Source organism: Protopterus annectens, chromosome 10.part0 (assembly GCF_019279795.1).
Source record: "Protopterus annectens isolate FY-2018-M chromosome 10.part0, PAN1.0, whole genome shotgun sequence".
Taxonomy (NCBI): Eukaryota; Metazoa; Chordata; order Ceratodontiformes; family Protopteridae; genus Protopterus; species Protopterus annectens.
This window is the reverse complement of record NC_056744.1, coordinates 727,559,924-727,704,102: the sequence shown is the minus strand read 5'-3', so window position 1 is coordinate 727,704,102 and position 144,179 is coordinate 727,559,924.

Sequence of the window (144,179 nt, the reverse complement as noted above, 5' to 3'; positions counted from 1 at the left end):
AGCCACAGAAGTGATCCCCAGGGTGAATTTCCTATCTCCCATCCAATCATCAAGATTTTTCTTGAAGAGTGCTAATGAGGAGCTTTGTTTGATATAGATAGGTAGTTTGTTCCAGAGTATGGGAAGTTTCTGGGACATGAATCTATCCCTCCAGCATGTTCTGTTTATTGTGGTGATGAGGTTTAGGTCCCTAGAGTGTGTAGCTCATAGGGATTGGGATTTCTTTATTTGGAGCATGTCTAAAAGCTCTGGGTTTGATATAGCTTTGTGTGTTAGGCAGAGATCGCCTCTGAGTAGGCGATATGCAATGGAGTAAAGCTGCAGTTTTTTGAGACGGTCTGCATAGGGCATCTCTTTGAGGCCAGTAATCCTCTTTGTGAGGTATTTCTGTGGCCTTTCCAGTTGTTGTAGATGTCCTGTGAGGTACATACCAAAAGGGGCATTGTACTCTATAATGGGTCTAATGAGTGACGAGTAGAGGGGAACAATGACCTCTTTTTTCCTGGATGAGAAACCTTTTGTGATGAGGTTCATAGGTTTATAGGTTGATACTAGGCTATCTGCCCTAGAGCATTTACAAGCCTAGCCATAGTGTGTTTGGCTTTCGCCACCCTTCTTAGATTAGTTGACTGTGCCTCTGTACAGTAGGTCACAGAAGATAGCCCATTTAAGTTAGTTTACTGTGCCTCTGTCTAGCAGTGACACAGAAGAGATTCCAGGGGTAAATTTACGATCTCCCATCCAAACGTCAAGATTCTTCTTGAAGAGGGTCATTGAGGGGCTCTGTCTGACATGGACTGGGAGTGAGGGGAGCCTCTGGGATATGAATCTGTCCCTCCAGCATGTTCTATTTATTTCTGTGCTGAGGTTTAAGTCACTGGAGCGTGTAGTTCTGATGGATTTGGATTTCTTGAGGTGGAGCATGTCCATTAATTCTGGGTCGGACATGGCTTTATATGTCAGGCACAGATCGCCTCTAAGCAGGCAGTAAGCAACTGAGTAGAGCTGGAGTTTCTTTAGCCTAACTGCGTAGGGCATGTGTTTGAGTCCCTTGATCCTCTTGGTGAGGTACTTTTGGGGTCTTTCTAGTTGTAGCAGGTGTCGGGTAAGGTACATCCCAAATGGGGCATTGTATTCAATTATGGGCATGATGTGTGATGAGTCGAGGGGCACAATGACCTCTCTTGATCTAGATGTGAACCCCTTCGTGATAAGGTGGGCTATATAGAATGTCTTTCTAACCACTTTGGCAATGTGATCGTCAAAGGAGAGATTGCAATCTACTTGGATCCCCAAATCCCTAATTACTTCTTCTGTACTTAATGGATTACCACCTATGTGGTAATTTGTGGGCACTTTTTTTTCCCAAAGGGGATGACTATGCACTTTTTGGCATTTAGCTTTAGTTTATTCTGTGTTTTCTGTATCATGGCCTACAGATATGACCACACGCCCTCCCTTTACCAATTGCCACAGTATACTGCACCCACTCCACCTTACATGTGGTGTTGTTGCAACCGGTTCCTCTGATGACTGCACCTGATTCCTCATCTGCTGCTGTTACAGGTCTCTGAAGAAGTACTGTAAGGTTTCCACATTATATTTTCTTGCCAACTACTATATTATACAGCTTGGTGCACACCAGCAATATCTCTCTGCAGGTCTCATGTAAGTACTGTAATGTGCCACCCAATGTATCCAGACAGTTATAGCACCCATTTAGGACCCCAAACATACATTCAGCAACATTCTATGTCTCTAATGTGTGGTGTTGTATGCCTCTCAGCCATTGTCTAAGAGTTTGTGATGCATATCCAGTATAATTTGCAACACACAACACAGGACCCCATTATATGTAGCCAGCAGCCTGCATCAATGTGGACTGCATAATACTGTCCTTTGTACCCACTAATGTAAGTACCTTCCAAATAGATGACCCTGGGAGAAGTCACTGTGCATGATATTCTGACGAGTCACCTGTGTGCAAGAGATGGGAATCAGGGGAACTGCCTGGGTAGTGCACAGACACATTGTTGCTTAATAGTATTGTACATGTTCACAAGTGACACATCTCATTAAGTGGGAATGTGCATGACTATGAATTGCTCTGAGTAGTTGAGCACTGCCCTAATGCTAAATGCATATATCTATAATAGAAATAAACTATGCCAGATAGATTACACAACACCTTCAAAGACTAAGGAACACACTTCTTACAATCAGAAGAGGTCAGCTATTAATTCAGTCAAAACTAGCACTACTATTTATGGTAGATAGAAAAACTGAGTGTGGGGTTCCAGTAATCATTCTTCTTGAAGGTTAGTAGGTCATAAGCTTGACAGTCAAACCTCTGAATCTATGAACCCTCAAGTAACAGATTGCTGTTCAGGATAGCAGATATAATCTTATGTTTTGCCTTTTGGGAATAAATAAAAGGATAAGGTGTATAGTCACGAGCTAAAGATAATCACTACTACACTTGAAAGTAATGCTTTTCAAAAGCATTTTCACATCTGGTACATTTTCTACACACAGTAGTCTGGGGGTATTGCTATAACTGCCTCTGTTGTTGTTTGTCTGTTATATCATCCTTCAGACTGGTACACAGAAGGATAAAGATAAAAGCCTTTCACATATATATATATTATCTGTGTTCATATTTTTATCAGAGTACAATATTGTTAACACCAACAGTTCAACAAATAATGCACTTATGAAAAAGGTTGCATGGCTGCTTAACTATATTACTTCATGCAAATACGGTGTCACGTACACTGAATAGAGTAACTACTATAACTTCTGTTTATGTGCTAATGCTAATATAATGTGTATTATCTGGCTGTACACTATATTATTTTACTTTAAGAAACTACTATGATTATGTCAGATATATATTATTACCTCCTGTACAAGTATGTTGTTTTCCTAACTTTAGAAACAAGTCACTCTAAATGTATTCTTTTTTTCTTAATGATTTTTTGTCTAAATATTTAGTGTTTAAAGAACACTATCTTCACTGGGTTTCAGTGAGAAAATATTATTGATTTCCATTTTAAATGTTAGTAGTTGGAATCTCCAGTATTGACAATATGAATTTGACTATTTGCTTGCATGTTACTAAAACATAATGACAAATAACATTTTAGGAGTACTCCTTGTCATGAGTTACTCTTGGTGTACTTAAAACTATAACAGAACCTATGGTCAAAAATATGCAACAAAGACCTTTGGAACTGTAAGATTTAAGAATCAGGGAGCAGAATAGAATTTAATTTTATTTCATTGTCACCATCAATCTATTTTTCATTCGAACCATACATTTCAGGCAGAAAACATTTATTTTCTTACTGACATCAAGGGATACATGAAGGGCAATGTGAATGAGGGGAAAACTTTCAATAAAGTAATATTTCAGAGGCTGTCAATATTCTGGTTCACAGTAGGCTTCTTTCTTCATGTCATGTTAAAAGGAGACAAACATGGAATGAAAGTCCTGACATTATTCTCTGTAAAATCTTCATCTTGTAATATAAACTTCTTTCCATGGATAAAGGACTATGCCAGACTAGTTTATTTTAAGCAGATATTCAGCTTCAGAGGACAGATACATTTAGAAAATATGTGTTGTGAAAGAATCTAGGGAGCTGGAAATAGTAGATAGTGGGCATCAATTTAAAATAAGTAACCCACACTAAGAATGCCTTAGCAGACTTACAGCAGGCAAATAAACATATTATTCAGAAAGCAGTTCACCTGTGATGGAAACAACATATTAATTTTAATCACATATACAGCAGGCAAATAAACATGTTTATTTATTTATTTTATTTATTTATTACATTTGTTTACCGGGAAAATCCACTGGGCCTAAAAGAGCCCATTTTCGGTGGAGGCCCGGGGAGAAAAGCTCCAACAAGAACATAGATACAGAAAAAAGAATTAAACATTAATTGGTGGAGAAGTAGAAACAGTGTTACACATAGTAGTTACAGTAATAGATACAGAATATATACATAAGTCAGGAATTTAGTTGGTTTGATTACAGTAACATATACAGAATATATACATAAAAGCAGGAATTTAGTTGGTTGCCAGATGAATTCTGAGTGGTAAAAATGGAGATAAATTAATCAGCATTATTGTGCCAGTATCAAAAGTGATGAAAGAAAACAATAATAAATATGGAGAAAGTATCATCAGTCACTAGTAGTAAAAAGCACAGGAATGTACTTATAATATAAGGAGAAGGAAGAGGTTAGGTTATAGAGCAGGTACACAGCCAGGAAGAGTTGAAATGATTTTTCAGTGTTTGTTTGAAGATGGTGGTGCTGCCCATGTTTCTTATAGAAGGAGGAAGTGAGTTCCATAGCTTGGCGATGGTGAAGGGGTAGAGCAATTGACCAGCTGGTAAGGTGGGCTTTTCTACTTTTAGAAGTAGATGATTTTCAGATCTTAGTTGCCTGCTGGGTTGGTATTTGGCAAGTGGAGTTGAGAGAGCAGGACAGTCTGTGGGTCTGTAGATTATTTTATGTGCTGTAGTTAGCCGGGTGAATGAGAGATGGTGGGGGAGTTCCAACCAGCCTAATTGTTTCAGTGAGTTACAGTGGTGGGATGAGAATTTGGCCCTGGTGGCGAAATTGACTAGTCTGTTGTAACACATATCAAGTTTGGATTTTGTAGAATTTTGGATATTAGTGAGGAGAGGGGCACCATAAAGGAGAGAGGGTAATAAAAATGTAGTTGCAAGGGTTTGTCTAGTAGAGAGGCTAAGAAAGTGTTGGTGCCTGTACAGCATACTGATCTTTTGGTGTGTTTTTTTGATGTTACTGTTTATGTGAAGGTCAAAGTTTAGGTTTTCATCTATAATAATGCCTAGTAATTTAGTGTGTGGGACAACTTTTATAGTGGTATTGTCTTGGGCTTGTATACTGAAGAGTTTTTATCTAGTGAAGTGGTTTTCTTAGGGGTAAAAATTACTAGTGTAGTGTTTTTTGGATTCAGGGCAAGATGATTGTTAAGCATCCAAGATTCAGTAGACATTCTGGGTGATCTGCTGGAGTTCAGAGCTGGAATTTTCAGTGCATATTATTGTGGAGTCATCAGCATACTGGATTACTGAGCATTGTGGGAGAATGGTGTGAAAGTTGTTAATAAAGATGCTAAATAAGACAGGACCAAGTATGAAGCCTTGGGGTACCCTTGTGGAAGTATTGAGGAAGGGAGAGTAAGACTGTTGCCATTTGGTGGATTGTTGCCTATTGGAGAGATAGCTATTGAATCATTGTAGGGTAGATGGGGAAATGTGGAGGATTAGAGGGTCTATATTGAATCAGCGAACGCCAAAAAGCGAACACTGATTCATCGACCCTATTTGACTGAACGCTGACAATGCTGAACACCCGTAACAGCGATTTTTTTTCTCAGGGAAAAAAATCGCTGGGCTGGTTTCGGGAGTTTGCAGTTTCCTCCACTGTGGTGCAATCTCGGAGTTGGTATATTTAAGTAGGGGGGTGTGGGGTGCAAAGCCCCCCACATTAAATACTGTTTTAAGGTTTTTTTTTTTTTTTTGCGGAACAGCGATTTTTTTTCCCCTGGGAAAAAAATCACTGTTTTGAATGTTGGGCATTGTTAGAGTTCGGTGAACTAGAGTCGATGAATCAGCGTTCGTTTTTTAAGTATTCGCTGATTCAATATAGACCCAGACTAGATAGTTTAAAGAGGAGAATAGTGTGGGAAATGGTATTGAAAGCTTTGGAGAGGTTGAGGAAAAGAGAAGCGATTATTTTACCAGAATCCTGTGCCCAGTTAAGTGTATCAGGGAAGAAGAGGAGGGCTGTAGTGTTGCTGTGCCCTGGTCTGAAACCATGCTGAGTGGGTGTCAGAATTTCATTTTTAAGCAGGTGGTTGAGGAGTTGGGCATGGATGCATTTTTCCAGTATTTTAGAGAAGGGTGAGGGAATAACTATGGGTCAAAAGTTTGTGGTGTCTGTGTTGGTGCCGCCTTTGTGTATGGGGAGAATGAATGCTTTTTTCCAGATGTCTGGGACAAGGGACTTTTTAATTGATCTGTTAATGAGTATGCTGATGGGATAAGCTCCAGAGTTTGCAGCTAGCTGCAGGAAGTATGGGGGTAGATTGTCAGGGGCTAGAATACAGGGTTTAAGCTTAAGTAAAAGTTTTTTTATTGTGGCAAAGGGTATGGGGGAGAATTTTAAGTTAGAGTTGTGTGTAGGATTGTTTTCTGGGATGGTTTGGTCATTAGCTGTCTTGGTTGTGGTGTTAACCATAGGAAAGGTGGTGGCTATAGGAACTGAAGAGGGTGGCAAGTTCAGTAGAGGTTTTGTGTGGGTCAGGGGATGGGTTGCTTTGAGAACCTGGATTTAATAGATGGTTGATGGAGGACCAGAATTTTTTGGGATTATTTTTATGTTGGCTTTGTAAGTGGAGGCAGCGGGCTTTTTTATCATTGGTTATTAGACATTTTGCCTGGTTACAGATTTGTTTGTTTGTATTGTATTAGAGTTGTAAGGTCTTAGTTTTTCTGCCATGATTTCCAGATTTTATCCCTTGTGGACATGACTTCTTTGGTGGATTTTGAGAGCCAGCTTGAATGGTTAAATTTTATTCATTTTGGCGGGTGGGTGCTTGCCTATTTAGGATGTCTAGGAATGTTGAGTTAAAGAACTCAACAGTCTCTTAAGTGACAGGGATTTGAGGGGTTCCCAATTTACTTTAGCTAAAGTTTCATTAAACATGGATGGTTGAAACTTAGTCAAATTTCTGGTAGATTTGTATTGGTGTTGCCCTGCAGTTGGGGTGGTTTTGCGAAGGAAATATTATGGGTGGTGGTCGCTAATGGTACTAAGTAGTATGCCTGCAGTGATGATATTGTTAGGGTGAGACACTAATATACAGTCTAGTGTGGAGCCCCAAATGTTATTTTTGTGGTGTCTGGTGATGTCTTCAATTAGTTATGAGAAGTTGAAAGGTTTATGTTTTTTGAGGGATTGTTGTGGGCAATGTCTAGCCAATTAATGTTTACATCACCTAAGATGATGGTTTCATTATCTATGTTTTGTGAAGTCCAGGCAAGTATGTTTTCTAATATTGGTATGTTGTTTCCTGGAGGAATATACAGAGCAATTATGCAAATGTTTTTATGGTTGTTAGGTTTTAATATAGAGATTAGTACTTCGGATGGGGAGAAGTTGGGTGTTGGTTTTGAGTAGAGAATTAATGTATATCTGCTAGGGAAGAGTATTGTTCCTCCTCCTCCTCTCTTGTTTGGCTGATCGGCTCTCAAGCATGAGTAGCCTGGGGGGAGAAACTCAATGTCTTACACGTATGATTTCAACCAGGTTTCGGTAGCTGCTATAATATCAGGGTTGCTATGTTATGTATTGTTATGTTATGAAGAAAGCAGTTCACCTGTGATGAAAACAACATATTAATATTCATCCTATATTGCATATAACATGTATGAGTGGCGCTGTAGTCTGATCCCACCCAATGCATACAGACCAAGTGAAAATCTCAGATAAAGTAAACTCAAGACCCATTTGTTGTTACATGTTAAAGTTTTTTTATACTTTACATATTTATTAAACTATTATTTTGAGATAAGAAAAAACAAACCTCAAGGTCCCAACTGCCACAATTATTTTGTGATGTTGATTTTCATCTTAGCTGCTTCACACTTAGCAGTGAATTACTTCAAAGTATGTTAAAGATCAGAGTCACTTGAAACCAAGTGGACAAATAAACAAAAAAGCTCTCCCATCTCCAGCTAGATGCTCTCCAAATCTTGACGTTGATATCCTATCCATGAAAAACACAGACAGGATAGGAGACAAGACATACTATTGCCACAGTCTTTTACCTGTCATGGGCATCTCTGACTTAATGTCAAGAATACATACAGCCTTACTCCTCAGATAGATGGAACAAATAGCCCTCATCAGCCATGGAACCCCATACTGTTGTGCTTGCCATAAGACATTTTGGCATAACTGTGATATGCCCTCTGTAATTCTCCAAAGAGCACATAGAGATTATTGGGTAACTTCCACAACTCATCAGATATCCATGCAAGGTAAAGAGCTGATCCACTGTTCCATGTCTAGAATGGAATCTGTTTTACTCTGCTTGAAATAAAAGTTCAACTATTGAATGAACTCTGATTTCCAGCACTCTGGCATATGCTTTCCTAGGTAGACTGAGTATGATACCTCTGTAAATGAAATACTCCACCCTGTTCCCTTTTTGAAAATGGTGAGTAGTACCTTATTTACAGACATCATACCTGGCCAAATCAAGCTGAACAAATCAGAGGCCATGATTGTCTGTAGGAAAAGAGTGGGCTGCTCTCTTGAGGGGTGAATATAGATATTTCATAAGGAGAAAATTAAATATCTTAGGGTCTTGTTCATGAGTAGAAGTAGGGGGTGGGAGATTGGACTGGGTAGCAGTACTACAGGAGAGTTACTGGATGAGCTAAGCCATAGCATAAAGCTCTCAATTTATTGGTTAGGTTATATCCCCACCTTTACTTATGGTCATGAGCAATGAGGTCCATTTGCAGGGTAGCAGGGCTTACTCTTTTAAAGTGATGAGTTCACTAATCTGGGACAATTTCAGAGTATACACACTGCTTCTTCATGCTGAGAGGAAACAGGTGGTTTGGGCACCTCATGAGGATGTCCCAAAAATCTAGTAAAAATGTAAAACACAAAGGTCTGATGGCTGAGAAGGAGAGGGATGAAGTAGAAATATCTGCTGAAACCTGAGATATGACATGCTGAGAAATTACCTGAACTAGTTACAGCATGGGGGGAGTGAGAGCATTATCTTTAAAGACTAGGAATGCAGCAGTTTATGAATATTCTGAGGTGGGGGCTTATGAAGCTCTACCAGATGTGCTTAGCAGGGAGGTGGGTGGGTGGTTGTTACATCACCCACCTATGGTGGAAGGGCAGACTTGAATGGCTAAATTTCAAGGGGGGCTAGTGTGGGGGTACAGACTTTGAAAGCTTGGCCTCCTCTCATCACAGGCATTCCTCATGGCAGCAGACATATCTAGAGGCCACCATCTGGGGCCTACATGTGGTGAGTGCCAGGCAGTCACTGCCATATGAAGCCCATATGTTGTAAATACCCTTCAGCCATTGATGTTGACTGAGTGTTTTACAGGGACTACGTTCGATGGTATGTTTGGCCTCATTAGTTCTACTACCGAGTGCTGCCATTTGCCCAGATTTTGAGTATTCAATGATTAGCAATCGATGGACATTTGATTTAGTGATTTGGCTTTGTTTGGAATTTGATCTAGTTAATCTGACTGGCACAATAAATGCATGGCTGCTGCTATTTTCCTCCTAGAAAGTTTTGTTGCATGGTCAATGGGTAAGTAGGGGCATGCTTATTTAATTCCTAAGGCAACAAGTTAACCCTACTGCACCTTAATGAGGCAGTAAACCTATTTGCTATGTTTAAAGTTTCTAGCTGTATTTATTATGTACACGTACAACTAAATTGTTTAGTAAATTAATTAATAAATATCCATACTTTCTCACTACTGAAGCTGTTTTAAAGTCCATTGATTCATGTTGAATGTGCATCATGTTTGCTTCGAGTTTCTTCTAAATATTTACCTTCTATTAAGTTCCTTGTTTAAAGACTGTATGAACATTGCTGAAATTAGAGTTTCATAATCAGTTCTTTGCGTACCTTGCATTTACCTTCATAGTAAATCCACATTCTCATGTTTTTAATGTGAAAAGCAGCACAAGATGGTGCTGTCTAGAACAATGATGCGCCTCTCCTTTACTGACTCCTCTGCAGGAAGTTCTGTGCCATCATCACTTGGGGGGGGGGGGCAGTTCATAGACAGTAAGAGCAAGGAGTACATAGTGAAACTGCAGTCACTAAATAATGACAGGCATGTTAGTTTCAGACATTATAGCGTTCAGAACATACATGACAATGCAAAATCTATTGTAGCTACTTTCTTATTATATGAACAATATTTAAAATTGGTCTGTAATCCTGATCCTTTGTCTTGCTATTGATTTGCTTTGTTACTGAGTTTTGTGCTCAAATGTTGAGATGTCTGGTCTGATACAGCTGTTCCCACAACAGCCATATTTATTTATTTTATTGGAAACTGGAAACTCCTTTCTATGGCTTTGTCATCCACATAGATCCAATCGCTAAGAGTAGGAGTTGAGCAGAAATCCCTTTGCTTATATGATATTTACACATAGCACACAGACAGCTGCACCAAAAAATACCTGATTTTGCAGCATGAAGTAGTCAGGAGGTACTGCAGGCCTAAGTCTGCTGATTGCCAAACTGTGGGAACATGTGAAAATGATGAAAGCAATTGCTAGGAAATTAAGTTAAATGAGATCTGTAGGGCAGAAAGCCTGCACTGCCACATTGGACCAAGGAAACCACATTACAGGTAAGTCAGAAAGCTACTGCACCTGATCTTTAAGTCCAATTTGAACAAATTTCCCACTTTGCATCTGAGCTGAATATCCCATCTGTATTTGAGATCAGTATTCACAATGAACGATTTGTTGCATATTCGCAAAACAAACATCAGAAATGTACAGTCTAAGAAACTAAACTTCATTTGCAATGTAACAAGACATGCTGGAGGGACAGGTATGTAGCTCAAAGATTATCCTTTCTCTGGAACAGGTTTTCCATCCCTGTGAAGCAAAGCTCATCCCTAACCCTATTCACTCATCACCTGGACCAATGAATGGGAAATTGCAAATTTACCCCTGGTTTAGCACCTACATCAGTAATGAATGAGGGCAGCCTGCGTATACTTGATGTGTATGAGCCTATATTGTAACTTGCAAAATTCTTTGGCATATTTTCAGATGTCAGCAATATTTTGGTAAATTTGGGGTAAGCTTGGCAAGGCTTAAAATGGCTCTTGGGCTTATAGCTTAGTGGCCACCTATGAACCTATATTATAATAATAATCTAAATGTTTTGATACTTCATTATATGCAATGCATGACCAACAAAGAAGAAAAATATTTTACTCTGTCACTAAACCTGCCTCCTTTTCTTGTTTTCACACATATATATATATATATATATTACAGACACACACATATAGTGTTCACACATCCACAGAAGAAGAGAGGAGAGATTTTTTTTATATCAGTCAGCCTGATATAAAACTCAGTTTTTGACTCTCATATGACTCAGTCATTGTCCATGCTGGTGTGAATGACCTGAGACGTACCTCCTGGACTACATGAAAAGAGACATAGAGGAGCTCTCTGAGCATGTAGCCCAGGCCGGTATGACCCTGACCTTGAGTAGCATCTTACCCTCACCAAGAATGATGCCACAATATGAAGACAAGATGATAAATTTCAACAATTGGCTTAAGTATTGGTGTCATTCAAAGGGGATCCAATGCCTGTCAGCCTGGGATGACATGCTCAACAAGCCACGATGATTCACTAGGGACGGCTTGCACCTGTCACCCCTGGGCTTTCGGATATTGGCAAAGGCTCTTGCTACCCCCATAGTGCCTTTTTTAGGCAAGGCTCAAAAGACAAACCCACCTCCATAGGTATCACAAGGGATAAGAAACTAAGAGTAATGCTACTCAATGCCAGAAGTCTAAACCTCAAGATGCATGCACTCGAAACTCTCCTTAGCATGGAGAACATCGATACCTGTGCAGTAACAGAAACCTGGTTCAAGGCTCCCGAGAGCACCCCAGCACTACCAGGTTATACCTCATACCATGCTTTTCGGCCACAAAACTTGGACCGAACCACAAAAGGAGGGGGAGGATCAATATTCGTCAAAGATCCCCACACCTCCAGGTTGGTGGCACAACACGAAGCATCAGTGACTATCCATGTGCAACTAACAGTGGATAAAACTGCCTTCCAGTTTATAGCCTGCTACAAAGCACCCTCCCAAACCCAGGAACCCCACTCAGCCTTCCTGAGAACACTGGAAAATATGAAGGTCTCTCCAAACGCCATTATACTGGGCGACTTCAACTACCCAAACATAGACTGGGAGCATTACTCTAGCTCCAACACCCTAGCCTAAAGGTTCCTAGAATTTATAAACTCAAATGATATGGAACAACTTGTTAACACTCCCACAAGAGGGGAAAACATACTGGACCTGATCATCACCAACATGGGGACTCTATGCTCCAGACCAGAAATGTATCCCTCACTGGTAAGATCAGACCATAAACTAATCTCACTGGATATTCACATCCTGACCCCACCCCCTGCCCAGAAAACCACCGTGAAAAACTTCTCTAAAGCAAATTTCACACTCCTCAAAACTGAGTTGAAATCCTTCAAAGCCCCCGGGCCTGTGGAAAATATGGCCCAGACTGCAGAATCCTTTATAAACGCATTCTATGAACACCTTCAGGAATGCATGGATCATGCAATCCCAAATAAAACCAAGACCCAGTCCTCCAAAGGCAGACGTCCTGTCTGGTGGACCCCAGCCATAAACAAACTATACAATAGAAGGAGGAAGCTACTACATGATAGAGCAAAATCCCAAAAAAGGAAGGCATCTCTGATCAGTATTAGCAAAAAACTATGGGCACTCATAAAATCATCTAAGGCCAGCTTCGAGAGAAAAATTGCACAGGACACTAAGGATAATCACAAGGCTTTCTTTAGTTATGTTAGGAACCTGGGTGGGAATTCCCAGATATGCTCAGAATTAGTCCAAAATGACAAAAAATGCACCGAACCCACAGACATTGCCAACATCCTAGCTGACAGGTTCAGCGTAAACTCCCCCCCCCTCCCCACCAAAAGGGCAAATATCTATCCCAGCAGAGTGCTGCCCCCCTGACATCTCAGATGCTCAGGTAAGAGCCACCCTCTCCAAAGCAGAAAACACAACATCAATGGGACCAGATGGTGTCCCGGGCTGCATCCTACATGAACTCCAAGAACAGCTAAACCCAAACATAAAACTACTGTTCAATCTCAGCCTTACTACAGGATATGTACCCAAAGAGTGGCATACAGCAACAGTGGTCCCTCTCCACAAAGGTGGTGCCTCAACGGATCCTGGAAACTATCGCCCCATAAGCCTGACTAGCTTGGTCTGCAAAGCTATGGAAAGGATCATCATGGACCTCATAAATAAAGATATTGGGGACCTACAGACACTGGATCCTACCCAATTTGGCTTTGTTAAGGGCAGATCCTGCAACTTAAACCTGGTCGATTTCTTTGAAACAGTCACCAAGGCCATTGATGAGGGGAAGGTGGTCCACACAGCCTACATGGACCTCGCAAAAGCCTTTGATACAATACCCCACTCGGGCATTATAGATAAGCTCACCAGCTTAAATATAAACCCCTATGTCACTAGATGGGTTGCAAACTGGCTCAAGGACAGAACCCACATGGTTAGAATTGCTGGAGCCATGTCAGACTCCAAACCAGTTACAAGTGGCATCCCACAAGGCTCGGTCTTGGGACCTCTCTTGTTCGGTATATATTTCTTGGAGGTACAGGCCAACATGGAAGGACTGTGGCTGACCAAGTTCACAGATGACTGCAAACTGGGCACCATAATCGACTCTCCAGCCGACACAAGCATCCTCCAAAAGGGCCTCATAGAAACAGACAACTGGTGCCAGAGCCATGGCCTCATGCTAAATGCCAAAAAGTGTATAGTCATCCCCTTTGGCAAAAACAAAGTGCCCACAAATTACCACATAGGTGGTAATCCATTAAGTACAGAAGAAGTAATTAGGGACCTGGGGACCCAAGTTGATAGCAATCTCTCATTTGACAACCACGTGGCCAAAGTGGTTAGAAAAACATTTTATATAGCCCACCTAATCATGAAGGGATTCACATCTAGATCAGGGAGGTCATCGTGCCTCTTTACTCATCCCTCACCAGGCCCATAATTGAGTACAATGCCCCTTTTGGGATGTACCTTACCAGACACCTGCAGCAACTGGAAAGACCCCAAAAGTACCTCACCAAGAGGATCAAAGGGCTCACACAGATGCCATATGCTGCCCGGTTAAAGAAACTCCAGCTCTACTCAGTGGCATACCGCCTGCTCAGAGGCGATCTGTGCCTGACGTATAAAGCCATGTCCAACCCAGAATTAATGGACATGCTGCACCTCAGAAAATCAAATCCCATCGAGCTACAGCTCGAGACTTGAACCTCAGCACTGAAATAAATAGGACATGCTGGAGGGACAGATTCATAACCCAGAGGCTCCCTTCACTCTGGAATAAAATCCCAGTCCAAGTTAGGCAGAGTCCCTCATTGTCTCTCTTCAAGAGGAATCTTGATGAGTGGATGGGAGATTGTAGGTTTACCCCGGGTATCACTTCTGTGTCACTGTTAGACAGAGGTACAGTATACTAACCTCGAAAAAGGGCATAGCAAAATTAATTTAAAATGGGTGGCAAAAGCCAAACACACTCTGGCTAGGCTTATAAATGCCCTAGGGCAGATAGCCTAGTATGAACCTATGAACCTTAGTGTCATATAGTATGTCAGCTGATCTTAATCAGTTCATTGAAGGGTCATAAAAGAATTACAGATAAAGAAATATGGCATGTTGAGGTTTATCCAATATTCTCATAGCACTGAGATAAGTGCTTCTAAATGCTACTAATTAATATTTTAACAAATCACAGGAGAATGTAAACTTCCAAAAATTATTGAAGTCCCTTTAACAACAGTGTGGGCAGGTCAGAAATGTGTATATCAGTTGCAGGGAAAAAATCATGTGTTTAAATTATATAGGTTCATAGGTTCATTGGTTTATACTTGGCTATCATGTGTTTAAATTATATAGGTTCATAGGTTCATTGGTTTATACTTGGCTATCATGTGTTTAAATTATATAGGTTCATAGGTTCATTGGTTTATACTTGGCTATCATGTTTAAATTATACAGGTTCATAGGTTCATTGGTTTATACTTTGCTATCATGTGTTTAAAATATATAGGTTCATAGGTTCATTGGTTTATACTTGGCTATCATGTGTTTAAATTATATAGGTTCATAGGTTCATTGGTTTATACTTGGCTATCGTGTTTAAATTATATAGGTTCATAGGTTCATTGGTTTATACTTTGCTATCATGTGTTTAAAATATATAGGTTCATAGGTTCATTGGTTTATACTCTACTACCATGTGTTTAAATTATATATGTTCATATGTTCATTGGTTTATACTTGGCTATCATGTGTTTAAATTATATAGGTTCATAGGTTCATTGTTTTATACTTGGCTATCATGTTTAAACTATATAGATTCATAGGTTCATTGGTTTATACTTGGCTATCATGTGTTTAAATTATATAGGTTCATAGGTTCACTGGTTTATACTTGGCTATCATGTGTTTAAATTATATAGGTTCATAGGTTCATTGGTTTATAGTTGGCTATCATGTGTTTAAATTATATAGGTTCATAGGTTCATTGGTTTATACTTGGCTATCATGTGTTTAAATTATATAGGTTCATAGGTTCATTGGTTTATACTTGGCTATCATGTGTTTAAATTATATAGGTTCATAGGTTCATTGGTTTATACTTGGCTATCATGAGTTTAAATGATATAGGTTCATAGGTTCATTGGTTTATACTTGACTATCGTGTTTAAATTATATAGGTTCATAGGTTTATTGATTTATACTTGGCTATCATGTGTTTAAATTATATAGGTTCATAGGTTCATTGGTTTATACTTGGCTGTCATGTGTTTAAATTATATAGGTTCATAGGCTCATTGGTTTATACTTGGCTATCATGTGTTTAAATTATATAGGTTCATAGGTTCATTGGTTTATACTTGGCTATCATGTGTTTAAATTATATAGGTTCATAGGTTCATTGGTTTATACTTGGCTATCATGAGTTTAAATGATATAGGTCATAGGTTCATTGGTTTATACTTGGCTAAAGGCCACCAGGGTCTTTATAAGCCTAGTTGTGCAACCCAGCCAAGTTTTTCCCCCCAAGTACCTTGGATGCCTATATGGTGGGATATGATAGTAAAGAGGTAGATAAGGGTTATGTGGGGTAGGGTATGTAAGTAGGTGATTAATTTACTTACTGTCAATCTCATCAGAGACACGGGGGCCAGACTAAGGGTGAGCTTGCAATTTTCCATCTAACGATCAAGGTTTTCATTTTAATAGGGTCAAGGAAAAGAAAGAAAGAATTTAGAATATCAGGCAGCCTGGAGGCACTGTGCCATATCAGCCTAGATTTACAGTCAGAAGGTTATGTCAAATAAATGTAATAAGTTACAAGAGAACATAATATAGATGTGCTATAATATTTACATTTCCATGTTTATTTCCCATAAGTACATAAGCATGTGTATTACATTTCTTACATGAAAATGCCTCACTGCTTTGTTGGTTATAATCTTTTGGCTTATAAGTGAGAAAATTACTAATATTTCAGATATTCAGCCAAATGCTAACTTATTTTATAGTCTATAATGACGTTTTCAGATATACACTAACTAATGAAATAATCTGATAGTAAGTTGTAACAGTAATTTCTCAAGATCTGTGTTATTTGCTCTGATGTATGATTTTCCTTTATCATAATTTGACTTCAGAATTTTACTGTTCAAATACAGCAGTATCCTTTTTAGCATCAGTGTGACATGAGACTACAACCACTCTTATGGTACTTTCTGCATACAGTTCTAATGGCAGGGTAGCTGCCAGTAATATTCTCCAGCAATTCTGTTTTGTAGCTTTTAACTTATCTATGCAATATAATGTGCTTTTGGAACAATGAAGATGAGAGAAGCCAAAGGGATAATTAAACACTGAATACATGTACAAGCTAGAAATATGAAAAACAAGAAAAAGCCAAGGCTAGTCACTTTGCATTTTTATAAATGTGCTGGAAGGTTGGCAATTTTTGATTATTTTGTGCTGGAGCAAATACAACAATGCATAGATGCAGTTTGCAATATTAAAGAGACAGCTGGGGAAAAAGAAGCTCTGTTTTTTTTTTAAAGTATGATTGCTGTCCAAGTATACTGACTGCAAGACTGATATATAGAAAAATGGAAATGTAAACATATTAACAAATAAATATGTAAAAGAAATACATGCATGGTTAAGAAAGTATTATTTATAATTAGACACAAACTAATATTCCATATTAATTTATTGTAAGAACACACTTGGATCTATATCCTAATAAATGATATTCCATGCATAATGCATAACAGATTAACATTCAGTTTCAAGTCTGTAATCATCAGAAACAAATCTAATAAAATGGTGGGGCTACTACTTTGTAAAACTAAGTAGAGGGGGCTTTACTTTATGAGCTAAGCTACAGAAAAGAATAGTGACACCTTTGCTTGAACATTTGTTTATATTCGTTTCTGCAAATACATTTTGTGGAACTTGCTCAGAGAAGATTCAAAAGGAAAATATGCTGTTTAATGAACCTTGATAACTCACAAGGCTCAATTAAATGTATATAGCATGGCCTATAGGTTCCACAGAGGAAACCTATTCTATACATACGTAGAATAACAGACGTAAACAGTAATGAGAAGACTCATCTGCACTGCAATGCAAATCTTGTAGTCGAAGCTTCCAACAAAGTAAAAATGAGCAATTATATTGCTCACTCCATAGAGAGATTATGGATCAAGCTTATTGCACTTTTAGGGTCCACTGATGGCCTAGATACATTTACAACACATTTGGATTGCCGGATTAGTGATATCAGATATGTTCATAACTCTTCCTTGATGGTTAGAAATCACAAACATGGATACCACTGAAATCATGAATTTATAGTTCTGCCATCTAATGGTCTGAAAAGAGAATTGAATGGGAAATATTTCTTGTAGAATTTTGATTGTTATTGTTCTTTTAATGCACTAATGTTTTGTAAGTATGGATTTAGGAAAACACTTTGGTTACTATACAGGAGATTTGAAATTTAGATACAAGATTACTTAGTCCGTATTTTGGAAGAGCAGTTATAATCTTGATATTTCAATTTATGAGCCTATTTTACCTGTGACCACAGTCACAGAAAGGGTTACATGATGCCGGTATGCAGAATCAGTGCCTAGACAAAATGCTAGGGTACAACAGTAAATGAAGTTCACTTATGTGCAATCTTAGTTTCCAAAGGGGTAAAACAGAGGTTTATTTATTTAGTGTTTTAAAATTTATCTATCCTTTTGTTGATCAGATTAGTCCCAGTAGACCAGTGGCTTTTCATCAAGGGAGTCCTGAGGTGACATTCATACTGAGCAGGGGAAATTTGGTCAGCATGCCAGGGAACATCCCCTATTCTTTGGAGGAGAGGAAGTGAAGTACTCTCTGGAGGTGCTAGATGGTGCTGGAGGGCTGCTACTATAGTTCAGAGAATTCAAAAATACAGAAGACTGCAGCAGAGCTGGTGAAAAGAGTAGAAGAAAACTTACTGAAGAAGGAGAAGGGCATGAAATGACTGTTACAGAGTTTAACAATAGAGGACTGGAGATACAAATGCTGATAGATTTGATAAACCAGGCAGAGTCAAAAGATGAAGAAGTGAGATGGAGTGACATGGTGAAGAGATTCCCACCAGGGGCTCCAATATCCTAGACTTGGTCATTACCAACATGGGAAATCGATGCTCCACACCTATGGTCACCCGTTCATTGGTCAGGTCTGACCATAAGCTAATCATCCTTAACATCCACATCCCACCCCCACCCCCCAGTAAGGAAACCTCTATAAAAAACTTTTCCAAAGCCAACTTCATGCTACTCAGGTCAGAAGTGACAAACTTCATGGCACCCATGTAGACGGGAACTGAAAGTTCGACTGCTGAATCCTACACTAAGGCACTGTACGAGCACATCCACTCATGCATAAATCGTGCCATCCTAAATAGAACCAAGATGCTCTCCTCCAAAAAAAGGAAGCCAATCTGGTGGTCCCCTACCATAAACAAACTTTACAACAAAAGGAAGAAAATGTTGCAGAAAAGAGGAAAATCCCAGGATGCAAAAAACTCCCTTACCAGCCTCAGTAAGAAGCTGAGATCCCTGATAAAATCCTCCAAAGCTAGTTACGAAAATAAAATTGCCAAAGATTCCAAAGACAACCACAAGGCATTCTATAACTATGTCAAGAATCTAAATGGCAATGCTCAGATCTGCTCTGAGCTACAACAGAATGGCATTAAATATACTGATCCCAGCGATATTGCCAATATCCTGGCAGATCAATTCAGTGCCAACTTTACCCCCCTCTCACCCCCTAAATGGCCCATTTCAATACTGGAAGATTGCCAAATTCTGGTAATGGCCACACAGGTAAAAAACACACTCTCCAAAGCTAATAATACAGCATCCATGGGACCAGATGACATCCTGGGCTGTGTACTACATGGACTACAAAATGAACTGACACCTCACCTAAGTGTCATGTTTAATCATAGCCTCACCTCAGGCTTTGTGCCCACTGAGTGGTGCACAGCTACAGTTATCCCACTCCACAAGGGGGATCCACCTTGGATCCCGGGAACTACCACCCCATCAGTCTGCCAAGCCTGATCTGCAAGGCCATGGAATGTATTATCATGGAACTTATAAACAAAGACATTGGCAACCTTCAAACACTGGACCCCACCCAATTTGGGTTCGTGAATGGCAGATCTTGTCTCCTGAACCTGATTGACTTCTTCAGATCAGTCTCCAGAGCTGTGGACGAGGATAAGGCAGTCCACACAGCCTATCTGGACCTCGCCAAGGCCTTTGACACCACCCCCCACTCTGGAATCATAGATAGATTTGCTAAGCTGGGCATTAATCCATACATCATGCGATGGGTTGCCAACTGGCTTACTGACAGAACCCACACTGTAAAAGTAGCCAATTCCAAATCCAGCTCCAGACAAGTGACAAGTGGAGTACCTCAGGGATCAGTCCAGTGACCGCTCTTGTTTGGCATCTACTTATCTGAAGTACAGGCCAACACTATGAGACTCTGGCTAACAAAGATTGGCGATGACTGCAAACTGGGAGACATTATTGAATCCCTAGATGATGTGGATACTCTACAAAAGGGCCTTACAGAAACAGATGCTTGGTGCCAGAGCCATGGGCTCAAGCTCAATGCCAAGAAATGTATAGTTATCCCCTTTGGAAAAAAAACATCTACCCATGAATTACCACATAGGTGGTAGTACACTAAACACTGAAACTGTGATAAGAGACTTAGGGACACAGGTGGACAGTGGTCTCACCTTCAATAACCACATCACCACAACAGTCAAGAAATTCTACTGTGTGGCACACCTCATCACTAAGGACTTTTCATCCAGAAAAAAGGAAGTCATTGTCCCACTGTACTCATCCCTCATTAGACCCCATTATAGAATACAAAGCCCCGTTTGGTATGTACCTCTCAAGACATCTGCAACAACAGGAAAGGCTGCAGAAATACCTCACAAAAAGAATCACAGGCCTAAAGCAGATGCCCTATGCTGACCGCCTAAAAAAACTCCAGCTATACACTTTTGCATATTGTCTACTCAGAGGCGATCTCTGCTTAACATACAAGGCCATGTCAAACCCAAAGCTGTTGGACATGCTACACTTAAAGAAATCCCAATTCCTCAGAGCCACATTCTTTAGGAATCTAAACCTTGTCATCACAATAAACAAAACATGCTGGAGGATGGGTTCCTGGCCCAGAGACTCCCCAGACTCTGGAATAGACTGCCCATACATGTCAAGCAGAGTGCCTCTTTGACCTTCTTCAAAAGGAACCTTGACGATTGGATGGAAGAAAGGAAATTCACCCTTGGGATCACGTCAGTCGCCCTGCTAGACAGGGGTCCAGGGAAGTAAATAGTGTGGGAAGAAATAGCCAGGGAATTGTTATGGCTAGGCTTGTATAGGCCCTAGGGCTGATAGCCTAGTACCAACCTATGAACCTATGAGAGAGTTTTACAGAAGAAAGAAATTCAGAGATTGGAAACACAAACAATGCTGGTGAAAGGAAAACAGTGGAGGCTGGTGGAGTAGACAGTTTTCATGGTTTACCCATGCAACAGAGTTTTTGTCGCAAGAAAGAAGTCATACAAATACAGCAAGGCAGGGAAGGATGGAACAAATAGTTGCAGTTTCTCAACAGCCGCAGAAAAGATGAACAGTGGTAAGAATATAACGTGAAAGTGATGGTACTGTGAACAGGTATGACATTATGGACAGTTTTATTTTTTCACTGGGGATTAACTTTAAAAACATAAAAGCATTAATCATTTGGGAGCTGAAATTGTTTGTGAAGTGACATTTGAAAGCTTTCACTTGTTGGAAAAATGTATCACTGAGACTGAAAAAAGAAATGCATCACCAAGGAAAGACTATTTATTTCTGAGCTTGGGGCTACAACTAAAAAAAGAAAAATAAATGAGCAATTTATTACTTCAGATACGGATGGGTATGAGTTAAAACTGTTTTTTGTTTTCTTTCACTATGTAATGAAGTACATAAAGTTAAAAAAAAATGTGATGAAAGAAATGTATGGACTGGAGGTTGGGAAGTGTGGGTAGCAATGGATGTTAAGGATGGGAAAATTCAACATATTTCAAATAGAATAATTGTGAATGGTAAGAAAAGATTTGTTAGGTACTGGGGCCAACCCAAAGTATGTCATTTTTGTGGTGATGAAAATTATTTGGTTCAATACTGTAACAAATGACACTGTGGCCAATGTGGAGAGAGGGGACATACAGAAAAAAACTATAAGACTTATTGTAGAAGATGTAAAAAATGTGGACACTTCTGGTTTGACTGTCACATTTTAGAAAAGGAAAGAGTAGATGAAGAGAAAAGCTCAGAAAAAAGACAAACAATAGAAAATATTGCTACAGAATATGTTGAAAGAGAAGGTGGTATGGGGACGGGGACACTGAAAAAAGGTTAAACAATGAAGAGGTGTTAAGAGATGAAACAACGATTCAAACTGATGTTATTAATACAGATGAAAAGAACAGATTTGCAGTTTTAGAAGCTAAAGAGGAAGAACAAGATCAAGATAGTTAAAATTCAATTGTTAGGAGACTTAGGAGAAGGAAAAGAAAAATAAGACCTGGAAATAAACAGTTACAAAAAAGGAAAAGGAGGATTTGGGAATATATAATTATATGTGAACAGCATTAAAAATTATATCAAAGGTTTGGTGGTGCTGGAACGGTGTAAAAATATAAAAAATGGATGTTTTTTGCCTGCTGAATGGGGGGGGGGCAAATTATTTAGATTGTAATAAATTAGAAATGCTGTGGAATAGGAATTCTTATGAAAATAAAGAAATAAAAATTTTAGCAGGAGAGATACTGATGTTTGATATGATAATGAGGCAAAAATGTATAGTGATTTATGCATATACTAATATAACGGAGAGAAAACAGTTGTTTAAAGAAATAAAAAGGTTGTTAGTAGTGACAGAAGGAGATTATGACTAGAACCTGAGGAAAGAAAAGGGGAAAATAGTATAGAAGATGGGGAATAATACAATGTAGAGATTCAAAAGTAGGAGGGACTAGAGAATCGGCATATAAAAAGGGATTTTTTTTTAAGACTGAAATTGATTATGTAGTTTACTATAAAGACATGAAAAAATAACAGGAGGAGGAGTACAGATGGCAGCATTTTCAGATCACAGAGCAGTATAGACTAGAATAGGACAAGACAGCAAAGTGATAAAGGAAGGATAGAGAGTAAAGAGATTAACTGCATAATTTAAAAAGGAGGACGAAATGATAAGAAAGAAAGAAATGCTATGTAAAGATCATCTGATAATGACAACATTATTTAAAAACTGGACACAGTGGCGGGTATTATATTAGAAGTATAAAAAATATATTTAGAAGTGGAAAGAAGAATAAAAAAGGACAAAGATGAAATATAAAAACATTTTACAGAATTATGAGAAAGCGATAGAAAAGGAACCACAAAATAAGGGAAAGAGAAAACAGATAAATAAAAAAAGAGAAAAGGGAAAATTATGTTACATAGGCAAATACTTTTTTCTGAAAGTAAAGAAAGAGGGAAAGAGGATGCCCCCCTCATTTGGAAAAAGAAGCAAAAGAAGCAAAAAATTAAGAGATGGAAGGATAGATGATATTGTAGATGGCAAAGGATATATAAAATACAAACATGAAGATATTATGGAGGTGGTTGACATTTTTGTACAGAAATATAGGAAAAAGAGGACAGTGAGAGACAAGAAGAATAAAAAATGAAAAAAATCTGATTTTTTTAAAAAATAATATAACAATAGAAAAAATAGAAAAGGTGATAGAAGAACGTAAGAATGAATCAGGGCTAGGATAAAGTTATGAGTATTATAAGGAAATGAATAAACACAAAAGAAAGGTTATTTTTAAAGGGTATTAAATAGATGTATGAAGGAATGCATAATGGAAGAAGACATATGTGGTGGAGTGATAAAATGTATATAAAAAAAGGGATGGAAGAAAAGATATAAAATGGGAGGTCCATAACGCTAAGGAATCCTGACTATAAAATATTTATGAAAATACTACAAACAAGGATGGAGAAAGTATTGGATGAGGTAGTAGGAGAAAACATTTAAGGTATAAAAGGAAGAAAGGTGAAATAAATGTCAATAATAGTGAAAAACCATAGAGATGATGCTGAAAACAAATAAAGAAGTATGACTGATAGCATGAGACTTAGCTAAAGCTTTTGAGAAAGTCAGCAATGAAGCAATGTGGCAAATTTTAGAGGCATGTGGCATAGGAGAAAAATATTAGTGTAATAAAGAAATGTTATGTAAACTTATAGGATGGATAAATAAAGCTGTAATAAGGATTGAAAAGCTGTTAAATAACTGGTCTACAGTTAAACAAAATGAGGTTTAGGGGATTTGGTGAGATAAAAAATAAATGGAGTGTATTTCACAAGAAAGGAAGTAAAGATTTTGGGAGTATCATTTGGTGAATATGAAAGTATAATAAGTCAATGAAGAAAGATACTGGAATAAATAAAACAATGTTTAGCTCGCTGGAAAAGTTTTTACTTATTTAATTGCTGAATACTTATGAATAAGAAAAATAGCATATTTAAGAGGACTATATATGTTTCGCACCCATATGAAAAAAGAGTTATTAGAAATTATTTTTTATCTTCATTTGTGGCTCAAGGCTTACTCCAATGTGAAGAGGGATGATTTATAATAAAAATAAGGTGGTTTGTATAAAACAAAATGCAGTGGTGCATTTGGCATATATGCATTTGTTTTGGGCAATGAGAATGGTAAAATAAAGAGAAAAAGACATGACAGGTAAAATGTTACATGAAAAAATATAAAAAAATATGGGAAGAAAAGAAAAAAGGGAATGGAAGGAAGAAAAAGAATTTGACAAAAAATAATTATGTTAGTTAAAAGTAAGAGAGGCTGATGGGAAATAAAAGAATGGTATAATATGATTTTAAAATTTATTTTGGTGTGCCCATGGAAGAAATTAAAAGAAGATTAAAGACAAAATGAAGAAAAAGATTTGAAAATTTTTATTAAGCACAGGATTTTTTTTGTGTAAAATTTTATTAGATAGGTTACCAGTGAAAAGAAATGTGGAATATAAAGTAATGGAGGAAAAGAAAATGTGCTGACTGCAGTGAAAAAAAAAATCTGCAACAAAACATTACTTTTTGGAATGCAAAAAGAATAAAGAATTTTGGTAAAAGTTTAAAAATGACTATAGATGGAAAGGGTTTAAATGTACAAATATGAAGTTGATATTATATGGGAAGTATGATAAAGTAAAAAAGTGTGATACTGTTAAATGAGATAAAGTACTGTTTATGACAATTTGGGTGCTGTGGAAAAAAGATGTGAAAATGTGCCATATAACACGAAAATGTAAGAGAATGATATATTAGCTAAAATAAGTAGATGGTTGTAGAAGAAATGGTGGAAATAATAGAGGGCAAGTATAAAAGAAAAAAGAATGAAAGAAATGGAACTTGTTAGTTAAGTTTATTTGAGATGATAACTTGTAAACAATTTTAAGTATGAATGTAAAAAAAATAAGAGTGCAAATGATTGACTTAATGTTATATGATGTAAAATGAAGCAGAGATTAACTCTAAAAGCACCCCTATTCTATTTTGGTAAGTGCCATGGGATCTTTTGCATCCACCTGAGCTACACAAATCAGGCAGATAGGGTCTCGGTTTAACATTTCATCTGAAACTAGTGCAGATCCACCCCCTTCATGCTGTACTACAGTGTCAGTACTGGAAATTAATCCAAGCATCTGACGTGGGAATATAACCCACAAGATTCTGATCTTCCAGCAACAAAAGTGAGTATGCTACCTGTTGGGCTTCTGACACTGACAGGTTATAGGTTCATAGGATCATAGGTGTGTACTAGGCTAATGGCCCTGGAGCCTTTACAAACTTAGCCTATGGGATTACCCTGACATTGTGGCACCTGACCTTAGTTCCCAGTGCCTCTGTCGAGTAGAGCCACTGGAGTGATCCCCGGGGTGAACTTTTTATTTCCCATCCACTCATCAAGATTTCTCTTGAAGAGGGCCATTAAGGTGCTCTGTTTGACATGTATGGGAAGTCTATTCCATAGCAAGGGCAGTCTCTGGGTTATGAACCGGTCCCTCCAGCATATTCTGTTGATTGGGTAAAGAGGTTGAGGCCACTGGAGCATGTGGGACAGAGGGATTGTGATTTCTTTAGCTGTAGCATTTCTAACAGAGTTGGATCAGACATGGCTTTGTATGTCAAGCAGAGATCGCCTCTAAGCAGGTGATATGAGACAGAGAACAGTTGGAGTGTTTTGAATCTGTCCATATAGGACAAGTGTTTAAGGCCTAGGATCCTCTTTGTGAGGTACTTTTGTGGCCTCTCTAGTTGTTGCCAAATGGGGCATTGTATTCGATGATTGGCCTAATGAGGGAAGAGTAGAGGGAGACAATGACCTCTTTCTTTCTGGATGCAAAACTCTTAGTAATGAGATGTGCCACATAGAAGGACTTTCTGATCACAGTGGCAATGTGGTGTTCAAAAGAGAGGCTGCTGTCAACCTGTGTTCCCAGATCTCTTATAACACTTTCTGTGTTCAGTGGACTGCCATCGATGTGATAATTCATGGGAACTGTGTTTTTCCCAAAGGGGATTCTGATACATTTTTTGGCATTGAGCTTAAGGCCATGGCTCTGACACCAGTCATTGGTCTCAGTGAGGCCTTTCTTTAGGATGTCAACATCACTTGGGGAGTTAATAATAGCTCCAAACTTGCAATCATCTGCGAACGTTGTCAGCCAGCGACCCTTTGTACTTTGGACTTCAGAGAAGTAGATACCAAACAGGAAAGGACCCAGGACCAAACCCTGTGAGACTCCACTCATGACTGGATGGCATTCCGATTTGGAGTCCACTACTTTCACACTGTGGGTTCTATCTGTGAACCAGTTTGCAACCCACCTAGTGATATAGGGGTTGATGCCTGGCTTAGTGAGTTTTTCTATAATTCCTGAATGGGGAATGGTATCAAACGCCTTGGCCAGATCAAGGTAGGCTGTATGAACCACCTTGCCTTCATCCACAGCTCTGGTGACTAACTCAAAGAAGTTGACCAAGTTGAGCAGGCATGGTCTACCCTTCACAAAAAACAAACTGTGTGGCATCCAGAGTTTGGAGATTCCCTATATCCTTGTTTATTAGGTCCATGATGATACGTTCCATAGCTTTGCATATCAGACTCATCAGGCTAATGGGGCAGTGGTTCGCAGGGTCTGTAGTCACTCCTCCTTTGAGGGATGACTGTAGCAGTGCACCATTCGGTAGGGACAAAGCCTGAGGTGAGGCTGTGACTGAACAGGGCACACAGGTGAGGTGTCAGTTCACTCTGTAGCTCATGTAGAACACAGCCAGGGATATTGTCAGGTCCCATGGAAGCTGTATGCTTGGCCTTAGACAAGTGCTGTTTTAACCTATGCGGCAGTAATACTGGGTGCCTGGCAATCTACTGGCATTGTGATTAGTCCTTGGGGGGGGGGGGTAAAGTTGGCACTGAATCTGTCGGACAGTATATTGGCAATATCTGTTGGCATGGTATAGGAGGTACCATTGTACAGTAGCTCAGAGCAAATCTTGGTATTGCCATGGAAATTCTTTACATAACTATAGAAGGCCTTGTGGTTGTCTTTACTATCTGCTGCAATTCTGTTTTCATAGCTAGCTTTAGAGGATTTGATGAGGGATCTCAACTTTTTGTTGAGGCTGATAAGGGAGTTTTTCCAGTCTTGGGACTTCACCTTATTCCACATCAGTTTCCTCCTTCTGTTGTAGAGTTTGTTTATAAGTAGAGCTGGTCCTTTTGCTAAGTGATATTATGTGCCTGGAAGGAAATCATGCATTTTTATTGGTGGTAAAAAGAGATGTAATGGGATAATAAACAAGAAGATGTAAATAGTTAAAAAAAGACTTAGTAAGATCAGAAAAAGGGTTTAGAATGGCAGCTTAAATTCAGAGCAATATGAAATAATATTCCTGGAAAACAATAACCCAGGAAAGAGGTATAAAACTAGATGGAAAACCATTATGACATTGAATGTTAAAAGGCACCTGGATTTAGTCATATCTGATTATCTACAGGAAACAAGAAATGAGAAAAATCAACAAAGAAGGCTAGCATAGGCGCCGGAAGCTGTTAAAGACTGGGGGGTCAGAGGGTGACAGGGGCACTTACTGAACTAAAAATGGTAATTTTTTTATAACTATTTGCTACCACAACATAGGTTCACTTGCAGGACATTTTAAGCTTAGCCAATTCCCCTGTGGTGCTTGAATTAACATTTTCTGATTGGTCTTAGCTATCCCCATGGCTGATAATTGCATATCAGCCCTTGTGAGAACAACTGTGATCATACCATAGATAAATTGAGGGGGCCATGTAAGGGATGCAGCATTTAGGAATTGCCTCTATCCATTAGTGGCATGAGGGGAAATCCTGGAGTACATTTTCTATTACTCATCCTTAGATCCAAGTTGCATTTGAGTATGGATGGATGAGCTTTGCTTTATTTTTATGGATAGTCTGTTCTGGAACAGTGGTAGCCTCTGTGATATATATCCATCTCTCCACAACATTCAGTTAAGATATCTGGACTGAGTATTTGTGATGCCATTTGACTTGTTGATGCTCAGTAGGTCCATCTGTATTATGTCAGAGGATGCTTTGTATGCCAGACATGTCACCTCTAAGTACTCTGTAGGATACTGAGTATTGTAATAAATCTTTGAGGTGGTTCATGCAAGACCTATTGTTTAGGACTTGTATCCTTTTAGTAAGGTATCTCTGAAGGTATTCCAATTGTTGCATGGGGCTGGGCAGATACATGCCAAAGTGGACATTATACAAAATGATTGACATAATGAGAGCTTTGTAAAGGAGTACAACAACATCTGTAGATCTAGTCACAATCAATTTGTTTATAAGCTGTGAAATATAGAAAGGCGTTCTTATGACTCTGGGCACATGTTGGTCAAAAGTCAGGTCACTGTACACACAAGTTCCCAAATGTCAAACAATTGGATCAGTTCTCAGAGGGCATTGTCATGATTTTGACGCCAGTTATTACTTCGGACAAGCCTTCCTGCATGATGGTTAAGTAATTTTGGGATTCAATAACTTCTCCTAACTTGCAGACATCTCAAACTTAACTGGCCAAAGCTCTTTGGTATTTTCTTTTACTTTTGGGATGTATATGCCAAACAGAAAAAGTCTCACCACCGAACCCTGGGGAACTCCATTGGTGACTGGTCTCTACCTTCCCCGTTTTGATCTCCTGCATCCTGTGAGCCAAGTTGGCAATACAGCTGGTGATGTAAGTATTTGCTCCTACATTATTCATCTTTTGTACTACACCTGAGTAGGGGATTGTGTCAAAAGGCTTGGCCAGGTCAAGCTAATGTGGTGTGAACTGTTTTACCTTCATCCATTGCTTTGGTAACAAGAGTAAAGCTTAAAATTTGCCCATGATTTTCAGCCTTTCACACTTTCCTCTTGGCTGTTTTCAAACACATTTTTAGGGCCATGCATACGTGTATGCATTCTTTGATTCACCTTCCTGATTGTATTAAATTATATTCCTTGTATAATACAGCACAGTTGTTAGACTTAAATTAGAGTGCATTTTACATTTATAGTTTAAACATTTTTCCAGTAGGCAATGAAACAAAAATTTATTAATCAATAATGACAAAGCTGCCCTATTCAGAACATGCCCATCATAAAGGTCTATTTCCACACACAATTGCATTTTAAATTTATTGTTTAAACATTTTTCTAGTAGGCAATGAAGCAAAATGCATGCACCAATAATGACAAAACGGCCCTATTCAGAACATTTCCATGATAACAGTCTACTTCTACACACGATATATAAATACAGAATCACAGTAGTGTAAGCCATAGGCATGTTGCACAGCTTCTTGAACTTATTTTCAATTGGGGGGGGGGCAAAAGGCCAAAAACTAGGGACGTATTTTAAATTTTGCTTGTATCATTTTGGAAAGTTGCTTGCATAAAATGTTGTGTTACCACCATGCATTTCATTGCCAAGTCTTGAACCCAAAACCCTATGCATTGCAGTCAGAACAACATACCACTAAGCTACACCAGCAGTTTCTTGAAAGACAGGAAGACAAACCTAAATGGCTATCATATCATTTAGTGAATTCAGTTCTCACTTCTCACCATAGCTCTCAACCTCTTAGCACAAAAATACAGAACAAAGCCAATAATGGGGGAATACAGCCCCCAAAATAGGGACACATTTCAAATACTGATTTTATAACCTTAGAAAATTGCTAGAATAAAAGGTTTTGTTTTACCACTGTGGTATACATTCACCAGTGATGGTGGCTAGGGACTTTAGGCTCTTTTTACCTATACCCAAGGTACAGGGTTTGAGCCTGAGTACCTCTAGCCACCAGATGTATTCCATTGGGGGCATTTTTACACACACACACACCTAACTACCTTACTCACTCTGAAAATAGTACATCTCCCAGTAAATCCCAACAGTCCAGACTCTGTCCTCCAATTTTCACCCAGGCAGCTTCTGAAATTAAATCTTTCAGCAGCTAAATAAATCCTTCAGCAGCAGCTAAATAAAACTGTCCATTCCGAAATTAAATCCTGCAGCAGCTAAATAAAACCTTCAGCAGCAGCTAAATAAAACCGTCCGTGCTGAAATTAAATCCTGCAGTAGCTAAATAAAACCGTCCATTCCCATTCGCAAAAGCATTCAAAATCAGTCGGAAAGCCGGAAATACGTGCACCCAACTCTGACAGGCTGGTAGCCCTGATGAGCTGTCATCATCGCCCATGAGATAATGCCAGCTAAAGCATGAAAATAATTAAAAAATAAAGAACGGGACAGTTGAGAGGTGATCTGCAAAAGTGGGGGGGCTCCCCTCCACCCTCACTCTATGGTTCTGGCGCTCATGAATGCTACTGTGGGATAATGGGATTCACAGACAGAGCAATATGTGTAGAAGAAAATATGTTCTCTCTCTCTGTTTATGGACATTTGTTAGGATAACCATGTAAAAATATTTGGTTCTAGAAACCACATAGTTATAAAGATATGGTCAAGACAGAAGCAATTGAAAGGGGACAGCAAAAAATCATTGTGGGAAGATTCTGACATTCAGTTTGAGAAACCTCATAGTTATAAATATATGGACAAGACAGAAGTAGTCCAAAGAGGACAGCTAAAATCATGGTAGGAAGATTCTGACAGAAACATTTAAGTACCTCAAGGGGAATCCACCAACTCCAGATAGGTAAAGTGCCTCCCTCCAAAAAAAAAAAAAAAAAAACACAGAGAACTTTTGAAAATGAAGCTACAGCTTGAGAGAGAAATTGGACAGCTCAGTAGAGAGATGAGGAAGTATTTTTAATAGAAAGTGTCTAGGATAACTAGAAAAATATAGACAGAAATTTTGTAGCATGAAACACTGTCTTGGAATTCAAGAATGCGTGGGTACAGAAAAAAGGCTATTTTATGTCTGTCAGATACAAAGAAGTGCTTGGTTAAGTGGGATCAAAAGATTATCAAGTAGGTATAGAGAAAATTTGACTTGACGGACTAAGTGATCTTTATCTGTTGCTGTAAGTTTTTTCTCAGGTCAAGGGGGGGGTGTCTTCATTCCTTGGCTAACATTTCTATCTTACTGACCTTACTACTGAATGATCCAACATTCAGTTCTGACCACTGGTCACTGTATGCACAGTCTAATTGTTCTTCTAGTGTTTGTGTGAGTTTTCTTCAGGTAATCTTTCACCCCCTCCCTTGCAATAGCTTACTCATGTGCTAACCATAATTGCACCTCTGTCTCTAACCCTAATCCTACACACTCCATTACTAAAAACCCTTTCCTTAATAGAACCACTACACAAGACAAAAGGACACAGAACACGCAAAGCACCAAATATGCAGAACAGTAAATCTATCCCCTAACCCAAACCATGAACACTAACTGCTACAACTTTTCAATCAAACATTCTTTTTTTCTGTACACCCCCACTTACAAATTCTATAAAAATGAGCTTTCAATCATTTGAGTATTCAGTAAAGTGTACTTTTGATATTTTGTGCTTTCAGTGTTTTTCATACCCTCAAAACTTTTCAGTCAAATGTGATTTGATATTTTCAGCTGTAACTATATATATATGCATGCATGTATGTATATGCAGTAATACAGTGTGGTAGCTCTCACCTGTATAAAAAGATGCAAATAGATATAATGTAACTTTTTGTATTAGACAGAGAGAATTTCTTTATACTTTGGTTAATATAACCCATTGCCACAGAAAACCAGAGATTTTGGCCTCTCATAGAGGTGGTATTTGCTTAGAATATCAATTATGGGTGCTTTATTTCAGTAATGAAGAATCACATTGGGCTATTTTTTGAAAAAATGTGGACACATTCTTGTGAAGAAATGCAGAGGGAAGAAACTCTATAGGAGATCATCTGTATGCTATGGACTTCATTTCCTTCTTCTTGTCAATACAGAACGGAATTAGTGGAGTATTGTAAAAGTAGCATTTGTTATGTTTGTGAGGACTTTTGAAAAGAGAAATACTCTGTGTGCTTTTTCTTTTTTGCTGAACGTTTTTTGGTACACTTAGTTGTGTAAGCAAGTATCCACATCATTGCTTTTTGTATGTAATAGCAACTACACATTGTTGGTAATCCTTTAACATTTGGTGCATTAATATTCAACACTGGTGTAGAATGTTGGCATTTTTGTTAAAACTTTCATGGCAAAAGTCCTCATCTTTATCTTTCATTACCTTCACAAAGTCAATTTTTTCTGCAAATTCACTTTATCTGAAGAGAAAGCATTTTTTTTACTTCTGCAAACTGGGCAGTCATTTAGTGTGTGCTGTGCTGCTGTTGAGTTTATCTATATTGTAACTATCTAAATGTCAAAATGGCCACAGTCAAGTAACTTCTGATACTATACCAATGTAACTTAGGGAATAGTGTCTATTGCTAGAGTTATATCAATGCCAAAAGCAGTTTTACTATTGAAAAGGCAGGAAGAATTGGAAACACACCTCATAGCCTTTGTGTTATATGCTGGCAAGATGGGTTGTGACTAGAATAGCTGGTCTAAAATCCTCTCAGCGCAGCTTACTGGGAAACTTCAAAAGCCTTCATGGACATGGAAGGAACTGATTATCAGGACTATGAACAAGTAAAGAAGGCATTGTTAGCCAAAGCTGCTGTTACATCTAAGACATGAGCTCAAAGGTTTCATGGCTGGATGTATTCTCTTAACAAAATAGTAGAATCTCAGGTATGTGATCCAAAACATGTACTTAAATTTTAGGTAGATCTGGACAGGCAACATATTGAAAGTAAAATGACAGAAGAGTTAGCCATTGATAAATTTAAAAGGGCTTTGCCTGCTAGTTCATGAAAGTGGGTGTGCCAAATAACCCAAACGGTGCTGTAAATGTTGTTGTACTGGAAGAGTACTGGACGAGGCATTGTTAAGTAATCTAATCTATGGTAAATCATATGTCAAATTTCAGTAACAAATAGAGAATATCAAATGAAAGTGAATTTTCAAAATGACTCTAAAGATGCTGAAACTTTTGTTGTGCAGGTAGAGGTATTGTGTGGAATGAAACTATGATTAAACCTGAGCAACCCAATCTATAGTAAAGCATGTGTTAAATTTTCGTAACAGAAATATCAGCTATAGGTGTACTCTGTTCTAAAGGTGGAAAATGAGCCACATAGATAGATTTTGTTCTAGTAATGGGAATATTGTTATATATGTCAAAACTGTACTATGTCTATGGAATGTGATTAACTGTTGGAACAACAGCAGAGACAACCTTTTGCTATTGCACTAAAACCAGACCACTTTATTGTCCCTGTTTTGGAGTGACATTTGTATTTTCAGGTCTGGTTTACTCCTGTACATGATGTACCTATTTTTGGAAGAGTGTCCCTATTTTTAGGCTTAATTTACCCTTCACACAATTTCATGAATCCCTCCATATCACGTTATATTTAAAGCTGTGTAGTGCACAGAAAGCCACACTACATGGCCAGCATATTAGTGGTACCAGTAATTTAAAGTATTTTGTCACAGTGAAGCACTGGGTTGTGGGATCTGATGAGTTAAGTGCCACAGTGCATTTCCCCATAGTCTCCCCATATTTATTTAAGCTGCTTTTGAAGCCCACATAAATGTAGTATTTTCCCCAGGTGACATCATCTTTTTCCTTTATTGATATTTACTTTTGATATTAAGATCCCTTCTCTGGCATTAGCACCCCTCAATGGTGTGTTTCACACATTGACTTTCATATAGAACTGGATCTGTTATTGGCCTCTAGACCAAGCAGAGATCACCTCTAAATAGCTGTTTTTAATATTTTATCAATTTTACTACAATATAAATATAAAAAGAAAGGAATAAGAACTAAAACAATAATACATTGATTAAGTCTAAAAATTCATAGTACAATGAAGATACATTTCCAGTTTAGTCCCAAGTTTAAATGGTCTTAGAAAATATAATATAATGATGGTTCCATGAGCCTTTCTGAATACTTTAAGCTTTTTTTAACCTATGATTTTCTATTACCGATTTACTGACTCTTTTTAGGTTTTTCAGGTGGTGTATACAAAGGCTACAAAAAGCAATTCAGCACTGGGTTGGACCAGTATGGGATAAAGTTATACAATGACCTCTTTGCAGTGATTAGATAAGCTATTTAGAATTAGATGGGCTACTGAATATGCATTCCAAACGTTTCTAAATGCACACTTGTTGAAGTTTAAATTGCTATGTTTACACAGGAAGACACTATAATAGAAAATAACTTTATTAGTAAAATAATAAAACAATGAATAAATAAGCATCTCTGCAAATATCTGTTTTTTAGGTTTTTAGGTTAAACAGATTATAAACAGGCATGATTAGTCAACCTAAAGTAATTTACTACTTGAATATGTAAATGAAGACATACTGTACTTGGAGCTAAAATCAGAGCAACACAGAATATTAAGACACACTAGCACATTACAGCCTAGAAAAGATAAAATCATTAAATAAAGTAAAAAAAATCAAAGGTAATAGTATTCATAGGTTCAGAAGCTCATAGGTTCATAAGTAAGTACTAGGCTAGCTGCCTTTGCATTATAAGCCTAGCCAGTTTCCCTTTTTGTGCTCAAATTAACCTATCCCATTTGGTTAGAGACCGGTCTTACCCATCTCATGGTCAATAATTATATATTAAGTGGATCAGACCATAGATAATTTGAGGAGACCAATGCATGGGACAAAGCATTTAGGGGCTACCTCTGTCCGTTTGTAGTACAGGGGGCAGTCCATTTATAGATCAAAGTTGTACTTGTTTACTTCATTGAAGTAAAGCTGTATTTGTTTACCAGGAGTAGATCACTGAGTCAAATGAACCTTTTTCAGACTCAGCCTTAGAGTACCATCTGGCTAAGTAACTTGTTCAGATTCACACAGTAGGCAAATGAAAGCTGAGGGAATCAAACCTTCTACCAGACAAAGCAGCTCACTGCACCACATAAACTTAATCTTCTGCAACAACTGCTAAACATTTATTTATTTTATTTGCATTTATTAACTGGGGTAAAGCACTGATCACAAAATATGCAATTGTAGTCTCAGACCATTACAGCATTATAGTTTGACAATGACAGAGATGAATTACCAGAGGCAAAGTATATATAATTATGCAATTGTATTGTTATAGTGATTGTTGAGAATATACAGAAATTATCCACAATAATGGAGAGATAAACATACCTATATAAAATTTTTTCAGAGTTATCAACTCAGGTGAATAGGTCTATAAAACGTGCATTGCATTGTTCAATACTGGTAAAGACAAATCAATATTTATTTTAATGAAAGGCTGTGTAAATGGCTTAGATTGCTTACAAAAATATTTGATAATTTATTTTATAATATTAATTAATTTTTTCAAGTCTCATGAGACTGCACTGAATTACATTAAAGTTGTTGTCATTACTGTACCACCACAGATGCATGTTTAGACCTTCTTGGAGAACTTCAATATTTTTTACCAAAGTAATTAAATAGCCAGTTTGCAATCATCAATATATTTTGTTATCCAGTGTATATTTCCCTATTTTACATCTGAGAAGAATACTCCAAAAAGAAGTGGTCCAGTGCAGAGGAATGTAAAAGACCTTTGGTACCCCCTACTGCAATGCACAGTAACCCTTATCCTTACTTATGGTCTCCTGTTGCTTAATCACTGTTTATCCATTGAATATGTATGGACTGATATTCAAGACCTTTAATTACTCAGTTACTAACTAATTTGGAATATTATTGAATGTCTTACCAAAGTCAAGATAAACAGAATGCACTGTCATGCCTTTATTAAGAGCTACTCTTACTATTTCAAAGAATAACAAATTAATAAGGCAAGACCTTTTCTGAAAAATCTTCATGTTTAACTGAAGGAGGTAATTGAGACATTTTTGGTAAGCCCCATTATTACAGACTATGATTTTTGCATAGAATAGTTAGACTGGTTGGTCAAAATTGTTTGGATAAGATTTGATCCCCTCCTTTGTGAAGTGAAGCCATCATAGTGTGTCACCACAGATCACAGCTGTGCCTACCTATTAACATTTTATTTAACACAAATGATAAGAGGTTAGTTGAATTTTCCATGTTTCTGTGCATTGAAACCACTGGGTATATTGTCTGGTGTCATGAAACTTGGAGTTTTTTAATTTTATTTGTGTCAGCAGTTATATAGCTGGTTATATAGAGAAAATGTCCCTCTTGTCTGTATAGCACTATGAAATTTTGTGAAGATCACAAAATAGTGTTCTGCAAATACATTCAGTATGTCTTCTTGCTGAGGCATCACTTTATTGCTTATTGGTAACATTAAATCCACAATTTTCTCTTTCAATTTTTTGATATAGTTAAAGAATATCACATTAATGATTTTATCCTCTGAGGAGAGGTTAAATTAATAGTTACATTTATATTTTATTTAATTACATTTATCTGGAAGACTAGATAAGTACATGGTTTCCGTTCTTTATATAATATAGAATTTTTACAGTGATTTTTATAAGTTATATGATCCCTTCATTTCACTAATTTTGTGATTCTACAAAGCTTTTATTTTGCTGAATTTTCTTATTTATTTTTTACTGACATTTGTTTCTTAAAGCAGAGATTAATAACATTATAGAGCTTATTGATAGCACTCATCAATGCATTTGGGTCACTGAAAGCTGTATTTCAGTGTATTTTCATAAACGTGTAATTTATTGCATCATAATTTCCAATGTGTAAATTCTTGGAGGGATGGTCTATTTATGACAGTATGATTTTACTCTTAGAACAAAGGGTATTGCATCATAATCTGTATTAAATATTGAAGGGTATGGCCATGGGTGGGGCACAAAAACTTAATACATTTTTCAGTAAGATACCTAATATATTGTCAACCCTCAGCTAGATTTTAGGGTATTTTGTACTATTTTCCCCATTTGCTTTGATGATCATAGACAATTACTATTTGGACTATTTGGACATAAAGCTGAATAGTTTAACCAAGCAATGCTTGAGTACTTAAAAATCCACCATATGGGTTGTATTTTCCATGATTTTATATGCTGAAATAGATGGCATACGGTAGGTACCTGTATTACTATATTTGATAGCACTAATAGTTAATATTAAATGTGTGTTTCTTGACTTCTGGCTTTTAAGTATTCTTTTACAAATATAGAGACACCGCCACCTACCCCACTGGATGCACAGCAGTAAAAGGGGGCATACCTTGACATTTGTAATACACAATTTGTTTTCTTAAAACAAGTTTCATTAAAGGCAGATATATCAACATCATCTAAGGAGAAACAAGCTACTAAATCACACAGTTCATTGCTGAGACCTTTTCCACCTAGAAAAGATACATTCTGAACTCATTTTTTATCTTGGTTATTTTCCATTTTTTGACCATCATGACATTCATAAATTGTACTATTGTTTTTCTTAGTGTTGTGTACTCTGTGCCTGAAACTGAATTATTGATTTCATACAGGTGCAGTTCTCCAAAAAAACCTGACTTGGTTCAGTGTGGGTTATTTCTGAGCTGGGCTATCATGAATGATAATAGTGTAACTAAGTACTACGGCTGCAGCAAATGATTTGCCTTGTTGTCAAAACATCATCTGTGGCAGGATCAATGGACTCTGGGCAGTGAGACACTGATTTGAAAAATGGCATGCCTTGTAATACACACACAGACACACACAGACGCACACAAATGCATGCACGCACGCATGCACGCACACACACACACACACACACACACACACACACACACACACACACACACACACACACACGTGCGCGCATGCACACGCGCACACACATAGACACACACGTACACTCTCTCTCTCTGTCTGTATCCCACACACATGCACAATGCAGTGTAAATGAATGCCTTTTAGGGTGAATGCCATTTAAAGTGATTGCTATCAAACCTAGCAACAGGTTTGTGAATAGTTAGCGGGCATTTTCTAGTTAGAAAGACAGCCTGCAGCTGGACCTCTGTGACGGAAAGCATGTGCAGAAGAAAATGAGCATTCCATTGTTAGATATGGAAAAAGATGCTAGCATTATACTGAACCAGAAGTAGCTCCATTCTTACCTACTGAAAGAAAACTGAGTTTGTTTAAGGATTAATGTTTCAAGCTGTTAATGAGCTGTTTACTATAGTCCAAGGTACATGGTTTGGTTCTTTTCACCTACATTTGCCTTCTGTGTATTTTGAGCAAGTCATTTTAGGAAATAGTGCTGTTGTGTGGAGATGCATGCTTGACATGTAGTGGATTCAAAGACCCACTCTAATGAATCTCTTATACCTTCTTTGCAGTTTTTACAGCTACACAAAAACTTAAACCAAGGATTTGGTCCACCAACATATAAATAAAATATGCTGAATGGATAGATTCTTTACCCAATTGTTGCTCCATCTCTGGAGCGAATTGCCCTTGCATGTTAAACACAGTGACACCTTTACCTCCTTTATGACAAATCTTGATGATTGGATGGCTACCAGCAAGTTCATCTTTATCTACAGAGTATGTTATTTTTCTGAGGCTCAGTTACAAACAGTGGTTATTTATGAATCTATATTATGTCTATAACAGTCTACATTAATTCCTCTAACAACACACACATATATATATATATATATATATATATATATATATATATATATATATATATATATATATATATATATATATATATATATATATACATATACATATAGATACATATATGGCTTTCTTACAGAGAAGACTGCAAATCTAAAAACAATATCTTTTAAGAAGTGTTTGACTGAGTAGCTGAAATTTTAGTCACATTAAGTGCTGGAGGGGCATTAGCTTGAGTGATGTGATCATTTTTTTAAATGTCAGGTGGTTTGGGGGCAGCAATAAACATTTGTGAGTACAAAATGGAATTCTCTGATGATTATGGGCTTCAAAGAATGGTTACTAAGGCATGGTCCAGTTTAACAAGGGAAGGAAAATACTGTGGTAGGGTCATGGGCAAAATGGATGGATCAGACAATGGCTGCAGGTACAAATCACCACAGAGCTAGAAATAAAGTCTTTCTTAAAGAAAAAAAAAAGCCATGTAAAGAAAATAAAAGAAGCTCTTTTCATGCTGAAGTGCTTTGCTTCAGCACTTGTCTGCAGTCCTTAAATTTACCTACAAAAGAACTGTGGTTCAGCACTTGTCTTCCTGGTAGTTTTGGCATTTATTTCCAAATGATGGCACTGCATCCCCCCCACAATAGCAAACCCCACTGATTGCACCCCATCACACATTGCACTGGCAGTCTTGTTTTGAATACTCACAGTGCTTATAGATATTTGACATAAACAAAATACACTACATTGTAGCACTAAAGTACTTTGAGTCTATACAACTTTTTTTTATTTTTTTCTTTGAGTGGAAGAGGTTGCTTGAACTTTTGTCTTTTGTCAGAAAGCCTTTCTGTGCTCTAGCTCAACACTGATTTGTAGCTGTGGCCACTGACCATACCACAGTATTCTCTTAGTATTCCATACAGTCAAACAACCTTGCAAGTCAAAACTTCAGAAACATTTTAAACATACCTTTTCAGCAATATTAACATTTCTGAATTAGCACAGATATGGAAAAAATGCACACAACAGGGACACTAACCACGTTTATTCAAAAAAATGCAATAAAAAGATTTAGCACTTTCGTCTCATCACCAGTGACATCATCAGAATATATTTTAAAAAAAATTATTTCCTTTTATATAAATCTGTTAAAAATTAATTAGTGCTGTAACATCTCCGTGCTTAACAAGAATATTTGGATTCAACTAGTTCTTAAACTATGAACTGCTAAATTATAGTGGAAGAATTAGTGTTTAGATGTGATTTTTTTAAATTAAACTTTAAAATGAAATATTTATATCTCGTTTACTAATTAGGTGTTATAAAGACATGTTTAAATTATTAATAGTGTTTTGATAATATCAAGTTTGGCATAAAGCCAGAAGCATGGCCAAGATGGTGAGTAGTTAACAGCATGGATTTTAGCTCTGCTTCACTTTACATATCTGACAGGATTTTTAGAAAAAAAATTCAAATAGAATGTTTCAAAACTTGATGGATTTATAGTTGAACATCTGCTGAAAGATTTGCTATAAAATAACAAGTTTGAAACTCTTTTAATTGCTTTTTTCTGTCAAGAAAACCAGAAAAAACTAATTGTCTTAGAATGAGCCACTCTAAACCCAGTATACAGGACAGTACTATGAAAAAAGACATGCAGGCTATACTAAGTAATATCAGTGACTTATCTGTAGAGACAGATACATTAGAAAACAAAATAGACAATTTCTAAGAAGAATATAAAAAACAGGATGAGGTGCTGAGTGAACCTCTTAAACAACAATCATCACAAGTCTTGAGTATAAAAGAGGCAATGTCTGATTTAGACAGAAGATTACTTGAAAATGAGAATAAAACTAAATTTATTTTGAGACAAAGCAACTTATTATGGGATAAAATAGAGAACTTAGAGAACAGATCTAAAAGGAAAACATCAGAATTTTCAGGATTCCTGAAAAAGAAGAAGGAGACAGTATAATTCAATTCCCTAATAGCTGCTGCCTAAAACTTTGAACTTGCCTGAAGCTTTTTCCTTTGGCATTGAAAAGGCACAGAGATCACTTTCTAACTCATCTTTAGGAAAAAAACACCTTCACCAAAGTCAGTGACCGTAAGATTTTTCTCAAGTCAAGATAAGGATTTAGTCTGAAAAGCTGCATGGACTAATTATCCAATTCAAATAAAAGGAAAAACTATAAGATTTGACAATGACTAGTCTACATTAGTGATATCCAAGAGAAAAGCATGTGTGTCACTTGTTAAAACTTAAAGAAAAACAATATTAAAGCAGAAATCTTGTTTCCAGCAAAAATAAGGATTCACCATCCAGAAGGAAAGAATATTTTTAACAACTTGGAAGATGCAATGGACTTTATATAGAAAAATAAAATCCTAGAAAAAAAACAGAAGAAATGGACTGGACTCTATCAACTTCTTTGAAAAGAAATGCAAGATGGTTGGTGAATAAAAGACAAAAACATTAAAAAACTTAAGGACAAATGAAAAGCAATGTACGTCATGGTTATAAGTTTTTATTAATTTAAATAAGTACTTAAATACTCATGAATAGGTGTTGCATATTACTTTTTACAAGGTAAATAATTTATTTATTTCTTTTCCTATTTCAAATGGTTACTAATTCCCTTTTAAAAATGTTCAAGTTTGATTTTTTTAGCTATATATGAAATTAAAGCCACTTATTTTCTCTTAGAGTTTAAAACATTAAACTATTCATGTTATTAAAAGTTAATCATTATTATGATGAAACTTATGTTAGGTAGCACATTTTCTGATATCTTGGCATAATTGAGTAATGTACTGTTAATTATAATACAAGATGCAAGCAATTGCACTAAAAAGGCAATGTTAAGTTACATTCTGGGTTCTTAAAATGGTGTAGTTGTGTGCATCTGATAGTATACTTGACATGCAATAGCACCCAGGAAAGACATGCTATATTATAAATAAAGTATGCAAAATATAGATATTTACATATGTAAAAGTTACTATTGGAATGATATCAAATAATTAGAGTAACATTCACATGTTTAAAAGTTAAACCTGGATCACATATAGCTGTCATTCTTTTAATGCATGTTTATATTCTATGTCTCCTTTAAAAGATGACAGTCTGCTTTATATTAAATATCTCATACAAATAGTGCTTACTGAATCTTTAAATGTTATTTCTTTAAATACAATAACTTTTTAGTGGTTAACATACGTTGACATTTTTTTAATTTATTTTTTTAGTGGTTTGGAAGGGTTTGGGGGATTCATGTGTGGAGTGGAGGTGGCTTGGATTCACTCATGAATGTTTTGTGTGAATTGTAGCTGATCAGCTGTTCATTTGCAAGTCCTTGTCATGAGTCCAGCTTGAAGTAGCTTAAATAGAATCATGAGCACTTTTGTGATGCTGCGAGAGTTCTTAAATTCTAAGAACTATCTAGCTTACTTATTCCTGTCCAAAAGTAAATAATCATAATATTTTGAATCATATGCTGTCAATGAATGCTAATTAGATAATAACCAAAAGACAATGAATTGTAAACCACTGTCAGTTATTAAATAGTTCTGAATGTTTGCAGTATACCAAAAGGATAATTTATATACTAGCCTATAGAATGAAACATCTGGTAAAAAATGGAGGATTGCATTTCTCTGTTATTGTCTCTTTTTAATGATAACAAAACATAATATCTCAGAATAATTTATTATGTAAAGTTTGAATCTTAAAAGAGAAGACTTTTCAGATGTTTCTTCAGATGCTATTCGATATAACATTTAAGGAAAAAATAGGACTGATTCTAACAGTAGTATTAGATTCAACAGTATCAAATATATAAGGGTAAATATAAATGTTCTATTATATGACACTTTACACTAGGATTATAGCTAAAATATAAAACCTAGGAATATAGTAACAGTACAAGGCATAGTATACAAACAGAAATAGAAAGAGATCAAAATAAATAAATATGTATATAGTTAAAGAATGTAAATACGTCTACAAGAGTGGGAGGTTGGCATAGTGGTTGAGGTGTTCATCTGGTAGGCAAACACACATTTGATTGCATCACTCAATGTGTGTTTTGTTCTACCAATACTGACATCCAGGGTTTACTATGTATAAGCTAAGCTTGCTTAGAACAAACTATTGTATGATATATCTCTTTGATTGTATATATACGCCTCTGTACAGAATTATTTTTTGCTGTAATTGTGTTGCTGTGGAGCTTTTTTCTCTGGGCCTTCGCTGTAAATGGACCTTGTTCCAGTTGGACTTTCCTGGTAAACAAATGTAAAATAAATAAAATAAAATAAAAATAAGGTACAGGGTTTCATTCTTACATGGGATATTTGACTAGGCTTGGAATGGCTCACAAGGACAGTTAGCCTGGTACTAATTTATGTACTTATGATCATATGTACAACTTTACACATAGTAAATAAAATAGAAAAAATACAAAATCATCTGACCTATAAATTAATAAATATGAAAATGACAACTGAATTCCTCCCTATAGTATACCAGGTAGATAATGTGAGGTACAGGGAAAGATGATTGTAGAGATATTATGCTTGGTCAACTTACCATAAGGATTCTGAACACTTGTTTAACTTGTCTTATTCATAATGACACACTAACGGGCTTTTTTAAGATGATGCATACTAAAAAATGAGACACAGTATGAATCAGAAGCATGAGCTAAGCTTTTTAGTCTAATGGAGGTAGTTTGTTCATCTTTCTCAACAAACTAGGAATATGTTATTCCATGGTAGAATGGTTTAGGGTTATATCATTACGCAATTTTTTTATTTGTTTCAAAAGTTTTATCCATAGCTGAAAATTTCATGCTGTTATATATAAAGTATATAATACGTTCTGTACATAAATGCAATTTCATCATAGCTCTGCTTTTTTTCTCTGTTATATAAATGTCTGATTTTAAATGCATATCTATTAATATTAATGGATTGAATAATCCAGTAAAGAGGGGGATTCTTTTCAAATGCTTGCAATTACATAAAGCTCAAATAGTATTTCTACAGGAAACACATTTACATAATAAAGATGTAAATAAACTTTCATTAAAGAATTATTTGGTTTAAGCAGGTTCGGACTTTCAAGCTAAAAGAAGAGGTACCCTCATTTTATGGAAGAACTCACCAGTAATGCCTAAAGTAAAAGATACCTATGTTGATAAAAATGGTATGTTAAACATTTGTTATAATTGAGTGGAACAGAAAACTATATACATTGGTGAAATCTTTTTGGATTACAGGAGCTGGAGCTAAAGATGGAAAAAAAATATTTAGGTTCATAGGTAGGTACTAGGCTATTGGCCCTAGGGCCTATACTAGCCCAGCCAAAAAGGTACCCTGGCTTTTGCCACCCAAGAAAATTATTTTCCTGTGCCACTGTCAAGCAGAGCCACAGAAGTGATCCCCGGGGTGAATTTCCTATTTCCCAACCAATCATCAAGATTTTTCTTGAAGAGTACTAATGAGGAGCTTTGTTTGATATAGATAGGTAGTTTATTCCAGAATATGGGAAGTCTCTGGGACAGGAATTTATCCTTCTGGCATGTTCTGTTTATTGTGGTGACAAGGTTTAGGTCTCTAGAGCATGTAGCTTGGAGGGATTGGGACTTCTTTAAGTGGAGCATGTCCAACAGCTCTGGGTTTGACATAGCTTTGTATGTTAGGCAGAGATCACCTCTGAGTAGGTGATATGTGATGGAGTAAAGCTGGAGTTTTTTGAGACGGTCTGCGTAAGGCATCTGTTTGAGGCCAGTAATCCTCTTTGTGATGTATTTCTGTGGCCTTTCCAGTTGTTGTAGATGTCTTGTGAGGTACATACCAAAAGGGGCATTGTACTCTATAATGGGTCTAATGAGTGATGAGTAGAGGGGAACAATAACCTCTTTTTTTCTGGATGAGAAACCTTTTGTGATGAGGTGTGCCATGTAGAAGGATTTCCTGACTACTGTGGCAATGTGATTATCAAAGGAGAGACTACTGTCCACCTGTGTCCCAAGGTCTCTTCTCACACATTTGGTGTTAAGTATACTACTGCCTATGTTGTAGTTCATGGGTACTGAGTTTTTACCAAAGGGGATGACAATGCACTTTTTGGCATTGAGCTTGAGGCCATGGCTTTGACACCAGGCATCTGTCTCAGTGAGGCCCTTTTGTAGGATGTCCACATCATTAGGAGTTTCGATTATGGCTCCTAGTTCGCAGTCATCTGCGAACTTCATTAGCCAAAGACCTTCTGTGTTAGCCTGTACTTCAGAGAAGTAGATACCAAACAGGAGAGGACCCAAGACTGAACCCTGTGGTACTCCACTTGTCACTGGTCTGAAGTCGGATTTGGAGTCTGCTACTTTCACAGTGTGGGTTCTGTCAGTGAGCCAGTTGGCAACCCATCTTGTGCCATAGGGATTTATACTTAGTTTAGTGAGTTTATCTATAATTCCAGAGTGGGGGATGGTGTTGAAAGCCTTGGCAAGATCTAGACAGGCTGTGTGAACCACCTTACCCTTGTCTACAGCTTTGGTGACTGCTTCAAAGAAATCTATCAGGTTTAGGAGACATGATCTGCCTTTTACAAACCCGAACTGGGTGGAGTCCAGAGTTTGGAGATTACCAATGCCTTTGTTTATAAGTTCCATGATGATACATTCCATGACCTTGCAGACCAGGCTCATCAGGCTAATGGAGCGGTAGTTCCCGGGTCCATGGTGGCTCCCCCTTGTGGAGTGGGATAACCATCGCTGTGCACCATTCAGTGGGCACAAAGTTTGAGGTGAGGCTATAATTGAACATGGTACTTAGGTGGGGTGCAAGTTCTTTCTGTAGAATGAAGCCTGAGATGTTGTCTGGTCCCATGGATGATATGTTCTTGGCTTTGGAGAGTGTGGTTTTTACCGGTGCAGCCGTGATTACAGGAACTTTGCATTCTTCTGGTATAGAGATGGGCTCTTTAGGGGGTGAGAGAGGGGTAAAGTTAGCACTGAACCTATCTGCCAGGATGTTGGCAATATCATTTGGGTCTGTATATTTAGTGCCATTGTGCTGTAACTCAGAGCAGACCTGAGTGTTGCCATTGAGATTCTTGACATAGCTATAGAATGCTTTGTGGTTGTCTTTAGAATCAGTGGTGATTTTGTTTTCATAACTAACTTTGGAGGATTTTATCAGGGATCGCAGCTTCTTACTGAGGCTGGTCTCTTTTGCAACAGTTTCTTCCTTCTGTTGTACAGTTTGTTTATGGCAGGGGACCACCAGATTGGCTTCCTTTTTTGGAAGATAGCATCTTGGTTCTGTTTGGGATAGCACAATCCATGCATGTAAGTGCTTATAAAGTGCAATTGTGTAAGATTCAGTAGTTGTAACTGTATTGTCCATCTGCATGGGTGTCATGAAGTTCACCACTTCTGTCTTAAGAAGCATGAAGTTGGCTTTGGAGAAATTTTTTACCATAGTTTCCTTAATGGGGGATGGGGGCAGGATGTGGATATCTAGGGTAATTAGCTTATGGTCAGATCAGACCAATGAGGCGTTGACTTCAGGTGTGGAACACCAGTCACTCATATTGGTAATGACTAGTTCTAGGATATTGTTGCCCCTGGTGGGGGTGTGGATAAGTTGATCCAGGGCATTGGAGTTTATGAATTCCAGAAAGTGTTGAGTGAAGGAGTTGGTACATGAGTAGTTTTCCCAGTTAATGGTGAGGTAGTTGAAATCGCCCATTATTAGGGTGTTTGGTTGAACCCTAATATTTTCCAGTACATCAAGAAAAGAGGAGTGGGAATCCTGGGGCATGGTGGGGGATCTGTAGCAAGCTACAATTTGGATTGCAGTTTTGCCGAGAGTTAGTTGCACTTGGATAACCTCAGCTGCATTATGCTGAGCAATTAGCCTGGAGGTGTGGATATCCTTAATGAATATGGACACAACTCTGCCTTTGGTGTTCCGGTCCAGGTAGTATGGCTGAAAAGTGTGGTATGAGTTATAGCCTGGTAGTGCATGGGTGCTCTCTGGAGCCTTGAACCAGGTCTCAGTTACTGCACAGATATCGATGTTCTCCATTTTAATGAGTGCCTCAAGTGAGTGCATTTTGAGATTTAGACTTCTAGCATTGAGTAGCATCACCCTCAGTTTTTGCTTGCCTGTTCCTGTTCCTGTTCCGGTGGTGAATTTGTCATTTAAACCTTGCTTAAAAAAGGCACTATATGGGGTGGCAAGAACCTTAGCCAGTATCCGGAATCCCAGGGGTGACAGGTGCAGGCCATCTCTGGCAAAGCATCGTGGTCTGTCGACCATGTCATCCCAGGCAGACAGATACTAGATCCCTTTAGAATGACACCAGAAGCTTAGCCAATTGTTGAAGTCAATTATTTTGTCCTTGATTAGATACTATAGCCTATTACATGAACGATGAAGTCATAATGGCTGATGATTTTAATTGTATTTTATCAGACAAAGATTCCATTACAGATAACAAGCTGAGAATCATACCTTCAACCAAACACTTAACAAATTTTGTAAATCTAATGAATGTAAAAAAAAAAAAAAAAAAAAATATATATATATATATATATATATATATATATATACACACACACACACACACACACACACACACACACACACACACACACACACACACACACACACACATATAGGGTCTATATCATATCACCTAAGAGGCCTTTCAGCGAATGCCTCTTCATCAAATTCATCATTTGAGCAAATGCACAAAACCACGAACGCTGATATTTGTCTCAAAACATAAACACATCATTACAAACATGACAAAGGGGGGGGTTCATCCCCCACACCCCCCTAACTAAATATACCAACTCTGAGATCACACTACAGTGGGGAAAATGGCAAACTTACAGGGATGGCCAAGCAATTTCTTTCCCAGGATAAGAAATCGCTGATGTCAACGTTCACAGTTTTGTGCATTCACTGTGTATGCGTCGATGAAGAGGCATTCGCTGCAATGCCTCTTTGAGTATTTAATATAGACTATATATATATATATATATATATATATATATATATATATATATAAACTAAGAAAAACAAACTCACTTCAATTTACCCATTAGTGATATAGATATGGAACACAAATAAATATTGATAAGATTTTGTCTCAAACGATCTGATATCACATATCAGAGAAGTTTCAATAGTTTCATGTCCATTGTCAGACCATAATGCTATAATCTTTAATATTATTTTAAAAACTGACAATCTAATGCAGCACAGGAAAATACAGGTGTACATTATTGAAATAAAAGGATTCAAGGATTAGTATGATAAAGAGATCAAAAATTTCCTAGAAATAAATATGAATGGTGAAGTCACTAACATTGTCCTGTGGGATTCAGTAAAGGCTATGGAAATGTTACAAGCTAGTATATTAATAAAACAAGAGAATGGGGCAAAGAATTGAATACATTACACACCATAATGGACACACTGAAGTTAAATCTAAAACCAAATAACATTATTAGTCAGTCTCAACTTCAAAAATTAAATTCAAAATATGTTGAAATTCTAACTCATAAAGTTTCAGTAAACCTGAAAAAACGTAAACTTCAGGCATATTCAGTAAATCCTTTAAGTTTGCATAAACTTACTCTTAGATCAAATAAAATGAATAAACTAAATCATGTCAAAGAAATTATAGCACATATAAACAATAAAAATGTAGAACAGACAAAGGTATTCTTGAGGGCTTTAAAATATTTTATGAAAATATAACTAATAATACAAATAACTCAGATAATGATGATATAGTTGAAACTTTTCTAAAGATAAATATGAATAATAAATTAACAAGTGAACAAATAAAAAATGATAGACCATTCACTTTAACAGAAATAAAAGATCAAACAACAAAGTAAAAAATTATAAGGCACAGGGCTTAGATGGTCTTACACCAGAACTATATAAAATACTACCAGATGATGCAGTTAAAATGTCAGATAAGGTCTACAGAGAAATCAAAAAAACTGCTGAAGTCCCTCTATCATGGAAGTATTCCCTTATATCACCTATTATAAAACATGATAAGGATCCTACAAAGTGTTCATCATACACACCCATTTAACTTTTAAATGTAGACTATGCCATTTTAGCTCACAGATTTAATCTACTTATACCTAAACTAATTAATGATGATCAAACTAGGTTTATTTTAAACCAAGTACAGGATAATATAATAAAAATACATGCATTAATAGACTATGCAAATAAAAATAAAATAGAACTTTCTATAATTAGTCTTAATTTAGATAAGGCTTTTGACACTGTTAATTGGTTGTTCCTCTTTAATATACTTAAAGTGTATAATTTCTCACCTAAGCTAACTGCATTAATTTCTAATTTATACAATAAGCCTCGTGCTTATGTTAAAATAGGTTCTTTTCTTTCTAATTCCTTTAAGCTACAAAAAGGCACAAAACAAGGCTGTCCATTTTCACCTTTACTTTTTGCATTAGCTATAGAACCCTTTGCTAATACTATTAGAGCCAATAAGAACATTAATGGTATCAAAATAAAAGAAGATTTTGAATGAAAGATTTAGGTATTTGCTGATAGTTTACTAACAATAGAAAATATAGAAAATTCATTAGAACATACAATTAGTTCTATAAGTAAGTTTGAAGAAATTTCAAATTTAAGATTTAATCATAATAAAACAAACACATTATTAATCAAAAATAAAAAAAAACATACAAACAATATTCTAACTTCAATTGGAACAGTAAACAAATGAAATACCTTGTATAACCATTATGTCTAATAATAAAGAAATGATGCAAACAAACTTTCAACAGGTTGTTGATAAGATGTTGTTTAGTCACAAATTGGAACAAATTCGTCTTTACCATGGAAGAAAGATTAATGCTTAATAAGATGATAATTCTCCCTAAATATTATTTGTCCTACCATATTTAGTACTATCTCCACAAAAAATGATGAAAAAGATAAATAATCTTCTACTTAAGCTTTTCTGGCATCTTAATAAACCAAGATTTTCCTTTGGCAAAAGAAAAAAGTTACAGTAATGGTGGAATAGGATTCACTGATACTCAATTGCATGCTACTTCAACAATTGCAAAAGTTATAGTGTTGTGGATAAATTCATCTTATGATTCAAAATGGAAACAAATATATCAAAATATTATTAGTAAATAATAAATATATCACAACCAGTCATAAACAAATATTACCTAATAGTTTTATCTGTTTATTAAAATATTTTTGTGTAAATGGTATTACACCCTCTTTTTACATTCCCTGTTTAAATAACATCATTCCTCTTTCCAAAAGTTCATATATTCTAACCATTGTATTAAAACGTAATGTTTTCAATTCTATATACAAACTTTAAGGTCCAAATACAATAAAACTTCTGAGAATTGGTTAATTTTACAAATAGAGACTTTGTGAACACAGAGGTAAATAATATATTTAACCTAGCTAAGAAATTGTTCCCCAAATTATTGGAATGCTTAATAAATTTCAATAATAATGCAATGAAAAATAAATCATATTTGTCCAAGATTTATAAAATTCTTAAGTTTTATTTCACATATTTAGACAATTCCTATTGGAACTACTCCTCAAAAATTAATAATGAAGACTTCTCTCTGAAGAATACAATACATTAATATTAAAATCTCCAGATAAAACTACATCTTCAATATATTGGACAATTTTCACTTGGAAATTTTTGCACAGAACTTTTGTCACTCCTAACAAAATTACAATTATGTATAAATCAAATAGAATTAAATGCTGGAAATGTGATTCTGAAATAATAGCTGATTGGACATATGGTATATGAATGTGAAGTCATCTCCCCTTTTTGGAAAGAAATTAACAACTTTATTCAAGCTCTATGGTTAGATAGATGTAATATTTCTAAATCATTACTTTTATTTAATGCCCAATTCCTGAGAGAATTCCAAATACCCAAGTGCTTCCTCTTTGGTCTATTTTTGCTATAGCCAGAAAAGTAATTTCTAAAAACTGGAAAAGTAAGGTTACCCCTCTAGTGTTGAATTTATTAGCTGGCAAAATTGTTTGCAGTAGTGAATTGCATACTATAAAGATAAAACATTCTAATATTACACATTCATATAAATCTTGGCTTAAATTTAAAGACTTGTAGGAAAAATATTAATTGTTGTTGTATAACTTTGATATATTGATCAGCTGTGGGCCTATGTAAATAGTTATTTATTTGTTTTATTATTGATTTGTTTATTTATTTTTTTTAAACCAAATAAAAAAAAAAAGTTTGGCATAAAGAATTTTTATGGGTCTCTGTCTTTTTAAACAATGGAAATACTTGTAACAGCTTAATATAAAAAAACATGTTTTATAGTATATTCTGAGGAAGTCTCACGTGGAGAGATGAACAAGCTAAATATGTTTACATTGGAAAAAGGTGGTTAGTGCTGTTGTGTGTGTTTTCTCTGCCCTTTGCACTCATTCTTTGGTTATTGGTGTCTGGAGTGCAAATACTTAGTTGTCTGGTAACATTTCTTAATTGCCAAAGAAATATCCATTTTTATAGTGTCCTACTTACTACTAAAGATTCACTCTATGTCTTGTCTTCTTTATGTGCCTCAGAAATTAAGCAGGTGGAGCTAAAGTTCCAATTCTTTCAAAAGAAACCTTATAAAATTGTTCTGCCCCAAGACACTGAAAACAACATTACTTCCTGCACCCTAATGCTCATAAATTTCATTAACTTGTCCCCAAAATAATATTGTTTGGGCACTTGTTCCACTATACAGTCCTTTATTGCTGCACTTTTCCATCATCCAGGTACCTATGTATTAGCCTGTTCCACTCACATAACTGCTACATATATCTCCCCAGATGGTTCTCCTATCTTCTCTTTTCCATGACTGCATTCTGCTATTCAACATGCTGATCCTCTGGCACCATATATGGTTGAATCAAAGGGTCAAACTCTCCTTTCTGAACATCCTTCTTCATTCTAGCACTGCCTTGCTGTTGTAGCATCTTCTGCAACATCTTCTGTGATTTTGGCAGTAATGGAGAGCACAGGACCATGCATAAGTTGCAGTCAAAAATGCAGATGCTGCTTTCACTTACATTATCAAAAATACTGCTATTGTTGAGTGCTGTTTTTTACTGATAATATTAAAGCACAGTGCATGTTAGACAAACACGAACTACAAATAACTTAAACTACAGACAGTTTCCAAATGTGCTGTGCTATGGTTTAACAACAACAGTAGTTCTTTACGTCCATACTTATCAAACTCTTAAGACAAGAAATCTGGACAAAGCCTAAAATAATGGGGTGGGGGTGGGGACAAAGGCCCAAAAGAGTTTTGTGTTAGTATACATTTTCTAAATTATTTGAAGCCTGAAACTCATGTTTTGCATTAACATGCATTTTCTAAACAATAAGTATAAAACTAGTATCTGACACTATTTACTGATAGTAACTCTTAGTGACTTACCAGAAAATCTAAATTTTTACTTTTTACTAGGGACAGAGCAAAATATGAAGAATATAACTTTATGTCTTTACTTTGCTATTATTATAAAAGTGTAGTGCTTTTTAAAAGAAACATGAAGTAACTAGCAGTAGCTATTGCATATTTTATTTTACTTGTATTTATTTGACATTTATAAATTCCTGTACATTACAATGATAACACTTAGAATGTTACAGCAGCAGTTTACAGCTGCCAGGCTACATTAATTTCTACTGCAGAGAGATGTGGCGAAGGCTAAGGATAAGGCATATGGAGAGTTGTATGAAAGGTTGGACACTAAAGAGGGAGCAAAGGACCTGTGCCGATTGGCTAGACAGAAGGACTGAGCTGGGAAAGATGTGCAGCATGTAAGGGTGATAAAGGATAATGAGGGAAACGTACTCATAAGTGAGGATAGTGTGTTGAGCAGATGGAAAGAGTACTTTGAGGGGCTGATGAATGAAGAGAATGAGAGAGAGAGAGAGAGAGAGAAGACTGGATGATGTGGGGATAGTGAATCAGGAAGTGAAACAGATTAGCAAGAAGGACGTAAGGATAGCTATGAAGAGGATGAAGAATGGAAAGGCTGCTGGTCCAGATGACATACCAGTGGGAGCATGGAGGTACTTAGGAGAAATGGGAGTGGAGTTTTTAACCAGATTGTTTAATAAAATCTTGGAAAGTCAGAGGATGCCTGAGGAGTGGAGAAACAGTGTTTTGTTACCTATTTTTAAAAATAAGGGTGATGTGCAAAGCTGTAGTAACTACAGAGGGATAAAGCTGATCAGTCACAGCTTGAAGTTATGGGAAAAAGTAGTGGAAGCTAGGTTAAGAAGGGAGGTGATGATTAATGATCAGCAGTATGGTTTCATGCCAAGAAAGAGCACTACAGATGCAATGTTTGCTCTGAGAGTGTTGATGGAGAAATATAGAGAAGTTCAGAAGGAGTTGCATTGTGTCTTTGTGGACTTGGAGAAAGCATATGATAGGGTGTCTAGAGAGGAGCTGTGATGTTGTATGAGGAAGTCGGGAGTGGCAGAGAAGTATGTAAGAGTGGTACAGGATCTGTACGTGGGTACTGTGACAGTGGTGAGGTCTGCAGTGGGAGTGACAGATGCATTTAAGGTGGAGCTGGGATTACATCAAGGATCAGCTCTGAGCCCTTTCTTATTTGCAATGGTGATGGACAGGTTAACAGATGAGATCAGACAGGAGGTCCCATGGACTATGATGTTTGCAGATGACATTGTGATCTGTAGTGAGAGTAGGGACCAGCTTGAGGAGACCCTGGAGAGGTGGAGATATGCTGTAGAGAGGAGATGAATGAAGGTCAGCAGGACTAAGACAGAATATATGTGTGTGATTGAGAGGGAGGATAGAGGAATGGTGAGGATGTAGGGAGTACAGCTGGTGAAGGTGGATGAGTTTAAGTAGTTAGGATCAACAGTTCAGAGTAATGGTGAGTGTGGAAGAGAGGTGAAGAAGAGAGTACAGGCAGGGTGGAATGGGTGGAGAAGAGTGTCAGGAGTGTTTTGTGACAGACGGGTACCACTAAGAGTGAAAGGGAAGTTCTACAAAAGGGTAGTATATGGGTTGGAGATGGTGGCATTGACAAAAAGGTAGAAGTCAGAGCTTGAAGTGACAGAGTTAAAGATGTTAAGATTTACACTGGGTGTGACAAGTATGAACAGGATTAGGAATCAGTATATTAGAGGGTCAGCTCAGGTTGGATGGTTTGAAAACAAAGTCAGAGAGGTGAGATTGCATTGGTTTGGATGTGCTGTAGAGGGATGCTGGGTATATTGGGAAAAGGATGCTAAGTATGGAGCTGCCAGGTAAGAGGAAAAGAGAAAGGCCTAAGATAAGGTTTATGGATGTGGTCAGCTCAGGTTGGATGGTTTGAAAACAAAGTCAGAGAGGTGAGATTGCATTGGTTTGGATGTACTGTGGAGGGATGCAGGGTATACTGGGAAAAGGATGCTAAGTATGGAGCTGCCAGGTAAGAGGAAAAGAGAAAGGCCTAATATAAGATTTATGGATCTGATGAGAGAGGACATGCAGGTGGTTGGTGTAACAGAGCAAGATGCAGAGGACAGGAAGAAATGGAAACAGATGATCTGCTGTGGCAACCCCTAATGGGAACAGCTGAAAGAGAGAAGAGAGAAGAAGAATTTTGTTTAACCTTCCAATCTTTACCTTCTGAAGTTAGAAAACTTTTTAACTTCAATGCAACCACTTCAGCTTCTTTGTTTTTATGTAATGCAATACTTAGTGATTAATCAGCTATATCAAATGCTTCACTCCTCTTTATTTTCAATCATATTTCCTTCCTTATAGGTTTATAGGTAAGTATTAGGCTAGTTGCCCTTGTGAGCCATTTAAGCCTAGCCAATTTCCCTTTTTATCTATCTTATTTGGTTATAGATTGACCTTATCCATCTCATATATGAGAATTATATAGTACCCCTAATGAGAATAACTCAGATCATACCATATATAATTTGAGGAGACTCATGCATAAGCTAAAACATTTAGGATCTGCATCTGTCCTCCATTAGTAGTACAGGGTGCAGTACTGGTGCAAATTTTCTGTTTCCCATTCATAGATCTAAGTTGTGCTTGAAAACACACAGTGCTAAACTTTGTTTTATGTGGGTGGGGAATCTATTACACAGCAGCCATATCCTCTGTGAAATAAACCTGTCCCTCCAAACCATTCTGTTGATGTTGTAGAAGATCTCTAAATCCCTAGACTGAGTATTCTGCCATTTGACTTGCTGTTGTGCAATAAATCCATCAGTAATGAGTGAGAAGATGCCTCAATCAAGATCTAGATCTAGATCCTTCAGAGTTGGGGAATTTACCCACTGTCCTGACCAAATATCCCCCATCTGTAAAAATGTAACCCTGGGTCTCCTGAGAGCACAGGCACATGCCTAGTGAGACTAAACTAGTCATCAAAAAGTAAATAAAACAGATGCAGCATAGTATAGCAAAATACCAATTTACGAGCAGCGTGGCCAAGATGACTAGCTGAGAGGAGCAACTGGGAAAAGCTCTGTATATTAAAACTATTTTCTGACAAAAATCTTTGTTAAAAATAAAATTTTGGAGACACTTGACAATTGTTTACATTCAATAATGGTTAGAGAGAAGAATTATAGTCCAAAGTTCTCCAGAAGCTGTCATTTTCCTGTCAGAATTGTATCTACTTGGTTAAGAGAGAAGAGAGTACAAAATGAGTCATTCAAAAAATGGTACTTAGGATTGCTCTGTCAAAAAGGATATACACTCATTAATATCAAGCTGCATGATGTATTGATAAAAATAGACAAACCTAATACTAAAACAGAAAATGTTAAAGAAAAGTGTAGAAAGAAGATAGATCATTTGGCATACATTTATGAAGCAGCAAAGTGTACAATTTATTAATACAGAAGAAGCCTTAAATGATCACAACTGAAGAATAACTGAAGGTGAGTCCCAAACTGAATTTCTTTTCAAACAGAACAACTATCTTATAGATAAAGTTGGTGATTTAGAAAATAGACTGAGGTGAAACAATCTGAGAATATATGGAATACCAGAAAAGTATGAGGTAGATAACATAATAATTTTTTAACAATCTGGCTGCATAAAACATGAACTTGGCTGAAACTTTATTGTTTAGGATAGAGAGGGCTCATAGATCTTTGATAACACCATCAAAAAAGGAAAACTCACGTTCATGTTCAATAATGGTTAAATTTATGTCCAGCATGGAAAACAAATACTAAATGCAGCTTGACTAATCCACCTATTAAAATAAGTGAACATTTAAACAGATTTGATAATGACTATTCCAGTAAGGTAATAAATGAAAGGAAAGCTTGCATAACCTTAATTGAAGAAATTAAAAGATTTAATATTAAAGCTACTGTATTATTTCCTGCAAGGATAAAAATTTTCATTCGTGAAGGAATCAATATATTTGATACATTGGAAGTGGCATCTACATTTGTCAACAAAAATAAAATACTAAACAACTGAGGAAATGGAATGGAATGCTTCATCCCTCAAGAGTCAGCATGAACTGAATACATGGAAAATACTTCTAAAGTTAAAAAACTTTAAAACAAGTGATTTTTTTCTGTTAATATGATCATTGCTTACTGAAGTAATATATTTATGCCTTAAGTAAAGGATTTAAGTCTGCATGCTTTAGCCAAATGTCAGCATGTCAGTGTACTTAAACATAAACATGTTACATGTGTGGAAATATTAATAATTTATTTATTTAGTTTCAGTTTGATGACGGGGAGGTCCACTGGGCTCAAGGAGCCTGTTTTCAGTGGAGGCCCGGAGAGAAAAGCTCCACAAAACATAGCAGACATAGTAACAATTAAACAATTAGTAAAAATTATGTAGTAAAACATAAGCACAGTAGAATATCAACATAGTATGTTATACAGTGCATATTTGCATGTAAATACAATTAGAGGTCGATAATACAGAGTCACCATTATACTGAGTTTTTAAATCTTCTGAGAATGCTATGAAAGAAACATTTGTAAGAAAACAGTAAATATGATTGAACTCCTATTGGGTAAGGTGGAAGGTAGTTTATGTATATGTATGTATTCATGTATTAGGCAGGATTAGGTAGGTAGAGTGCAAGTGCATTTCCTGTTATTGGAGAGGTAGGAATGGAGCTGGGTTTTGAAGTGATCAAAGTTTTGAGAAATTCTTAGAGAGGGAGGAAGAGAGTTCCATTTTGTGGCTAAGAAAAAGGTTAGGAAAAGCTGACCTGAGGGACGGTTTGGTTTGTATAAAGAAATGAGATTTTGATGAGCAGATCTTAGAGTTCTGTGAGGGGTATATAGTGGTAAGAGATTAGTTAGTGCAGGGCACTTAGTGGGTTTAAAAATGAGTTTGTGGGCTGTAGTGATTTGGAGTAGTCCAGGTAGTTGGGAAGTTCTAGCCACTGCAGTAGGTGGAGAGGTATGCAGTGGTATAATTAACACTTAATTTTACTTTAAATATAGTTAAAAGTTTCAGCATATTTCATTAAGCTAAATTCATAAATACATTGTTAAATATTAAAAAGCTTTGTGCGATTAGAATGTCAACAAGTTATAATTTATAAGAAATGAAAAATGTTAACTCTAAGATAATACTTGTATTTGGTTTTGCTCATTTTGAGCATTAAGGGGTTAAATAATATCAGATCTATAGTTTATAGTGAAGAATTAGTATCTGTATTTTTTTTCTCTTTTAATACATTCCTTACGCAAGTTGCATGTGAATCAGTTAATCTTAAATTAATAAGAATAAATAAAGAAATGTCCATAGCCAGTAGTTACACCATAAGCTCCACACAGCAGGCAAATCCTGGTAGTTGAATACTATAAAATCTTTCTTCATGTAATCCACAAAACAAGGTTAAGTGCTTTCTTCCCCTGTATGACACTTCAGGGACAACATCAGAACCAAATGAAACAGTCTCCTACCTTAGAAACAACTCATTTATACCTTCAAAAAACAATTAATCAATTAACCAATTTGTCAGAAAATCAATTGTCTCTAATAAACCATTTTGTTCTTCATTTATTCTTAATAACTTGTTTGATGTCCTTCACAAACGGATCCTTTTGAAGCACTTAAATTAGTGCTTGAGAACAAAGAATGCTTCAGTTAAGTAAGTTAAGTAAAACAACTCAAGTCTTATTTGTTTTGCTTTTCACCTGCTTCTTGAAATGCTTGGTGAGGATTCGGGTCTCTGATGAGTTCAAAGGTGCAACACTGATGTTCTAGATAACAGGAAGTGAATGAATTGTGGCTGTAGTGATAAGGAAAAGAGATGTGAACTTTATATTGAATGTATGTATATATGACAAACATATTCAAGATAACTTTCAAATGTTAAAGTGCATATTTAGAAGAGAAGGGTTTGAAATATGAATGTTATAGTAGTATTATGCCTTATGTTATTTCCAATAGATGGTTTACTTACACTACATTATAGGGTCATGAACTGGATTGTAAGCTAGTGTCGGCAGATATTTTATTACAGAGGTTATTACTGAAACTGACTCTAGTCACAGTCATATGTATATACATAAACTAACTTAACAAGGGCAATCAGAATGCATCACAAATGATACCATGGAAAGTGCACAAAGAGGAAGCAGTCTTGTAATCTTGTTGTGGAAATATTTTAAGCTTAGTGTGCAAAGGGATTTTTATCAGTGGTATAATCAGTCCCAGCTGCATGTATCAGTGGGAAAGAGTGAATTAGACAATTTTATTGCTTATTAAGATATTCTAGAAGGGCTAGAAAATGTAAGTAACTAGGGGAGGACTTGATGTTAGTAGCTATTGTATGTAATGAATTGTCATCAGTTGACTGCATGCTGTAGTTACATGTTAAAGTCATGATTTGAAATGCAAAATGGATCAGTACTGACTTTAAATGAAGTTGCATGGAACAAAATGCAGCTGACAATTCAGAAGGAAAGGGAGATGTTATAAAATTAATTTCTTTATATTAAAATGTGAATGGATAAAACACATAAGTTACAAGTCAGAGATAATATCTGGCAGTTTAACACAAAAGCTATGAACTGCCACCAAATTCTGCATATAGCCCTTGGTTTAAGCATTTCAGTCTACATGTTATTAAAGTGAAAAGCTGAGCATGCCATTTAACCAGACTACCTTACAGGTTGTCTTTATAAATAAACATTTCATTTATTAGATTTACTCAGCAAATAGTTTCATAGGTTCATAGGTTGGTACTAGGCTATCAGCCCTAGGGCCTATACAAGCCTAGCCATAACAATTCCCTGGCTATTTCTTCCCACATTATGTACTTTCCTGGACCCCTGTCTAGCAGGGCGACTGACGTGATCCCTGGGGTGAATTTCCTTTCTCCCATCCAATCGTCAAGGTTCCTCTTGAAGAGGTCCAAACAGGCACTCTGCTTGATATGTATGGGCAATCTATTCCAGAGTCTAGGGAGTCTCTGGGTCAGGAACCTATCCCTCCAGCATGTTTTGTTTATTGTGATGACAAGGTTTAGATCCCTGGAGCATGTAGCTCTGAGGGATTGGGATTTCTTTAAGTGTAGCATGTCCAACAGTTCTGGGTTTGACATGGCCTTGTATGTTAAGCAGAGATCGCCTCTGAGTAGATGATATGCGACAGAGTATAGCTGGAGTTTTTAAGGCAGTCAGCATAGGGCATCTGCTTTAGGCCTGTGATTCTTTTAGTGAGGTATTTCTGAGGCCTTTCCAGTTGTTGCAGATGTCTTGAGAGGTACATACCAAATGGGGCGTTGTATTCTATAATGGGTCTAATGAGGGATGAGTACAGTGGGACAATGACCTCCTTTTTTCTGGATGAAAAGCCCTTCGTGATGAGGTGTGCCACATAGAAGGATTTCCTGACTGTTGTGTTGATGTGGTTATCGAAGGTGAGACCACTGTCCACCTGTGTCCCTAAGTCTCTTATCACACTTTCTGTGTTTAGTGTACTGCCACCTATATGGTAATTCATGGATACATGTTTTTTCCCAAAGGGGATAACAATACATTTCTTGGCATTGAGCTTGAGCCCATGGCTCTGGCACCAAGCATCTGTTTCTGTAAGGCCCTTTTGTAGAGTATCCACATCATTTGGGGATTCAATAATGGCTCCCAGTTTGCAGTCATCTGCAAACTTTATTAGCCAGAGTCCCTTAGTGTTGACCTGTACTTCAGAGAAGTAGATGCCAAACAAGAGCGGCCCCAGGACCGAACCCTGAGATACTCCACTTGTCACTTGTCTGGAGCTGGATTTAGAGTCGGCTACTTTTACAGTGTGGTTTCTATCAGTAAGCCATTTAGCAACCCGTTGGGTGACATAGGGATTAATGCCCAACTTAGTAAGTTTATCTATGATTCCAGAGTGGGGGATGGTGTCAAAGGCCTTGGCAAGGTCTAGATAGGCTGTGTGGACCACCTTACCCTTGTCCATGGCTCTGGAGACTGATTCAAAGAAGTCAATCAGGTTCAGGAGACAAGATCGGCCCTTCACAAACCCAAACTGGGTGGGGTCCAGTGTTTGAAGGTTGCCAATGTCTTTGTTTATAAGTTCCATGATAATATGCGCCATGACCTTGCAGATAAGGCTTGTCAGACTGATGGGACGGTAGTTTCCAGGATCCAAGGTGGATCCCCCCTTGTGGATTGGGATAACTGTAGCTCTGCGCCACTCAGTGGGCACAAAACCTGAGGTGAGGCTATGATTAAACATGACACTTAGGTGAGGTGCCAGTTCATATTGTAGTTCATGTAGTACACAGCCCGGGATGTCACCTGGTCCCATGGATGCTGTATTCTTGGCTTTAGAGAGTGCGTTTTGTACCTGTGTGGCCGTTATTACTGGAATTTGGCAATCTTCCGGTATTGAGATGGGCCATTTAGGGGTGAGAGGGGTGAAGTTGGTACTGAATCGATCTGCCAGGATATTGGCAATATCCTTCGGATCAGTATATTTAATGCCATTCTGTTTTAGCTCAGAGTAGATCTGAGCATTGCCATTTAGATTCTTGACATAGTTATAGAATGCTTTGTGGTTGTCTTTGGAATCTTTGGCAATTTTATTTTCGTAACTAGCTTTGGAGGATTTTATGAGGCATCTCAGTTTCTTACTGAGGCTGGTAAGGGAGTTTTGCATCCTGGGATTTTCCTCTTTTCTGCAAAAGTTTCTTCCTTTTGTTGTAAAGTTTGTTTATGGCAGGGGACCACCAGATTGGCTTCCTTTTTGGATGAGAGCATTTTGGTTCTATTTGGGATGGCACGATTCATGCATGAGTGGATGTGCTCGTACAGTGCCTTAGTGTAGTATTCAGCAGTTGAACTTTCAGTTCCCGTCTGCATGGGTGTCATGAAGTTTGTCACTTCTGACTTGAGTAGCATGAAGCTGGCTTTGGAGAAGTTTTTATGGTGGTTTCTTTACTGGGGGGTGGGGGTGGGATGTGGATGTTAAGGGTGATTAGCTTATGGTCAGACCTGACTAACGAGGGGTGACCATAGGTATGGAGCATTGATTTCCCATGTTGGTAATGACCAGGTCTAGGATATTGGAGCCCCTGGTGGGACTATGGATTAGTTGATCCAGGGCGTTGGAATTTATGAATTCCAAGAACCGCTGCAAAGGTGTTGGGACATGAGTAGTTTTCCCAGTTAATGGCAGGGTAGTTAAAATCACCCAGTATTAGGGTGTTTGGTTCTATCTTAATATTTTCCAGTATGCTTAGAAAGGTGTAGTGAGAATCTTGGGGTATGGTGGGGGATCTGTAGCAAGCTACAATTTGGATTGCAGTCTTACCTAGTGTTAGTTGCACTTGGAGAATTTTAGACACATTGTGTTGGCCAACTAGCCTGGTGGTATGAATATCCTTGGTGAATATTGACACTCCTCCACCTTTAGTGTTTCGGTCCTGGTTTGGTGGCCGAAAAGTGTGGTAAGAGTTGTAGCCTGGTATTGCAGGGGTGCTCTCTGGAGCCTTGAACCAGGTCTCAGTTACTGCACAGATATCGATGTTCTCCATTTTTAGGAGTGCCTCGAGAGAGGGCATTTTGAGGTTTAGACTTCTAGCATTGAGTAGCATTACCTTCAGATTTTGCATGCTTGTACCTGTTATGGTGGTGTTTTTGTCCTTTGAAGTTTGCCTAAAAAAGGCACTATAGGGGTGGCAAGAGCCTTAGCCAGTAACCTGAATCCCATGAATAAATAAGATAATAAAAAATAATCACATATGTATAGGTTTCATAGATTATGAATGCATAATAATCAGAGACTTGTATTTAAGCAGAGTAAACTAAGCAGAATAAACCAAAATATTAATTTATTTATATATAACATTAGTTATATTATCAGAAATAAAGTAGTAGGTTTCACTGGAGTAATACACAAATGCACAGGACAATGGCTTACAGTGAAGGTAAGTGAGAGCAGGCATTTAGACTGCTATATGACACAGGACTACAGAAATGCAGATTGCAAGAAATGGGATAAAATACAGGAAAGCAAATTTTGGTGAATGTAACATAATTAGACATCAAGCAGCTGGTGGAGATGAAATGCACCAAAACTATACTTACACATTGAAATACAATAAATATAAAATGCTCACATAATTTCTACAGAAAGTCATATAAAAATGGCATCTGAAAAGGTCTTTAAACCTGAAAACTAAAACAAATCTAATTACATAAACCCTAAGGTTTATTGCATGTCATGCATTACTGTTTTTATTAAGGCTTTCTGTTCTAAGTTATTTTGTAAGTTGGAACAGAACTGTACATGCTTTTATTGCTGAGTTAGATGTTACATTTTAGGCTGAAAACAGAGTGGCTTTTCCAGGATGCTTGAGACTGGGAGAAAAGAAACCATTTGAAAAGAATATTACAAAGCAGTTTTAAATGCATTACAAGCTCCAGGTGTTTTCTGATCCCATCAAACAGCAGATTTGTTTCACCAAATGCAGTGATATTTTTAAGAATCGATTTACTGAGAATAATGAGTCCCAGATGTTTTGTTATTTACCACACTGAGGGTGATTTACAAACATTAGGTATAGTCTTTTATACTACTAAAACTAATACAGTGTTTTTAATTAGAATTATACAACATGTATATACTGTTCAACTGCACAAATGTACATTAACTTTCACATTGTATAACAGCCTGATAAATTTTGATTTAATATGTTATTATGATGTAATTTAAATATATTAGTTTAAACATGTCATTTTTAGGATGTGATTATATTAGTGTTTATATGATCACATATCCTAGAGATATTTGGCAGATCAATCTATTAATATTATATAAACAGGTGTGTATTAAATTATTTATTAGATTATTTACTTCTTGAGATTGATTCAGATAGATTATTCATCTTAAAAGATTTGATGGACTAAATTAATTTTAAATGATAGAATATTTAATTGAATATGTAGTTTTTTTAGCTTTTATTTATTATTATTGTAATAATTTGCAAGTTAAAGTATATTTTACCTAGTCCTTAAAGGAATTTAGGGTTCTGCTTAGTAGAAGGATAGTTTGGAAGTTTATCTACTTGGATAATCAAATTAGGAACTTTGGTTTTCATGAATGCCAGTTTTTCTAAATAATGTAAATGGTTACATTTGTAGTTTTGATTTGTTTTTATTGCTTTAGAGTTTTAGTAATTTAATGTATAGAAAGGAAAAAATCAAAATAATATGGAAGATTAAAGTAGTGTTAGAGACAAGCAGAGTTCTTTAACTATGTCAAACAATAATTTGTTGGATTAATGCATCTTATTATATCTTAACAAATACATTTATATCAAATATAAAGGATGGATAGTCTTAATTTGGTGTCTGTCAATGTAAATGGATTAAATAATAACAAAAAGAAAGCTTTAATGAGGTATCTAAAAATAAATAGTGGTGATATTATATTTTTACAAGACACTCATTTGATAGATAAAGATATGCATTTCTTAAATAATATTGGTGACTAAGTACTGTTGTCTTCTTCTGTTCATAAAAAAGAGAGGAATTGCCACATTATGAAAAAAAAATCTACTCTAAAGCATAGGATTGTAAAACATATTAATGATTTGAAAGGAATGCACACAGTTGTAGTAATTCAATTTAACAACACTCTCTATACATTAGCCAATTTTTACTGGATTTCTGGAGTATGTGTAAGAGTAGCAAAGGCTCACTTAAATGTATTACAGAGTTATTGGAAGGGGAGTTTAATAGTAGCTGGAGATTTCAAATGTATATTTAATGCTGAAGTTATGAATAAGATCAGTAATCATTTGTCTTTTTATTGTACATGAGATATTTTTGCACTAATTTTAGACAGTGTTGTAATTTGTACTGTTTGATAGTTTCCAGGGTTATGTATGGCTAAGCACCCACTGAAAAAATAGTGCTTGTTTTGATTGTATAGCTTTTTTATCAGCCTAAGGGTGTGTGCTGAGTCTGCCTTTATGTTTTGTGATATTTATTGCTGTATGACATGCTTGTATTTTGCCATGTCCAATTGGATAGTTTCAGGTTTCCTTTTAGGAAGCATACTGTGTTCTCAGCATTCATACCATTTGTCATATCCAGGCCTGATAAAGCTGAATCCATTGTATTTTTCTTACTGAAGTCAAATTTACTGCATTGAGAAAAGTCACCTTTTCCCAACATACAAATTATTCAGAAAAAGAATAAATAATATGGGGGTGTTGCCTGGTGTCTCTCATGTTTAGGGAATGGGGGATTGCATGTAAGTGATTGTCCTTCCAAGGAAAAGATAATTTTTTTGCATTTTGATTTCATAACATGCTATTTCAGCTTCTGGGGTTACATTAAAATGGCAGCTGATGATTCTATGTTTGTTAAAAGATACAAAAATCTACATTCTGGTGGCCACTTCTACAAACTGCACTCTTGTGAGCTTAACTGTACATCTCTTGGGAGATGACATCTGTAACTTCTATGCAGTAAAAACTCAGAGAAAGGAGCATTTAAAAATGTGCTCCATGGAATAAGTGTGGAGATATGGGGGAATGGAAGACTATACAATCCCCAAAAGGGAAAAAACATAAACAATTTATTTTCCTTACCATTCATATGCAGATGCTGTTAATAGTGCTTTTTTCACTTATAGCCATCACAATGTATCACTGGATTGTTGTAGTTTTGATGATATTTACTTGATTTTATGTCACGTATGTCTTGGTTTTGTTGATATATCATTGTTAGTACTGTTGTGACATAATTTAGTTTAACAGAAAATACTAAATATTTGCCTTTGCGGGTCGCTATTGATTGTACAGTTTTTACTGAAGGTGTTTAGTTGTGTGTGTTGGTCATGTGTGAAATGATCAGGGATATGCTTTCATTGTTCAGTTTTTGAAGCTGGTATTTTCAGATTACATGTGCTTAGTTTACTTGTGTTCTGTTGTAATATTTGCTGTTTTAATCATATGTTTATTCTTGGATTTCATTGTCTCACTGGCATAAGTGATTTTTATACCAGATATTTTAGGAACAGTTTGTGGTATGTAATTAGAGTGATGCAATGCGTTGTATTTTGATGGTAAGCTTATGGAGTACTCTTTGTTTTACTGGGTGTCTTAATGTATTGTTTACTGGAACTGATTTAGGCTTCATTTTATACTCAGCTACATTATGATCCACAAAGTCTTTCCAGCTAGAATGTGACTGAGAAAAGTAGATCATACATACATTTGTTTTAAAATACAGTTTCCCTGACATTTCAAATGAAATTTCCATCGCCTTTCGAAATCTTGGTGAAGGATCAGTGGGATTCTTCTAACAGGTCATTTGAAGATAATGCAAGGCTTCATAAAGAAATGCTGGACTTCCATAAAGTGCAGAGAAGATCAATAAATACCACAACACAACATATTTTAAAGACCTACATTTTAAAGACAGAGAACAAAAGCTCTACCAGCCCACTTCAGATAATCAAGAAAAGGCGCTGGTATAGTTTCTATTTCAAGAAAATTAGAAAAAGGAAATCAGTCAGAACGCTGCTGGAACAATCTAGATCCCAAATATAATACTATCAGGTAATCATTTAACCAGTCTTCCTTAAAGTGATTAGACTTGTTATAGCAAAGCCACTGATGCATATTTATAGTTTACCAATTACCTCTGCAATATTACATGCAGTTTTGAAATTATCCATAATAATTTTAAACACAAAACTAATTTTAGAGCAGTTCCTGACATTGTATAAATCATTCATCTTAGGCCTTTGGAAAAATCTTAGTGATATTAGTTAACTCAACTTGTGGAACATATGGAGCCATATGTCCTCTTCTCACAAAATCAACATGGCTTCAGAAACAAACAAGCACAATATCAAAACCACCATTTATTGAGTAACAGACCCCATCCTTAGTTGTTGTTGTTGTTGTTGTGTCTTTCGGCTTTTCTCGGTTAGGGGTCACCACAGCGGAACTCCGGTCTGCTAATGATTGGCAGTAGATTTTTACGTGCTGCATTGTCGGGCCTAACACACAACCTTCAACGAAGGAACGCCCATTCATGCATGTAAAAAAATAGACTGATATCATGAACCATTTTCATCAATCTAAAAAAAGCAGGTGGTAGGGTTAGCATAGTGGTTAACGCCTTTATCATTTTTGTAGAAGAACAATCCCCCTGCACTCTCACACACCTGCTAATTAAATATACCAACCCTGAGATCGCACTACAGTGAGGAAAATGGTAAATATACCATTCTGCACTGTACGGCGATCTCCATTTGAAAGGTTCAGAGTTTCAAAACTTTGATCTTATGGTCTCAACCATAAGAAAATCAATGTTTTGAAAGTTCAAAATTTAGAAGTAGACCCCCTTATTGAAATCAAATATATGCCAATACTCTGGGTACTGGTAGCACTCTGTGTCAAGAAAGCTTCTAATTGTGTGCCTTGGACTTTCTTTCATACTACTTTGGTGAAGATGAGCTTCCCATTTACCTTCTGCCACTTGGTGTTGAGTTGCTGTTCCTCTCCATTAATGAAAGTTAATAACCTTCTGTCCAATTCCTTCCCTCTCAGCACTGGTGTGAGATAAGGATTTCCCTTGTGCAAATTCATCTTTAATCTCTCTCTCTGGATACCTTGATCAGACATGCAAAACAGGATCCTATCATTTAGTATGTGATAGTAGAAGGGATAACTGCTAAACTAGTTTATGCAGAGACTATTATTTGATGGTCATGTTGCTGTGTTAATTAGATGAGTGCACTGAATTGTCCCATTTAAGTCAAACACTCTTAAATGAAAGGGAGATCACATACACACAATGCTTTTGTCTTACTGAATTTAATTGTATTACCAAATTTACAAAACAAAAAATGCAAAAGACTGTTTTCTTGTTCCACCGAAAAGATTTCCTCACATATAAGGTTCCTTCTGACTCAAAATTGTGATTCATCGTGATGGCAGTTTGGAATGTCACACTTAACTGACTGCTGGTAGGCATTAGTGAGTTAACACTCAGTGCTGCATTCAGCTCACTCAGCTGAACATGCCACGTATCTGCTATGGCTTAGTGGTACGTCATGCAGACTGGTGAGTCCAAGGTGTGGGGTTTGAGACTGACAAGGGTATTTTATGTCCACACAGCCTATCTGGACCTTGCAAAGGCATTTGACACAATACCCCACTCGGGCATCATAGATAAGCTATCCAGCTTAAATATAAACCCCTATGTCACAAGATGGGTCACAAACTGGCTCAAAGACAGAACCCACAGAGTGAGAGTTGCTGGAGCCAAGTCAGACTTGAAACCGGTCACAAGTGGCGTCCCACAGGGTTCTGTCCTGGGACCACTCTTGTTCGGTATATACTTTTCCGAGGTACAGGCAAACGTGGGAGGACTATGGCTCACCAAGTTTGCAGACGACTGCAAACTGGGCGCCATAATCGACTCTCCAGCTGACACAAACATCCTTCAAAAAGGTCTCACAGAGACAGATAACTGGTGCCAGCACCATGGTTTAAAGCTAAATGCCAAAAAATGTATAGTCATACCCTTTGGCAAAAACAATGTGCCCACAAATTACCACATAGGCCGAAACCCATTAAGTACAGAGAAAGTTATTAGGGACCTGGGGACCCAAGTTGATAGCAATCTCTCCTTTGAAAACCACATTGCCAAAGTGGTTAGAAAGACCTTCTACATAGCCCACCTCATCACGAAGGGTTTCACATCTAGATCAAGAGAGGTAATCGTGCCTCTTTATTCATCCCTCATCAGGCCCATCATAGAATACAATGCCCCTTTTGGGATGTACCTTACCTGACATCTGCAGCAATTAGAGAGACCCCAAAAGTATCTCACCAAGAGGATCAAGGGTCTCAAACAGATGCCATATGCTGCTTAGTTAAAAAAAACTCCAGCTCTACTCAGTTGCATACCGCCTACTTCAAGGCGATCTATGCCTGACATACAAAGCTATGTCAAATCCAGAATTAATGGACATGCTCCACCTCAGTAAATCTAAATCCCTTAGAGCCACATGCTCGAGGGACTTAAACCTCAGCACAGAAATAAATAGAACTTGCTGGAGGGACAGGTTCATAACCCAGAGGCTCCCTTCACTCTGGAATAGAATTCCAGTTCATGTGAGGCAGAGCACCTCACTGAATCTCTTCAAGAAGAATCTCGATAGGTGGATGGGGGATCGTAGGTTTGTCCCAGGGATTACTCCCGTGTCACTATTAGACAGAGGCACAGTAAACTAAACCTTAAAAAGGGCACAGTATACTCAAATCAAGGGGTGGCGTAAGCCATACAGAATCGGGCTAGGCTTATAATTGCCCCAGGGCAGATAGCCTAGTATGAACCTATGAACCTATGAACCTATGTAATTGACAACAGCCAAATGGCTGAGTAAACAAAAATGCAATTAGTGTTTACTTGCTACAGCCTACTTTAATGGGGAGGAACTTGGCCATGTGTGGTCTGATATGTCACCTGGTGTGATCAAGTGCCTGAAAATCCAGCTGAATGCAAATTATATAACTGCATGGCACTCTTCCTGTGATACAGTTAAGGACAGCATTCTTAGAAATCTGGAGAGGTGATCTTCACTCCACTTTCCTTCATGGATAGAGCAGAGTCAGGGTGTCATTAAAATGATGGCTGTCCCTCAGCTATATTACTGGCTTCATATCTTGCACAAAGGCTTGATCAAGCCTGGTTTATCCCCCTCCATTCAGGCTACTGCAAGTCTATTTGTCCTGAGGCAGTGAAATGTACAACATAAGCTAAGACACAACAGCATTCCTAAAGTCCTTTGCATGATGCATTTTGGAAGGAAACCCTGTTTTGTTTGTCATTAAGCATACTTTCTTCAGCATGTCACACATCACCATCTGAGGGCTCCCTGTTTGTTCTTGTATCGTATAACAACCCAGAAGGGGAACCTTCCCTCTTTGTGAAGCTTAGGTTGCAGGGCTTGGTTCAAGACGTCACTGGTGTTAATACCAAAACTACTATTGTCCTGCTGCTTCGACACAATTCTCTTCCTTCCTTGACCCCACAGGTAATGCACTTTTTGCAAACTCTGAACTTGGATATGGGATGGTTTCATATTTACTAATGAATAGATTGTTTATTTAAGGGGGAGGGTCTTCCTTGCAGTTGATTGGGTGTTACACGTAGATGTAGTCTGACAATGTTCCAGCTTTGATATAGTTTGCTGGAAGCACAACGTCAGTGCTCTGGACAGATCACTTATCAGACAGGGCAACCCATGGCCCTCATTGCAAATTAAGTATACTTTTTGTATAACCCTAAGAGCATTTTCTCTTCTTTCTGGGCACATCCTGCTTCTTTATCACTGTATTTCCTTGCTCTTTCCAAACTTTGACCTGCAGCTATGGCCTTCACTCCATCAGCAAGGTTCAAATCACACTGCCTAAATCTGACATAATGACCATTACATACCCTCTTTCATGAATAAAGTTATCTGTGCAGCCAACAACACTTAAAAAAAGGTAAAGAGAAGTTAGACTTCATTCACATTATATGGTCTTGAACAGTAATGGGACAATCTTTTTCTGAGACAGGTTCTCTGTAAGGTTTTGCCAGCATAATCAATGAAGAAAGCATACTTTTATCTTCCTGTTTGGTCTTTTTCAGGACCACAAGAAGTTCTTAATCTATATATCAGCCGGTGCATCTCCTTACAACACTGGAAATGTTTAGATGTTCCAACTCTTCAAGACCGAAAAGTAAAACTAAAAGTAAATCTACTTCTCCTCTGGCTAGCATAAGTATGCAAACTGGCCTGTCGAGATGACTGACTATATTTACAATTCTTTATTCTACTACTTCTGGAATTAAATTAGATGCTTAGGCTCCTTATATTTTTCATTATACTATGTTGATTTAGACCTCCTTCCATAATAAACCCACCTGTTGAACTGATTCTGGTACTGCTGTCTTCTGTTCACATGTCCAGCATAACACAAAGCACTAAGTTATATGACACAGTTATTACATGCTCTTAAGAAAAGGATAGTTAGTTGTTTGCATTCTGTGCCACCCTGTCACAACCTTTTCATTTCCAATGGTATGATCAAAAGTCTGCCATGACTGGCTAGTCAAAGTACTATAATTATCTGATGAAGTAAAGGGGAATAGTTTTATTGCTTTGTTTTAATCTCCTTTATGCATCAAGTGTCATGACTTCTTGTTATTGTCAATGAATGTCCAGTCAGAAAGGATATTGTAGCTTCAAACATCTCAAAGAGAAAACACATACAAAAGAACTGTATTGCTCAGAAACAGAGATGGATAATAATAATTAGAATTGTTTGGGGATAGACTACAGATGGGCTATGTAAGGCAAAATGTGCAAGGAAATATACAGCAAGAATGGAGGGGAATGGAGCAAGGCTGATCACATTGATTATGGGCTCCCCACTGACAGTACAAGAGCCATAATTTCAAGTCCAACACCTTAAAAAATTAAAGTCAAAGTTGGAAATAAAAACATTAGTTGTAATTCCATTAAAGTACTTTTTCAGGGGGAAGGGCTTCACCTCCCTTTGCCCACCAATGTGAGGGTGGGAGTTGTTCCCAAAACACCCTTGTTACTTTTATACATTAAATGTCAGACTGTTGTACCTCAGGAAATCGGCTCTGAAGTTTCACAGTCCTGGACTTATTTCCATGATTACATGTTTAGTTTCTCTCTCGCTCTTCTTGGGATCACATTTGCTTTCCTCACAGTTTTGACAGAAAGCCATCATTAAGGAACTAGCCTGGGAAAACTATGTAGCAGGGAAGAAAATGTAAAGCCATAAATGAAGCAGGACTTGTAAATTTTACAGTAAGAAGAGCATAACGGGAGATTGACCATAGAGGTAATCATTAGCCATCAAATTTCTTTCATGCTTCTGTCTGCAGTTTATATATGGCAGTTGTATTTACTTTGTGTCAGGTAGTCTGGATGTCCATGGCAAACATATAGGATAATATTCAACTGTTAGAAGAACATGTTTTTAATAGAGAAAGCATTGACAAGAACGTCAGTAGTCAAGAGGTTTCAGTTACCAGAGAAGGACTAACTACAGTATGCTGAACGGGTGAATAGGAGTATATTGAAGATCTACTTAATATTTTTTTTCTATCCAGCATTTGTGCTTCTGTTATCCGGAATATGGCTTTTGAGAGTTCAGAAATAAGGCTGTCATCATAAGTAGACTGATAATTGTGTAATAATGTACATTAGCTATCTGTTAACCATGAGATGTGACTCCAAGATCTTATACCTGTATTACTTAGCCGTGATATTAAGTCTGATGTATGTTCATATCATGGGTCATAGAATAATCACATCTGAAAAGTTTACAAAATATCCAAACAAGCATTTTAACCTATACAAATAAAAGAATATAAACAGTTTTATGGAACATATTTTAATGCTGAAAGTGACTTATACAAAGCGAAGCCATATTAGAAAGAATTATATAACTCCAATGGAAAGTAGTGGCAATGTCCCTCTACACATCTCCCAGGTATGGTTTGTTAAAAACATGGGGAGGGGTGCATCCATGACATAAGTGTATAGCCCTACTTAAACTATACTCAAGTGTGATTCCTGGTGGTCCTGATGCAACAATGCTTAGTTTATGATACTATCTGGGAGCTGCATCCTGATGAGAAAAGCATTTTGTTTTTTAGTGGGTACTATCCTGCCCTAAATAGGATTGTAAAGCATAACACATATATTATGTTTATCTATCTATCTATCTATCTATCTATCTATCTATCTATCTATCTATCTATCTATCTATCTATCTATCTACCTATCTATCTATCTGTCTATCTTTCTATCTATCTATCTATCTATCTATCTATCTATCTATCTATCTATCTATCTATCTATGTATCTATCTGCCTATCTATCTATCTATCTATCTATCTATCTATCTATCTATCTATCTATCTAGCTGTTTTTCTTCTGGCATGGCAGGTCCCTTTTCTGAGGATCTGAAAAGCTAGATAAATCAGTTGTTATTTCACTTCTTTGCTGTAACTTAAACAAGTATTATTCAGTCATTGACTGCAATAATGAAACACATAGTTTTGCAGATCTGTGTTAGGTTTAACCAGCATTCTCACAAAATAAGAATGCAAACTTGATGAATTCCCCCATCTGATTTTAGCCAGGGCCATAATTATAATATTGCACCACATAGAAGCTTTATGAAATATGTATAGCAAATATTGTTTAAATAATGAAAGAAATTAATTAACTCTACTTCAGACTGAAACATCTATTAAGCGCATCTACATACGTATACTTGATTGCTGTCATGATGTCATATTTTTCTTTAGCTGATGTTCAGTTTCATGCAGAGTCATTTAACTTGAGTGTATTAATGTAACTCATTTAAGATAGCCCAGTAATTGTCCTATTATCTCCCTGTCTGGATGCTTTCCATGTTGTCCTGCTGCTAATGCCAGAGGGAGAGTTCCTGCTCGGCACCCACAGAGATTGCTCTGATCTGTTGAAAATCCAGTTAAAATCTAATTACTTGGGAGAACCAGCCTGGGAATATCTAATGAGCTTTAAAAACCCACTGAAAGAAGTTTTGTCTGAAGGCAGAATGAAGTGCTTTGTGCTTTTCAATTAAAGCAATGTTACATGCATATAATTACATTTTTATAAAATGTGACTCCTGTTTATTATTTTAATTGTATATGTCATGTATCCCAGTTGGTCACATGCAAAAAAACTAAGTTAATTTTCCCACTGAGTCATTGCAGCTAAATACATTTTGAAAGAAGAACACAATTTTAATATTGCTTGCAACAACAGTTTACATTTCTTCATGCAATAAAATATTAAAAAAAAAACTTTAAAATTCACATAACAAAATGATTTTAAACAGCATAAAGAAAGCAGTTATACGACTAATTCTTTAAAGTTATAAGACTAATTCTTTAAACAAGTATTTTGTTTATGTAACATTCTTGCCTGCAGTATGCAGTATGCATCATGCTTTATGCATTTGTGTTCTCACTTTCACCTTGAGCAGTTGTGCTTCTGATTTCTCATTTCTTATACCTGATGGCTCTTTTGTAGCAGCCCCATCTCAGCTCTGATGTTTATGGTTCAGTTTATGATAACAAGGACATAATAAAATCAGTACAGTTAGGAAAGCATACTGTAAATATAATGCTCTACTTACTAATGTCACTAAATATAAAATAAAAAAAACAGTGAAAACATCAGTACTTTCAGTGAACTAAATCAATTATATGTATTAGCACATCAATGCATCAGCTAATTGATTCTATATCTGGTAAGCTATGTTCTGGACTAGTGGAATAATTAAAAGTGCATATACTGCAATCAAGTCAAAAAGTGCCAGAAAAAAATGATAATATAAGCATACTTTGGGACTTTACTTCATAAATTTCCATTTTATTTATAAGAAATTATAATTCAGATTACCTTGTTTGATCCTAGTTATATAGTTACTGAGCACTTTGGATTGACCTTAGTTTCATGGTTACTGAGCACTTTGGGCCTCAGGGGATAACAATGTTGTTTCATTTGTGTACAGTGGAAGGCATTAGTGCCTAAAGGGCCAAGGCGTGAATTCAACAGAAGACTACCTGGAATTCTGAGGCAAATCAAAAGGAATAAAACTAATACTCCAAAGAATCACTCCTGTAGCACAGAGGGATATAGCTCTGACTATGATCCAGTTGACCCGGGTTTACTTAACAGGTTGGGAAACTGATGGAGCAGCAGGGCAAGATGGGAGTGCTCATCCCACGTGGGACGGTATTCGTCAATGATGCTCCCTTATGGAAGGCATGGCCCAAAGAGGGGAGATCGCCTTGGTCATGATCAATGAGCTTGGGAGGCAAGACAAGGAATTGAGAAAGGCATAAAATGAACCCCCAGGACAGAAACAGAGTTGGCTGAACCCTCAGGACCCCCATAGGATACCTGATTGTCCCCAGCAGTACCAGCTAAAGTCTGGGGGGGGGGTAAGGAGATGAGCTGGTAAACCAAATATGGACATGGGGCACTGGGGGCCAGGACAGTTCCCCCCCCCCAAAATTAAGAAAAAAATAAGGTTAATATGCTATTGATGTAAAACTGGGACAAACCTGTTATACAAGCATAGCCTCCTTAAATGTGAATGTTCACAATACAGTAGCCTGAGGAAGTTATGGCTAGTTACAGACTAGGGGGCAGGATTTAGAATTCCACTGTGGCTAAGGATAAAGACACTGAGCTTAGATAAAATGAAAGTGCAATTCATAAAAGAGCACAAACTACAGCTCAGAATAAGCTCATGCTTTTAAGTATTATGGTAGTCAACCTGACTGCAGGCATCATGGGATTCAGGAAGCAGCAATTAAGAATATTTACCTAAGATGAGTGTGCATAGGAAATTACTACATGCATTCAGAGAGGGCTGCTGTACAATGAAACAGAGTGCATGTGATTTTATTAGTTATGTTGTTTGAAGCATCTGCAGATGCCGCCCCAACACCCTCTATCTAGGATGGTAATAAAAGTCAGTGTGAAGGTGAATAAAATCAAGAGCAGTTGTATAAAGTCTCATTAAAAGAGATAACAGAGATAATAAGTGAGATCTGCTACATATGTAGAATGTATGTGGCACCACTGGATGATCATGTGTGAGCCATCCATTACACAATAAGATGTACACAGAATATGTAGTTTGTCTGCACTCACCTTCCATTATTCAGTATATTCAGTACCTTCCAGGTGGAAGTGGAACATAAGAAGAAGTACATCAGATTTCAAATGAGACATCTGGAACATTACTCAGCCATGTAGACCTGTCACAGAACCGCAGTATGCTTTAGGTGCTTGGGGCCGAAGGCTGTTTATAAGTGTACATCCAGGCATGGGTTTTGGCACTTCAACAGCAAGGGGCAGTAGGGCATTGGTAGTGGCCACTGCAAATAGCTTGATAACAAGCATTGCAATCTGCCTATCCAGTACTTCATATGATATATGTACCTAGAAGGTCAGCAACTTCTGCTATGCAATGAGCTGTTGTTGTGTACACACTGAACACCTGGTGGTATGCAGCAGAATCAGTAACGTACTTAAATACTTAGTACAGGGAATACAACTTACAGCCTTCTGAACATGACCTTCCTTAAATCTAAAGTGAATATGCACCTGCTGAGGCTATGATACTGCCATATCTTCATATATGTATCTAGAAGTACTCTTCAAATACAAGGTACTCAACTGCATGGGCTGGTACACAGTAAAACTCACATACTGTGACCTATACAGTTCAAAAAGGTGAATCATACTGCTCAGAAAGCTGGAAAACTCTATTGCATAACTGGATCAGGTACAAAGCAGGTATGGGAATGAAGTACTGCAGTATCTTCTCTGATTCACGTTCATGTGAATTGTGGAGTAAAGTAGCTACCCTGGTCATGTAACGTCAAAAATGTCAGAAGTCAAGCACATATGTGAATATACCACTGATGTGCTGTTCAACATAACATGTTTCAGCAGTAATATTGTCAGTGTTGCAGTGAAAAGGTTTCTAGACTGTCTTTAGATCACACATAAAACATACATCCTCTACAAGTGAGTGCACATATCACAGAAACCATGTGTCTTAACAACATTCTACTACAGCCCACTGGCAGCAATGTTACAAGCTTCAGCCAATGGGAGCTAGGAGAGCTAGCATGCAGTTTTATCCCCTCATTAGTATCCTATACATAACGAGAATATGAGGTGTACAGTACTATGAATTACTCCTTGTTACATATGCAACACAAGGAAAGTAAAATGTGTGCTGGTGTCCACATAGGAACTGTGCGCTAGTTACAGGCTGGGTGGTAGACAGGCATTTGTAAAACAAGACTAGTGGATCTGACGATGCCAAGGCAAAGGATGAGCTATGGTGGCAGGGATTGTCAAACATGTCAATATATGTATTACACATGGGATATCTGCAGTTCTGCTCACTAAGTACTGTGTAGCATACCTCTCAACCTCTTAGTGCAAGAAATCTGGACAAAGCCCGACAAAATGGGGGGACAAAGGCCCAACAATAGGGACATATTTTAAATGTTGCTGTTGCAAACTTAGAAAGTTGTTAGAGTAACAGGATTGGTTTTAACAGCTATTTTCTGAAGGATGTTAAGTCTGAAACTTAAATGCATACCATTATTTAGTGACTTCAGTCCTCAGATCATCCCAGTGATTTGCTAGAAAACCACAAATTTTATGAGGAAATCTAATACTTGTATACCATTGCACGCAATGTTTGTGAGTATATGGTGGTTCATCCTAAACATATATTTGTATTTCTCTTGGTAGCTGCAGCAATATCAGTACGGGTATATGTACTGGTATTGGTATCAGTATATGTAGCTTTATCTCCAAAGCTAATGACAATTGTCCAGTTTCAGTCCTTCTCAACCTTTATAAAGCAGTTGTGAACGTATGTATGTATATATATATATATATATATATATATATATATATATATATATATATATATATATATATGTATCAATCCATATAATGTGCTTAATGACACTATATCACCAACATTTTTTATTTTATTTATTTATTTTATTTTACATTTCTTGACCGGGTTAGTCCACCTGGATACATGTCCATTTTCAGCAGAGGCCCAGGGAGAAAAGCTCCACAGATGGTTTCATATACAATCATTACAATGTGCATATAGATCATGAGTCTTCATAACATTATACATATAGAACACATTTTACAGTCAAGTTGAATTTTTACAAATATAACACATTTTATAGTCCAGTTAGATTAATACTGTCTAACCGTCTACTAAACTAGCTTAACAAAGATAACTGAGTACCACTTACAGACATAGAACTAGTAAGCCACTATGCATGAAGATTTAGTCAGGCTTGGAGCAGGGACATATCCATTGAGACTTGAAGTGCTCCTTGAGAGCTTTCTTAAATTGAGATAAGGTGGCATGTAGGGTAATGTTAGCAGGAAGGGAATTCCAAATTTTGCCAGCAGAGTTGGCGAACAGGGAGTCACCAGCTGAGTTGTTGGATTTAATGGTTTGCACTGATATTCTATTGGATGACTGGAGTGATCTGGAGTTGGAGTGGGGATAAATGATTTATTTCAGGGCAGGTGTATTATCTGGTTGGTTAAGTGATTTGTGAGCCACAATGAGTTGATTATACTGAATCTGCCTGGGAAGCTCTAGCCATCCAAGATAATTTAGATTTTTTTACAATGATGTGTTCTATAGGGTAGACCAGTTGCAAATCTTGCTATGTTGCTATAGCGGCTTGACAGTTTGTTAAGGTCAGTTTTATTTAGGTTGGCCAGTAAAGGGGAAGCATAGTAGAGTGTAGAGAGTAGGCGGGAGCGGGCAATGGAAGTCCTAGCATATGGGGTAAGGAATGGTTTTATCCTATATAGTGAGCCCAGTTTTCTGTTAATGGTTTTGATTGTTTTGTTGACGTGCACATCAAACTTAAGATTTTTGTCTATGATTCCTAGCATTTTTTTATGGGCATCTGGAGTGATTATGGTACTGTTATTGGCCTTAATAGTATAAGGCAACGAGCAGCAAGCCAGTTTTCTACTAGGTTAAAAGTACTCTGAGTTATTGATAGCAGCTCTGTTTGCGAGGTGCCAGTGCAGATCAACATTGAGTTGTCTGCATATTGAATGCAGATGGCATCAGGGATGACTTTGTGGAGGTCATTGATAAAAATGGAAAACAGAAGTGGTCCCAAGATGGACCCCTGTGGGACACCTAGAGTGTTGGGTAGGAGGTTTGAGAGTTTGTTCTGCCATAAGATGGATTGTAGTCTGTTGTTCTGGTAGGATTCAAACCATCGGAGAGAGAGTGAATGCCTAGGGGCATTGTTGCCAGAGTGTTGCTGAGAAGATGATGATTGACCATGTCAAAAGATAACTTGTTGTTGTTCCTGTTATAGTTTATAGCATTAGAGAAGGTGAGGAAAGCAGTGGTGGTACTATGATTTGGTCTGAAGCCATGCTGGGAGTTAGCCAGAAGGTTGTTTTGTGTTAGAAAGTACAAGAGCTGTTTATGGACGCATTTTTCCATTATTTTTACCAGAGGTGATAAGATGGGTATGGGTCTATAACTGGATAACTCAATAGAGTTACCACCTTTATGGAAGGGTATAACACAAGATATTTTCCAAATAGAGGGGACTGAGGCTTCTGATATGGACCGATTAATTAGAATGGAAACGGGGTACGCTATGGTATCTGCAGCTTTTTGCAAATATTCTGCTGGGAGAAGGTCTGCAGCTAGGGTAGTAGGTTTTAATTTTTTGAGTAGTGAACAAATGAAAGATGTAGAGACTGGTTGGAAGTTAAAGGAGGTCTGGGAGCTGGGAGTGCTATCCAGTAGGTTAGAGGAGTTAAGGGGTATTTGGCTAGCAAGGTCTTGTATGGTTTCAGTGAAGAAATTATTAAAGGTGTTAGCAACATCTGCTGGTAGTTTATCATCAGAGGCTGTGGGGGGTGGAGTGGTGATCTGACCTGGGTGCAGTAATTTATTTATCCCTGCCCAGAATTTTTGTGGGTTATTTTGGTTTCCTTGTTGGAGATGGAGGTAGTAGTTTTTTTTATCTAATAGAATATCTCATTTTGTCTCATTTCTTAGTTTTCTAAATTTCGTTTGGTTTATAGGGTCTTTTGTAGCACGCCACATTGCCCATACCTTATTTCTGAGTATGATTTTTGTGTTAGTGTCATTAAAGAGCCACAGGGCAGCTTTTGTTTTTACCCTCGTGGAACGAGCGGGAGCATGAGCATCGAGGATGGTGAGGAATTTATTGTTAAAGTGGGAGACAGCTTCATCAAGGGGCAGGTGCTTTAGGGCAGCCCAGTTGCATGCCTTAAGTTCATCCTGAAACTTACTAAGATTGAAGCTTTTACTATTTCTTATTGTTTTGTAGATGGGCTGCTGAGAGTAATTGGATTTGTGCTTGCAGATAAAGGTAAGAAAGTGGTCGCTGAGGTCATCAGGGATGACCCCCGCAGAATACATTTGGGGATGGCTATTGATTAGTATCCAATCCAGTATACTATTTTTTTTGGTTACGTTTTCCTATCCTGGTGGGGGTGGATATAACCTGTGTGAATCCATACAGGTTTACATGGGTGGTAGGAGATTGAGAGGAACAAGTGTTCCAATCAATGTTAAGGTCTTCTAGTACTATGGTTTCTTGTGGATAGTTACTAGCTAACCATTGGAGGATGTCTTCTAATGAATTGGTATTATTCCCTGATGGAATGTATACACAGACTATATCGATGCATTTGTTTTTGTTAATTTGGAGCTTGGCAGCAATTATTACTGCCTTACTGACCTGCGGTGGTTGACTGGGGTCTAAGGTATCATTTAGTGTAGATTTGAAGAGCACAGCTACCCCCCCCCCCCTTCCTACCTGGAAGAGCGATCGAGTCTAAGTATATTATACACAGGTGGTAGGATTTCATTATATGAGTTTGTTGGTTCATAGGTTCATAGGTTCATAGCTAGGTACTAGGCTATCGGCCCTGGGGCCTGTACAAGCCCAGCCAAAAAGGTACCCTGGCTTTTGCCACCCAAGAAAATTATTTTCCTGTGCCACTGTCGAGCAGAGCCACAGAGGTGATCCCCGGGGTGACTTTCCCATCCAATCATCAAGATTTTTCTTGAAGAGTGCTAATGAGGAGCTTTGTTTGATATAGATAGGTAGTTTATTCCAGAGTATGGGAAGTCTCTGGGGCAGGAATCTATCCCTCCGGCATGTTCTGTTTATTGTGGTGACAAGGTTTAGGTCCCTAGAATGTGTAGCTCGGAGGGATTGGGATTTCTTTAAGTGGAGCATGTCCAACAGCTCTGGGTTTGACATAGCTTTGTATGTTAGGCAGAGATCACCTCTGAGTAGGCGATATGCGACGGAGTAAAGCTGGAGTTTTTTGAGACGGTCTGCATAGGGCATCTGTTTGAGGCCGGTAATCCTCTTTGTGAGGTATTTCTGCGGCCTTTCCAGTTGTTGTAGATGTCTTGTGAGGTACATACCAAAAGGGGCGTTGTACTCTATAATGGGTCTAACGAGTGATGAGTACAGGGGAACAATGACCTCTTTTTTTCTGGATGAGAAACCTTTTGTGATGAGGTGTGCCACGTAGAAGGATTTCCTGACTACTGTGGCGATATGATTATCAAAGGAGAGACTACTGTCCACCTGTGTCCCAAGGTCTCTTATCACACTTTTGGTGTGAAGTATACTACCGCCTATGTTGTAGTTCATGGGTACAGAGTTTTTACCAAAGGGGATGACAATGCACTTTTTGGCATTGAGCTTGAGGCCATGGCTTTGACACCAGGCATCTGTCTCAGTGAGGCCCTTTTGTAGGATGTCCACATCTTTAGGAGTTTCGATTATGGCTCCCAGTTTGCAGTCAACTGTGAACTTCGTTAGCCAAAGACCTTCTGTGTTAGACTGTACTTCAGAGAAGTAGAAACCAAACAGGAGAGGACCCAGGACTGAACCCTGTGGTACTCCACTTGTCACTGGTCTGAAGTCGGATTTGGAGTCTGCTACTTTCACAGTGTGGGTTCTGTCAGTGAGCCAGTTGGCAACCCATGTTGGATGGGATTTATACCTACTTTAGTGAGTTTATCTATAATTCCAGCATGGGGGATGGTGTTGAAAGCCTTGGCAAGATCTAGATAGGCTGTGTGAACCACCTTACCCTTGTCTACGGCTTTGGTGACTGCTTCAAAGAATTCTATCAGGTTTAGGAGACATGATCTGCCTTTTACAAACCCAAACTGGGTGGGATCCAGAGTTTGAAGATTACCAATGTCTTTGTTTATAAGTTCCATGATGATACGTTCCATGGCCTTGCAAACCAGGCTCGTCAGGCTAATGGAGCGGTAGTTCCCGGGGTCCATGGTGGCTCCCCCCTTGTGGAGTGGGATAACCGTTGCTGTGTTCCATTCAGCAGGCACAAAGCCTGAGGTGAGGCTATGATTGAATATGGTACTTAGGTGGGGTGCCAGTTCATTCTGTAGTTCATGTAGAACGCAGCCTGGGATGTTGTCTGATCCATTGGATGCTGTGTTCTTGGCTTTGGAGAGTGTGGTTTTTATCTGTGCAGCCGTGATTACAGGAACTTTGCATTCTTCCGGTATAGAGATGGGCTCTTTAGGGGGTGAGAGGGGGGTAAAGTTAGCACTGAACCTATCTGCCAGGATGGTGGCAATATCAGTTGGGTCTGTATATTTAGTGCCATTGTGCTGTAACTCAGAGCAGATCCGAGTGTTGCCATTGAGATTCTTGACATAGCTATAGAATGCTTTGTGGTTGTCTTTAGAATCAGTGGTGATTTAGTTTTTGTAACTAGCTTTGGAGGATTTTATCAGGGATCACAACTTCTTACTGAGGCTGACCAGGGAGTTCCTCCACTTGTGGGATTTTACTCTCTTTTGCACAAGTTTCTTCCTTCTGTTGTACAGTTTGTTTATGGCAGGGGACCACCAGATTGGCTTCCTTTTTTTGGAGGATAGCGTCTTGGTTCTGTTTGGGATAGCACGATCCATGCACTCATGTAAGTGCTTATAAAGTGCAATTATGTAGGATTCAGTAGTAGTAACTGTATTGTCCATCTGCATGGGTGTCATGAAGTTCACCAATTCTGTTTTAAGAAGCATGAAGTTGGCTTTGGAGAAATTTTTTACCATGGTTTCCTTAATGGGGGGGGGGGGGGGTTGGAGGCAGGATGCGGATATCTAGGGTAATTAACTTATGGTCAGATTGGACCAATGAGCGTTGACTTCAGGTGTGGAACACCGGTCACTCATATTGGTAATGACTAGATCTAGGATATTGTTGCCCCTGGTGGGGATGTGGATAAGCTGATCCAGGGCATTGGAGTTTATGATTTCCAGAAAGCGTTGAGCGAAGGAGTTGGTACATGAGTAGTTTTCCCAGTTAATGGTGGTTTAGTTGAAATTGCCCATTATTAGGGTGTTTGGTTGAACCCTAATATTTTCCAGTACATCAAGAAAAGAGGAGTGGGAATCTTGGGGCATTGTGGGTGATCTGTAGCAAGCTACAATTTGGATTGCAGTTTTGCCCAGAGTTAGTTGCACTTGGATAACCTCGGCTGCATTATGCTGAGCAACTAGCCTGGAGGTGTGGATATCCTTAATGAATATGGACACACCTCCGCCTTTGGTGTTCTGGTCCAGGTTACATGGCCAAAAAGTGTGGTATGAGTTATAGCCTGGTAGTGCAGGGGTGCTCTCTGGAGCCTTGAACCAGGTCTCAGTCACTGCACAGATATCAATGTTCTCCATTTTAAGGAGTGCCTCGAGTGAGTGCATTTTGAGATTTAGACGTCTAGCATTGAGTAGCATCACCCTCACTTTTTGTTGCCTGTTCCTGTTATGGTGGTGAATTTGTCATTTGAACCTTGCCTAAAAAATGGCACTATGGGGCGGCAAGAACCTTAGCCAGTATCCGGAATCCCAGGGGTGACAGGTGCAGGCCATCTCTGGCAAAGCATCGTGGTCTGTCGACCATGTCATCCCAGGCAGACAGACACTGGATCCCTTTAGAATGGTGCCAGAAGCTTAGCCAATTGTTGAAGTCAATCATTTTGTCCTTGTACTGCGACATCATTCTGGGTGATGGCAGAATGCTACTCAGGGTTTCAGCCAGGTTTCAGTTAGGCAGAGAATATCAGGGGAATAGACTTGTAGGAGGGCATGCAGATTGTGTACTTTGTTATTTATGCTTCGTATATTTAGTTGGCAGATCAGGAGGGAGTTGGGGGCCTTAACAATACATAGTGATTCATCTGGGTTAGCAGTAATGGATGTTGCTTTATCTAGGGTGGCAGGGCCGGGGTTTGGATGAACATCTCCATCCATTGTCAGGTTCTTGTGTATAATTACTGTAGCTTTCAGGATTTTGTTTATACGTTTTTGATAGTATTTAGATTTTGAGCTGATATATCTGGGTCTAATTGGTTGATAGTGTTTTGTGGTTAAGGAGTTGGAAAAAGTTGTAACTAGTGGGTGGCCCATACTATTTGATACCTCTGTGCTAGTTTGAGAGTTTGGGTGGTGAAATCCTAGGTAAGACTGATTTTCCTAAATGGTGAGTAAATACAGAAATAGCATGAGGGATGGCAGTGAGAGAAATTACATTACTTTATATGGTAACATAGTTGGAGGCTATATTGGTAATATAGACCTAAGACCCTCAGGATCTTGAGGTTGGATATTTACTACTAGGGGGGGGGGTGGGACTGAAGTGCATACACAGTATAGTACTGATTGGTCTGGTTAGGAATAGAGAGGGGTTCAGCCAGAGGGGGAGTGGTATGTGGCTATAAAGCTAGAGATAGTGGGGGCATGTGGGAATTGGGGGCAGGTAGGGGTGTGGAGCGAGCAGTGAGGGTGAGTGGAACAGGGATAAGCCACACACAAGAAACTTGCAAGTAAGTATGCTTGGACTTAAGTATGCTTGTGCTTAGGTTTTACAGTATATGCACTGAATGAGTAAATTGCACTATATAATTGTAAGTCAGGGGTATGCTTTTTACCCTTTTTCATACAATGTTTTGATTTCATTTTGGGAAATCTCTGTTGTTTGCTTCCGATTTTTTAAATAAAAAATGGGGAAGTGTGGATGGTACTATAATTGGGGCTAGGGAATAATGCTATATAACCAGGTCAGCAGGTTTGCAATGCACAGACAAGTTTAGATGATTAATAACCTTAGCAAGGCTTTTTGTTGGTGGGCAGCTCAGAGCAGGTTTGCTGGGTTTTACAGTAGGGCAGCGTCCTTCTTGCTGTACGCCTTGTGGGCAGCTTGTATAAGGGGTAGTCCCTGGTGGGAAAGATAGATTAATATTAATTAGAACAGTTTAGGGCTCAAGCAGTAACACTATCTGCAGGGAATTAGCACAAATACATCTACAACTCATCTATTTTCCCTGTATAATCCTGTGCTGTTGTACAATATCTGCTTTCCTGATGTGCCTGCTGTATAGCATAACATATGCAGGTACTGAAGTCCGTAGTGTTAGTTAAGCAACGGAGCTTCCAGCCTGTAGATAATAATGTGTTTTGGACTGTAGTGACTTAATTTAAGTCCCTCCGAGCCAACAATCCTCACAATCACTAGCAATATCTTCTAAATACACAGTTCAAAGGGTATGGCTGTTCGTAGCATTCTAAATGTGCTCTGCTAGTTTTCTTAGATTTAAAATAACTCTCTGTGAAATTATCAGTTAAGCAACCACTAAAACATTGTTTTTTAGCTGCAACATACACAGACCAATGCGTTTGGCCATCCGTTGCTATAGGAATGCAAACTACAAGTTTTTTTATGCTTTAACATACAGGGTGAGTTTGTACATGTTTTGCAGCCACTAATTCGCTGTTTTTGTAGCAACAGAATCAACAGTACTATGTTGCAAACTAAGAACAGTCTAGACAACCAACAATAGCAACTATGTATCCATGCAGTGAGCTGGGAATAGTAAAACAGTATGCCGTAGCTGTCGAGCTGATCGGCAATCACATCTGAGAATTCTATTTCATTGTAGGCATTTCTGTTAGGCAAACATGACAGTAATAGTAAATATATTGGCAATAAACATGTAGAAATGCTTAGTTCACCTAAGAAAATACACAAATGGATTTTTCTGCACCATGATGGCCTTATACACCTTAAATGATGACATCCAGCAGCATAAGAACAAAGGACAACTCTCTAAAGCTGACTTTGGGCTCCTAAAAACAGAGGTGGCTAACTTCACGGCACCAATGTAAATAGAGAATAGTTGTATGATCACCAAATCATACACCAGTGGACTGTACGAACATGTACACAAATGCATGGATCTCACCATACCCAATAGAACCAAGCCAATATCCTCCAAAAAAAGGAAGCCAATCTGGTTGTCCCCTGCCATAAACAAACTCTACAACAGAAGGAGGAAACTAATGCGGAATAAGGTGAATTCCCAAGACTGGAAAAACTCCCGCCTGAAGAAAAAGCTGAAATCCCTCATCAAGTCCTCTAAAGCTAGCTATGAAAACAGAATTGTAGCAGATAGCAAAGACAACCACAAGGCCTTCTATAGTTATGTAAAGAATCTCCATGGCAATACCCAGATTTTCTCTGAGCTACTGCACAATGGTACTTCCTGTACCGAGCCAACAGATATTGCCAATATACTGGCCGACAGATTCATTGCCAACTTTACCCCCCCCCCAAAGCACCAATCACAATACCAGTAGATTGCCAGGCACCCAGTATTACTGCTGCACAGGTTAAAACAGCACTGTCCAAAGCTAAGAATACAGCTTCTATGGGACCTGACAATATCCCTGGCTGTGTTCTACATGGACTACAGAGTGAACTGGCACCTCACCTGTGTGCCCTGTTCAATTACAGCCTCACCTCAGACTTTGTCCCTACTGAATGGCACACTGCTACAGTCATCCCTCTCCACAAAGGAGGAGCGACTACAGACCCTGGGAACTATTGCCCCATTAGCCTGATGAGTCTGATATGCAAAGCTATGGAATGCATCATCATGGACCTAATAAACAAGGATATAGGGAATCTCCAAACTCTGGATCCCACACAGTTTGTTTTGTGAAGGGTAGATCATACCTGCTCAACTTGATTGACATCTTTGAGTCAGTCAACAGAACTGTGGATGAAGGCAAGGTGGTTCATACAGCCTACCTTGACCTGGCCAAGGCCTTTGATACCATTCCCCACTCAGGAAACATAGAAAAACTCACTAAGCTAGGCAACAACCCCTATATCACTAGGTGGGTTGCAAACTGGCTCACAAATAGAAACCACAGTGTGAAAGTAGCTGACTCCAAGTCAGACTGCCAATCAGTCACGAGTGGAGTCCCACAAGGTTCAGTCCTGGGTCCTCTCCTTTTTGGCCTCTACTTCTCTGAAGTCCAGGCCAACATGAAGGGACTCTGGCTGACAAAGTTCGCAGACGATTGCATGTTGGGAGCCATTATTAACTCCCCAATTGATGTTGACATCCTACAGAAAGGCCTCACTGAGACCAATGACTGGTGTCAGAATCATGGCCTTAAGCTTAATGCCAAAAAATGTGCTGTCATCCACTTTGGGAAAAACCCGGTTCCCATGAATTACCACATTGATGGTAGTCCACTGAACACAGAAGGCGTTATAAGAGATCTGGGAACACAGGTTGACAGCAACCTCTCTTTTGACCACCACATTGCCACTGTGGTCAGAAAGTCCTTCTATGTGGCACATCTCATTACTAAGGGTTTTGCATCCAGGAAGAAAGAGGTCATTGTCTCCCTCTACTCTTCTCTCATTAGGGCAATCATTGAGTACAATGCTCCATTTGGCATGGACCTCACTAGACACCAGCAACAACTGGAGAGGCCACAAAAGTACCTCACAAAGAGGATCCTAGGCCTTAAATACTTGTCCTATATGGACAGACTCAAAAAACTATTCTCTGTCTCATATCACCTACTTAGAGGCGATCTCCGCTTGACTTACAAAGCCATGTTTGACCCAGCTCTGTTAGAAATGCTACATCTAAAGAAATTCCAATCCCTCCGCACTACACACTCCAGAGACCTCAACCTCATTACCAAAATCAACAGAACATGCTGGAGAGACAGGTTCATAACCCAGAGACTTCCCATGCTATGGAATAGACTTCCCATACATGTCAAACAGAGCACCTCACTGGCCTTCTTCAAGAGAAATCTTGATGAGTGAATGGGAAATAGAAAATTCGCTCCAGGGATCACTCCACTGGCTCTACTGGACAGAGGAACTGGGAACTAAGGTCGGGTGGCACAATGCCAGGGTAATCCTATGGGCTAGGCTTGTAAAGGCTCCAGGGCCATTAGCCTTGTACACACCTATGAACCTATAGGTGCCATAATGATGACTCTTTCTTACAGAACTCCTTCCTTATGGTAGGGATCAAACCCACATCAGGTCCGTGGGTTAAATAGTCCTAAAACATTTTTTTATTTAAACAGGCACAGTGCAAATGCTACATGAACAGCAGAGTCACATGCCTGGCACTCATGTTCTCTTCTCTTTATTCCAGTCCCTACTCCTACTTCTCCTGTTTTATTTCTTTCAACTTTATACTGCCTTTTTGAGAATTGTACACATTTATATTTCAAATAACTTCTGTGTGGTCATCAACTAAGACTGCCTACAAAGCATTTTCATATCATTTGCTTGATTGTATTATATACAGTTGTATGTATTGTTTACTTTTGTCTCTTGTTTTCATGTTGTCAGTTGTTGGCCCCAGTTTAATCTTGAAAATGGTCTACTGTGATAAGTGCTCTACCCCAGTTAACAAATATATAAACAAATTAATAAAAATGCATAACATTTGAGTTACAGAATTTTATGGCTAGCACAGGTTGTCCCAGCCATAAGCTGTAGCTAAGAATTACTTTTCTCATGGTCTGTGTTTTGGTCATGGTTGTGCAACTGCAGATTGGGGGTGTTTAATAAAGGGGTGTGGCATGCAGATCCCCCATATCATGGGTGTGGTGGGTAAAGCACTGAGTGTGTGTGATTTAAGTGTGTGCGTGTGTGTGTGTGATGTGAGTGTGTTTATTTCTGTGTAAGTAGTGTTTTGAACTTTGAGCATTTTGGTGGGTTGTGAAGACAGTTTTATATTTTGAGCTAATGAATGTTGAAATGATAAGACAGTATTTCTGCAATCATATACAATATATATATATATATATATATATATATATATATATATATATATATATATATATATTCATAACCCCTTTGTCCTGTTCCACTTCAATAAACACACAACACCGAATGACATTTGACGACCTTTATTAAACTTCCATAAACATGATTGTTAACCAATAATTATAAATTTCAACCAAGAACATGACACAGGTGATAATAACATCCATGGAAGGAAAATTTAAAATAACCATAAGGGCAGTGTAACCAACTCACCCTTGATAAGCAGCAACCCCCACTTGCTCACTTATCATTGCACTAACAAGGCAGTATTACTCCCTTCACCTTCAATTTATTGAATTACTCCACCATCCAAATAAGCAGCTCTGTTGCTTATTAACTTATCCAACAGAGTAACCACTCACTTTCCTTCCCAGCTTATTGAAATGCACATCCAACACCAGAGGGGGAACAGAAGAGGGCAAGCCTGCCCCTCTTCTCTGCCCACCAGCCTTACCAGGCTGTTCCCCCTCTCTCTGACCAAACTTCCAGCAAATTAACCACCAGTAAGGCAGTAGGCCAAACATCATTTGGTGTCCCCATCCTCCCTAACCACACTGGATCCAAGTCATTACCTCCTAACTCTATACATAACCCACAGAAACATCCGAGTACCGAAAAACTGAAAACAAACAACTGACCCCTCACCTGTGCTAAGGTAGCAAACCATAACCTCATCACCTATCATAACTACTGCCATGATGCAATTAAACCATACCACCCAACCACATGAAGCCTCACAATGATACCAAAAGCCTTACCAGCCACTGAACCCACTACTAAGCCCACCGCTATTGAAGCCATGTCGAGGCAAATGCATACCACAATGCCACATTGCAATCCCATAGTACCGCTCAATGAAACATTTTTTTTTTTTGCCCAGTGAATGCAATAACTCTTAAATCTCTTCTAAATTCCATTTAATAAAATGCTACCATCACACCAACTACCCATTATAAAGAATAAAACACTTAAACCACCATCATGGCTGGTAGCAATATGACCTCAAAACACCACCATCATGGCCGGCATCGCCAACAATAAACCAAACCAGGTAAAACTAACTAAGTACAATATACCAACAAACTAGAGAATGCCCAATGCAACCAGATCACAGAAGGTCCGTGACACACTATCACGGTCAAGAATGTAGTTAATAAACCCAACCCAGTCTCTCCTGAAACTGCAGTAACCCAAAGCTGAATCCTCCTATCAAACCCCCACATCTAGATTACAGGCCTAACTTACTTAATGCAACCCACCAATCCTCTACCCCTGATGTCTGCCACACTATCTGACCCTTTTCAAATAAGACACTTGCTACCCATAAAACAGTGTAAAATTCAACCCTGGTGCTCCCAGCACAACATCAAACCAAACAACATTACTGTGTGACAGCAGGTAAGAAAAACACAACAAACCAGCAATTCCATATTCAGCTGCACTGCTGGCAACCCATGACCTTTCATTGTGCTCCATCAGCCGAAACCCTTATCAGCTTCTTCTCTCACCTGTCGAGTACACATTTCTTCAATCCCCCAAGCAATACCAACTCTGCATGTCCCCATCTGTACTCAGTGATTTGTATTCCACACACACATAATCCAATTTCTTAATGACCATTATGCACCACCAATGGCATATCTCATTCATCATCTGCCTAAAATGCAGACACTTCCATATGCAGCAACACCCCTGAAAATTAAGATGTCCTAAAAGGATCCCCATAGAATAACCTCCCAACTCACATAGTAACGTTACAACAGATACCCATGTGAAATAAAACATTGCATAACCAATCTTATTCAATAAATAAAATTATCACGCTTCTACAATGAATTTCTACAAAATAACAATTAAACAAAGAAAATGAAAGCCATCCCCACTCCTGCTATACAGCTGATTACAAAAAAACAAAGATACAAATTCCCATTATGGCTCCACCGTTGTACCTTTTGGACAAGGACAACAGTCACCCATATCTGTCTTAACTAAGAGCAACCTGCACTGCAGTCTGGATTGTGGAATCTCACTTACCTGAACATGGCTAGTTTATAAAAAAACCTTAGAACCATTAGCCTTGAGACAACCCCAAGTACAGAATACTTGTCACCCTATAGTTTACCCCACCTCAACCCAGCCTCCCCCACAGCATACCCTATGATCCAAATAAAATTGCGCAATAACCATAACTATAAAACATTGACAAATAAATAAATGACTTAAGAGCCCTAATACCATTAACCTAGTAATTTCTTATGCATACGATAGCTGCGCATCCACCTCACCAGTGGAAGCCCCCAGTCCCCTCATAAAATTCCCCAACCCTGCTTAACCCAGCCCCAAGATACACCGGCTTCACTTGCCAACACATTATCCAAACTAAACCAAATAAAAGATACCTTAAAGAACCATGAGTAAAACAAGATTCCCTGTGACCTCATTTGCACCACTCCAACCTTAAAGCACCGTGAGTAAAATAAGATTCCCTGTGACCTCATTGTGCACCACTCCAACCACTGGAACATCCAGCCCATCAGAATCAGTTCCATCTAACAACTTCCATCAGGTCAGCGACTGTTAATTACTTCACGGTCCCCCACCTAAATACCTTTGTGCACCATTCTGTCAATAGCAACAGCCACCCATACCAGCACTTCTGGCTCTGACCCACTTCCTTCAGGTCACCGACTGTTGTCCACTCTACCCTTCCACACCTGCAAAGAAAACAAACTAAGCACCTAGCTGACATGAAAATACAAAGTTTCTAGGTATCAATCTCAAACCACCCAGCTCAAGAGCTACTGGTTAGATGCTCATCCCCAAAATAACAAAATGATTCCCATCCCTGAGCACGTTTGGTCAGACCAGCTGCAACACAACTGCCCTTCAAACCCCCACATTCTCAAAATATTCACCTTTCAGTTTATGCCTACCAAATCTGCTATGCTTAGATTTGATGAATTTGTCAGCATATTATCCTCCTGTGCCCGAATGGTCAATTTAGTCAAGTTATTTTGCAGACATGCCTTATTTGTAACACTTGTAATCAGCTTACCCAATTTCAGATCATATGCATATAGACTGTAAGACACCTCAGATGAAAAAGTTAGGTCTGAAAGATACCATCTAAACAAGTAAGAAAATAGGACTGAGACCTGTGGGGCACCCTGACTGTAACCAAGGATTTTGCCTGTTCAGTTGCTGCAGGATACTTGCCATGTCCTATTTGTCAGCTATGCAGCTATCCATCCTATCAAAAGTGCATCAATATATAGTTGAACTAAATTGTTGATTAGTGTTATGTGTCTGACCCTGTCAAATGCTGAAGTTAAATCTATATAAATTACATCACAGCACAATTTTTTTTTCCATAGCTTTTATTATTTCGTTTCTAGAATTTCATATTACTGGTGATAGTAGATCTGTGTTCAACATACGTTTTTAAAGAAAACTCCCCCCAAGTACTGACTAGGACCCTCTGACCATTGAATCAGCAATTGCATGAGCAACATTTGAGGGACAAGCAAGTATGAGTCAACAGCAGCACCTTCCGTAAAGTTTTGTGTATACCCCCCCCCAATTACCATGTATTCCAGTGCAAATATATCAAATATTAATGAAGTAGCATCTAATGACGTTTAATTAACAGAACTCTTTGTTCTAGCATTGAGCATACCTTATCACCGTGTAACCTCACATAAATCAAGAGAGGTTATAAAACATTACTAATAATTACGTATTCTACAGTAAACAATTGATTAGTTGTGCTTCATCATCCTGGACAAGTCAGGAGTTTTCTTCTTCTTGATGAAAGAACCTTTACCTCAGTATCAGTGTGCTTTCCTTTTCATCTATCCATCTCTCTGCTATAGAATCCTTCTGACTACAAGTCTGGGACTGCAAAACAAAACATGAGATATCAGCACCCATCAGAAAAGTAATGCACTTTTTTATAGTAACAACCTTCATTTTGTATGAGCAGGAAAAAAAAAAGTTTTTTTTAAGCCGCTGTCCCCTCCCCAGCATTATGGCTTTGACCAGATGTCTTCTACTAGGCAGTATGATCCACATTCCAAAACCACCAAAACCACAGACAGTGAAAACTCCCCAATCATCCATCTTGGCTGCACAGATCCCCACAGAATCCCACCCCATATCCATTTTCCATAACTGTGGTTTCCTGGAAATTAGTGAAAATCATCAAGGACTGAAGGTAAAACCATGACTGATATGTGAACTACAGACCTCTTGCCCCTCAGAAGTAATTCAAAACCTATTATTCTGTCAACTTCCTAAGTTTGTACACACAATACCTAAAATCTTCCCTATTCGTAGCCTTTGATAGTTTATAAAAGAAAACTATCCTACCAGCACCCCCCAACAGATTCATTCATCATAAAGCACCACAAATGCCACTACTATACAAATGTCCAACCTAAGGCAGTAATCAGAATCAATGTAAGTAAACACATTCATCCTTTACTGTTCAAGCACTCCACACACTCTTTCAAACCATCATGCCAGCCAGTCCAGAAAACTTACAGCAGTAAACAAAGTTAATGGAAGCAAACCCTTTATTCCTTTACTGTTCAAGCACTCCATGCTCTTGCAAACCAGCATACCAGACAAACAATTAAGTCAAAAGAGACAGTGTAGCCCCACCAACAAAGCTAAAGACTGCATGACACAAAAGCGTGAAGAAAACAGTCTCAAAATGTTAGAACAGTCTGAGGAGGCATACTGGATGGCTATTGTCACTAAATACCTGTTGTCCTGTGTACTTCAAAAGTACATAGTTACTGTTCTTTTGACTACATCCGAGATCCATCTAATGTCCAGGAAAACAAGCAATATAACCCAGCCACTGCAACAGCCTGTTAATGTACAAAGTCCAGCCATTCTAAAACATATTTTACATAGTCACATGTCCTAGGGAAAAAAAAAAAAAACCTCAAAAGGTAGTCAGTACTAGCTGTTATACAGCGCCGTATAATTGGTGAAATATTGCAAGCTTTTCCAGACAGAATCATCTAAACTACTCGTGTCTTGTGGTTTCCATATACAGCATGATTTTACTGTGGAACTAATATTAGTTCTCATAACAGCGAGGGAGGTAACACACAACAAGAAAAGCCTGATCTGTGTGCTGCACTCTAAAATGTTTCCACTTGTCTACGTTTCACACTACCCAAATGTAATACGCACCAGTTGACAAAAGAAAACGCAGCCCACAAAAGGGCCATTGTGATTAGGAAAGCCACTCACATCGTGGAATCCTACCCCCACTGCACAGTCAACATTTATTTATTTATTTTTTATATTATTTATTTTACATTTGTTGACTGGGCTAGTCTAGCTGGATATATGTCCATTTTCAGTAGAGGCCCGGGGAGAAAAGCTCCACAAAAAGATGGGTTTATATAATCAAGAGTTGTTATACATTCAAATCAGAAATATTATACAAAAGGAAGGTGTTACAAAAAAAAAAACTGGTTCAGCCCAACAAGCTTGCTTATACCCACGTAAGCTACCAACGCACTCCTGTTTTTTTTTTTTTTTTATTTTATTTAAAGTAAGCTGGTTGCATTAACATCTCTTAGCAGAAGAGGACAGAATGGCAGGCACTACCATTTAAACTGTGTAAATGACAGGAACACTGCCACAATCTGTTATCGCCTATTCTGTACAAACTGACTGCCATGGTAAGTGTAAGACATGACAAAATGCAGTAGCAGGAGTTATACTGCCAAAAGTGGAAACCTTGACATTAAGAGAAACCCCACTGCTCATGAAACACCTACGAACACCCCGTCATGCAGTTAATGTGGACGCCCGTGTGCAAAGGACCCTGATAGCTGCATATCTCAGACCAGGAAAAAAAATGCAAAAACCAGCACTTCACTTGAGAGGAACCCACAGCTCATAATAAACAAATGAAAACCCACACTTCACTTGAGAGGAACCCACGGCCCGTAACACCCTTACTACTCTCCGACTAGAAAGAAAGAACAAAACACTCACACAAAAAAAAAAAAAAAAACAAAACAAAAAAAACTTCAACTCCTAGCTCTGCTACGTCAAGCACACAGTAACACCCCAAGGCAACCTGCAGCGAAATACTGTGCCACCCGACCCTCACTTAAACTTAACCACCCATACCCACCATTGTTAACTCAAGGCCTACCTGCATCAACAACACAGCCAGGTCATCTTGGACGTAAGCTCACACTAGCAAGTTCACACCAAAAATGTAACTCCTACCTCAGTTACACTTGACAAAACCCTCTAAGCCCCTCCCTACCGTTACCTCATTTCCTCCTAAACATCCTCCATCCCATGTAACCCTATCTTCCCCTTATTCTTTCAGTTCCTGCTAATCTATGTATCTAGCCCCACTTGAAGATGACCCAGGACAAAATGGTCTTTTTCAAACCACATTTTCCCATTTTTGCACGAGGTTGGGTTGTCACTTCAACATTGCTTAATTATTGTAGTGTACTTATTTGCTCTAATCAACATTTACTTTATTTTCTAATCATTGTAATCTAAGTTAATCAGTGAATCCTACTTTTAATTAAACAATTACTCCATGCTACTCAATGTACTTTATTAAGTATATAATTCTTATGATATAGATATATATATATATATATATATATATATATATATATATATATATATAAAACTTCTGTTTTTCTTTACACATTGTATTACTGATCCGGCAGTTTTTTTCCACAGGCCTCCACTGAAAACGGGCTTCTCACCAAGTCAGACTACCCTAGTAAACAAATGTTAAATAAATAAACAAATGTAGATCCAAGGTTTACACCACTGGGTGGCTAGGCCTGCCTTGGCACTTCATCCACACCACACACTGACACCTGTGGACAATTTAGAGTGCCCAATCCACCTACTGCATGTCTTTGGAATGTGAGAGGAAACCAGAGCACCTGGAGAAAACCCAAACAAACACAGGGAGGACATGCAGACTCTGTACAGAAGACACCCTAGCTGAGAATCAAACTAGGGAACCTCTTGCTGTGAGGTGATAATGCTATCAGCTGCACCACTGTGCCACCCATAATGCATGTGTGTGTTTTATATATATATATATATAAAACACTGTTTGTATAAATATATATATCTGTGTGTGTGTGTGTGTGTGTGTGTGTGTGTGTGTGTGTGTGTGTGTGTGTGTGTGTGTGTGTGTGTCTGTGTGTATCTATATATAGCTATATATATATATATATATATAGCTATATATATATATATATATATATATATATATATATATATATATGTATGTATAGTTTCCATGAGATTGATCAGTCGTGGTCAAGAACGACCTCTGTATTGTTAACCTACTTTGGTCAACAATGCAGATGGTGATCAGTGTGTGATAAAGCATAATCCCCTGGAAAGGGGAATATGCCCCTTCATGGTGATTCTGTAATACTGGAGTTAGTATATATAATTATCAGGAGGACTTGTCTCCGTGCAAAAACACTGTTTGTATAAATGCATATTCCAAGGAGTATTTCAGAGCAAGAGCAGAAGGTCTTGACATTTTCACATAAACTTATCACTGACTATTGCCACTAATTCCATATATGCATGTGTATACATATATATATCTGTGTGTGTGTGTGTGTGTGTGTGTGTGTGTGTGTGTGTGTGTGTGTGTGTGTGTGTGTGTGTGTGTGTGTGTGTGTGTGTGTGTGTGTGTGTGTGTGTGTGTGTGTGTGTGTGTGTGTGTATGCATATGCCAACTTAAACACACACAAAAACACATATTATATAACATGTATACACTCACAGTGTGGATGGTTGAACAGGGTTTGGTTGATGTGTAATGAATGAATCACAATTTGTTGTTAAGGAAGTATATATTAACAGTACATCCCTCTCTGTAGGACCCATGTTAAAGCCTATAATGGAAATTCATTGGGTTGTGTATTGTCATGTCAGGATTAAAGTCAGTCAAGTCAAATATGTATGACTCAAAGAATTATCAACTTATATATATTTAAAATATAAACTAACATCAAGATTCAGTGCAGTAAACATAGGCCATTGCCTTTTGAGGTAAAGTATGAATGTCTAAAGCACACCATACAAATATTTTTGAAGGGTGGCAAGAACACACGTACTCTCTGCACCCCTGTGACTATATTAACTCTGAGATTGTACAACATTGTAGAAAAAACTGCCTCAACCGACTGTCACCTGATGTCAGAAAATAGTATCACTGTATCTGAATCACAGTATAACTGACAGAAACTAATTCTTCCTTTCTCCTTCACTTACATTGCAATTAACACACAGAATGCAACACTAATAGATCACAATGTAAGTAAAGAGAAACCGAAAGTCCTGTCATTTGAGTTACACTGTGATCTACAACACTGACAGGCAGGGGTGTAAATGAAAGGAATGGAACGTCTGTACCCCTTCACTTGTACTGCAGTAAGGAAGTGTCACGAACCATTGATGTCATTTGTATGTTTAAGAGCACATCAATGAATTTAAACAAACTTTAGGACTCAATTCTATATTTGTATAAAGGAAGAAAAATTTAGGACTAAAGAAGTTGCAGGAGGTAGCTTTTCTGCAAAAAGTCTGCATTTACTGTAGTGGAATTTTCTGTTAGTATAGTAAGCTCTGCAGATGTCACTATTAGTACAGTATGCTGCTTTATAGTGTACACTACTCGGGTCTATATTAAATCAGCGAACACTGATTTATCAACCCCATGTAAGCGAAAGCTTATAATCTCGAACACTTAGAACAGCGATCCAAAAAAGAAAAAAAAAGAAAAAAAACTTTAAAACATTACATAAAGTGGGGGGCTTTGCCCACCCCCTCTGATGTGGGGGGCTGTGCCCTCCACCTCCCTACTTAATATACAGTGACAAAAACAGCAAAATAACGAATGCAGCCAATGATTCCTTTCCCAGGGAAAGAATTCGCTTATATGCCATTTCGGTATTTTGCCGTTTCATGTTTCAAGTTCGATCAAGAACACATTCGAAAGAATGCGTGTTCGATCATGCAATAGGGAACCCACTACTCTACACATTTCAGTATTAGCACAGTTAGCTGCCTCAAAGTGCATACTATTCTGCATATAGCAGTATTAAAACAGTAAGCTGCCTTATAGTGTAGACGACCCAGCACATTTCAGTATTAGTACAGTAAACTGCTTCATAGTGTACACTACTCCACACATTTCAGTATTAGTACAGTTAGCTGCTTCATAGTGTACACTACAGACATTTAAGTATTAGTACAGTTAGCTGCTTCATAGTGTACACTACTCTAAACATTTCAGTATTAGTACAGTTAGCTGCTTCATAATGTATACTACCCTTCACATTTCAATATTAGTACAGTAAACTGCTTCATAGTGTACACTACTGTGAACGTTTCAGTATTAGTACAGAAAGCTGTCTCATAGTGAACACTACTCAAGCACTGCACAGGGGGGATAGGGAAAAATATTGCTTCAGCTCATAAATAATAAATGTAACTTCTGTCATACTATAAAGCCAACTAGAGTATATAAGGCATCAGTGCGAGTCAGTGAGCAGGTCACAGGTAATGGCTGGACCACATATGGAAGTTACAAAAACACAGAGAATAGTGATGTACAAAAAATATAGATACAAAAATCTAACAAACAAGGCCTTATTTATATCCATCAGAATGAACAGAAGTAACACAATATTTAAGTGACATTCTATCCCAAGAATGACATCTGTGTCAGATTGACAAGAATATGTCACCATTTTCTAGGGAAAACTGTCAAATGAAGTTCTCACCAGACATTTTTCAGACATATAAATTAGAAGAAAGTCAAATTTCTAATTTTTGTATTTTTCATACTACACAGAACGTTTGTTTTCTGTTGCACTTTCCAGCTAAACTGAGGTTCCCATGGAGCAGTTGGAAACATCAAGTAGCTGATTAATGTCAAGAACAGGTTATTTTTAACAAATGTCTGTGTTCAAATCTGAATAAAAACGAATGTATAACAATATGAAGTATTCACTTAGTGTAGCGCTCTGTGATTTTTATCTCTCTAGGCTGTTTGTTGGATACATTTTTGATTCCACTTATTGTGCTGCCAGTCAAGTTATTAAAACTCTTAAGGTGTGCTTTTATCAGTGGGTTCTATAAGTAGTCTTTTTTGATGTTGCAAAGCCATTTATAGAAGTCTCTTTCATACCTTTATCTTGGTGTCCAAATCAGCAAAATCTTAGGTTCCTTTTGTAGATTGTTAGGATACTTTCATTTATTTGGACCAGCGTCTGGAGCTCTGCATGTGCAACAAGTATTAAATGATCCATTAGTTTTCACAGCATTCTTAGGACTGCTATTTTTCATATATATTCTTTTTTCTACTGTTCTTTACATTTATTTTCACCTGCCGACCCTCCATAGTATTGGTACAGTGTAGGTTAAATACTATTTTGCAAATGCTTAAATTGGCTACTTTGCTGCATATTCATTTATTTTTCATCTTTCTTTTTGCAAAATCTGTCCTTTACTTAGCACATATATAGGTATTTGGGATTTGAGTATGTGGTATCTGTTTTTGGCACATACATGCAAGGTAGTAGATGTTTCAAAAAATTCATGAAGCATGCTTCTTATGAACTTGTTTAAAACAATTAAAAGAAGCAGAAAATAATTTTTTGGTTTACTGCAAGCCTTTCTTAGGTGTAACTTACAATTGAAACATGACTTCATATGTTCCTAGGTGAATACTAAACTAATGACCACAAGGACCTTTTTAACCCTAGCCGTGTATCCAATATTTCTGACAAGTTCTGGTACACTTGACAAGTATAAGCAGGGGTTTAGGAGATGAACAATTTGCAAGCTGCCTGTGTCCATTAGAGACATAGGTGTCAAACCATCGATACATTTCCTGTTCCCTATCCAATCGTACAAGTTACACTTGAATTGAGTTAGGGAGGAAAATCCCTTAAAATTCCCTTACTAGGAATTGATCCTGGGCTATGGCAGTGAGAGCATCAAATCCTAACTGCTAGGCCATCAGGGATTCCCCTATAATGGAATATTTTAGGATTTCTTTACATTTAAGAGGTTTTAACCAATTTTTCTTTTATCATTAAAGAAATGCCTTTTATTGCATACTCTGCTGTGAGCTGATATTCATTTATGACTCGCTTCCACCAAGGTGTTCATTAGTTCTATTTTATCTATCTATCTATCTATCTATCTATCTATCTATCTATCTATCTATCTATCTATCTACCTATTTATTCTTCATATGTGTATTAGTCTAAATTGTTCCAGTATGGTGTGTATGTTCTGGTTATGCACTCAGCTTTCATTTGTGCTTTTCACATGGTAGTGTTAGTGGAACAACAGGTTGCAACAGGTAGCACACTCACCTTTGGTGCTAGAAGATCAGAAGGCTGTGGGTTTACGCAGGGTCATGGATTAATTCCCACTCTGACACTGCAGCATGGCATAAAAGGGTTGCTGCACTTCTGAGTGTGCTGTTCTTTGAATAAAATGTTTAAACTGAGGCCCTATCTGCCTGAGCTGGTGTTAGGGCAGAAGGATGCAAATGATTTCACTGCACCTCAAGTTTATCCTGAGACGAGGTCACTAGCTTAACAGGACTAATGTGGTCAACAAAAGACAAATATAGATTCTCTTTTTTCCAACACACCTAAATTTAAACACTATGCTCACATGTATTCTTCTTAGTATGCATCTGTTGAGTTACCAGGCATGAGCCGATCGTTTACTTGGTACTCTTTAAAGTGGTACGTTATGTCTCATTTCTTGACTCTATGTACCTGTTGGTTCTCGTAGATTTACTGTGAATCACTCTAGTTGCTTTAACTTCAACTTTTATTAAGGACCTGTAACCATTTATACACATTGTACTAAGAGATATGTTTCAGCCTAGGCTTACTTTACTGCTTTGAAATCTGAATATTAACATTTCTATAGTGCCTTTCTGTTACTATACAGGATCTTGCATGGTTAAAGTCTGCACATAAATTCTGTTTTTGCAGGATTGATAAATGTCAACCAGATTATTATTGTCAATATGCATTAATTAAGTAGTCGTTGTCATGATGCTTTGTTTTCTGGTTTGCATGCATACTTTGTGTTAAAATTGCAACATTAGTTAGATAGATTGTGACCTTACTATCTCATCCCCTCCCCATGCATGTGCTAGATCATCCAGTTTTCCTTCTGGACATTTTGCTTTCTGTTAGTATATTGCAACCCCAGCTGAGTTTGTTACCCTGGACTCTGAATATCTAACTTTCTGGTATTAAGTAATAAAGTACAAAGGAGAGCTTAGTTTGTATCCAAATTCTCTTGCTGGAATAGTGATAAATTTCAAACTAGAGCTGGATGCATTACTGTTTCTCATTTCCTGACACATGAACCTCTTGGCCCATACTTCTCTGCTTCAGGTCTCTCTGATTGCTATTTAATATATTTCAACCTCAGCTCATTTTGTAGTACTGGACTCCTGATATTACTATTTCTGGTATAACACTGCACCATTTTAATACTTATCTTTCAATATACAAGATCAGGCTGAAAGTCTGTAGTGAAAATATTCAAATCGCACTGAAACACATTTTTGCTTTAGTTAAATTTCTGTCAGCATCATATTCTATTATTTACTTTGCCAGCATACTTTGGTTTAAAGTTACACCTTCAGTTAGATAGAGAGTTGTTTCTAATTAACTATTTTGCAGTATCCTAACACTTGCCTGTCTTTAGTATATTTCTTTCTCTCAGTCTATTACATGCTTCAGTTTTAGGTCTGCATGTTTATAGTTTTATCATACATTTTAATATCCCAGTTGGTTGTTCTTCATTGTGATAGCTTAATTAGAAACTATCTTTTTCAATACATTTTAATATCCCAGTTGGTTATTCTTCATTGTGATAGCTTACATAGAAAATACCAGTTCCATCTGTATATATGAACTGACTATAGAATTAATTTTCTCTTAACTTGATCGTTGCATCACTATCATCATATCCTGTCAATATCTTCTCCTACTTCATTCACCCTCCCATCTTCAGTGACTGCTGCCTATCACATTCCCTCTGCATAATCAAAAAATAATGTACCTACTAGAATTGCATGATTCAAGCATAAGTCCCCTCATAAAATCCCCATTCCTCACTCACACCTTTCCTATATTAATTGGTTTGCAAACTATTCCCTTTCTTATGTGAGCAGTGCTGCCAACAGATTCACTGAGCTTCTTCATTTTCTTGCAGACACCCACCTTCCTATAATTTCATGACTATCTAAGGACTATAAAACCAAATGACATACCAAAGAACTTAAATCACTATTGAGATTGTGCGATGAAGTCTGGAAAACCTGGAAACAAGACCTCATTTCTAACAGTTGTTGTGACCCCCCTGCACTGGCCCAAGGAGCCTCAATCCTCACCACTAACACCAGTGAGGGATGTGCACATTGGGAGGATGACAAGTACAAACACAGTAAAGTACAATTTCCTTTAAGAGCACACAGAGATCACAGTCAGTCTGAGCTGGTTTCTGCCTCTTTCTCCAGCTCCCCAATAAAACTCCCCACTGGCACAGCTATAGGGTTGAGATCTCAGCTGAGTGACCAAGCCAAAGCCTCCAGCACCCTCTCTGTCCAACCCATGCTTCATGTCCCTGCCCAAGTAGCTGTCACACACACACACACACACACACACACACACACACACACACACACACACACACACACACACACACACACACATACACACACACACACACACACACACACACACACACACACTGAGATTTGATTCATATACTCACACACAGGCACTCCTGTGGAAGGCTGGCACAGATTTAATAGCTATGATCCCTTCTGCCCAGACTAAAAGATAGTTTTTACTGCCACCAACCACCCTTACTTATCAGCTACTACAAGACCCTTACAAAGGGTGACCAATTCTACTGTGTAATGTTATTATTATCCAAATGGTAAGTGTGACCAATGGCAAGGCTATTTGAGTAACCTATACAGTGTCACCAAATACATATGCAATGTATCTAAGAGCTTAAATGTCTCTAAACAAACCAGCCACAATTAAAAGGTTTAAATGTATTTAATAATAAATAATACAAGAACAAGACAATGCTCAACAGCTCAGCACAGTGACAACAGAGGTTAGAATCACAGGAAATATTTTAAAACAACATTGCATTACAGTATCACATAAATACAGAAAACATCTAAACTAATCTTACTATATTCCTATATATCTCTAAGAGAGACTACTGTAATCTAGTACTTACTATTAGCAAGGCAGAAGTGCTGATGAGAGCATGTTTTCATCTCCAAAGACAAATACAAAATGCCCAGACTCACTCTCTGATAGTCCTTAAATTACTATCAAACATTAATGCTGGGTCAGCTGGGTGACATCACTCTTTTTCACCTGCCCTCAGTTCCCAGGCTAACAGAAACTTAACAAAATTTAACATTTCTCTGTTAAAGAATACTTATCTCTCAGATGTTTGCTTAGAACTGGAAGTCGTAAAACAATTAAGTACTTTTACATTTTAAACATAGTAATTACTTCTCTCCAAGACAATATAAAGAAACCTCTAGCTGTAGACATCCTGTCTCCTTCAGTTAAACGGAGAGATAACTGAATTGTTTTACGATTGTGTTTATTTTCTTAGAGTTTGCAAGTGAACTCTGTTCTTTTCCAGTAGGGTACACTGTGGTCACATTCTTGAAGCTCAGTACATAACATACAATTAAACACACACTTCTGCACCAGTAGTTTAATATTCACATAACATGTAGTTCTCTTACATTTGTAAGACAAGCCTATGGATCATATTAATGTTCACAAATGACATATGATTATTTACAAAATTCCAGATAGCTGGGCTGGCAGTGTCACATTTCTATATAAACCATATTAATATTTTCAAGTGACATATAATTATTTACAAAATTCCAGCTAGCTGGGCTGGCAGCATTTTGGTTTGTCACACTTCTCCCCCCACAGGAACTCAAGTTAGTTTTTCAGGTGACCCTTGAGAAACATTGCTTGAGAGGGTTGAGCCTATCTGAGAATACCTTACTCCATTCCCTGTCTTGAGATTCCAGCTGTCCTGGCATTGCTGACCCCAGTACCATGCTGCACTGTCCCATCATATGCCTGCAACCCTAGGCTCCACCATAGTAATTTGGGATTTGTCTGGCTGGTTCCCTGTAGCCATAGATCCCCCTCAAACTCCTGCCTCCTATTTCCAATACTTAACACAAGGGCCTCCCTATCATGGCAAGGTTTCATCATGTTAACATGGTACAATCTGTGCCCCTGCCTCTTGCCTAGCAGCTCCACCATGTAGTTAACATCACTGACCTTCTTTACCACCTTGTAGGGTCCCTCCCAAGCTGCTTGCAGCTTGTTGTGCTGACAGAAATGAGAAACATTATCTGCTGCCCTATGGCATACTCTCTAGCTCGAGTATTTCTGTCATACCAGACCTTTTTCTGCTGTTGGGCTTCTGCCAGGTTCTCTTGGTCTGATCCCATAAGTTCCCTGAGCCTTGTCCTGAGGTTTAGGATTGTATGCGACAACAGACTCCTTGTGAGATTCACACTCACCTTCCCATTCATCTCTAATCAAATCTGGAGGTCCCCGAACCCTATGTCCATACAGCAACTTAAAGGGTGAAAAACCTGTGGATTCCTGGGGATCCTCTCTGTAAGCAAATAACAGAGGGGCAAATATTTGTCCCACTCCATCTTGAACTGGTCTGCAAATGTCCATAGCATGGACTTGAGTGTAGAGTTTAACCTCTCAACAAGACCATTAGTCTGGGGATGGTAGGGGGTGGTATTTAGGTGCTTCACCCCACAGTACTTCCACAGACAAGATAGCAGGTCTAACATGAAACTGGCACCTCTGTCAGTCAGTATTTCTTTTGGGAAACCTATCCTGATGAAAATCTCTAACAAGTATTTGCCACCATTTCTGCCTCAATGGAGGACAGGGCCACAGCCTCAGGGTATCTGGTGGCATAATCTACTACCACTAGGATATACTTTTTCCCTGTGGGACTTGGGGTACTCAGAGGCCCCACAATATCCATAGCTCCTCTCTGAAATGGCTCTTCAATCACAGGTGAAGGCATCAAAGGAGCTTTCACCTTGTCTCCTGCCTTGCCTACCTTTTGGCACTGCTCACAGGTCCTGCAGTACCCTGTTACATCTCTGGAAATCCCAGGCCAATAAAAGTTCTGCATAACACATCTCTTTGTACATTTTATGCCCATATGACCTGCAAAGGGAATATCATGGGCCATGGCTAGAAGTGCCAGATGTTAGGCTCACTAGCTACCTCCCTCAGGCCTTGTAATGTAGGGTTTGAGAGCTGAGCCTGTCTCAACTCTCTCTTTGTAACCCTTCCCAGCTCCCCTTCTATAGGAAGTCTGGTATCTTCTGACAGTGGTGCCTCACTGTCAGCCTGGGTACTACTACTCACCTCTGCCTTGCAGTCACTCTGTCCAAGGGAACATCAGTACCAACAGCAGCTGTGGCTCATCTTTAGTCTCACTGCTATAGGGATGCTCTCTCTCTAAAGTAACAACCTCACCAGTCCTGCCTGCAAATGTGCAGTCTTTCTGGGTCTCCTCCAGGCTACCAGACCCAAATGCTTGTCTCCAAGCCTGACTGTGTGTAACTACATACACACATGGTACTGCATTATCAACATAATTCCTTATCAGAACATCTGCAGGTATATCCTCAAACACACCTACTTGCTGGCTTCCTTTTCCACCCTCCAAGTCAAGGTGAACCCTAGCTAAAGATATTTGGAATGGGGTCCTTCCTAAAGCTCTGACTGGAGTAGACTGCCCAAGCAAGTAGTGCTCCTCTGTAACAATTGTAGGCTTCACAATGGTTAGGTCAGAGGTTGTGTCTCTCTTAGCCATGGCCTCTTTCCCATTCACTAAGATAGGATATAACCTTTTGTGGTAGTTTGGTACCCTTGTTGTCTTGAGATAACATACTGCTGGCATTTTGTCATTCCCACTTACTGGCTCCGCCACCTTTTGTTCCCCACCTTGTGTCTGTGAACATCTATATGCTACATGGCCCCACTGGTTGTGTTTAAAACATTTAACCATAGGTCCTGGACATGTATTTGGACTAGTGGCTTCCCCTGCTACTTGCAGACTCTGTTGAGGCAGTCTGGGCTGCCCACAATGGGTTCCCTTGTACCCATGAGCAGCACTGAGTGTCCCTTTCCTGTGCAGTGATGCCCTGCTTGCTAAGTATAGGTCTTCCTTCTTCCCCAACTCATCTACAGGAGTGCATTGTCTATCAGCTAACCAGATTCTCATTTCCTCAGGCAAAGTGCTAAGGGCCTGTTCCCTCACCAAAAGGTCTGACATCCCTTCAAAAGTGATGACCTGACATTCACTCACCCACTTATGAAAATAAGTGCTTAGTTCAGCAACATATTTGCACACACTTTCATCTGCCTTACTTCTGTGCTCACAAAAGTTTTTTCTATAAGCTACAGGTGTTAACTAAAAAAATTCTAGCAAACAGTTTTTTACAACATTATAATTTAAACAATCAGCATCAGATAATTTGGAAAGAACAGTTATAGCTTTACCACAGAGTAAGGGGGACAGGAACCGTACCCTAAACCCTTGGTCAACATTATACTGTTTACATACCCTCTCCAACATATGGATGAAACTATCAAAATCATCCCCCTCTGTAAATTGTGGAAGAAATTTACTGACCTTTGTTGCTTCTGGGGTTCACTTACCCCCTTCCCCATTACCTCCATGACTCTGGCGAAGAGTCAACATCTCCTTTTCATGTTGCTTCTGCCTCTCCTTCTCCTCAGCTTCCAGGTGTCTCAGTCTCTCTGGTGCTTCTATTTCTAAAGTCTTGGCCTCCAACTCAAGTCTATTTAACTCCAGATGGATTTTTAAGTCCTCTGTGGAAAGGTTGAGCTGTCCATTTTCTGAGACTTGTACATCTCTATGGCCAATCTGATTGTCCTCTGAGTTGCAATTCTCTGATGCAGCTGGGACTAAAGCTGCAATTATGTGTGCTTTAGTCAGGTAGGCATGCACCAGTCCTTTAGCCTGGCACATCTCAGACAACTGGCTCCTTGTCAGCTTGCCATACTCCTCTGCTAATATGCTTGCCTGCTCTCCCTGACTAACTGAGCTAACAAAAAAAAAAAAAAAACAATTGTGATATGAACTCTAAATGTTCACTGCATGGCTGATTAAGAGTACGAACACCTTCAGTGATCACTGTACACAAGCTACAGGAATTCAATATCCACACCACTACAAACCGATTAATATGTGATGTGGCTAACTCACCACTATTAACAAATTAATATGCGATGTGGATATCCCACCACTGCCAAGCAATTAATATATGATGCCCCTGCACTGGCCCAGTAATCAAGGAACCTCAAACACTCTAGCACCAGTGAGGGACGTGCACATTGGGAGGATGACAAGTACACACATAGTAAAGTACAATTTCCCTTAAGAGCACACAGAGATCACAGTCGGTCTGGGGCTCACCACTGTCACAGCTATAGGGTTAAGATCTCAGCTGAGTGGTCAAGCCAAAACCTACAGCACCTTCTCTGTTCAATGAGTGCTTCCTGTCCCTGCCCAAGTAGCTGACACACACACACTTTGAGATATGATTTACATACTCACACCCAGACACTCCTGAGGAAGGCTGGCACAGGTTTACTAGCTATGTCCCCTTCTGCCCAGACTAAAAGGTAGTTTTCACTGTCACCAACCACCCTTACTTATCAGCTACTACAAGGCCCTTATAAAGCGTTACCAATTCTACTGTGTAATGTTACTATTAGCCAAATTGTAAGTGTGACCAACAGCAAGGCTATTGGAGTGGCCTATACAGTGTCACCTAATACATATGCAAGGACTCTAAGAGCTTAAATGTCTCTAAACAAACCAGCCACAATTAAAATATTTAAATATATTTAATAATAAATAATACAAGAACAATACAATGCTAAATAACTCAGCACAGTGACAACAGAGTTCAGAATCACAGGAAATATTTAAAAACAGCATTGCAGGACAGTCTCACATCAATACAGAAAACACCTAAACTAATCTTACTATATTCCTATATATCTCTAAAAGAGATTACTGTAATCTAGTACTTACTTTTAGCAAGGCAGAAGTGCTGATGAGAGGATATTTTCAGGTCCAAAGGCAACTACAAAATACCCAGACTCACTCTTTGAGATAGTTCTTAAATTACTATTAAACATTACTGCTAGAGCGGCTGGGTGACATCACTCTTTTTCACCTGCCGTTAGCTCGTTGGCTAACAGAAACTTAACAAAATTTAACATTTTTCTGTGAAAGAATGCTTATCTCTTAGATGTTTGCTCAGAACTGGAAGTCGTAAAACAATTAAGTACTTTTACATTTTAGACATAGTAATTACTTCTGTTCAAGACAATAGAAAGAAACCTCTAGCTATAGCCATCCTTTCTCCTTCAGTGAAACTAAGAGATAAGTGAATTGCTTTACGACTGTGTTTATTTTCTTAGAGTTTGCAAGTTAACTCTGTTCTTTTCCAGTAGAGTACACTGTGGTCATATTCTTGAAGCTCAGTACATAACATACAGTTAAACACAGACTTCTGCACCAGTAGTTTAATATCCACATAACATTAGTTCTCTTACATTTGTAAGACAAGCCCGTGGATCATATTAATATTCACAAATGACATATGATTATTTACAAAATTCCAGATAGCTGGGCTGGCAGTGTCACATTTCTATATAAACCATATTAATATTTTCAAATGACATATAATTATTTACAAAATTCCAGCTAGCTGGGCTGGCAGCATCATACCTCTCAACCTAGAAACATCAAAAATCTGGACAAGGCCCATGAAAAATAGGTACAAATCTGTACGCTGTTTAACATAAAATTTGCATACATAATTATGTAACCTCACCCACTCCAATGGAATTGTGGGGTACCAACTTTCAAATGCAAACTGAAGAACAGACAACCAAAATATGGCACCAGAGTCCTCCTGCAGCCATTCCAATGTCCCATTACATGGCTATTTGGCCCCATTTACCATAAACACTAATGTGTGCATACTGCTTTACTTCTACAATCATTTGGATTTTATTTTTACATTTTACAGCACAATACACAAACACTAATACATCTGTTAAACAAAGCAATACTGTCTCACAATGAAAATAGACTTGGCATTAAAACCTCCCTGCCCTTGAAACTCACATTCATTAAAATAGCATTGAAACCTATACCACATCCAAAGAAAAAGCATCTGGCCAGTGGTGGATAAAGATTACCTTTGGGCTATATGACTTTATTAAATTATATTCCTTGTATAATACAGCACACTTGTTAGAGCACATTTTATATTTATTGTTTAAACATTTTTTCAGTATGCAATGAAACAAAATACATGAACCAGTAATGTCAAAACTGCCCAATTCAGAACATTTCCTTCATAAAAGTCTACTTCCACACACACACACACACACACACACACACACACACACACACACACACACACACACACACACACACACATACACACAATATATATATATATAGATATATATATAGTCATGGACCTTAGGGTTAGGGCACGGGTCATGGTAAGGGAATAGACCTACTAGCTATCCCCTTACCATGACCCGTGCCCTGATCCTAAGGTCCGTGACTACCGCACCACAGTGGAGGACAGGCTATGTCCTCCACTGGGTGCAATACTGGACCTTAGGTTAGACGGGTCATGGTAAGTGGATAGCCCTACTAGCTATCCCCTTACCATGACCCGTGCTCTAACCCTAAGGTCTGTGACTACTGTCAGTACGTAGCCCATTCGCTGAAGCGGGTTTCATGAAAGTGCACTTTCGCGTAACCCAGGGCCTATTATACAGTAGACCTATATATATATATATATATATATATATATATATATATATATATATATATATATATATATATATATAAAATAGAATGATAGCAGTGTAAGGCATAAGCATCTTGCACAGCTTCTTACACTTATTTTAAATTTAAGTTTTTTTTTTGGGGGGGGGGGACAAAGGCCAAAAACCAGGGACACATTTTAAACATTGCTTGTATAATTTTGGAAAGTTGCTAGAATAAAATGTTGTGTTACCACCATGCATTTTACTGGCAAGTCTTAGAGCAACATACCACTATGCCAGATCAGCAGCTTGTTTCCCAAAAGATAGGAAGACTAAAACTTAAATGGCTATCATTTAGTGAAAATTCAGTTCTCACTTCTCACCATAGTTCCGAACCGCTTAGCACAAAAAACCTGGACAAAGCCAATAATAGGGGAATACAGCCCCAAAACAGGTACAAATTTAAAATATTGATCTTATAAACTTAGAAAATTGCTAGAATAAAAGGTTTTGTTACCATTTATTTTCTGAAGAATATGAAGTCTGAAATTCAAATGCCTGTCATTATTTAATGGATTCACCCTTCAGTGATTTGTCACAAACATCTTGAAAACCACAGATTTTATGAGGAACAGATTAAAAATATGGCAGAAGTTCACAAGTGGTGGTGGCTACAGAACCAGTAGAACAAATAATATTTTGTGTTGTTTCCTTCAAATAATGTGCAAAAAGAGTACCTGGCATCAACTACTAACTACACATTAAGCATGGAACCAATAGTATGCAAATTCTACAATTACAAAACAGGAAAATGCTCTTACTGTTAATAGTGCAAAACTTGCAAATATAGCACTTACAGAAAGTGGGCTTAAACATGAGCAAAGATGAAAATTTAAACACTTCAAAGACATTGGTATTACTGCATCTGTTGCCATATCTGCAGCACTGTTATTAAACAGAACCACAAACAAATGTCTAAGAATTCATAGGAAAGCAATAAATTTTTTGTAATGAAACCTGGGTGCCTGAATAGAATTTCAGCCTTCCTGCTGAAACTTCAAGTGTCCTTCACTTTGCAACAACAAATGATTAACTACTTAGAAGGAATGGCTAACCAGCTTAGCAATTTCTAATGGTCATTAGCTTGGCCTGTCTCTGATAAAACACCACTTCCCTGCATCTCATGCACTTTTCAGACTGGATGATCTTGTCTAATGAAGTTATAAACCTGCTGCATGCAATAAAGAAAATCCTTCACCATCAGCAACCATATTCGGAAAGAAAAAGAAACACACAAGCTTTAAGGAGAATTTTCTAGGTGTGCTACCATGTAAACCCCTAAACAAACTGTAGCAACTGTAGCTAGGCTAGGAAAATAAATCTATTAACACACACACTCTTTATGATAACTGCTTGCAGCATGACAACAGCCATGAATCAGAAAGATTTTCTGCGACGACTGCTGGCAGCATTTAAACATATCCAAAGCACACACACACTCTACTACTTGTTGCAGCATTTGAACATATCAAAAACACACACACTCCTTACCTTAATAGATATCCAAAGTGACGTTCTCCTCTGCAATGATAAATGCTTGCAGCATTCTCCAACAGCCATGAATCAAAAAGATATCCAAAACGAAGTTTTCTGCAATAATAACTACTGTTTGCAGCATTTGAACATATCCAAATTCCAAAACGACGTTGTTCGATGATAACTGTTTCCACCCATTTACAGCATTTGAACAGCTTTGAGCACCCAGCTGGAAATGTGTGCAGAGCTGAATTCTGATAGGCTGGTAGCACAGGCGGTGTTGACGTCATCATGCACGTGATGACATCAGCCAAAACAGTGCGAAAATTAAAAACGAAGTGGAAAAAAATCGGAAATGAAGAGGTGCCACTTGGGAATCGTGGCACCCCATCATTTGGACCCCAAAACTCGGTAAAAAATTAGTAATTCAGGATGGTTGGGAGGTATGGGCAGCATTTTGGTTTGTCACAGTTGTGACCATTACACAACCTTGAGAAGCACCAACAAGCAGACTATCTATAGACACAAATCTAAACACCTTCAATCAACTCATGTAACAATTCTGGAAGAAAGTTAACAATTTAAAGGGAAGATTTCCCCCAAAGGAAACATCCAGTCTAGGCTACATACCCTGCCCCTCTGCAAATTTTACTCCATCTGACTTTGTTAAAGGATTCCCTAGTCTAACCCCCACCTCAGTTTCTCACACAGCAGCCATAACAGAAATAGAAATCAATGCTTCCAATTCATTCCATGCATCTGCGTCTCTAAAAGTACCACTAAGCAAATTTTAACCATACTTAAACAGATTTCAACAGTCCACCTAGACCTGAGAATACCTATGACTGGTTTCTTTACTATCGTAGAAATTTCATCAGCATCTGCTAAAGCACATCTATAACCTCTGTCTCAGCACCAGCATAATTCTTGCTATTTGAAAATCCTTCTTTGAAAGACTTGTATGTAAAGTACCCAAGTCCTCTTTTACCTAATTTACACACTACCTACACTTGGGCAAAATTCTAGAAAAACTTATCTGTAACCAATTTACCTTTTACTTACAAAAATATCATTTACTGTTCAGTAAATAGTTTGGTTTCTGGGCTGGGAGAAGCAACCTTACTGCTCTCTGGTCTCTGACTGACACAATTCTATGTAATATGGATAAACAAACTCTAACTGGAGCTGTGTTAATTAATCTAACTAATCTATGCCTTTGACATGGCTGATCTACATCTTCAAGGCATCAGCATCGGCCCTGATTCCACCAAATGGTTCAAAGACTTCCTGTCCAACAGATCATTGAAGGTAAAAGATAAGATTTACTTTAAGTCTGATTTCACTCACTCAGGAGTTCCCCAGGGCTTAATGTTTGCCCACATTCTGTTTTCATTTTTTATTAGCAAACTTTCTCTAGATATGCACCATCTTTTTGTACTTCTATATCCTGATGACATGGTCATTAATAGGACTTCTCCTTTGCACAATGCTATTGAAATACAACTTCAAAATGACCTTTTAGAGTTTCACAGCTGGTTCATATCCAATAAACTGGTACTCAAGAAGTCCATGCTGTTTGGCACCCCCCCCCCCAAAAAAAAACTAGCAAAATACCCTAATACCTTTATATTATTGACAGTATTCACATTGAAACCAATGCATCCTTTAGATTGCTAGGGAAGTAGCTAGACCATTACTGAACTTCCAAAAATACACTAAAAATGTGAGCCAACTGCCTACTTTTCTGGGTCAGCCAAATATCTCAGTCAGGGCTGCTACAGGCAATAGTATCCTCCTTGCTCAATTAGAGTATGGTCTCCCCTTATCTCCTCCCCTTCTCTTGAAAACACATCCACCATTCAGACTATCTCTAAAAAATACATATTCATATTCTGACTGAAATTCTTATATGTACTCTAAAACTAAATCAACACACATCCTTGTACATATTAGGAGCTTACATCCCACCTGGAAGCAATCATAGCACAACTGAATATCTTATCTGCTGGGTATCATCCAACACCCCCCCAAAAAAGTATATTATTAGGTGATTTCAGTACTGACTGTCTCTCTCCCTCTCTCTCTCTCTACTAACAACCCCATCCATACCATAAAACTGTATGGACTATCAAAACTGAATATCACTTCCACTGCTTCAGCAATAAAATAACAAGGCTACCACAATAGACAGGATACTCACTTCAATGTCATTTAAAATCTCTAATTCCAGGACCCTCTTAGACTTTTTAAGCAATCATCTCCTTATATTCACCATAAGAAAGTAAACAAAGATCCAGAACAACACCACTCTGATTTGAATTGTAACCTTTTAAATTTATAAGAAAATTAAAAACAGTTTGCACTAATGTCTGCTGATTTTATTTAAACTAACATAATTTGTATGTTTGCATATTTATAGAACATGGTATCTTTTGCTTTTAAGGATGTTTATTGGAAAGGTCGTGTGATAAGGTCTTAGGTTATTTAAACACTGGTTTTAGAATTTGTAATGGCTCTGATGAAGTGTATAATATTTATATTGGATGAAAGTGCTTAACTATTTGAGTGATTAAATTGTTTTACAATATGTGTTAGTGGCTTGGGTTAGTTATTTTCCTTCAAGCCGCTAGTGTAAACTGTTCTTGCTTGGTTTTTTAGTAGTTTTTGTTTGGTTTACATGAAATACTTGCCTTTGATCTTTCAAATTTTAGTAAAGAGACATTCATTTCATAGCTAAAACAGTATAATTGGACTTATCTAGAGCACCTACCACATGATGACACTGTATCTTACTTCAGCAATATATTCTTAAAAATTCTGAATGAATTGGCACCACTTAGAAAAAAGAAGTTAAATCAAATCCAGCCCCCTGGCTATGCAGAAGCACAAAACATGTCACGAAACATAGAGATGCTGCATGGAAAACTTGAGACACAAACAAAGTTCAGTCAAACTATCAGAAATTCAGAGACCTTAGAAAAAGAGCCATATACCATACTAAATTTGACAAAAAACATGACATTAACCTCCTAAATAAAAATTTTAAGAACCCCAAATTATTTTGGCTTTCTGTGAATCAGCTTCTAAAGCCTGACCATTCAACATAGTCTTCAGCTACACTCAAATTGGACATTGCTACTGAATTTAATTCTAAGTTTATTAAATCAGTCCTTCCTTACTCAGCAGCTCTACACAAAACAACACTATGAACACATGGCAGACTCTAACTCCTCATACTCTGTCTCCCAGGCCAGTCCTCACTGCTATCATCAGAAGACTACTACTTAAACTAAAAAACACCTCCCTAGCACCAGACAATCTTCTTGGCAAATATCTAAAAATGTCAGCTCAGTCCGTAGAGTACCCTCCCTCAATTAAAATAAAAAACTCAATCAATGAATCTTATGTACCTTTACTATGGAAAAAAATGTTACATCCTCTCCATCCACAAAGGTAGTCATTCTAACGAACTCCCCTGTTCTAGACCCATCGCCATCCTCACCCCCTATCAAAGTGAAAACTGCATTCAGAGACAGCTTCTACACTGTATCACACAAAATGCACTCCTCTCTCCTTTGCAGCATAGTTTTCAGCCCCACCACAGTGCATACACCACCCTCCTTAAATTCACCAATGTTAACAGAAATGACAATGATGGAAAACTTGTATCTCTTCTCTTTCTTGAGCTACCAAAGCTGTCTCTGACCCTGTACTCTAAAGAAAAATCTTCTCCAGTCTAAGCCTTGACAATTCCTCTCTGTCCTGTTTTTTCTACTTAACTCTCTAACAGACTACAGGTAGTAACATGACATGACTCATTGACATCTCATCCTTTCTCCCTGTTGCAGTTGGGGTCCCACAAGGATCCATGCTGACACCTATCTTGTTCAGCATCTTTTTTAATGACCTTGATCTGGGCAGTAAGAATGCTCCCTAATACAGTACACAGGTGATTCTACCATCATCTGCTCAGCAAACAACCTTGATTCCCTACAAAACTGACCCAGTAATCCTTCACTTTGATAGAAAACTGTCTGATTACCTCCCCACTATTCCTAAACAATAACAAAACAAATCTAGTTCTCTTCACTTGCAAACACATCGCAATAAAATGTTCTTCACTATTACCTCTTCCAGCAATACTAAAATAGAACTTGTCACACAAATGAAACTATTAAGAGTTTACATAGATGAAGACCTCAAGTTTGACTTCCACATTCAACATACACTGAAAGAAACTCACCAAAAACTAAGCACTCTCTATAGTACAAAACCCTATCTAATACTATAAGATGTCATATTGCCACTGCCCTGATGAAGCCTGCTCACCTCTACTCAGCTTCAATACTGACAAACATCCAATTAACTCAGCTAAACAAAATGGAGCAGTGCTACAAGGTTGCTAAATTTGCAGCCATCCTCCCTACAGATCATGACTGTTTAGCCCTTGGACACCTCCAGTGGCTTGAATTACTTCACCATCTCATATACTGCCAACTAACTATTACCCAAAATCTAATGAACAAACAAATGACTGTCCATCTATAGCCAACCTTGTACAACAATGCAACCCACCCAGAAGCTTTATGTCTTCTGACAAGGACCTCCTACATATAGCAAAACCTAGTAACTCTGGAGGCTGTTCCCTCTACTCCCATCAAGTGTCAAAAACCTGAAAATCCATCCTTCTAAGAGTAAAAAAGGACTGCTCGCAGAAGTCATTCAAACTGCAGGTAAAGTCTCACTATCTCAACTACCAGCTCTGCAAATGAGATGCTCTTAACACATCCCTCCTCTTCAACTTCATCCCTGCTCAACTCCCTCTATATCCTTCTCCCACCTGTACTGTAATTCTCTACCTGCTTTTGTTATATTCCTTCACTCTTAACTACCTTGGGCTTCTATTTCTCAATTCTAGCTCTCTCTCACCACTATACCTCTTGTAAGATATATTGCCTTCTGCTGAAAATACCAGTAATATGGTTGTCTGTATACATTATTAAATTTGAAATACAGTTCTCCCTTCTTTGAAAAATGTTGTAAACACTACTGTATATTACTGCCTTTCAAATGTTAGTGTCACACTGTCTATTACTGCTCTTTCTATACTGCTGCCTTTCTCCCTGGGCCTCCACTGAAAATAGGTCCTGTGCCCAGTCAGACATTCCCAGTAAACAAAATAAATAAATAAATAGACAAAATAAATATCAAACTCTACTGGGAACAAACATCACTACCTCACTCAATCCAAGGCTAAGTGGTTTCCATTGCAAGCCAGAGAGTAAATCTTTTTGGCTCCCTACATAAAACTGTCAAATTAGATACTCCCCTCCCCTCTCTCTTCTAAACTTATACCACATCTCACAACTGTAACCTCAGAAGCCACTCTAGAGGCAATTGATCCCTACAAATCCCTTCTTTCAGCTATATTTCACCAGCCATAGTTTTTCAGTACTTGCCCCAAAACTTTGGCAGTCACTTATCCAGGACTTAATTAAACTCACAGACTTCTAATCCAGGCCTCAGTTCAAGTGCTACTTACTGAAAATGTCTGAATGTAACTGCCTGTCTATAAGGCATGTCACATAAGGCTGCACCTTCCACTGAGTAGCAGTGCATCCACTACTTAATTAAGTCACACACACTTGGTAGTAGTGCACCCACTACTTAAATACATCATACTCCCTCGGTAGTAAGGTACCCATTACTTAGTCACATCACATTGACTTGGTAGTAGTGCACCCACTACATAATCACATCACACCCACTAGCTAGTAGTGCACCCACTACTTAATCACATCATACCCACTTGGTATTAGTGTACCCCCTACTTAATCACATCACACCCACTCAGCAGTGGTGCACCCACTACTTAATCACACCCATTTGGTAGTAGTGCACCCAATTATCATATAACACACACTTAGTAGTGGTGCACTCACTATTTAATCACATCACAGACAGTTGGTAGTAGTGCACCCACTACTTAATCAAGTTATACCCACTTGATAGTGGTGCACCCAATAGTTAATCATGTCACACGTACTCGGTAGTAGTGCACCCACTACTTAATCACATCACATCACATTCACTCAGTAGTAGTGCACCCACTACTTAATTACATCGCAGCCACTCTGTAGTAGGGCATCCGCTAGTTAATCACATTTCAGCCACTCAGTAGTAGTGCATACACTACAATCACATCATATCTACTTGGTATTAGTGTACCCCCTACTTAATCAAATCACACCCACTCAGCAGTAGTGCACCCACTACTTAATCAGACCCATTTGGTAGTAGTGCACGCAATTATCACATAACAAGCACTCAGTAGTGGTGCACTCACTATTTAATCACATCACACACAGTTGGTAGTAGTGCACCCACTACTTAATCAAGTTATACCCACTTGATTGTGGTGCACCTAATAGTTAATCATGTCACACCCACTCGGTAGTAGTGCACCCACTACTTAATCACATCACATCGACTCAGCAGTAGTGCACCCACTACTTAATCATACCCATTTGGTAGCAGTGCACCCAATTATCACATAACTCGCACTCAGTAGTGGTGCACTCACTATTTAATCACATCACACACAGTTGGTAGTAGTGCACCCACTACTTAATCAAGTTATACCCACTTGATAGTGGTGCATCCAGTAGTTAATCCTGTCACACCCACTCAGTAGTAGTGCACCCACTACTTAATCACATCACATCGACACAGCAGTAGTGCACCCACTACTTAATCACACCCATTTGGTAGTAGTGCACCCAATTATCACATAACTCACACTCAGTAGTGGTGCACTCACTATTTAATCACATCACACACAGTTGGTAGTAGTGCACCCACTACTTAATCACATCGCAGCCACTCTGTAGTAGTGCACCCACTAGTTAATCACATTGCAGCCACTCAGTAGTAGTGCATGCACTACAATCACACCCACTTGCTTCTTGCTGGCACATTCTTAGCTGACTGTTAGGTAAACTCTACTCGTACTACTCTAAAATTCCTTCACTAAAGCCATTTCCCTCATTCTCAGCTTGATTTTGCACTATTGATTTCCCTACATGAGCTAGAACTATGCTGACTCCCTCACTTCCATTATTCACTTTCCATCATTAGTTGAATTTCCTCCTTTTCCTTTTTATTCTCTTTCATTCCTTTTGTTCTTTTCATCCCCGTAGCATTCTATTCTTTTTATGTAAATATGTAGATGTATACTGCTTGTAGAATTTTCACTGTTTGCTCATATATGTTAACTCTTCTGTGTACTGTTTTGTTACTGTTTGATGTAATCTGGGCTGGGCCTCCATTTTCTTTTCTTTCATTCCTCTTGCTCTTTTCATCCCTCTAGCCTTCAATTCTTTTTATGTAAATCAGTGGCGGCTGGTGATTTCAAATCAAAGGGAGGCTGCAGGAGACAGCTGAATGGGTGGGCCAATGTTAAGGGGTGTGGCCAACTAGGGGTGGAGCTATGCTCACAAACACAAAAACTGGGACTTTAATTAAATACGCTGCCCTGGGTGCCAAACCATCATTATGAGACTTCAATCAAGACAAAATGAAGTGTACAAGAAAAAACTATATTTCAATGCATTGGCTACATGACAGCTTACTTACTATCTAGATGGAAACAAAAAGGTTGTGAGGCATGAAAAAATAAATTACTTTTTAAATACATTACTGGAATGCCAGACAAAATCAAGTATAAAAAAACAAGCAGCACTCAACTCAAACCACTTCTCCTTGCGCTGCATTTCTAATTATAATTTATATTCAGCTTTATAAAAGTACCAAGTAACATGCTGAAAGTAGCAATCTCTGTGATACCCCAACTTGTAAAATGATTCTTATCCAAAAAAGACCTGCTGCCTGACAATAACTATCTAATTGCTTCATGGGAAAACATGATCAAAGTAAAAAATGAACAGCAAGCAAGAAACAAGCTCACGATAAATTGCTTAAAGGATCACTGCACAGGTTATAGATTGGCATTTTGTTTAGTTTATGGATAAAGCCTGCAAAGATGACTGTAAGTCTCCAGAAAATGTAACGAGCTTCTGAAAATACTGTAATCCTGTCCTTTATTACAAATACTGTCATATGCATTTCAATACCTAAGACTTGTACGTTATCTAATTATGTAAATATTCTCTGCATGGCAACAACAAAAAGGCTTTCAGTGTTGGTAATTGTAATTCTTTAACAGTATGCTTATTACAGCTTACTTGCATCTTACAATCTCAGACAAGTTTACCTGAAGGTTATTAAAGCATTGCTACTTAAACACAGAGCAACAGGCACTGCAACAACATGCATTTTCTGAATAATAAGAAGCATAAATCAACAGTATAAAAATATGACAGAAAACCAGAACATTCCGCAAAATCAAGGACAGATGAAAAGCCACTGTAGTAGTTTTGTGTGTGTGTGTGTGTGTGTGTGTGTGTGTGTGTGTGTGTGTATATATATATATATATATATATATATATATATATATATATATATATAAATATATAACCCTATAAATATGTATATTTTTGTAAATATGTAAATACTACTTTTATGGTGTATTAAATAAAGTACCCTTACTCTTTACAATAGGTACCATGGAACTTTTTACATCCAACTGAGCAACCACCAGCTCAGGCAGATGGAAGATCAGTTGTTCATCTGATCCAAAGGACACCATCATCAAGAGTGCAGCACCCCCATAATGTTGCATTACAGTGTCAGCAATCCAGTCATCTGGAGCAGGAGTATTACCCACAGCATTCTGTTCTTCTAGCAGGAAGAGGAGTAGGGAACAGGTGGAGGAGACCCTGGAGAGGTGGAGATATGCTCTAGAGAGAAGAGGAATGAAGGTCAGCAGGACTAAGACAATATGTGTGTGAATGAGATGGAGGATAGAGGAATGGTGAGGATGCAGGTAGTAGAGGTGATGAAGATGGATGAGTTTAAATACTTGGGATCACAGTTCAGAGTAATGGTGAGTGTGGAAGAGAGGTGAAGAAGAGAGTACAGGCAGGATGGAGTGGGTAGAGAAGAGTGTCAGGAGTGATTTGTGACAGACGAGTACCAGTAAGTGTAAAAGGGAAGGTCTACAAGAGGGTAATGAGACCAGCTATGTTATATGGGTTGGAGACAGTGGCATTGACAAAAAGGCAGGAGTTAGAGCTTGATGTGGTGGAGTTGAAGATGTTAAGATTTGCACTGGGTGTGAAGAGGATGGACAGGATTAGGAATAAGTATATTAGAAGGTCAGTCCAGGTTGGAACGTTTGGAGACAAAGCCAGAGAGGCAAAATTACGTTGGTTTCGACATGTGCTGAGGAGGGATGAAGAGTATATTGGGAAAAAGATGCTAAGGATGAAGCTGCCAGGTAACTGGAAAAGAGGAAGGCCTAAGATAAGGTTTATGGATGTGGTGAGAGAGGACATACAGGTGGTTGGTGTGACAGAGCAAGATGCAGAGGACAGGAAGAAATGGAAACAGTTGATCTGCTGTGGCGACCCCTAACGGAAGCAGCCGAAAGTAGAAGAAGAAGATTCTGTTCTTCTAGCACCAAAAGGAAATATGCTATCCATTGTAGCAGTGATGCTACTAATCCTTTATTTGTCTTACATAATAGAGTGTCTTCCATCAATTTGAAAGCCCTTACGCATTCCTGGATAATCCAATGCTAAATGCTGTCCTTATTTTGACTAATATTGCCCTTTCTCAGCTTTTTCTTTGCAGCTTTATTCAATTTGCAAGGGAATATAACAGCAAGGATTCATCAGTAAGCTGTTTCTCTTTACTAAATCCAAATTAAACTTCCTGAATGATTTTATTTATTGTTTGCTGTTTGTCTGTTTGTTAACTCATTCATTTTCTTTTGTTAATCTAGTAAGTGAACTGGTCTGAGAATCCTTTTCAGTTGTAACCCAGGGAAATTAGGCAAATACAATGAACACAACAAGCATCAGAATAGAAACATTGTTGCAAGTATAAGAGTGCAACAATTAGCAAAATACAAGTATCACTAACAGGGATCAGAATGAGAACAGTGCTACTAGTATAAAGAAGACAACAAGCAGCACAATTTAAGCATCACTATGCACAATAACAGTCTGGTTTTATATGGCTCTATATGGTTCACTTGTACAATACATTAAGATTAGCAGTATGGGAGAGACCCAATGGGAGTATTAAAGTGTACAAAGAGGTATAGCAATGGCAGCATCCATACTGCAAGTGGGCAAGTATGTACTGAAAGCTGAGACATGTTGAAATAGGTGATATATTATTTAGATGTCAAATGTCTAGGCCTGAGATGAACAAACTGCACCTGTTCTGCACTTTAGAATTACAAATGGTTATATGCATCTGTATAAGCAGAGGATGAAGGCAGGCACATGCGAGAGTTCAATTCTGAGTAACACTTAAATGGAAAAAGTAATGTTTGCTGACATTTAGATCAGATTATACTAAATTAAATAAAGTACTTTTACACTGTAGTCTTTTTGTAAAGTTTAGTCATTACTTTTATATCTATATTTAGTGGTGATAGAGGTGGTTAATTTGCTGCATCACTGGAATCAATCCATCCCACTTCCTTTATAAAAGATTACATCCTCAGCCACACAAATGAACTTTGGCATCTTTCCCTTCTCTGAATACATTTTGAGCACCTCAGAAAGAATAAATGTACCCTATTCTTTATTTTGTGGTAAAATTCACATTGGTAAGCATCTATGTCTGCATTTTCCCACTTTCCAATCCATTATATCCTTGACTACTACCTCTTCTGTAATTACTTTATCTAATAACTGTATTTTAGTTTATTCCATTTCCACAATGGCATTTGATCAATTTCCTTGCACAGCACCTGTTTAACTTCCTCCTTCATGCAGAATTTGCTATAGTATTTTGATCTATAATTTTATTGATTTACCTTTGTTCATCACTACTTTCTCCTCAGTTTCATATAATCGTTATTGCATTTTTCTTTTCCTGCCTCACTTGCCATGTAAAATGCAAGCACTATTTTTCTCCCTGTATATATCAAAATCTTTTATCTCTTAGATTTCCCTGGCCACATTCCTTGTGCCAGTCATTTCCATCTTGAATTGAGATCTCCGTTCTTTTCTTTCTTTTTTTATTTTCTCTGTGCATCTACTTCCTATTCCTTTCCTGTTCTATTAGTTTCCATGCACTTTCTCACCATCGCACTTCCTCCTTCTGTATATCGCTACTTTGATTCCATCCAGTACAGCACCATGTTTCTTACTCATCAGATTTGCCTTGATTGGAGTCTGATTACCCATATTTTAATAGCTACATTTTTAATGGCCATATTTTCATTTACCCAGCTGCAAGCAAAGTTTAAACATAAATGTTAATGTTCTTGGACCAGATGTCAATACATAAAGAATCAATACATTTCTGCCATTCCTGTCAGTACATTGAAATTAATTCACTTACAGTGCATTTCTACAACTGTTGCCCATCCAGTCTCCAAAACAGTATAGGACAACCACGGTGTGGCATAGAAAACATGCCATATACTGTAAATCAAACAAATGCACCACAGCACAAAAAACTAAAATACAGACTACAAACTATATATAGTATACTTTTCTCTGCCAGTATTAAACTATTGCTTACATCAAGAATATTCAGATCAGCATTACTTGGTAATAAAACATAGCATAATATCAAAAAGAACTTTCAACTAAGACCAAAAATGCATATAATAAACTACCATTATTCAGAGTGTGTAGACGCCCTCTATTTCTGGCTATTTTTTCTTTTCTTTTCTTACTTATGTGAAAGTAAAGTCACAGATGTCCATTTCTGAAATCTTCAGGCCCAGACAAATAAAAGAACTGATGGTCTGGACTGTCTTACAGTAAACTACATGTTTCATGCTTCTTTTTCAAAGTTTGTCAACTTTATTGTAAACCCACACACACACACACACACAAAACACACACACACATGCGTGCGCGTGCACGCGCGCAAATTCACATGTGATTTTTTTTGATTATAGAGCAGTAAAGAGCAATGCATTTCTTGTTGTCATGTATAGATCAAAGCAAATATCTTTTTTTTCAAACTGTAAACTGTAAGAATTAATACTACATGTAGGGGAAGGCAGTTTGATTTAAATTAATATTTGTACCTCTTTCTTAATTTCTTGAACTGGTTGTTGTTGTCTTTCGGCTTTTCCCGGTTAGGGGTCACCACAGCAAAACTCCGGTCTGCTAATTATTGGCATTAGATCTTCACAAACACCGAGGTGCCAGCTCGACCTTCAACCTTCAATGAAGGCATGCTCATTTACGCATGTCTTTCGAATGCCCACCCAACCGCGGGGAGGACATGCAGACTCCACACAGAAGGCACTTCTCACACTCCAGCCGAGAATCGAAAGGGAGAACCACTTGCTGTGAGGCAACAACGCTACCTCTGCACCACCATAACATATCTAAATACAAGTGTAGATTATTCTTTATAAGACCTGTTGCTCTTATGTTTTAAAGCAGCACTTTCTCTCTGATCCCAAGGCCCAAGCCACAGCCACATCTTTTGCAGTTGCCTCCTCTCCGATTTTTTTCCTTTAAATATTAAGTTACTGTATCTTCTTTTCTATTGTATAAATATGTTCAGCACCTTATGGTTCAAAAGGTGCGCAGATTAAGCTATCTATGCAGAGTTAGTAGAAGTGTACACAGTTCTGACCACACACACGGCAATACAATATTTTAATTTTAAAGACTGACATCTATCTATCTTATCGCTCTACTAGACAGTGCAGATTTTCACCGCTGCTTTCGAGTACTGTCAAAAAATTACATTGACAAATATATATATATATATTTTGTTTTTTTAACATTTGTATCTTCTAATTTGTCCCGTTATCACCTTTTGTATTTTTAATTGGATGTATTATGACTTTGATATGTCTATTTTATGTCTTTTCCTGGAGCTTTTCTCCCCGGGCCTCTACTGAAAATGGACATGTATCCAGCTAGACTAGTCCAGTTAACAAATGTAAAATAAAATAAAATAAATAAAATTGACATCTGACTGTTATCTGTAGTACACAGAGCCGAGTCTAGCACCTACCTCAAGTTTAATAACTTTTACTTCATTCAACTGTAAAAAGTGACTGTCTGTCTTCTTTTTTCCTTTCTGTGAGCTGTGACTCTGATTCAAGCCAGCAAGAAAAGGGCAGAAGCAAGCCGAAAAAAAAAAAACAGATAAGGAACTTCAATCAATTCAACTGAAACTTTCATGGTTTCACCAACGCCAACGATAGCCAGTAGCAGCCAGTAGCACAAGTAAAGTAAATCCCAAGTAAGTACTATGCAGCTAGGACTGATTGGTTCTCACTCTTCTTTTTTGAGAAGAGAGTGAGAACCAATCAGTAGCAATCCAGCCATCCACATCATGTACGTGACTGCCGACGTGGCAGTCCAAACCCACTTCTACTTACTCTGTGGTTAAAAACCACATAGACGTCTGGGCATCACACTGATGCCTTCTCTCATATCTGGACTGCCTGTAAAGCAGTCTAGAAATAGTCATTCGATATTTGCTAATTTAAATAAATAAATAAATAAATAAATAAATAAATAAATAAATAAATAACATGGAACTTGACGAGCATGTGCAGTTCGAGTTCCGGGACTTTGCGACTCGGTCAACAAACAACAAAATATTTTATTATCATACACATTTTATTTTTTTTAATTTTGTATTCAAGAATCTTTTTGCTGGGAGGGCTGCAGTCCGATGGCATGAGCCACTACTGATGTAAATATGTAGATATATACAGCTTGTAGAATTTTCACTGTTTGCTCATATATGTTAACTTTTATGCAATTCTATTCTGTGTACTGTTTTGTTACTGTTTGATGTAATCTGGGCTGGTCCTCCTTTTTATTCTCTTTGATTCCTCTTGCTCTTTTCATCCCCCTATCATTCTATTCTTTTTATGTAAATATGTAGATATATACATCTTGTAGAATTTTCACTGTTTGCTCATATATGTTAACTTTTATGCAATTCTATTCTGTGTACTGTTTTGTTACTGTTTGATGTAATCTGGGCTGGGCCTACATTTTATTCTCTTTGATTCCTCTTGCTCTTTTCATCCCCCTATCATTCTATTCTTTTTATGTAAATATGTAGATGTATACTGCTTGTAGAATTTTCACTGTTTGCTCATATATGTTAACTTTTATGTAATTCTATTCTGTGTATTGTTTTGTTACTGTGTGATGTAATCTGGGCTGGGCCTGCAAATGGTGATATTGGTGAACAGTGCTCTATCCCAGTAAACAGGTAATAAACAAATAAATATATGCAATGTTTTAAGTTTTCAGTAACCTTAATGTTTACATTTTATGGGAACAGAATAGCTTTCTACTTTCTAATAAGAACCAGTGTGAGTGGCCTGTTTTAGAATTGTGCTCACAGTTAGCTTAGAATGGTTATTGGTATTAATCACAATTTTGCATTCAAATGTGAATTATTTTATCATAGAAAATATGGACTAGGCTTGGAGTGCATCCAGAAGGTTTAATATTCCTGTAGTGGGTTTGAGCTTATTCTTTGTTGATCCATCAGGGTGGCCGTGTAGTACTCAGTTTTATTTGTTCAAGTGTTTTCCTTGCATGGATATTATACATTTTACCTTCCTACTGAAACTCAGTTTAACCAAGTTTACTGTAGATTTTCATTTTTTGGACCATGCTCAAATTGTTTGCATTGGAACTTTACAGACATTCAAGTCCCAAATAAAAGAAAACACTGTTTTGCACTCAATCTATATTAGCAGATGATTTCTCCAGGTAGCAGTACATCTTATTTTAGTTTGGACTTTACAAGTAAAATAATGCATTCTTGTTTGTAGCACTACTTACTTTAGTAAAATTCTGTATAATAACTCAGTAGACTAATCTATAAGACATCACCTTGGCAAGATTTTACTTCTATATAAATAAGTATTAAATGCACGCAATCTGTCTCATATGTTCAAGAAATATTCACATACTAGAAGACATAACTGATATTTATTTATTTGTTTGTCTGTTAAGAGCAGTCTTTGGTTAAATTTCCATAATATTATCATGGATGCATCGTCAGCTGTACCTGGGTTTTTATGTTTTATCCAATTATTGTACTTTAAGAAATTGTTGCTTTCTTTTCTGAATACTCTGCAAATTGTTTAGTTTGGTTCCTCTGTTCTTAGTTGACTAATATACGTTTTCTTGTATATTTTGGCTGTATGGTAGATCAGTTGCTTTTTATGTTGCACACTGAAAAAAAAAAATAAATCCATCCATCCATGCACAATAAAGAAGAATGATAATTCTGTCTTTCAGTCCCATAAATGCAAATACATAAAATTCTTATCCTCACAACTTCAAATCTCTGCACCCGCGAAGTATAAATAGTGAGACAAAATCACACAGCACATATGGCATAAACTCCAAAAGCTCTGCAAAAGAACCATGTTTATTAAGAGGGCTTCACCCCTCTGCATCCCAACATGGGGAGATTTAATATTGCTATTCTTCAAATATACTAACACCAAGGTCACTATACATTACAGGAAAGAGAACATTTCAATAATGGCAAAAATATAGATCTTCTGTATTCTGAGGTAGATCAAGTTTTGGAGTTTGAATATTACCAATTACATGAAGAAGCCAACTTTATATAACTTTGATATTGTCATGTCTCAGACATTCATAGCCTCTGTTCACACAAAATCAAAATACTAACTAATCAAATTAATCATCTGGTAAAACAAATTATAGTTCTTGGCTGTCCCCCTTTTGAGTAAAGGAGCAAATGGGTGTCGGTGGGGGCTCCTTATTATGCAGAATATGTAATCCAACAGTTCCTCGGTCCAATAGGATTGCAACTCAAAAATAAAGATTTCTAAAGAGTAGCCCTACGCCATCCATTCTTCTTCCATTTATTAGACCATCGCAGAGACCTATGGTCTCTCAACAGGATAAAAAAAAACAGCTAGGAATGGTTAAAGTACTGCAGCTGAAGGTCCAGTAAGCCTGGAGGTTTGAAACCATTTATGTGGACCTTCATCTGCTCATCTCACCCTGCCTTCCAGGAAGTGGAAGTCTGTTTCTTGATTGCTGTATAGAATTTGCAACATGATACAAGATGAAATGTTAAAGGGCCTTGTAAGGCTACATGGGATAGCCTGACATCTGGATGATCAAAACAAAAATAAACCTCAATGTAGGTTATTTTTAACACATACATTTTATAAAATAAAGGTAGTTCCAACCCCTAAAATATGGAAACAATCTATTACTTTTTATATCGAGAGATATAACCCTTGGGATGTGTAATGACTAGTTTAACTGTTTAATAAACAATTGTTGTAATTAATTTACATCTATTTTTCCTGAAGGATTATGGAATATCACATCTATTTTTCCTGAAAGATTATGGAATATTATAGGGAGCCTTACTGGTAAGGAAAACATGAGTTTGATACATAAAGATTGACCTAGCATTAAATCAGGTGTGGGTCTTTGCTCACCATGTCTGAGTTACATTCTGAATAAAGGAAGAGTCATCAAAGGGAGGATTGTTGAAGGATACCTTAAAGGGTTCTGCAAAGTCACACAGCTGCAACCAGGCATATCTCCTAATGGCTGTTCCATAACAACCATGGGGATGGAATAGAGAGATTCAGAATAAAATTCTGAGTAAAATAACAGTTCATGATCGCCATCCAAGACATGAAGCAAAGGCTACAAAATGATTCAAAGTGAGTACTGACCCCACAGAGTCGATTAAAGGAGGCAGAAGAACATGGTAGGAGTCCTCCCTGTCCCTTTGCTGTTTTTGTGTTTTTTTATTGTTGCTTCCAAGGTGACCTGATTCTCTACAAGGTAAATGTACACAGTGGTTTCATACTCTGGAAAATCAAGAACATAATATCCATGTGATCTTGGAAGCATTAGTCCTGCTGTGGCCTAGAGGAATATATAGAAAGAAGCAGTCCTAGTATTTAATTACATCCCTTTACAAAATAGCAAACAACTTTTTTGAAAGGAAATGGCTCAAGTGCATGATAAAATACCTCAAAATACATGTTCCAGGAAATATTTTATGCATGACTCCTCAAATTAGAAAAGTTCATGGTCAAAACAGGGAGAGTAGTCCCTAAAATAAACCTGTTCTCTTTCATTCTAGTGAGAGATGCACCAATGTTTGGCCTATTATACATCCTGCATGCTGAGGGCATTAGGCTCTGACTGTGATCAAAGGTTGCAAGAACCATCAAACAGATTATGTGGAATGTGATGACAATATACATAACCATGAATAAAATACATGCTCAATGTGGCCAAGTGAATGAGTGTGGATTGAGGGCTTAAACCTCCATACACATCCTTGGACTCTGTTCAGAAAGGTGAGCATCTAATCTGTTTTAGTTCAACTATAAATAATTACAAAATGTAAAATCACATTTAAATATGCAGAAATATTTGCTCTGGGTCTGCCCTGGAAAGATAAACTTTTTCAGAACTCTTAAGTCCTTATCTTTTGGCCTCCCTATTTTGTCTTTATACTCCTATGTGAGCTGAAAAGAGAAAAAAAATATTGATGGATATCAGGTATCTGACATGTCAGGGATTTAGGCTACCTGCTAGATGTAAGACAGTGCTAAACTATAACACTGGATGCAGCTTAAGCATACATTCCAGCTTCTGAAATATAATGCTGTGGTGTATTTTGCCCACTGCATATCAATTGATAACCTACATCAAGTCCAGGAAAAGGTTTAATTGAGAGCAATGAAGATACTATATCCTTTTAAGCCACTTTTTTCCAAATGGGATGCCAAATGTCTGTATGGGCACACTGACTATGACAGTTTTTTTTCATAATGAAACTCAGAAAAAAATGATTAGTCAGATTTATTTAAACCCTCTTGACAACAAGGGCATAGAAAGACAAATGTTCTCTGACTAGGTTGGGACCATGACATTAATGCACATGTATGCATATACATGGGAAGGGGTCCTGATGGAGACATGAAAAGTCAGCAAGCAAAAGAAAGTAGTAGCGCTGAAATTGAATTCATCCTCAAGTCTTGGTGAGTACCCTCGCGAGGAGGACCCTATTTTTCATAAAATCTCACCAAGACTACACTGATATATAGACTGCATTTATATAGCATATATCATGGATAGAAGTAAATCAAAAATAAAAAAGATAGCTGGGTGCACAAGACCCAGGATAAAAAAGTGCCCAATCCTGGTTGTTGCACTGGTGCCAGGATTGGAAAAAATGGCAGTGTAGAATCCTCAAAATATGGAAACATTCCTACAATGGGGCCAGACCAGGCTCAGGGGGAGGATGGCCCCCCTATTGTAGAAGGAAGTAGCAGTCCACAAAAACGACAAAATTTGATTGGCCAAAGAAGAACCATAAAGATGATAGAGTGGACTATTGAGGATAAGAAAGAAATTATGTATTGTAACTATTATGTAAAAAGCCAAGAATTTCCAGACACAAGATATACAAAATGATTAAGAGAGAAATTAGAGGAAAGAAAAATACGTCCGCAGGAAAAACTGTCACAAGCTTCAAATAAAAAATTGCTTTCATTAATACAACAGATTTTTCAAAAACAGTATATAGATCAAGAAACTTTGATCTCTTTGGAAAAAGAAGCCTCTGAGGAAGTGAGAAAATATAAACAACAAAACCTAGAGATATTTGAAAAATATAAAAAAGAAATATGGACATAGGAAAGAAAGAGAGATTTGATATGGTGCAATATTTATGCAAAGGAGAAAGCCAAGTTAACTTATATAGAGAAGGCAGTCTCAAAGATATTCGAAGAAAAATAGAGGCAAAGGCATCCAGATATGGAAAATAGCAAGGAAAGGAACAGGAAACTGTGGAAACTCTTTTGCAGTCAATGTTGAGGAGTGATAGGCCATTGAGTTCCCATATGACAGAGCAACTGATGCCACAGGATGAAATTGAAGAGAATGTGCCACAGGAAGATGCTATAGAACTTTCTATAGAATGCCCGGAGGAAACGGAAAACAAGGGATGTGCCCTCAGTATGGAAGAAAATTAGTTAAGAGAAGAGTTGCTTGATTTAATAGACAAAGACAGATATATCAAGATCAATGAGAGAAATAGACTGCAGAAGGTTAATAAAAACCAAAAAGTCAGAAGCTTGATAAAACAAATGAACACAGTAATTAGGACTGTCCATAGAGATCCATGCGATATAACAGAAGTAAACAGAATATATTACTGTGCTGCTAAATTAATAACTGATAAAATTCTACCACAGGAACATAGGGTAGCGAGGGAAAAGAAAGCGAATATCATCATGTAAATATCGAATAGAGAAAACTATAAAGTAGCTAAGACAAGAAGTGTCATTGTAAGGAGATTATAGAAGAGGGAATAGATCAACAAAAATATTAAGAAAGATAGATGTGATAAAAGCATTGCACAGTATTAGAACAGACCAGGATCTATTATGCACTACTGGAGATAACAAACTAAACATTTCAAAACAGGTGGAAAGACTTAGAAGATGCGAAGATAAATATAAGGGAAAAGCACAAAATAAACAATTTATTGATGACTCAAAAAAGTTTTATAGAGAACTGGGAAATGAGGTAAAAGGAATTGAAACACCTCCAAAAAAAAGAGGAAGTAGATACATTTTGGAGAAGTATCTATGAAGATCCTGTGGAACATAATAAACATGCTAAATGGATAGAAGAAGTAAAAGAAAGAATAAGAAGTTTAAAGGTACAAGATATGAAATAGGATGAAATAACAGCCAAAGAGATTGAAACAAAGTTGAGAAAAGCCTCTAACTGGAAAACCCCAGGCCCAGATGCAGTACCTTACTTTTTGGCTGAAAGTATTAACTTCTTTGCACGAGGATCTAGCCATGAGTAAGAACTATTTATATGCATACCCCAAACAGACACCGCACTGGTTAACAACAGGAAAAACAATGCTCTTACTTAAGAGTGAATCTGCAAGCTACCCCAAAAATTATAGACCAATAACTTGTCTTCCAACTACGTATAAATTATACAAGGGGAATTGACGGCGACAGAGTTTATAGTTATTTAGAAGAAAACTCAACTATGGCAGTTATACAAAAGGGCAATAAAAGAAAGTCATATTGAACAAAGGATCATTTGTTGTTAAACAAAGTTATAGTGAAGAACCTTAGAAAGGGAAGAATCCAAGTATGGCATGGATTGACTACAAAATAGTTTTTGATAGTATCCCACATTCATGGATGGAAGAGTGCTTAAAATGTATAAGATACACATTGCCCTGATTGACTACATTGCAGTAACTATGAAACAGTGGCAGACCACTTTGCAATTAAGCCATGATAAAGGACAGATTATTATCCCAGGGATAAAAATCCAAAGGGGGATATTCCAGGGTGACTCTGTCACCATTGCTATTCTGCCTTGCCATTAATCCATTAAGCTGTTTACTTAACAGCTTAGCCCATGGCTACAATTTGGCTTCTAGAAAACAACAAAGTCTAATGACTTCTCATCTTCTCTTTGTTGATGATTTAAAACAGTATAGCTCATGAGATGAGGAACTGAATGCACAGCTGCAGGTTGTCAAAACTTTTTCAGATGATATTGGAATGTCATTTGGTCTTGATAAATGTGCAAAAGCAACCTTTAAAGTAGGAAAACTGCAGCACCAGGAAAACATCAGTTTGGGACAAGAATGTGATATAAAATAACTTGAGCAAGAGGGAATGTATACATATTTGGGAATTGATGAAGGATCAGCAATAAAACATGAACAAATGTGAATAAAACCCAGTAAGGAGTACTTTAGAAAACTTAAATTAATCCTGAAAACAGCATTGACATCTAGGAACAAGATCTAAACCATAAATCAGTTTACTCATCCTGTCCTAACTTATAGTTTTGGAGTAATTGACTGGCCCCAAAAAGTGTTGGATAGATTGGATATTAAAAGAAGAAGGATGCGTCATGCTCACCACATGATTTATAAAAATCAGTGTATACCAAGATTATATATTCCCCGTTCTGAAAGAGGGATGGGCCTCCTTGAAATTGATTACATGTATAGATCTGCAATTGTGGGACTCCACACATATCTGCTGACCTCACAGGATCCAAATGAAGTGAAAGTTTTGAAACATGATGAGAATAAATCTAAGATGACATCTCTGCTTAATTTAGCAGAAGCATATCGACATCAAGCAGAAATGGAAATTAAACCAGAAGTAGATAAAAACCAGGCAGCAACTGAATGTGCTAAAAACAAAAGAAAGGATATAAGGTGAAGGACCAGATGGGAAGGCAAGAAATGTGGAAAAAACATAAATATAGTTGCAAGTATAGAAAACTTCTGGAACAGCCTCATGTTGATCAAGAACGAATGCAGGAATGGTTAAGGAGAGGTGAATTCACATCAAGCAATGAAAGGTTAATATTGGCAGCCCAAGATAGTGGGCTACATACATGCTGGTTTATAAAGTCCATTGAACATGTGGGAGAAACAGATATATGTAGTTTTGTAAAACCGAATTGGAAACAGTCACACACCTTGTTGCTGGTTGCAACGCATTAATGGCAGAGGGACTGTATACTGAAAGGCATAATAATGTGGTGAGACTGTTACACTGGAGATTGTGCAAACATTATGGTATTGAAGTAGCTGAAAAACACTGGAAACATGAGCCACAAACAATCATAGAAAATGATGAAGTTTCTATCACATGAGATCACTCAATATCAACAGTTCAAAAGATAGATGCTAGAAAACCAGATATAGTGGTCCAACAAAAAAAGACAAAAGTAGCATTGATCATTGAAATCGCCACACCTAGTGACTACAGTGTCTTGCATACAGAGAGACACAAAGTCATAAAAATACCTAGATTTGCAGGCAGAAATGAGAGCCATGTGGAAGAAAGATACCCAGACAGTTCCAGTAGTAGTAGGAGCAACTGGTCTTATAAAAATGAATTTACAGTCGTATTTAGATATGTTACCAATTCATGTAACACCGTACGAATTGCAGAAGGAGTGATTACTGGGCACATTGTGGGTGCTGCGAAGAGCACTTTTGGCTAACATCAAAGAGTGAAACAACACTAATTTCATGAACTTTAATCGTACTTTGACTTAGGAATGGGGTCCATTCCCGTCATGGTATTAGAAACCCAAAAGACTTGGAGAAATACAAAATGGAAGAAAACATGAATTGTGTACATTAAGGGGATCCCCTCATATTTTTGGTAAAGCTTACACTGGAAGGTACATAACAATACTTTCCCCAAACTTCCATACAATCTACCTTTGGAAAGTTGACAATAGGGGTTGCAGAAGAAATTTTATCTAATATCGTTGTTATTATTCTCTTTAAAACAAGCAGTTGGGATATCGTAACATAATCATTCATGAGGTCCTAAATCAAGGTAGAAAAATGCAGGCATATAACATATTAGACTGGAAAGCTACTTTTGTAACTGCTTAGCATACATATAAGGAAACAATGACTTGTATTGATGCATCTTTTCTCAATACTCCTTACACTTCAGTATATCATATAACATTCAATCTAGTTCTTCATATAAAGATAATATGATTTTCCATCTTCAAAGTTTATTAGGAAGAGATCACCCACCGATATTGTCTTTTCTTAACTCATCAAGTCTCTTGCATCCAGTTATTGGAGAAATGTTGTTCAACAATTATCCTCAGATAATGTCATGCTTTGACATCTTTTGTCCTTTCAAAACACCCCTTCTGTCCATTTACTCTATACATATCCTTACATTCCAGACTATTTTCTGAAAAAAAAAAAGCAAGTTAAACAGTTAAGCCAAACAAATGCCAAGTGTCTTGTGAAGATTAAAGTACAAACAATAATATTATCAATTAAAAAGTATTTTTACAGTGATAATAGTGCATTCACAGTCTTTATGTCAATACTGCGATATAACACACACACACACACACACACACACACACACACACACACACACACACACACACACACATACACACACACACACACACACACACACACACACACACACACACATACACACACACACACACACACACGCACATACACACAATTATATTTTTTTCTAAGATTTCACACATAACTTTACATATATTGAAAACTATACAGTCTAGACATATAGAGTCAGAGCAGTTTGTTCAGACAGACTTGAGCATTTATATAACAATGACATTCCTTTTTGAGTGCTTTTTTAGTGTGATATTTACAGAAATATGAAACATTAGGTTTATTTGTATAATTAACAAAATAACATTGAATATCTCTCAAAATGCACAACTTAGAGTACAAATATTTATGACAATTTTCTTCACCATCATCTAATGTTTCACACCTGGTTTTGGAAATATTAATGTGCATGCAGAAATATTGTATATCTCCATAATTGTTAATGAAAAACTATCAATATTTCAGTTTAATTTCTTCAAATCTTTTGGGTTTCTAGTACCATGATAGGAATGGACCCCATTCCTAAGTCAAAGGATGATTGAAGTTCATGAATTAGTATTGTTTCAATCTTTGATGTTTGAAAAGTGCTCTTCACAGCACCCACAATGTGCCCAGGACTGACTCTCTGTAATTCACATGAAGTTACATGCATCGGTAGCATATCTAAATATGACTGTAAATTCTTTTTTATTAGACCCATTGCTCCTACTACTACTATTACTGGAACTGTCTGGGTATCCTTCTTCCACATTGCCCTTGTTTCTGCCTGCAAATCCTGGCATTATATGACTTTGTGTCTCTCTGTACGTAAAACACTATAATCACTGGGTGTGGCAGTTTCAGTGATCAAGCTACTTTTGTCTTCTTTTCATGGACCACTATATCTAGTTTTCTTGCATATGTTTTTTGAAGTCTTGGTGATGGGTGATCTCATGTGATATAAATTCATTATTCTCTATAATACTCTGTGTCTCATGTTTCCAATGCTTCTCAGCTACTTTAACATTGTAATGTTTGCACAATCCCCAGTGCAACAACCTTACTACATTATTATGTCTTTTAGTATACAGCCCACTGCCATTAGTGTATCACACCAAGAAACAAGATGTCTGTTTCTCCCACATGTTCAATGGACTTTGTAAACCAACATGGATGTAGTTCACTATCTTGAGCCACCAATATTAATCTTTCATCTTTTGGTTTAATTTCACCTCTCCTTAACCATTCTTGCATCAGATCCTGATTGACTTGAGCTTGTTCCAGGACTTTTCTGTACCTGCAACAATATTTATGCCTTTTCCACATTTTTTTGCCTTCTCATATGATCCTTTGCCTTATATTCTTTCTTTTATTTTTGGCCATTCGATTGCTGCCTGATTTTTATCTACTTCTTGTTTGATTTCCATTCCCACTTAACACCGAAATGCTTCTGCTAAACTAAGCAGGGAAGTCACCTTAGACTTGTTCTCATGTTTTAAAACTTTCACAATGTTTGGATCTGATGAAGTCATCAGATATGTATGCAGTTCTATGATTGCAGATCTAGAATATATATAATCTTGGGATATGCTGATTTTTACATATCATTTGATAAGCATGAAGCATTTTTCTTGTTTTCCTGTTCTACTGATCCAATACCTTTTGGGGCCAGTCAATCACCCTAAAACTGTAAGTTAGAACAGATAGAACAAATTGGTTAATAGTTTCGACTTTCTTCCTACACATCAGGGTGTTTTCACTATTAATTTTAGTCTTCTAAAATATTCCTTACTGAGTTTTTATTCAGATTTATTCATATTTTGTTGTTGATCATCAGTTCACAAATATTTATACACTCCCTCCTGCTTAACTTTCTTTATATTTCATTCCTGTCCCAGATTGAAATGTTCTTGGTGTTGCAGTCTTCTCACTTTAAATGTTGTTTTTGCACATTTATCTAGACCAAAGGACATTCCTATATCATCTGAGAAAATTTTATACATTTGCAGTTGTGCTTTCAATTCCTCATTTGATGAACTATACAGTTTTAAATCATCCACAAAAAGATGCAAATTCTTTATACTTGGTTGCTTACTGGGAAGCAAATTGTAACAGTGACCTAATCTGTTAAGCGGACAGTTTAGTGAGTTAAGTGCAAGACTAAAGAGCAGAGGTGATAGAGTCACCCTGGAATATTCCCCTTTAAATTTTTATTCCTGGTATAATAATTTTACCTTTATTATGTCTTAGCTGTAAACTGCTTTGTCACTTTTCCTGGTCACTGTAATATAATTGATCACTGTACATTTGTAAGCACTCATTTATCCATGAAGGTGGAATGCTGTCAAATGCTTTTTGGTAATCTGTCTGTGCTATACTTAGATTCTTCTACATTTTACAATTTTGCAGTATGATTTTATTTAACAAAAATGATCATTTGTTCAGTAAGACTTTCTTTTGTTGCTGTTTTGTTCTATTGTCATGACTAAGCTTTCTTCTAAATGACTATAAACTCTGTCAGCATCAGTTCCAGTATATAGTTTATACATCGTCAGAATTCAATTTATTGGTCTATAGTTTTTAGGATAGCTTGCAGGTTCTTTCTTAAAGAGGAGTATAACTTTTCTTGTTGTTAACCAGGTTGGTGTCTGTTTGGGATATGTATATAAGTAGTTCTTACTCAGGGCTAAATCTTCATGCAAAGATGTTCATATTTTGAGCCAGAAGTTGGGTATTGCATCTGGCCTGGAGTTTCCACTTAGGATCATTTCTTAAGTTTGTTTCAGTTTTTCTGGCCCTTACTTCATTCCATTTCACATCCTGTATATTTGAACATCTGTTTCATTTAATTCTTCTACCCATTCAGAATCTTTGTTATGTTCCACAGGGTTTTCATAGATATTTTTTTAAAAATGTGGTAATTTCTTCTTTTTTGGTGGTGTTTCTATTCCTTTTGCCTTGTTTCCCAATTCTCTATAAAACTTTTTTGGGGGTCATCAATAAATTGCTCATTTGTACTTTTTCTTTATATTTATTTGCATATCTTCTAAGTTTTTCTGCCTGTGCTGATATCTTTAGTTTATTATTTGCTATAGTGTACAATAGAGCTTGGTCTGTTCTGATACTGCATGTTGCCTTTTTCATATTTGTCTTTCTAAGTGTTTTTGTTGATGTGTTCCCCCTTTTATTCTCTTCTAACAGTAAAAATTCTTATCCTAATTGCTTTATAGTTTCTTCTATTCAGTGCTTCTATGATGACATTTGATTTATTCCTTTCCTTTCCTGTCCTTATTGCTCTCTGTTTACAGCAAGACTTTATCTGGTGTTAATTTAACTGCACTGTAATATATCCTATTTACTTCTGTTATATCACATGAATTTCTGTTAATAGTCTTATCACTGTGTTCACCTATTTTATCAGACTTCTAACATTTTGGGTCTTATTGACTTTCTGAAACCTATTTCTTTAATCAGTCTTAATATATCTATCCATCCCTATAAGGTCAAGCAACTCTTACCTTAGATCCTTTTCTTCTAAACTGAGGGCACATCCTTTGTTCTCCATTTCCTGCAGGCATTCTTCAGAAAGTTCCAGAGCATCTTCCTGTGACATATTCTCTTCATCTACATCCTGTAGTATCCATTGTTCTTTCATATGAGAACTCACTGGCCTATAACTTTACAACATTGACCGTGTCAGAGTTGCCAGTGTTTCCTGCTCCTTCCCTTGCTGTGCAATGTCGAATTAACTTTTATAATAGTTTTCTAATGAAGGTTCCAAAGTGTGTTTATGTGACAAATGATCAGTTGCATCCTGTTCTATGTATTTCTCCTTAATTTGGGACTCATTGTCCAAACATGCAGTAATGTTACCAGAGTTGGATTTTTTAAACTACATCCTTTACTTCACAGGTAATCCATAATTTTAGTTTCTAGTTCTTTAACTTATCCATTGCTAATCCTTTTTTCTAGTTTCCAGCTTTGTTTTCTTATTTTTGTTATTCTGAAATTTTCCATATCTGGATGCTTTTGAATGTATTTCTCTTCAAATATCTTTAGTTCTGCTTTATTGTATTGATTAGTTTTTCTTTCTCTTTTGCATAAATATTGCTCCATATTAAAATCTCTTTTTCTTTCCCATGTCCATATTTCTCCTTCAGTGGTTTCCCGCTCTACCTGCTTTTCCTTACTTTGGGGCCTCGTTGGTCCATCATGCTGTGACATAACATGTGTTAGACTTTCTACACAGGTATTCCATAACTTCAGCATCTATTTGTTTAACTTCTACTTTATTAATCATTTGTTCTATATCCCCCCTTTGTGATCTTATTTTTTGTATTTCTCTTGAAATATCTTTGGAACTGCTTTTTTATATTGATTAGTTTGGTTTTCTCTTTTGCATATATATTTAAAATATCAGATCTTTCTTTCTTTTTTAGATTCAGTTTTCTTTTTATATTTTTCAAAAATCTCTAGCTTTTGCTCTTTATATTTTTTGAACTACCTCTGTCACTTCTTTTTTTTTCCAAACAGGTCAGAGTTTCTTGTTCCATATATATTGTTTTTAATTGATATTTTGTATTAATGAACACAAATTTGCATTTGAAGCTTTTGACAGTTTTCTTGTGCAAGTATTTTACTTTCCTCTGACTTCAATCTTAATATTTTTGAGTATCTTCTATCTGGAAATTCTGAGTTTGTTGCATAATAGCAGCAATATATAATTTTTTCCTTATCCTCAATAGTCCACTCTATCATCTTTATGGCTCTTTTATATCCTTTTATCAGTTTTTGTGTTTTTTGTGGACTACTACTTCCTTCTACAACTCGGGCAGGGGGCATCCTCCCCCTGAGCATGTCCTACCCCCATTGTAGGAATGTTTCCATGTCTTCAGGATTCTACACTGTCATTTTTTTCCATTCTTGGCACCAGTGTGCATACCAGGATTGGGCATTTTTTTACCATGGGAGTTGTGCACCTATCTGTCTTTTTCATTTTTAACCTACTTCTGTCCATGATATATATTATATAAAATACAGTCTATATAGCATTGTCATCTTGGTAAGATTTTACAAAAACAGGGTCCGCAATATGAAGGTACTCACCAAGACCTGAAGAGGAATTCAATTCCTATAACACTACTCTCTGTTTCTTGCTGATTTTATCATCTCTCCATTCGGACCCTAATCTCCAGTATCCCCAGTAAAGTATATTTTATTTGGACACAGTGACAATGCATTTTTCTGTCTCCCACTAGATATTTCACAACATGCCCCTCAATGATATATAATTCTCTCAGTTATGAAAATATGAATGTAAATATGAAACTATGAACAAAAGACAAACTGTGATTGATATCTCCACTGTAGGACATCATAGGTTTATAATCTTAGTGCCCTTTTTGTTATTTACACCTTTACCTTCCTTATGCTACCTATTATTAATAGGTAAGTTGCTCAGATAAAGAAACAAGTCCTAAAATGTCAGATAATGATATGCCATTATGGGTGTTAATTTGACTTGTACAAGAAAGGTGCTATAGGCATGAAGGAGTTAAAATTGGAAAAAACTCTCATATTCTCAGCAGCTAAACACACTCAGCATGGCAACCCTTCATTTCATTTTTCTGGGTCTGCCTCAGGATCTCCTTCTGTTATACCAGACCTGATACACCTCCTGTCGGAGGTGTGCAAGTAGTGTCTACAGAAAATGTTCAAGCCATCTCAGCTGATTCCCCTCAATTTTTAATTTTTTCAAATCTTTTGGGTTTCTAATACCATGACAGCAATGGACCCTATTCCTAAGTCAAAGTATGATTAAAATTAATGAAATTAGTATTGTTTCACTCTTTGATGTCAGCCAAAAGTGCTCTTCACAGCACCTGCAATATGCACAGTAATGACTCTTTCTGCAGTTCGTACAGAATTAAATGTATTAGTAACATATCTAAATATGATTGTAGACTCTTTTTTATAAGACCCATTGCTCCTACTACTATTGGAACTATATGGGTATCCTTCTTCCACATTGCTCTCATTTCTGCTTGCAAATCCTGATATTTTATAACTGTGTCTCTCTGTACGCAGGCACTGTAATCACTGGGTGTGGCAATTTCAATGATTAATGCTATTTTTGTCTTCTTTTCTTAGACCACTATATCTGGCTTTCTAGCATCTATCTTTTGAACTGTTGGTAAAAGATGATCCTATGTGATGTAGACTTCATCACTTTCTATGATGCTTTGTGGCTCATGTTTCCAGTGTTTTTCAGCCACTTCAGTACCATAATGTTTGCACAATCCCCAGTGCAACAGTCTTGCCACATTATTATGCCTTTCAGTTAACAGTCCTTCTGTCATTAGTGTGTCACAACCAACAACAAGGTGTGCTAGTTTCTAATTCAGTTTTACAAAAATTACATTTGTCTGTTTCTCCCACATGTTCAATGGACTTTGTAAACCAGCATGTATGTAGTACACTGTCTTGGACTGCCAATATTAACCTTTCATCTCTTGGTTTGAATTCACCTCTCCTTAAACATTCCTGCATTCCTTCCTGATCAACACGAGGTTCTTCCAGAAGTTTTCTATACTTGGAACTATATTTATGCATTTTCCACATTTCTTGCCTTTTCATCTGGTCCTTCATCTTATATTCTTTCTTTTGTTTTTTTGGCACATTCAGTTGCTGCCTGATTTTTATCTACTTCTGGTTTGATTTCCATTCCTGCTTGAAGCCAATATGCTTCTACTAGGTTAAGCAGAGAAGTCATCTTAGATTTATTCTTTTCATGTTTCAAAAGTTTCACTACTCTTGGGTCCTGTGAGGTCAGCAGATATGTGTGGTGTCCCACGATTGCAGAGCTATACATGTAATCAATTTCAAGGAGGCTCATCCCTCCTTCAGAACGGGAAACATATAATCTTGGCATGCACTGATTTTTATAGATCATTTGTGAGCATGAAACATCCTTCTTGTTTTAATATCTAATCTACCCAACATGTTTTGGGGCCAAGCAATCACTCCAAAACTGTAAGTTAGGACAGGAAGAGCAAATTGGTTTATAGCTTGGATTTTGTTCCTAGATTTCAACCCTATTTTCAGGATTAATTTAAGTGTTCTAAAGTATTCCTTTTATTTGTATTTGTTCATTTTTTATTGCTGATCTTTCATCAATTCCTAAGTTTTTATACACTCCCTCTTGCTCAAATTCTTTTATATCACACTCTTGTCCCAAACTGATGTTTTTCTGTGCTGCAGATTTCCTACTTTAAAGGTTGCTTTTGCACATTTATTAAGACCAAATGACATTCTATTATCATCTGTAAAAATTTTGACAACCTGCAGCTGTGCTTTCAGTTCCTCATCTGATGAGCTATACAGTTGTAAATAATCGACAATGAGAAGATGAGAAGTCTTTAGAGTTTGTTGTTTTCTAGGAGCCAAATTATAGCAATGGTCTAAGCTGTTAAGTAGACAGCTTAATGGGTTAAGGGCAAGGCAGAATACCAACAGTGCCAGAGAGTTACCCTGGAATATCCCCCTTTGAATTTTTATCCCTGGGATAATAATTTGTCCTTTATTATGGTTTAATTGCAAAGTGGTCTGCCACTGTTTCATGGTTACTGTAATGCAGTTGATCAGTGTAGGGTGTATCTTATACAATTTTAAACAATCTTTTATCCATGAATGTGGGATACTATCAAATGATTTTTTTGTCAATCTATGCCATACTTAGATTCTTCCCCTTTTACAGTTCTCTACTATGACTTTATTTAACAACAAATGATCCTTTGTTCCATATGACTTTCTTTTATTGCCCTTTTGTTCTACTGCCATAATTGAATTTTCTTCTAAATGACTATAAAGTCTGAAGGCATCAATTCTCATGTATAGTTTATACGTCATTGGAAGGCAAGTTATTGGCCTATAATGTTTGGAATAGCTTGCAGGTTCACTTTTCAGTAGGAGCATTGTTTTACCAGTTGTTAGCCAGGTTGGTGTCTGTTTGGGGTGTGCATATAAATAGCTCTTACTCATGGCTAAATCTTCGTGCATATAAATAGCTCTTACTCATGGCTAAATCTTCGTGCAAAGATGAATACTTTTAGCCAGAAGTTAGGCACTACATCTGGGCCTGCGGTTTTTCAATTAGGGGCTTTTCTTAACTTTGTTTCAATTTCTCTGACTGTAACTTCATCCCATTTCATATCCTGTACCTTTTAACTTCTTATTCTTTCTTTTACTTCTTTGATTCATTTAGCATCTTTGTTGTATTCCACAGGATCTTCATAGATACTTCTCCAAAATGCATCTATTTCTTCTTTTCTTGTGGTCTTTTAATTCCTTTTACCTTGTTTCCCAATTCTCTATAAAACTTTTTTGGGTCATCAATAAATTGCTTATTTTGTACTTTTCCTTTATATTTATCTGTGTATCTTCTAAGTTTTTCCGCCTCTGCTGGAATTTTTGGTTTATTTGTGATGGTGCATGATAGATTCTGGTCTGTTCTAATACTGTGCATTACTTTTATCACATCTATCTTTCTTAATATTTTTGTTGATCTAGTCCCTCTTCTATAGTCTTCCAGCAATGACACTTCTTGTCTTAATTGCTTTATAGTTTTCTCTGTTCGATACTTCCATGATGGTATTTGATTTCTCCCCTTCCTTTAACTCACTACCCTGTGATCTTGTGGTAGAACTTTATCAGTTATTAATTTAACAGCACAGTAGTATATCCTGTTTACTTCTGTTATATCGCACGGATCTATATGGACAGTCCTAATTACTGTGTTCATTTGTTTTATCAGACTTCTTACTTTTTGGGTTTTATTGACCTTCTGCACTCTATTCCTTTTGTTTATCTTAATATATCTTGCTATCATACCTCTCAACATCTTAGAGCAAGAAATCTGGACAAAGCCATACATAAAAGTGGGACAAAGGGCAAAAAATAGGGACAATTTTTAAATGTTGCTCTTACAAACTTAGAAAGTTGATAGAATAACAGGTTCTGCATTAGCATGGATTTTCTGAAGGGTATAGAGTCTGAAACTCAAATGTCTTTCATTATTTTCTAACATCAGTCATTAATGATTTTCCATTAATTTGACAGGAAAACACAGTTTTATGACAAATGGACCAAAAACATGAGGTAAAAATCTGGACATTCTGAGAAAATCTGTACAGTTGAGAGGTATGCTCGCTATGTCTATTAAATCAAGCAACTCTTCTCTTAGCTCATTCTCTTCTGAACTGAGGGCACATCCCTTGTTTTCCATTTCCTGCGGGCATTCTATAGAAAGTTTTATAGCATCTTCCTGTGGCACCTTCTCTTTAATTACATCCTGTGCCATCCATTGTTCTGTCATATGGGAACTCACTGGCCTATCACTCCTCAACATTGACTGCATCAGAGTTTCCATAGTTTCCTGTTCCTTCCCTTGCTGTCCAGCTTCAACTAAATGTTTATACTGGCTTCCTGTGGAAGGCTCCAAAATATCATCATATGGCACCTGACCAGTTGTTTCCTGTTCCACTGGTTTCCCCTTAATTTGGATTTCTGTTCTGTTGTGGTGCTTTCTGCATTAGGTTTTCTACACTGAATCCTTCATTTTGCAGGTGCTCCATAACCTCAATTTTTATTTCTTTAACTTCTTCATTACTGATCTCTTTTTCTACCTTTCTTCTTTGTTTTCTAATTTTTTTTTAAATTTCTCCAAGTCTTTTGGGTTTCTAATACCATGATGCGAATGGACCCCATTCCTAAGTCAAAGTACGATTAAAGTTCATGAAATTAGTATTATTTCAGTCTTTAATGTCAGCCAGAAGTGCTCTTTGCAGCATCCGCAATTTTCTTACCTAGTGCAGCAGTGGATGTACTCTGAGAACTTTCCAGGTATTAAGCTCTTCACTGATGGAGAGTTTGTTCAGCTAGCCTTTTAAAGACCTTTATTTCAGCCAATTGTATCTGTCATTGCATCCTTTCAGTCACTACCCAAACCACATAATCATAGGTGAGGTTGAGGACATAGATTGTCCCGTACATTTAAAGCTTGTCTTCTATGGGAGGAGATCCCTTGGTGTTACTAATGGTTGCATTGGACCGCATCAGTAAGACATAATTTATTGTTATTATTATTATTATTATTAAGGTTAAAGATAGATTTAAAGGTAAGTTCAATGTTAATAGTTTATTAGAGCATTCTGTACATTTCAGTGGCACTGGAAATGGTTGAAATTGACAAAAGAGG